The sequence below is a fragment of the Paramacrobiotus metropolitanus genome, unplaced genomic scaffold (genome assembly GCF_019649055.1).
Source record: "Paramacrobiotus metropolitanus isolate TYO unplaced genomic scaffold, Prichtersi_v1.0 Parri_scaffold0000083, whole genome shotgun sequence".
NCBI lineage: Eukaryota > Metazoa > Tardigrada > Eutardigrada > Parachela > Macrobiotidae > Paramacrobiotus > Paramacrobiotus metropolitanus.
The window spans coordinates 272,951-410,281 of NW_026570303.1; the positions used below are offsets into that span (position 1 = coordinate 272,951).

At 43.0% G+C, this 137,331-nt stretch overlaps 19 protein-coding genes and 1 long non-coding RNA gene across 31 annotated transcripts; 8 read left to right on the top strand and 12 right to left on the bottom strand.

The window, feature by feature from the left end:
* Positions 1-559: 559 nt before the first annotated feature.
* LOC129595821 (solute carrier family 2, facilitated glucose transporter member 5-like) lies at positions 560-7,929 on the top strand. Of its 4 annotated transcripts, none has more exons than XM_055492939.1 (3): positions 560-584; positions 5,969-6,358; positions 6,612-7,929. In XM_055492939.1, the coding sequence occupies exons 2-3, from the start codon at positions 6,184-6,186 to the stop codon at positions 7,724-7,726; spliced, it is 1,290 nt and encodes a 429-aa protein (XP_055348914.1). In that variant the 5' UTR covers positions 560-584; positions 5,969-6,183; the 3' UTR covers positions 7,727-7,929. The 4 variants fall into 4 exon arrangements, with proteins under 4 accessions (XP_055348914.1, XP_055348913.1, XP_055348912.1 ...); XM_055492938.1 differs by lacking the exon at positions 560-584 and adding an exon at positions 5,562-5,702 and having other exon boundaries at positions 5,862-6,358; XM_055492937.1 differs by lacking the exon at positions 560-584 and adding an exon at positions 5,577-5,763 and having other exon boundaries at positions 5,862-6,358.
* Positions 1,649-4,282, top strand: LOC129595820 (solute carrier family 2, facilitated glucose transporter member 2-like). Its single transcript, XM_055492934.1, has 2 exons — positions 1,649-2,218; positions 2,676-4,282. Exons 1-2 carry the CDS (start codon positions 1,732-1,734, stop codon positions 3,815-3,817), a joined length of 1,629 nt encoding a protein of 542 aa, XP_055348909.1. The 5' UTR covers positions 1,649-1,731; the 3' UTR covers positions 3,818-4,282.
* A 3,289-nt stretch (positions 7,930-11,218) lies between the features above and the next one.
* LOC129595907 (uncharacterized) lies at positions 11,219-12,270 on the top strand. Its single transcript, XR_008691371.1, has 3 exons — positions 11,219-11,489; positions 11,780-11,931; positions 12,024-12,270. It is a non-coding gene; the product is annotated as an uncharacterized LOC129595907 (long non-coding RNA).
* A 517-nt stretch (positions 12,271-12,787) lies between these two features.
* LOC129595895 (uncharacterized) lies at positions 12,788-14,191 on the top strand. 3 transcript variants are annotated; one of them, XM_055493032.1, is made up of 4 exons: positions 12,788-12,919; positions 13,086-13,240; positions 13,372-13,647; positions 13,847-14,191. In XM_055493032.1, the coding sequence occupies exons 2-4, from the start codon at positions 13,188-13,190 to the stop codon at positions 13,989-13,991; spliced, it is 474 nt and encodes a 157-aa protein (XP_055349007.1). In that variant the 5' UTR covers positions 12,788-12,919; positions 13,086-13,187; the 3' UTR covers positions 13,992-14,191. The 3 variants fall into 3 exon arrangements, with proteins under 3 accessions (XP_055349007.1, XP_055349006.1, XP_055349008.1); XM_055493033.1 differs by lacking the exon at positions 12,788-12,919 and adding an exon at positions 12,936-13,026; XM_055493031.1 differs by lacking the exon at positions 12,788-12,919 and having other exon boundaries at positions 12,934-13,240.
* Positions 14,192-14,422: 231 nt separating this feature from the next.
* LOC129595891 (uncharacterized) lies at positions 14,423-15,478 on the bottom strand. The gene has a single exon (XM_055493025.1). It carries the CDS (start codon positions 15,353-15,355, stop codon positions 14,984-14,986), a length of 372 nt encoding a protein of 123 aa, XP_055349000.1. The 5' UTR covers positions 15,356-15,478; the 3' UTR covers positions 14,423-14,983.
* Positions 15,479-17,518: 2,040 nt separating this feature from the next.
* LOC129595864 (melatonin receptor type 1A-like) lies at positions 17,519-18,621 on the top strand. Its single transcript, XM_055492995.1, has 2 exons — positions 17,519-18,382; positions 18,451-18,621. The coding sequence occupies exons 1-2, from the start codon at positions 17,519-17,521 to the stop codon at positions 18,619-18,621; spliced, it is 1,035 nt and encodes a 344-aa protein (XP_055348970.1).
* Positions 18,622-18,697: 76 nt separating this feature from the next.
* On the bottom strand, positions 18,698-23,577 carry LOC129595832 (fatty-acid amide hydrolase 2-A-like). Of its 5 annotated transcripts, XM_055492961.1 has the most exons (13): positions 23,326-23,577; positions 22,991-23,100; positions 22,771-22,931; positions 22,554-22,704; positions 22,272-22,484; positions 22,061-22,204; positions 21,902-21,997; positions 21,725-21,838; positions 21,092-21,599; positions 20,000-20,352; positions 19,523-19,938; positions 19,270-19,418; positions 18,701-19,120 (listed from the first exon to the last, which is right to left on the bottom strand). In XM_055492961.1, exons 1-13 carry the CDS (start codon positions 23,441-23,443, stop codon positions 18,954-18,956), a joined length of 2,700 nt encoding a protein of 899 aa, XP_055348936.1. In that variant the 5' UTR covers positions 23,444-23,577; the 3' UTR covers positions 18,701-18,953. The 5 variants fall into 5 exon arrangements, 3 of the variants coding, with proteins under 3 accessions (XP_055348935.1, XP_055348934.1, XP_055348936.1); XM_055492960.1 differs by having other exon boundaries at positions 18,698-19,120; positions 19,270-19,391; positions 21,725-21,997; XM_055492959.1 differs by having other exon boundaries at positions 18,699-19,120; positions 21,725-21,997.
* A 362-nt stretch (positions 23,578-23,939) lies between these two features.
* On the bottom strand, positions 23,940-27,165 carry LOC129595883 (fatty-acid amide hydrolase 2-A-like). The gene is made up of 5 exons (XM_055493015.1): positions 26,406-27,165; positions 25,309-25,661; positions 24,828-25,243; positions 24,568-24,716; positions 23,940-24,367 (listed from the first exon to the last, which is right to left on the bottom strand). Exons 1-5 carry the CDS (start codon positions 26,911-26,913, stop codon positions 24,201-24,203), a joined length of 1,593 nt encoding a protein of 530 aa, XP_055348990.1. The 5' UTR covers positions 26,914-27,165; the 3' UTR covers positions 23,940-24,200.
* A 1,527-nt stretch (positions 27,166-28,692) lies between these two features.
* LOC129595882 (serine/threonine-protein kinase D1-like) lies at positions 28,693-36,316 on the bottom strand. Its single transcript, XM_055493014.1, has 4 exons — positions 35,342-36,316; positions 33,668-34,076; positions 30,489-31,009; positions 28,693-29,891 (listed from the first exon to the last, which is right to left on the bottom strand). Exons 1-4 carry the CDS (start codon positions 35,891-35,893, stop codon positions 28,983-28,985), a joined length of 2,391 nt encoding a protein of 796 aa, XP_055348989.1. The 5' UTR covers positions 35,894-36,316; the 3' UTR covers positions 28,693-28,982.
* Positions 36,317-43,750: 7,434 nt separating this feature from the next.
* LOC129595886 (uncharacterized) lies at positions 43,751-46,392 on the bottom strand. Of its 2 annotated transcripts, XM_055493018.1 has the most exons (4): positions 46,293-46,392; positions 45,880-46,225; positions 44,645-45,765; positions 43,751-44,495 (listed from the first exon to the last, which is right to left on the bottom strand). In XM_055493018.1, exons 3-4 carry the CDS (start codon positions 45,613-45,615, stop codon positions 44,240-44,242), a joined length of 1,227 nt encoding a protein of 408 aa, XP_055348993.1. In that variant the 5' UTR covers positions 45,616-45,765; positions 45,880-46,225; positions 46,293-46,392; the 3' UTR covers positions 43,751-44,239. The 2 variants fall into 2 exon arrangements, with proteins under 2 accessions (XP_055348993.1, XP_055348994.1); XM_055493019.1 differs by having other exon boundaries at positions 45,880-46,376.
* Positions 46,393-47,724: 1,332 nt separating this feature from the next.
* LOC129595884 (uncharacterized) lies at positions 47,725-50,253 on the bottom strand. Of its 2 annotated transcripts, none has more exons than XM_055493017.1 (3): positions 49,934-50,253; positions 48,468-49,585; positions 47,725-48,370 (listed from the first exon to the last, which is right to left on the bottom strand). In XM_055493017.1, exons 2-3 carry the CDS (start codon positions 49,505-49,507, stop codon positions 47,833-47,835), a joined length of 1,578 nt encoding a protein of 525 aa, XP_055348992.1. In that variant the 5' UTR covers positions 49,508-49,585; positions 49,934-50,253; the 3' UTR covers positions 47,725-47,832. The 2 variants fall into 2 exon arrangements, with proteins under 2 accessions (XP_055348992.1, XP_055348991.1); XM_055493016.1 differs by having other exon boundaries at positions 49,664-50,252.
* Positions 50,254-60,405: 10,152 nt separating this feature from the next.
* Positions 60,406-62,840, bottom strand: LOC129595887 (hatching enzyme 1.2-like). Its single transcript, XM_055493020.1, has 7 exons — positions 62,170-62,840; positions 61,988-62,017; positions 61,790-61,920; positions 61,626-61,719; positions 61,442-61,562; positions 61,171-61,349; positions 60,406-61,108 (listed from the first exon to the last, which is right to left on the bottom strand). Exons 1-7 carry the CDS (start codon positions 62,270-62,272, stop codon positions 60,654-60,656), a joined length of 1,113 nt encoding a protein of 370 aa, XP_055348995.1. The 5' UTR covers positions 62,273-62,840; the 3' UTR covers positions 60,406-60,653.
* Positions 62,841-63,847: 1,007 nt separating this feature from the next.
* LOC129595835 (uncharacterized) lies at positions 63,848-66,722 on the top strand. Its single transcript, XM_055492963.1, has 3 exons — positions 63,848-64,743; positions 65,563-65,899; positions 66,105-66,722. The coding sequence occupies exons 1-3, from the start codon at positions 64,166-64,168 to the stop codon at positions 66,294-66,296; spliced, it is 1,107 nt and encodes a 368-aa protein (XP_055348938.1). The 5' UTR covers positions 63,848-64,165; the 3' UTR covers positions 66,297-66,722.
* LOC129595836 (uncharacterized) lies at positions 66,514-67,670 on the bottom strand. The gene is made up of 3 exons (XM_055492964.1): positions 67,306-67,670; positions 66,904-67,200; positions 66,514-66,779 (listed from the first exon to the last, which is right to left on the bottom strand). Exons 1-3 carry the CDS (start codon positions 67,524-67,526, stop codon positions 66,626-66,628), a joined length of 672 nt encoding a protein of 223 aa, XP_055348939.1. The 5' UTR covers positions 67,527-67,670; the 3' UTR covers positions 66,514-66,625.
* Positions 67,671-74,879: 7,209 nt separating this feature from the next.
* On the bottom strand, positions 74,880-90,135 carry LOC129595847 (uncharacterized). The gene is made up of 9 exons (XM_055492978.1): positions 89,898-90,135; positions 80,402-80,907; positions 79,990-80,307; positions 78,591-79,809; positions 78,430-78,539; positions 77,994-78,368; positions 75,854-76,145; positions 75,450-75,776; positions 74,880-75,291 (listed from the first exon to the last, which is right to left on the bottom strand). The coding sequence occupies exons 6-9, from the start codon at positions 78,100-78,102 to the stop codon at positions 75,114-75,116; spliced, it is 906 nt and encodes a 301-aa protein (XP_055348953.1). The 5' UTR covers positions 78,103-78,368; positions 78,430-78,539; positions 78,591-79,809; positions 79,990-80,307; positions 80,402-80,907; positions 89,898-90,135; the 3' UTR covers positions 74,880-75,113.
* LOC129595846 (uncharacterized) lies at positions 81,447-85,548 on the top strand. The gene is made up of 2 exons (XM_055492976.1): positions 81,447-82,017; positions 82,864-85,548. Exons 1-2 carry the CDS (start codon positions 81,959-81,961, stop codon positions 85,055-85,057), a joined length of 2,253 nt encoding a protein of 750 aa, XP_055348951.1. The 5' UTR covers positions 81,447-81,958; the 3' UTR covers positions 85,058-85,548.
* Positions 90,136-94,211: 4,076 nt separating the features above from the next.
* LOC129595866 (uncharacterized) lies at positions 94,212-94,925 on the bottom strand. Its single transcript, XM_055492996.1, has 3 exons — positions 94,780-94,925; positions 94,445-94,621; positions 94,212-94,335 (listed from the first exon to the last, which is right to left on the bottom strand). Exons 1-3 carry the CDS (start codon positions 94,827-94,829, stop codon positions 94,212-94,214), a joined length of 351 nt encoding a protein of 116 aa, XP_055348971.1. The 5' UTR covers positions 94,830-94,925.
* Positions 94,926-96,185: 1,260 nt separating this feature from the next.
* On the top strand, positions 96,186-99,325 carry LOC129595867 (histone-lysine N-methyltransferase, H3 lysine-79 specific-like). The gene is made up of 6 exons (XM_055492997.1): positions 96,186-96,242; positions 98,254-98,323; positions 98,388-98,519; positions 98,573-98,706; positions 98,817-99,038; positions 99,120-99,325. The coding sequence occupies exons 1-5, from the start codon at positions 96,186-96,188 to the stop codon at positions 99,036-99,038; spliced, it is 615 nt and encodes a 204-aa protein (XP_055348972.1). The 3' UTR covers positions 99,120-99,325.
* A 1,464-nt stretch (positions 99,326-100,789) lies between these two features.
* Positions 100,790-102,778, bottom strand: LOC129595868 (uncharacterized). Its single transcript, XM_055492998.1, has 3 exons — positions 102,107-102,778; positions 101,590-101,836; positions 100,790-101,487 (listed from the first exon to the last, which is right to left on the bottom strand). The coding sequence occupies exons 1-3, from the start codon at positions 102,776-102,778 to the stop codon at positions 100,790-100,792; spliced, it is 1,617 nt and encodes a 538-aa protein (XP_055348973.1).
* Positions 102,779-105,642: 2,864 nt separating this feature from the next.
* On the bottom strand, positions 105,643-107,234 carry LOC129595850 (uncharacterized). The gene is made up of 3 exons (XM_055492981.1): positions 106,833-107,234; positions 106,448-106,735; positions 105,643-106,100 (listed from the first exon to the last, which is right to left on the bottom strand). Exons 1-3 carry the CDS (start codon positions 107,060-107,062, stop codon positions 105,965-105,967), a joined length of 654 nt encoding a protein of 217 aa, XP_055348956.1. The 5' UTR covers positions 107,063-107,234; the 3' UTR covers positions 105,643-105,964.
* Between the last annotated feature and the right edge of the window lie 30,097 nt (positions 107,235-137,331).

Sequence of the window (137,331 nt, forward strand, 5' to 3'; positions counted from 1 at the left end):
CGACGCATGTTAGAATAGAGTGCGAACCCGTGCAGTTACCGTAAGGTACTTTCTTTGTTTGATTTCGCTGGATAGCCACTAACATTTCGAAAAACGTGTGCGTGACTGTTTGCATAATGCGTTGGTTGTCATTTAAGAGAAACCTGCTAAAACATCGTGACTCACTAACACCTTTTGGGCTATACAGACTCTGTACGCCTGAATAATGAACATTCAGAAATGCGATAAAGATGTATATAAAGATGCAAGAAAGAAACCGTGATGCTGCATTTGGCTGATTAGGAAGTTTTTACATGGTCCATTTCATTTTGCTTAGCTGTATGAATTACTAATGGTCACAATAGTGTCTTTGCGAGACCACTTCGTTGTGCTGACGCTGTTCTGACGCTCCATTTTTGCCAGAAAGGGTAAGAAGGACTAGGATCTGCAGGATCCAAGAGGCTTCAAAAATAAACTGTTGCCGAAACGGCAGAACGAGGAGCCGTCTTCTAACAGCCCAGTATCAACAACCAAGCAAAGGAAGAAAAGCGAATACCACAAGGATTCTCACACAGGCAACTGATGATAAAATGGACGACACCAAAGTTAGTCTGTAGACGGTACTTGTATGTACAGATCGATTCGCCTAACATACGTTTAAAATTTTAACTCACTAATTTCACAAAAAAGGACTAGCAGCAAGAAATTTAGTTTTACTAGGGGGTTTTCGAATTGTATATCGAACCGCTAGATGCTTATTGCTTATATTACAACAAAAGTTTACTTATCTGTATATAAAACAATAAAATTCCTTTTCAAATAAGTGGAAGTGTTTTCTTTATACTCGTACAGTCAGAATTACGAAAAGTTTAACAACAGTCAATAATCAGCGTATAAAGTATAATCACCACTGTCCCAAAATAGAGTGGTGATTATACTTTTACTCACCTTTTTGCATAGACATGAGCATTTAATTGAGCAATACCCTTACGAACACTAATTATTGGTCTTGCACAGTAATCTGCAAAATGCCATTTGAAATGCAAATGCACCTAAATGTGACACAGTCTAAACTTTTGATTATTTTTCTGATAGAGTGCAAGTATTATCATTTTATCGTTAACAACCGGACAAGGATGTAATAAGGCTCAGTCTCGTGACGTTTCCGATTATAAGTGCGTTAACGATTAGACATCGTTAAAAAACCATAAAGTAGGCTTTAGTCGCTTAATTCCAAAAATTTATGATTACTAATAAGCGATACTAGAAAGTTATTACATCGCTTACTATGCATTGCATTGTGTAGTCGCAATGCATCATTTGACGGTACATATACAGGCACGTGTAGACCAGGCACGTGCTTTAATTGCTCATAAAAAACTTAATTCCAAAGTCCAATTTCAGAACGCCGTTAAAACAGTACTGTACTGAGAATACTGAGAAAGAATTATTTGTGCAAGGTGTCGATTCAGAGTTAAGTGCTACCCTGGCATATACCCCTGAATAGCGTTACCCTGTACAGATAGATACCCAATTTGCCCACAGCGGATAGTGGCGTGTTTGACACGCACTGGACGTAATTGCGACTATAATTCTTAAGCAGCTACTGATGAGCAAATGTGTATATAAATGATCAAATGGGCAATATTACCATTGCAATGCTCTGGTAAGCAGATTAAGCCATACATAAACTGCTGTTTAGTGAGTGAAGCAGGTGGTTAATACTTGGTTTTTTAATGCAATAACTGCAATATGGGAGAATCAGCTAGTACCGGCAGCGTTCGTGACCCTCTCACAGCAACAACTTTCTTTGCCTGCTTTATTGTGGCGCTCTCTGCGTGGTTCACAGGAGGCTACAGTTCAGCGCAGATCAACGTTCCACAGAACCTGATCATCCAATGGATTCGCCAGGTCCAGTGCGCACGCATAACGGATGATTTAGCGCCCACCACTTCCAGTCTGAACGGTACGCACAGAGATGCAGTTTTGTGGTGCTCCGATGTCCCCGAAAACGAAACATCCCTGCACCTGCGAGGTAGCGGACGTTTGGGGGCCATCTGGAGCATGATCGGATGTGGGGTCATGTTGGGCGTATCGGTGGGATTATTGGTGACGAATCATTTGGTGGAGTGGTTAGGATTCCGGAAGGCGCTTCTGGTGTTCAACGCGTTGGAATTAATAGGAAGCATCGCCGCAGGCTGTAGCGTAATTGCCAGATCGTACGAACTGTTTATCATTGGTAAGAAAAAGACTGGAAAACGAAATTTTACAATTTGATCGTTTAGTGAGGGTAGTACCGTCCTAAAGTTGCCCCTAGAGGCTAGTACCGTCCTAAAGTTGCCAAGATTTGTAAAAGATTTTCTTAACGGGCTTTCAAATTTTTTTTGGTTAATTCTGAATATATTATATGTTCTTGATTCAATTTCACACGATTTTTATTTTATGAAGGCTAATTATGGACAGAAATTCTAAAAGAATCTTATGTTTTTTTTGTACTCTTCAAAAATTATTTACTGTTGCCTGTATAATAATTTTCCAGCCAGCCAAAATAAAATTACGTTCTAGCGAAACCCCAAAAATTAAAACAATAAAAAATGTATGGAAAACTCGTAACAGTAGCGGCTTTACAAATATGCAGATGACCTTTCTGGCACGTTTGTGTTAAGCTAAGTCAAACAATTTTTTTTCATGTACAGGACGAGTCATCTTTGGAGTGGGAAACGCTTGCGTGGTGGTTTGCGGCGTATACGTAGCGGAAATCAGCACGAACAACCATCGGGGCGCGTTGAATGTTCTTGGAACAGTATCGCTCAGTGCAGGAATACTGTTGGCGAATGTTATTGGACTACCGCAACTGCTCGGCACTCACGATAATTGGCATCATATGTATTGGATCTGCCTCTTGCCCAACCTAATTTTCATCGCTTCATACCATTTCCTGCCAGAAAGTCCTCGTTGGCTGTGCAGGAAAGTACGCGACACCGGCAAATTGGAAACCGTACTGCGGCGTCTGCGAGGCCGGCAGAATGTGGACGCCGACATCTGCGTCCTACAAAACGAAGTGGAGTCAGCCCAGAAATTACGCAGTCAGAAGCTGTCGATTCTTGATCTTTTTCGTGATGGGTTCTTGCGGAAAATCTTGGGTATATGCTTGCTAACTATGGCGGCGCAGCGCTTAACCGGCTATTCGGTGGTGTTAGTTTATTCAACGGAAATGCTACGCCAGTGCGGAATTACTCAGGCATTAGCATCCTATGGAACCATCATTTTGACGGCGCTGTCAGCCGTGGTGGCCCTTCTTAGTTCGCCGTTGCAGGACCTTGTGGGACGCCGACCGATGCTGTTAGGTGGCCTTTTCGGTTGTGCACTGTCTACCGCGGCCATGGTGGTTTTCACGGTGTTGACGAAATATGCGGTGTGCTCCACGTGTCAGTACGGCAACCTGGTGGCCATGGCTTTCTTCGTGGTGTGCTATGCGATGGGACCGGCCAGTGCACCGTTTCTCATTACGGCGGAGATGTTCGGTATGACCTCCAGACAATCAGCTTCCGCGTTCGGGTTTCTCGGCAGTGTATCGTTAGCTACGGTAATTACTGCGGTGTTCCCCACTATGCAGGCGTATTTTATGGAATGGACGTTCACGATCTTTGCCGGTATTACAGTCATTCTGGCCATATTTCTGTCGGTTTTGCTGGTAGAAACAAAAGGAAAATCGTTTTTGGAAACACAGAAAACATTAGAGGATCGATTTTGTGCGGGAAGAAAAGAGCCACGAGAACCTATAACTCCCCAGGGAAAGGACCTTGAAAAACAGTGCAAAACACTTGAAAACACTTGACCCCAGGGTGCTAATATCTAACAATCTACACGTTCGCCCGAACAGTGGTTATTGTTCCCTACTAAGTATTAGTACAGGACATACAAAACATACTGTATACTACTGCGCACTTGTATTAGTTGTATACACATTCATAGGAGTAGTACTGGGTAAGCATGCCTTCTGAGAAAGTGTTATTGTACTACGGTGGTATTGCTGACTACTATTGCACCTGTACTCAGCCTACTGCGGCAGCTTCAAAGATTGTGGCATGGTTTCTTGTAACAGTGTTTGCATGTGGCATAGTTTCTTCTTAATGATTGTTACTATATGTAGTATGTACTGATCTATACACTGTTTAAATCGTGATGCGTTGATGCTAAAGGTCAAGTGGAAGTGCTATCAATTGTTTTTGACTTTGTTCCAGTACCAAGTTGTCTGGTATAATAGTGGTTATCAACATAGAAAAATATTAAACATAAACATAAAGAGCATACACGGCTCGACAGCGGTATCAAAATGGTACATCCGAACCAAATGCTAGCGATAGATTTATTGATTGTAATTACTGCACACGGGTAAGAAACTCCTGTGATAGCGGTTGTGCAGCATACAGGGTACTCTTATTCCTGCGGCTGACCTAACTGAGACTCGGGCACTACTCGTAGTACTTCTATAGTAAGACTCGAGGCACGACTCTTGTGTTTATTACTGGGATGTTAGATTATATTGTGGAATTGAATAGGTATTTCTGCAATACTCCCATCAACTGAGCAGGCTCCACATAAAGTACAGACTACAACTACGCACATAAAACTATGAAGGTATCTGTACAGCTGCGACAAGCTGTGAATTCCGAGCTTTCGCAGCTGAGATAAGCCAAACTTGCCACGTTTGCCTTGCCAGAAAGGTTATCACGTCATTGCCAAAAAATCAGATGCCATGAGGTTAGCGTAAGGTTGCATGTGTTAGTTGTCATTGTAAGAGCAACCTCCTACCAACATCGGGACTCACCGTTCGAGCTAAACGCCTGAATAATGACCATTTAGAAATGCGACAAAGATGTATAAAAGATGCAAAAAAGAGACCGTACTTTAATGCTGTAGTGGAGTGATTAGAAAGTTTGTACATATTTCATTCACTTCCACAAGTTTTCATTTTCCTTAGCTGTACGATTTTACTAGAGGTCACAAAGGTTCTTTGCGACGCCTGCTCGGTGAGCAAACACTGTATCTGTATAGTGGAGGGTCTCACGGCTCACCTTTTTGCTTAGACATTGAGCATTAAACTTGAGCGGCCTTTAGGAACACTAATTATTAGTCCTGCAGAGTAGACTGCAACATTTGAACCTGCAAATGCACCTAAAAATGACACAGTCTAAACTTTTGAATATTTTCTGATAGAGTATAAGTATTATCATTTTATCGTTAATTAGCCGGACAAGGATGTAATAAAGCTCAGTCTCGTGACGTTTCCGATTAGAAGTGCGTTAACGATTAGACTTCGTTGAAAAACCATAAAGTATTCTTTAATTAGTCGCTTAATTCCAAGAATTTACGTTTGCTAATAACCGATACTAGTTATACTAGTTATTGCATCGCTTACCATGTAGTGCATTGTGTAGTGACAATGCATAATTTGCCGATAAAAACAGACCAGGCACGCGCTTTACCTTTGCTTAATTGCTCGTAAAAACTTAATTGCACAGTCCAGCCTTCAAAGCACCGCTATCCTGAGAAGAAATTATATGTGCAGGGTAACGATTCAGAGTTAAACGCTAACGTACGTAGCCTATAGATGCACAATTTGTCCACAACAGCTAGTGGCGTGTTCGACACGAACTGGACGTAATTGCGACTATAACCAATTACGTCCAGTTCGCAAGAAGCTGCTGAGTGATAAGCTTGTGCGTATATAAATGATCAGTTTAAGACTGTTACCACTGTAATGCGCCGTTAAGTTAGTGGGTATTGATATTGTATCTCGATTAAGCTACTTCTCTACATAAACTGCAATTTTATACAGAGTACGTTAAACAGATTACTTACTTGGCTTCTTAATGCAGTAATTGCAATATGGGAAAAGCAGCTAGTACCGGCAGCGTTCGTGACCCTCTCACAGCAACAACTTCCTTTGCCTGCTTAATTGTGGCGTTCTCCTCGTGGTTCACAGGAGGCTACAGTTCTGCGCAGATCAACGTTCCACAGAACCTGATCATCCAATGGATTCGCCAGATCCAGTGCGCGCGCATAACGGATCATTTGGCACCAGCCGGTGTCAGTCTGAACGGTACCCACACCGATGTAGTTTTGTGGTGCTCCGTTATCGCCGAAAACGAAACATCCTTACACCTGCGCAACAACGGTCGTTTGGGGGCCATCTGGAGCATGATCGGATGTGGGGTCATGTTGGGTGTGTCGGTGGGATTCTTGGTCGCGAATCATTTGGTGGAGTGGTTAGGATTCCGGAAGACGCTTCTGGTGTTTAACGTGCTAGAAATGATGGGGAGCATCGCAGCGGGATGTGGCGTGACTGCTAGATCATACGAGTTGTTTATCATTGGTAATAAGAACAAATACGAAAAACTGGAATTTTGCAAATAAACTATTTGATAACTGATGGGCTTATTACTTACATTTTCGAGAAACCTTATTATTATTATCATACTCTATTTTTAAATGAAGATTTTTTACTGGGCCATTGAAAGATTTGTTTGGGTAATTTTGAAAATATATCTCATATTTTCTCGGTTTAATTCCTTCGATTACATTTGTGTTACGCTAAACTATACAATACAATTTTTATATATGTACAGGCCGATTCATCTTTGGAGTGGGAAACGCTTGTGTGGTAGTGTGCGGTGTATACGTAGCGGAAATCAGCACGAACAACCATCGCGGATCGTTGAATGTTCTTGCCACAGCATCGTTCAGTGTCGGAATATTGTTGGCGAATGTCGTTGGACTACCGCAATTACTTGGCACTCCCGATAACTGGCAGCATACGTGTTGGATCTGCCTCGTACCCAGTCTCATTTTAATCGCTGCATATCGTTTCCTGCCCGAAAGCCCTCGCTGGCTCTGCAGGAAACAACAGGACACCGGCAAACTGGCAGCCGTACTGCAGCTCCTTCGGGGCCGGCAGAATGTGGACGCCGACATCTGCGCAATACAAGATGAACTAGAAGCCGCCCAGAAATTAAGCAGTCAAAAGCTGTCAATTCCTGACCTGTTTCGCGATAGGTTTCTGCGGAAAATCACTGGCATATGCTTGCTGGTAATGGCCGCGCAACGTTTGACCGGCTTTTCGGCGGTGTTTGTCTATTCCACGGAGATATTCCGTCAGTGCGGAATAACGCAGGCCCTAGCGTCTTACGGAACCATTATTCTAACTGCACTGTCCGCCGTGGTGGCCCTGCTTGGTTCACCGTTGCAGGATATTTTTGGGCGACGGCCAATGCTGCTTGGTGGTCTTTTCGGATGTGCGCTGTGCACTGCGGTCATGGTGGTTTTCACGGTGTTGACGAAATATGCGGCATGCAATACGTGTCAGTACGGCAACCTGGTGGCCATGACCCTCTTCATGGTGTGCTATGCGGTGGGACCGGCCAGTGCACCGTTTCTTTTTACGGCGGAAATGTTCGGCATGTCCTCCAGGCAATCAGCTTCCGCGTTGGGCTATCTCGTCAACGTCTCACTAGCGACGGTGATTACAGCGGTCTTCCCCGCCATGCAAGCATATTTAATGGAGTGGACATTTACGATCTTCACCGGAATTACATTTATTCTAGCCGTGTTTTTGTCGACGGTGCTTGTAGAAACGAAAGGAAAATCGTTTCTGGAAATACAAAGCATGCTGGAGGATCGATTTTGTGCGGGAAGAAAAGCGTCGCTGGAATCAATGATTTCCCAGCGCACTGATCTTGAATAACTCTTGCGCCCAGAAAGCTAGTACAAATGTAGCAACAAGCGCTACCTTCGTATGAGGAGCTGTTTTTGTTACTAATAATTGTTAGTACAAAATGTATAAAGAAGTTTGCACATAACCTACCCCTCGTGAAAATGAAAGTTACTAAAAACATCTAGTTACGAAAAGAAGTACATGTAAAGTTATTCTAAACTTACAAAAATGTTTTAATGGCAGCCGATTATAACTTGGACCTTTCATATAACTTACGGAATACTTCAAGTTGGTCAAAAAGTTAGTTTTACTCGTGCAGTCGTACTATACGGCACTGACGCACAGTCACGGCACTGTTTGTAATAGTAAACATGTAAACCGAGCCGTTTTCGAAACAACTAGCCGCATAAAGCAATCGCAAAGTACTACAGGCTGTGTTTTTAATAAGCAGCTGCACCAAGTTGCATCCCTGCATAACTGCATTGCCACTTTATAAGTACAACGCAATTTTACAAAAAAGGTTTGAATATCCCGTAGTTTTAAAATATTTTTGTTTGTAATTGCACATGTAAACGTATTCCAAAAATTCAATTTATACTCTCGTATATTTCTCTAGTTCATTCAGACAATAAACAATCAAGTAAGTATTCGTAAAAGAAACGTTAAACAAAATTAACTTATGTGATTAATTTAACTACTAAACTACTAAATAATTAAGACGTTGTACTGTAATAAAATTCTATAAAAACAAATTACACAAATAACAATAATTTTTTATGGCAATATAACCTCACCTCAAAGTCAAAAGAGCAGCTACGTGAAAGGTATGCATGTTACCCCACGAGGTGGCGGTCGCGATAAGGCCGCGCGGTCGACCGCGTAGCTCAGCTGGCTAATAAGTTAATAACACAGTCGAGCCGTTACCATACCATGAAACCCAGAGAACATAAAAGAGAAATTAATTCGTTTTGGGCGCATAAGCAAATTTCATAAGTTTCCCCAATTACTATAAAATCGTCTAAATAAGCGACGATAGCGAATTTACGGCGCCGCATCATGCGGCAGATGGCCGTTGAAATTTTTTGAAAAATTGATGGGGCGTTTGAAAGCCCAAAACAAAGAAAGTTATCTACATAAAAACTCTCCGATTCGTTTGGGAACTGCCAGCGGAAACCTTGGAGTTGACGATGCTCCGGTTTGACTGGAACCCAGCGGTATGCAGACTTGATGTCTATCACCGCGTAAAAACAACCAGAACTGCTTAGCCTAATTACATCTTCGAGAGACTGAAATGAGAATGCTTCGGCATCAATAAAGGAGTTAACGCTGCAGTGAAGAGGGCGACTGCAATCTGTGATAGGGCGCAAGGCTGTGTTGCCTTTCTTTGAAACCGCACCGATGGCATTAATTCGCAACGGTTTATAACTTTGTTTTGATAGTCTACCCGTTGCCAATTCTTCGGAGAAAAGACGGTCTAGAAAGGGTTTTGCCTCAGGAGATAAGGCGCTCTTGTAATTTGTACAGTCCGCCGGCGGCACTGAGTGAATATCCGGCACGAGAGAGAAACCCTGAGCGAGTCCAGTTAGCAAAAATAGGCTATCTGGGTGGTCTGCTTCAAGCTCTCTTGACCAGTTTTCAATGCTGCGAGTAAGAGAGGAGCGCAAAATCAGATCGGCGTCAAGAGATAGGGAAACGTTATCAAAAACAACATAATTAGGCGCAGGTGTTTGCGGTGAGGCTTTAGTGTGAAACGTTCCCGCGGTTTCGCTGATTGCCGGCAGTGCAACTGCTTGCTGGGTGGCCTTCGCTGCCACAGTGCCCACAGATATGTGCAAACCCGGTGCAGATATTGGCGTTACATTTATTCTCTTGCCAGAAGAAACAACAGGAAAAGCGATAGCGCCGCTGCCCGTTTTGCTGGCTTTTGTTACTGTTGCCGTACCCGCGAAAAAGCTGCGCTTTTTTGCCTGTTTTAATGACAGTTAGAGCAGGCCGGCGGTTGCGTGCGTAAAAATGCTTATCACATAACAGTGCGCGTTTATGAGTATCGCATAAATCGAATTTCTCATAATTCGCGTTAAATCGAAATTCGTCGTCAAAAGCCAAAACTGATTCGTCGGTGTAGTCCCGATGGCGCACGACAAGAAATTCAATGTATTCAAGGTAAACTTCAAGCGCATTCTGATATTTGCCCGTTACCGTTTGCGCTAGGCGCACGGCGGTTCTAAGGCTGTATATCAAGAAGTCATCAAAAGTCAACTGTGTTGCATCCGGTTTTACACGTTTGCCCTTCTCATTTAAAATTTTCGCCGCTTGCTTGTGTGGCAGAGGAAGTTTTCGAGCCACACTAGCAAGCTTGGCTACTGACTGTGAGCGGGAACGAACGGATGACTTTGAACTACGAGATAGGTTACTGTTTGACCTACCTCCACTGGTGTTGGATTCGCTGCGTTGTTGATTGCGGCTGGGACGGTAGCGTCGACGGGAACTGTTGCGCGATGAGTTGCTGGCCGCCCGGTCGGTGTTGTTGGCCTTGCGTTGGTCGATGACACTACGCAGATCGCCGGTGTTGGCGCGCTGCTGCCGTGGCCCAATAAACAACTGCACTTCCATGCGGTCGGCGTCCATGGTGATGAACTTCAGATTAGACGGGAAATCCTGACACAGGGCCAGTCGACGCAATTTTTTGACGGTGGCAAATCCGGCATTGAGGATTTCGTTGACCGATTGTTCAGCAAGCTGCAGTGTTTCCCCGAGGATGGTAACGGAATCAGGATCGGGAGTTGGTTCTTCCACCACTGAAGGAGACCGGTCGTGAGAGCCCTGTGAATTCTCCATACCGTAATGATCGTACAGTCGAATCAGCATATCATTCTTGGTGCCGGAGTCATCCACTTCTTGGCCGCGACAATGGTCCATCAGCTCTTCTTTAGTGAGTTTCTTAAGGGCAGTCTTGCTGGGGGCCATGGCGATATTAATCAACCAAATTAAAAACAAATGCAAGCAAAAAATAACTACTGTGTAAGCAAAAGCTTATGACAGTGCGTCAAAATTTATATCAATTCAACTAATTGATGAAACCAAAAACTTATCTGTCTCTAACTATCTATAAGATAGTACAAGAGAACGATAATAGGAGTTATTCAAAAAGTTGTACGGAGAACGGGAAAACGTTAAAGGTCACACAGTGCGTACACTGCACTAACAAGATCACAAATATAACGCTGCGGAATCAAAGTGTCCGTGGACTATTTGATTGTGGCAGCAGTTCAAAACAAAAATTTCCTTAACGTCAGCTTGCAAATGGTCTAATGCGATGGTCTTGACCGCGCTCCCGCTTTATATACAACCCGGCAAGGGAAACGGGCGCTGGTCAGACAGTGTGGGAGTAGCCGTCACCTCTTCGACCAATAATAGGTAGATTCCCGAGGAATCTTAGCTGTCGAGCCGTTGAAATGAATTTCAACGCACTTGCTGACTTGCCCTAGCTGCTTTGAGGCTTGAGCACATCACTTTGTTTCACTTTGTGACTTTTTACTTTTGTTACACTTTGTTTTGATTTGAAGAGTTTAGTAGAAAATGATTAAGATCTGAAACCAGACGTGATCTGTAGCTTTCTGTATGGAATTTTGAAAAACTGAGTCAGAAAGCAGTACCATGTTAAAATTACTTCACCACGGGTTCACGAGCAGAATCACTGGTGACTGTTGAGAGCGTCTCTGCTGAATGAGGAGCCTGCAGCTGGATTGTTGGACGAAACTGCAATGATTCGCTGTTGTTCTATTTACAAAAGGTATGATGCCTGGTTCTAAAACGTTATAATTATGAGGCAGCCATAAGATTCGCGAGTCGACTCCGTTCTAGTAAGCGTACAAAATTGGAAATCATGAAAAGTGCGTATAAGTGACAAGTCCTAAGACTGAGCGATCTTGATTTTTATCTTTATTTTTTTGCTATACGGGCTGTCTGTCTGTTGGGCTCTAATTTCCTCACATCCTTTTGAAAATCCCTTCAAACAACATTGACGGTACTACTTGTCAGTTTTAAAGGCGGCAAAGTTAAATTTTGGTGTATTTGTCTCAGGTTCTTTGGTTATTTTTGGAGTCGACTCCGTGGAACGATCTTTCACCTTCATTAGGCGTTTTATTAATTCCTGGCGCCATCTTTGTAGCGTTCGAGAACGCACAGTGGTCCTTTGGATGGAGGAGGGAAGCACAATGCGTGTTTAAAAAAAGGTGAGCTCCACACTGTAAATTTGTCATTTGTGTATTGTGCGTGTAGTTCAAAATTGTTGATATGGTAAAATAAGTGTTTTCCCGTTCCTCAGGAAACTGTAACGGATTTGCCCATTTGACGAACTGGGGTCGACTCCGGAAGCGAAGCAGGCTTGTTCTTGTTTAGTTTTTGGCTATTGTCGTAAATTCTACCGGTGTGAATTTCTGTATTTAAAAAGTGTCACAGACGATAATTTGCTGTTTAATTGCTAGTTTTTGCTGTAATGTTAGTGTCATTTTTTGTGCGTTCTGGACTGAAGTTTGTGTATGATTACGAGTAATGTGCGGCAAAAGTTGCAATAAAACGTCTGACAACGATAAAGCAAAAGTTGTGAATGCAGTACCATAAAACTTCTAAAAACGACTGCCAAATTAAGTTGGGAATTATAAGTTCTACGCTAACTTTTGCGGCACAAAAAGATATAGCCGCTGTTCAAATAAAGTTACAAAAAAACTAATACATTTTCACGAGGGTACGGCGTTCTATTGAAGTTTCAATTGTTATGTGTAATACATTTCTTAATTGATGCATATAACATACCGTTTACTGTACATGTATTTTACATATATCGTGATGTTCAAGGTCGATATGCTACCGTTGCTACTAGTATCTACTGTACTGTTTCACTTCCGCCAAATACCAGATTGCCTGGCTTTATAGCGGATAAATTGCCTATTAAATAAACGTTAAAAGCGATTACACAAATCGATAGCGGTATTAAAATGCTACAACGGAACCAAATGGTAGCGATAATGATTTATTGATTTTAATCATTGCACAAGAGTAAGAAATTCTTGTGATTTGGATTTCGGATCACCATAGTCATAACCTTGAGGGTGGCCTAACTGAGACTCGGGCACTAGTACAGTTAAAAGTTTTGGTATTTGATCTATGCTGTTAGGTTATATTGTGGAAATCAGCACAGTATTCCAACAAACGTTCAATTAAGTAAGTTCCGTTGCTTCTTCGTTACGTTGCCGCTTAGTACCAAAAAACTTTAACCACTGTAATATAACCGATAACGCCAGCAGCTGCAAACATGCAGGGTCTTTCCGGTGTGGTTAACGTTGTGCTTGTAATCTACGTATCCTATAACGTTTTTTGTTCTGCACAGAGCCGCGATGAAGGCTGTGAAAGTCCAGCTACAGCATACCGGTGCTATACAGGTCCGGCGGCCAGCGAGCCTGCATTCCATTTCGATTCCGCTCCGTGGCCGATGACAGATGAGTACTTAGACTCTCACCGTTCAGACGCCGAGCGCTTGTGCCGGTAATAAAAATCATTAATATAATTAAAAGTTTCTGACGTCTTGATCGTTTTGGTCTCAAGAGCTGACCTTTTCTTCGTTTTCGATAAAATTACCTACTTAGTATGTGTTATTTAGAACAGTGATGTTGTAGAGCCTCCAATGAAACAGGACAGTGCTTGCGAGATGTGCTTTCCCGTTGTTCTAATGCCAAGGCCCCGAATGTATGGCTTCTAGCCGAATTCCTAATTGCCATTAGCGCGTTATGCCAGCAGCCCCGTGGTTCCCTACCGTTTTATCGAGCCATGGATGCCTGCACCCGGAAAGAATTTCCCTTTATTGATTATCTTGCGCGAAGGGTCTTGGAATCGGATTTGAGTGACCAGCACCTCTCACTCAATGCTACAATGGCACACCACCTTTTATGCAGGTATGCACAAACAATGCCATACTCTGTAACCCTGGGGACGTTTTTTACTATTACAAGTACAAAATTTTTATGCAGACATACAAGGAAATCTTATATTACTCGTATATAATTTTTGTTATCATTGGTAATAACAACAAGTGTCATAACTTTACGATGCGATATAGGACCCGTAAAGTGATCAATGTGCACCGTGATGCAGGTTTTTTCAGCTGACTGAATCGAGCTTTAACGTTAACGGCACATTGAGAACCGAGTTGGTGCAGAGATGTGGAAACGAAGGCATGCTTCACGCCCTGGTGGATGGGACCAAGACCCTTCATTCTCTGCATTGCTCTTTGGATTAACTATATTTTGTTTCGTATCGGTTCCATCGTTTCTTAATCTAAATTGCTTACCCAATTATGTAACAATTATCTAACAATTAAAAAATATTATGGTAATATTTATACCACAACAGTGTATTTTTGGTTGCCTCTTTTGATTGAATAAAATCTAAATCTGATATTCGAGTACGTACCTTAAGCTATGCAGAAGATTGACTATTCTTATAGACGAAATGTTATTAGAGACGAAATGTGTCTGCATGAACGAACAAAAGTCCGTAAAAATCAATAAGTACCATTTTAGCAGCGTCAACACCCGTAACAAGAGCCTTACGAGGTACTCGTAACTCTGCATCACGGGAGCACAGTATATGCAATACTTCGTAGTCAGCAAATTTTTCATACCCAGTAACACAAATTTATGGTTTTGAGCCATCTTCCGTCATCACGGTAGTTTTATTAGGGCCGATTTTTGTTCCCTCTCAGTAACTGAGTACGCTCTACAGCTACTCTGTACATATAACTATGAAAGAACAGCTGCATCATGCTAATTCCAAGTCTTCGCAGCTGAGACTCACTAATTTCTATCAAAACATTCTCATGATTATCATGACATTCTCATGATTTACACTAATTTCTATTAAAACATTCTCATGATTCACATTTTCTCATGATTTAGAAAAAATGCATCGCAGAGTAGAGTGCATGCATGCACCTTTAAATTAACTCATACATTTTTCAGCAGAAACGAAACAAAACCAAAAAACTAGACATAATACCGGCCAGTAAAATCGCGCTATGAGCAACGCTCGTCCTTTGATCGCAAGCAGCATATAATTATATCGGCATCCAAATTCTACTAATTTAAAACCTGCAATCCGTCGGCATTTACTCATAAAATATAAAACAAATTGGAGAGTAAGATTAAAGCTGTAATCCCGATTGGCTCACAGTCTGAACAACTACATTAAATACTGCGTCTAATATGCATGCATAAAACCGTTGATCCGTGGTTATCTCTGCCCAGCGTTCATAGCAGCAGCCGGACTGGAGCGCTGTCCGGCATTGGCAAAGGTAAAAAGGAGCGCCTTCTCATCCGTATCCGGATCGCGGATCTCCCACATAAACATGGGCGACAGCAGGCGCGGTGCATGCTCCTCCAACAGTCCACTCCGCTTGCCAAACCGCATGGGTATGCGATTCTTACAGCGGAAACACTTGACACTGGTGGGATACATGGTACATACCAGCATGCAGCCCTTCTGATAATTCGCCGAGAGGTCCTGTGAGGAAAGGTCAGCGGTAGCGGCTGTGTCCGTACACTGGACAGCCACGATGAGGACAGCGAAAAAATATAGAAAAGGTGACATTTTGAAAAGACCCATTTTATGAGGGAATAGAGCCGGGGATGCAGGGAAAGGGGATGATAAAATGCTGCACAGGATAAGGATGGAGTAATATGCCGTGCGGCGGGCGATTTTAATAGCCGGATGGTAGGGCCCGTAAACACATAGTGTCAATTACGTCAGACTAATTAGTCGGGCGACTTGCTATGGATGCCCATGCGGATGATTAGACGATGCTGGTACCCCCCGTTGACGTCTGTTCGTTTCGCCTAACAATAGCCGCTTTTATCCTGTAGGACAACATAGGGATGATATTCGCTCTTGCATCGTGGAAATGCGAGAGATGCGCAGGGAAACGCACAACAACCAGGTTAAGTCGGATGTCGCATTCGGCGGTATAAAGAGATGATTAATCTAGGTGCAGTATATTGGTCCAATTGGTTCCGGTAATTTGTCCATGTCATGTACTTGCTGATTTCCGGTTGTGCAGTGCGATTCCGAAAAATTAGACATCGATTTTGGATAGCTGGTGCTTCTTTAATTTTGTTTGTGTGTTACAAGATTTGTAGAATGCGCAGGACTTTTCAAGATGAGCGCAAACTGCAGCCGTCATGCAACGACAGCGATGTAGTCATATGTTTTCTCCTTTGAACTTTTACATAATAATATTAACGACAAAATTGTTCTGTCGCCAGCCGGTTACTACAATCGCTAGTAAAAATTATCTCCTCGGTCTGAAACATGTGCTTACGCAGATATATTCTGTACAAATGGCCCCAACGGAAAAGCAAATTCCGTTTTTGGAAAGTGTAAAGTTAATTAAGCATGATCGCGCTAAACCCAGTCACGTGCTGGTAGCGCGTAAATAATCCCAAAATAGGTTATCCACCTGGCGACTGGAAAAAAAGAAGGGAGCCTAAAATACTTGCTTTCATGACTTCACTTGCATGCGCTGTAAATATTTGTATAAAAACCTTTCTGCCTTTACTCAGAAAAATCGATTTCCACACATATTTTGTGAAATTAGGTATAACTGAAAACTGCTCCGAACGTAGCGGCGCATCAAAACGCAAATATTATTGAATTCTAGAACTACTGTATTTGTGCGTAAACCGTGTTTAGGTTGACTGTGAAGTACGCGTAGCGCGCATAATTATTACAAGACAGAAGTAATAATTCAAAATGTATATTGTACAGTACTCGTATTTATGCCACTCAAAGACGGAGATTGTGTAACATCAACGGTCACGCAGCATAAAATATTAGTTAAAATCGGCTTTCAATAAAAATTATTGTTATATGTACAAAGTATGCAATCTGTAGATTGGGTTGCTGGAATCGGTACTCGATACTTTGTCGAGTATTTTTTTAAAACTTGCGCAAAGTTTGTCACATGCGTTTGTCCCTTGCCATAGGAAAGTGACCGAAAGTCAACCAATGCGAGGGAGGTAATCACACGATGGATCAACTGAAGTGGTAATTCGGAACAAATCATTTCCTCGAGCGGTCCGCTCACAGTCAGGCTTATGCGAGAGATTGTCAAACTTGGAAAGATGGCGTTCGGCTTGGGTGTTGTCTCTTGTTCAAAGTAAAGTAGATAATCTCCTGAGAATTCTGCGTTCACGTTACCGTTGATTAAAAAACCTAAGAAAGTGCTGTACCTGTTACTGAACAGAAACGCTGCCCTGGCTTGAAGTTTGTGCCAGTAATTATACAGTAACTTCCGGAATCATGAGACATGAATGCTTTATGCTTCGAATTTCCTTTCCTATGAAAACAGTATACCTCACAGTTGCCCACACCAGAAACATCAGATCAGTCTGATCTACTCTACATGTTCACATTTTTTCAAATTCTTTCGCAGAGTATTAAGCATTGCATTGAGTCGGCTATGACTGCGCAGTGTTCATTTCTGGTCTCCCTTAACCGAATTTAATAGTCAGCGAGACTTTTCATCGTTTTATGGTTATTTTTCTGCAGTGGCCTTCCTGTCTTGTTGTAAGACTGTATTCTTGTTGCTGATGTTTACTGTTAAGTGCAGTACTAAATCTTATATACGCGTATCCGCTTTATATCAGCTCTAGAGACCGACAAGGTCACCGGTCATTATTTGATTTTTTTAAACACGGCGTATTGGGACAATAGAGCGCCAAAACATACCCGAAGTGCTTAATGCTTTCCTACGGTGAAATCCTGAGAATTATGAATTCTTCAACGGCATCCAATTTAACGATACCAGCATGGGTCGTATACAAAAAGCCTCTGGTCATTTGGTGTTTTGCGACATTAAGCATATCCGTCGTCGGGATAATTCTTTACGCTCTGTTATTAACCGTCATCATCCAGCGAAAAGCCTACCGCTCCGGATGCGAGATCCTGATTCTCCACCAAATCTTCGTGGACGTTGTCATGGTGGCCATTCTCATCCCCAGCAACATCCTTAACGTCTATCTGGGCCAGTACAATTTATTCGGCTATCGGGACTGCGCGGCAATGCACTTTATTTTCATGACGACCCTCGGAGTCTCCAACTGGTCACAGACGACACTGGCCGTCAACCGGTTTGTGGCCACCCTCTATCCACACTCGTACAAGTACTGGGTGTCACCGGTGGCTCTGGTCTGTATGGTGGCTTTTGATTGGCTCTTGACTATAGCTAATAATATACCGGAGGCACTTAGCGTGGATGGCAGTTACGGATTCTCCCAGACGTGGCGCAACTGTGGATACTGGATCAACCGTCCGGGACTGTTCATTCAGTTTTACGTGGCAATTAATATCTACATCCCCACCATTGTTATGATGTTGTTGTACTTGGTCATTTTTGCCCGAATCGGTCGCATGCGGAGAATTACGGTGGAGAGCAGCTCGACCAGTCTGGATAGGAGACGCAGCCGATTTCGTCGGCGTGTTATGATGGCGAAGATTTTGTGCTTTACGTCGTTATGGTACTGCGCCTGTTTCTATCCGCAGAACATCGCCGGATCGCTGCGTGTTGATGGGAAACTGGTGTTTATGCAATTGTGGTTGCGGACGCTTTATTTGTGCGGATACATTTTGACACCGGTACGATACTGGATACTGATACATTTTACTTGCGACAGTTTTTACGCGTAGCTGGTTTGGTTTTGCAGGTGTTCTTTTTCGGTCTCAATCATGAGTACCGCGCTGCCCTGGGAAGGATCATGCAAAGGATATTTCGATGCCGGTGTAATTTCGTCTTTAGAACCATCGTGATTCACTCCCGTGAAGAAACTGAAGGGAGCGGAGAAACCTTCGGTCTTAAAAAGCTTACGCCACGATAACGAACACCGCGAACATCATGCGCATGCAAATGATTCGACGGATTGCATTATGTATCGGTGAATGGATAACACGAAAAGCGGAAGCCAGCAATCGTAAACTTAGCCCGATAACTTGTCAATCACCGCGGTATTGTTAACCTTATCGCATTTACATGATGGCTTTTGATTACTGTAAAAGCTTTTCGGGAATGGAAATTGTGCATGTCTATATGCAACTGCGCACGACGGCATGACACTTGCGCAAAACAAATCAGCATCCGGGAATAAATATAAGAGGTATAAGGATGACAACATTATAAGCCGTTTCAAAAGATATGCTAAATGACTGAGCTCTACGGTGATCTCCATCCGCCAAACGCCTTCTCCAGCTGCCGTGCGACTGCCAGTGACAAGCGATCTTGCTGGAAATTACTGACCACCTGGATACCGTAGGGTAGCCCATTTTTATCGAGACCCATTGGGACGTGGGTACTTGGCAGTCCAATGGCATTAAAAACAGCTGGAAAAATTAGCGGATAAATATTAACAGAATAGATTGTCAGGCATAATCAGTTAATTATGAAATAGAAGACTACACACATATTTTACTGAATACGTTTATTGATTATTAAAGTCTCATCTGTTACGAGTATAGAAAAACATCCTTACAAGTATAGATGAAATTCATATGCATGGCCAAGGCTCGGTTGTGGTAGGGTGCCGTGTGAGGATGTGTGGGGAGTATCAGTATGCCATCATCCCCAAGGATCTTCACAAATTCACTTTCTAGCCTGTTTCTCATTTCACAATAACAGCTTCTGTAAAACTACAATCAGCTCCTGTAATAGATCCTTTTCCAGTTCGAATGGATACTGAGAAAGGGGAGCGGCGGCACTACTTTCGCAAAACCAGATTAACATACCGAAAAGCTGGATCCGGTTTGTGCTGTTCCACCCAAGCCAGATACAGAGCAATCAGAGTGTGCTCGGACCGTCCACAAAGAAGCCGGCCGAACTCGTGAACGGGATCCAATTTGCCCTTTCCGTTCACCATATCGGCAGCATAACTGTGGGTCGGGTTGTGGATGACCTCGGCTTTCCAGATATCCGATGCATAGCGAAGGTCTACCATTCGACTCTTAAAATCTTTCTCTGGAACCAGTTGAGCCTTGAACTGTCCGGTCAGATGCATGACCGCCTTCAGTACAGCATCTTTAATGCACCTCTCCACGGGCGTGATGAAGGGATTTTCGATCTGCAGTAAATAATGAACACGCAACTTCGACAGATCGACTTCCGTGTCCAGAGATAAGGCTTTGGCATTTGGTCCCAATAAAACCTGTAGCAAAACATCACGACTAAAATGAACGACAGAATATGTATAGCAAGAAGCGCATTACTTTACAGAATGGCGCCAGGTCCTCCGCGTAACGACACAACGGCCCCACCGTCGCAAAGCGTGCTGACTCATCGGTGGCCGGCGGATACTTGCCCTCCAGGGGTGTCAGCCCGCGCGTTGGTTTGTGGCCAAAGACCCCGCAGAAAAATGCCGGCATCCGTATACTGCCACCGATATCCGAACCCAATCCGCACGGTGATCCCGCCGCCCCGACAATCACGCCTTCGCCGCCCGATGAACCGCCAGTTGCCCGGTTGGGATCGTAGGGATTGTTGCTGCGCCCGTACAACTTGTTGCTGGTCTCCCACCACATGCAGATTTCCGGGATATTGGTCACGCCCAAAATTATAGCACCTACGATGCTGTGTATTTTATTAGGCTTTTCGCAATATTTTTACTGTCAGGAAGGCGCATAGACTTGGTCGGGGCGCACAGCCTGTAATGACAATGTCATGCACGATTGCTTCTTCCATACCGGTGGAAATTGTTTTCGTATTAAAACTTCACTGAAATTTCAGAAAAAGATTTAAGCTAGAACTTTTGAAGAAGGACATATTTTTAAAGGATCACGATTTACGACCACCCGGTGTGACAGCGAATTGGCGGTTTTTATCTGGAAATCTCCAATCTGTAATGCAGTACTGTATGTACTAGAACTTGTACTAGAACTTCCGGCTAGGTTGACAGTCTAGCATGGGATTTTAAACTTTTTAAACTTCATGATTCACAGACAAGGGAAAGGTAAATCAAAAGAGAAACAATGCGATGTAAGTGAAAATCAAATTGACAAAATTTAATTTAATTTTCAGTTGCTTTATCTAACATTTACTATCTGAGTGCTCTCCTTTACGAGGGCAGTAAAAATTCTTCTGTTTTTTGATTTTTTTCTTGTGAATAATTTTTAGTGGTTGTGCCAATCAGAGTGATGTATTTTACTAATTTACGTAGTGTGTGGCTCGAGGTTTATGATGATTCTCGTATCATTAAGATATAAATTTGCATTTACAATCGAACTTGCAAGACAAAACTATTGCAGGTCTGTAAACTTACAATTTTTTAAAAGTGTAAAAAACTTGGTAATCGCTCTGTTTACCGGCATCGCGCAGTCGTCGTACGGCCTCGCAGTCTTCCTCCGCCAAGATCCCTTTCCTCGCCGGTGTACCAGCCGTAAACGGCATCCCTTTAACCATCCAGCTCTCCTTCACCGATATGGGGACGCCGAGAAACGGTTGACGTTCTTCGGAGAACTCTGACTGGTCCAGATTGTCGAATCCGATGCTGCGTAAGCGTCGGTCCAGCTCGCTGGCTTCCCGTCTGGCTGCCTCGAATCGCTCGGCCACCATTCCGTTGACGATAGGATTGACATGCTTCAGGCGTTGGATGTACGCTTCAGTTACATCATAACTGGAGATCTCGCCGGCGCGGATTCGTCTAGCCGTGGAAGTGGCACTTTGAAGTAGCAATTCCGATCGAATGGGTGGCAGCCGTTGTTTCGTACCGAAGATCCAGGTGAATATACTGAATACCAGATTAGACACTAAGTCCATCGCAAAACGGATGAACCACCACATCCAATCGGCCAGTGTCCAGTATTCCGTCGTCTTAAATTATTCAGTAGTGCTAGCGTTTAAACGATGCAATTCGTCTACTTACAGATGCAGTAGTTACGATGCATTTCGTCTGTATTCTGTATTTTGTACTGTCGGTTAAATGTTCTGCCACATACATGTTTCTGCAGTTTGTCTAGTTCTTCTTCATATTTACGCCTTAAATCGTTTGCTTCACCCTGAGATGCCTCCATGGTTTCAGTGCTAGCTTGTGCCATGCGTTTACTCGATGTCTGAAAGTAAGAAACAAGATAGGTAATCAACATTATGCTTGAACAGCTACACGTGGGACCAACTTCTACTGAAGTCTGCTGGGCCAAGTCGCGAATATTAACGGCTGCATCACGCATTGCTTGGCGTCGATCTTGATCATGTGGTGCAGCAGCACATAACTGATTAAAACAATAGAAACCGCGATTAGAACGTACGCCGAATTACTTCAAAGTGTTCTACACCTTAGCTGCTTCAAGGAGACGGGTGGTTGCATCCTCCAGTTGTTTGGCAGCAGCCAAAGGATGTTGCTGCAGACCTTTTCCTGTAACAGCTTCCCCTTCTGACTTCAGTCCTTTTACAAGCTCTGCAGTAGCTTGCAACAAAATCTGAATATACAGTCTCAGATGATCCAAGTCTTCTGTATCATCAATTTTTAATAATAATGCTAGTTACCTTCGCTTGTCGAATCATTTCAGCCGGCTCCGGGGCCTTGCACAATTGTGAAGTGCTCAGGGTGATAGCTCCAACCGATGCCTCAAGATTAGGTGTCGAATCAGCCACAGTGTTGATCAAAGAATCTTGATATTCCGCACTATTCACGCAGTGCACGATCTCTTTGCCCGCTTCGCCCACCCGGATAGCTTCCATCAGAAGTTGACGGCGTGACTGTTAAGCAATAATTTTCTTTAATTCTACAGCGCCATGTAAACGACCAGCGTGCAAAAATTTACATACAGCATCGTCAAATCTTGCTGTATCCAGCAGATTACGAACGGCTTCGACTAATTTATGTGTTGTTTTGTAGAGTTCATCTCCTTTCTTATCATCTTCCAGAACAGCCGCAATAAACTTAACGCTGTCCACCATCTCTTCCAAATTATCGATACTAACGAATATGCACATGCGGAATCGTTCTGGATAATTAGCTGAGAAAGCATATTCAGCAGCTTACATGGTGTTCACCGATCCTTCAATAGCGACACCTTCTCGCTTCCGTACGGACGGCGCGGTTAAGTCAACTATCTGGTCAATATGACGAGTGATACGAGCCATCTGGGTGCCCACAGCTTGCCTTGTCGCTACCACCTTTTGCGCCACCCATTTTTTCGAAATCTACAGAAAATGAAAAATCCAGGCAGAAAACGGTCAAAATTTTGTGAGTTACTTCGTACCGGATCTTCGCCAACGGGTGGAAGAACAGCTGGTTTTTGCAGACTATCCACAATTTTGGTCAGTTTATTAGCCGCTTTAGACGCTTTTGCCGCAGCCGGGTCACCGCCATCTACAGTATATGTATAAAAAAACTGAAAGCCAAACTTAACGCTATGTGTATCTGTAGGTGCACTGACTAACATTCGTTGGAAGCCAACTTTGAGCACAATTTTGGACACTAACTTACCACAGTACTACTGGAAATACGTAACTACTGGTGTAAATACAGGTACAGGAATAACATAACATAACATCATTGTAGTAGTCTAACTGCACAGCAAAAACTGGTGCTTACTTGGAAGGGCTTTCGAGCACTTGGACCACACGAAGAACCATAGCGCACCCAATAGTGCAGCACCTGTTGCTAGTAACACACCGAGCGAACATGAGTATCCCCCCGGAACGTCGGCCATGTCATTCCGAACGCTTTAAAATAGTATAAAATAATAGTGTTGTTGCCGAATTTGCAGTAGTTAACCGCGCATGAAGCTGCGAATGAAACTTACAATATTACGCTGTCAGGATACAGATTACGAGTACAGATACTTCGTGCACATATCTGCATACTGATTACTGTGGCTTTACTATTACGGTAAAGAATTTACATTAAACAAGCAGCAACAACGTAACGGATAGAATACAATCACAGCTCGATATGATTGTAGCAGTACCGCAAGATAGAAAGTGGACGAGCGCGACTTTTTTGTACAGATATAGAAGTTTAGCCAAGGTCAGTGAGCAGTAGTACTGCGCCTATTGCGATATGTTATCGTTATTTCGGAAAGCCTTTGTAGTCCTGTCAAAGTGCAAATTTCGGTCCACGTGTAAAAGCAGGCTTGCTTGAATTCAGTCTACTAGTACAATTTATGGCGATTACGAAGTCTTTTGTTAGCCGTACGGCATAAAAAGCAATGATGGTCAACGGCTTTTAGGTACTGGGAAATTCCATAGCTCATATTTTTTTAACATTTTCATTGAATAAAGCGCATCCGCCTATTTACCCAAACCCATTCTGAAGATAAGAATAAAGAAGTGGCCATATAGTCAAGATCTAACGCATAAAAAACGATGCAGATTGTGTTGTTTTAGCAGGTCCTTTCTTCGCCCATTATGAAGTAATAAGTAATACTTAGAAACAATGTAAGCAGTTATCCCAGTGATCCTTGAGCTCTAAGGTGATCTCCATCCGCCAAACGCCTTTTCTAATTGCCGTGCGACTGCTAGGGACAAACGATCCTGTTGGAAATTGCTGACCACCTGGATACCATACGGTAGTCCATGTTTGTCCAATCCCATTGGGACGTGGGTACTGGGCAGTCCAATGGCATTAAAAACAGCTAAAAAAATAACCCGGATTGGCTTCACCGAATATTTGCAAAATATAATTAACTAATTCTATTTTACTTTTTAATTTATATTTTTAAACTGTCTTTTTATAATTTTATTTTATTTTATCTGATTTTTGTTTCTTTTTTAGATATATTTTATCTAGTTACACATATCTACCAACGCTTTTTAGCTAGAAAAGTATCCTTACACGTATAGATAAAATTCATATGCATGGCCAGGGCTCTGTTGTGGTAGGGTGCAGTGTGAGGATGTGTGGGAAGGATTAGTATACCGTCATCGCCAAGAATTTTCCTAAATTCACTTTCCAGCCTGTTTCTCATTTCACAATAATAGCTTCTGTAAACACAACTGCAATCAGCTAACATAGGAGCTCGGTTTTCCAGTTCGTGTAATATAGGGAAAATGAACAAGGGGAAACACTTTCGCAAAAGAAGACCATCAACGTACCGGAAAGCTGGATCCGGTTTGTGCTGTTCCACCCAAGCCAGATACAGAGCAATCAGAGTGTGTTCGGACCGTCCACAAAGGAGGCGGCCGAACTCCCGAACGGGATCCAGTTTTCCCTTTCCGTTAACCATATCGGCAGCATAACTGTGGGTCGGGTTGTGGATGATCTCGGCTTTCCAGATATCCGAAGCATAACGAAGATCTGCCATTCGACTCTTAAAATCTTTTTCCGGGACTAGCTGAGCTTTGAACTGTCCGGTCAGATGCGAGACCGCCTTCAGTACGGCATCTTTGATGCACTGCTCCACGGGTGTGACGAAGGGATTTTCGATCTGCAGTAGATAGTGGACGCGCAGTTTCGACAAATCGACTTCCGTGTCCAGAGATAAGGCCGTCGCATTCGGTCCCAATAAAACCTGTATCGAGAATTTACATCGAAAATGTCCGAAAAACTTTGTATAAAACGAAGCGCATTGGTTACTTTACAGAATGGCGCCAGGTCCTCCGCGTAACGACACAACGGTCCAACAGTCGCAAACCGCGCTGACTCATCTGTGGCCGGCGGATACTTGCCTTCCAGAGGCGTCAGTCCGCGGGTGGGTTTGTGGCCGAAGACCCCACAGAAAAAGGCCGGCATCCGAATACTGCCACCGATATCCGAACCCAATCCGCACGGTGATCCGGCTGCCCCGACAATGACGCCCTCGCCGCCCGACGAACCGCCAGTTGCCCGGTTGGGATCGTAAGGGTTGTTGCTGCGCCCGTACAACTTGTTATTAGTCTCCCACCACATGCAGATCTCTGGGATATTGGTCACACCCAAAATTATGGCACCTACGATGTTGCTTTGCATTAGGTTGCTCGGAAGGCGAACATACTAGTGTCTATGAAAACGTCATTATTATTTCACAAAAAATTTCAATTTAAAACTTTTAAAAAAGGAAATTCACGATTGCGACTACCCGGGATAACATGTACAACGCAATGGGATTTGTATCTAGAAATTTTCCATTCTTAGTTCCCATTCTTTCTTTTAAATTTTCGTCGTACTTCGTAAAAGTTACTTTTTTCCAATTTAGAAAAAAACTTAAAAATTAGGAATAGTTTCGAAGAATAATTCTCAGTTGGAAATGCATGGTTTGCAACACGAATTACGCATGAACAGCCAATCTTCGCGACTCTTTAAGTATCTTCGCGACTCACAGACAATTGCAACGTAAATTGAAAAGAGAAACAATGCGATTTAAATTAAATGAATTCTGACAAAACTAGTTTAATTTGCAAATGTTTTGTCTTTTTACTCTTTGAGTACTCTGATCTGCGTTGGTAATAAAAATACTTATAATAGTTTTTATCGTGAATAATGTTCAAGTATGTAGTTGTGCCAATCAGAGTGAAGTATTTTACTGAATACGTAGTGTTGTGGCTCGTCATTTGTGATCTACGCGTACCCGTTTCGTCAAGATTTAGCTCTACATTTACAATCCAACTTGCAAGGTAAAAAAATTGCAGATCTGTAAATTTATAACTTTTTATAAAATTTAGTACTGCTGAATCAGTTATAATCGCTCTGTTTACCGGCATCGCGAAGTCGTCGTACAGCCTCACAGTCCTCCTCCGCCACGATCCCTTTCCTTGCCGGTGTACCAGCCGTGAACGGCATCCCTTTAACCATCCAGCTCTCCTTCACCGATATGGGGACGCCGAGAAACGGTTGACGTTCTTCGGAAAATTCTGATTGGTCCAGATTGTCAAAACCGGTGCTGCGTAAGCGTCGGTCCAGTTCGCTAGCTTCCCGTCTGGCTGCTTCGAATCTGTCGGCAACCATTCCGTTGACGATAGGATTGACATCCTTCATGCGTTGGATGTACGCTTCAGTTACGTCCAAACTGGAGATTTCGCCGGCGCGGATTCGTTTAGCCGTGGAAATGGCGCTTTGAAGTAGCAATTGCGATCGAATTGGTGGCAGACGTTGTCTCGTACCGAAGATCCACGTGAATATACTGAAGACCAGACTGGACACGAAGTCCATCGCAAAACGGATGAACCACCACATCCAATCGGCCAGTGTCCAGTATTCCGTCATTGTGAATGACTCAACAGTGTTCGGATTTTAACGCTGCAATTCGCGTGAGTAGTTAATCGTTATCCCTGTATTGTCTGTTAGATATTTCTGCTACATTGAAAAAGCTTAATGCACACAGAAACCAACAACCGATAAAAGCAGAAAAATTATTAGTGTCCAACTCAATTGCAACTAACTCTGCAGTTCCAATTTCGTGTTGGTTCCATATTATGTTACTTACAACAGTACCTTGAGTGAACTGCAGTTCGATTAGATAGACTTTTGTTTACTACGCAACCTTGTATAATAATATCGCGCACATCACCGCAAACCTGAAAATGCAGTTTGTACCGCGGTAATTCAAAGTTTGCAACGATGTCTGGCTTTACAAAAGCAAACAATGATGTCTTATCTTAGGGATGCTCTTTAACCGTACGCTTACACTTGAATGAATAACTGGTGCTTCCGCTCTACGTGTGCAAAGGGTAGCGGACAGAAAAATTCACACAATTAGACGAAAAACATCTTCTATAAAATAAAACAAAACGTCATATAAAACAACACAATAAGTTCATAAAAGAAACTAAAAACATGCATTTATGCCGAATTGTTACGCCCCAGTATTATTGAGACAAAAGGAGAAAGAGAGTGGGAAAAGATTTTGCAAACAATGCTTTTACGCAATACAATTATTATAAGCATAAATACAAGGTACTTATGCGGGTACATGTAGAAATTGTTAGATCCGGCTTTACTGGCAGAAATTTCGAAATTTCTTTTCGAATCCTTTTCTATTTGTGGTGTGCTTACCTATGTGGGATAATGTGTCATCAATCGGCAACCGTCATACTCTCATTGCTCAACCGGGAATTACATGTATATTTCTGTTGCAGGATTCTTTGTGTGGTTGGGTTGCGTGCTGTAGACGTTGAAATACGTTTTTTGATTTTATCGCTTTGGCAAAGTTACATTCACAATGACTGTCGTGGAAATGTTGGTAAAGGTCTCGGAAAAGGAGGTGCCAAGCGTCACCGTAAAGTCCTCCGTGACAGTATCCAAGGCGTCACCAAACTAGCCATCCACTGTCTGGAGAATCGTGGCAGAATGAAGCGTATTTCTGGTTTGATATACGAGGAGACGCGCGGCGTAGTGACGCTCTTCCTGGGGAATGTTATCGGCGAAGTCGTCACCTATTCTGACCATGCCAAACGCAAGACCTTCACCGCCATGGACGTGGTGTATGCTTTGAAACGCCAAGGCAGGATGCTCTACGGATTTGGATTGTGGAGTGCATCTTGCGCTGATTTTACAAGGTCGTCCTACACTCTGGTATGCTTTAGTCCATTTTCTGTCTTTTTAAAATGTTGTTAGCATATCAGTTTTCAAGTTTTGATTGACGGAAAGTGTCGCATAATCGTGCGGACTGGCACATCACAGTAGTAAGCAGAATTAAAAGTCTTGCAGTTGAGAGGCTAGCACCATAAATTGTAGTGCATAGACACTACAGAGACGGGATATGTCACACGCCGATTTCATGATTTGACTGTAGGAAATGAAATTACTCCATGTACTTAAAAGCTACTGCAGTGAAAACATATTTGCGCGGCCATAGCTTTGTCCGCATAGCTTTTTTCAAAAGACAGATACTGGCAATAAGATGCTAACAATAATTATTATGTACAGTGCAAATGTACAATTACTATGATACAATGTACAGATACGGTACATTAAAGTATTTACAGATCCATACCGTATGTACAGATAGGTACAGTGATGCGCGTACAGCTACGCTACGTCGGCACATCTGCAACAATTTTATTAATTTTAATCTTGTCATAAGTCATCCATGTGCGTGCACTTGAAATGGTGCAGTACATAACCAACATGCTTAAGTGAAAAATTTTATACATAAGTTACGAAAAATCTGTACCAAAACTCTTTGCGTTCATACTCATACTAGGTAATATTAGGCAACAATTAATGAACAAAAATTAGCCGAAACTTCTTCATTTTTTATCGCGTTATAGAATAATCTAATGCAATCCAGTATAGTGGGATGATTATAAAACGAATAAAATCCAACCCGCAGCTTAAAGATTCATATCTTCATCCATATCTGATCCCTCATTATCACTGTCCTCATAATTAACCGACGCATAATCCGGCTGAGCCGGCGCGAAACCCGGCAGATTGCGACTGCGACGGTACTCTTCCCAGCGTGCATCGTCCACTTCATGCGTCAGATAGCGCACTCCGACATCGCTCTCCAGTTTCCGGAGATCGGCATACATCTGGTAGTCCAGGAACCACCGATGCTGAATGGCCTTGTACACCGTGAAACGATTCTTAATCTCCACCACCACGACATGCTTGATCAGATCGATGGCCGTCTCACTGATCTCCGACCAGGGATTGGGTGGAAAGAGGAAGGCGGCATTCTTAATCTGATCGGAGATGTCTTCGTTCTCGTTGAAGGGGAACACCCCGGCCAGCGACACGTAGATGATAATCCCCACGGACCACATATCGATCAGCCGGTTGTAGCGTTTATTGCGGGTCAGGGCTTCCGGCGCCAAGTAGGCCGGTGTCCCGACCAGGGACTTGCGGAAACTCTGCTCGCCGATGATCTTGGCGAAACCGAAGTCACACAGTTTAATCTGTGGGAAATCGCTCTCAGAGGTGAGGAGAATGTTCTCCGGTTTCAGATCGCAGTGGGCGATCTTTTTCGCGTGTAGGTAGCCGAGGGCTGTGAGGATCTGGTAGGTGAAGAATTTAGCCATGCGCTCGGGGAGGCGTTTCTTCTCCGTGGCCAGGATGAATTTCAACATGTCGCTGCAGAGTTTCTCCATCACAATGAACACGTGCTGTTGGTTCTCGAAGAACCCGTCCACATTGACGACGCCCGGATGATTGAGGGAACGGAGTATTTCGATTTCCTGTTTCATGCGGATGGCTTCCTTCTCGGAGAGGCGTGGCTTATCTGTGACCTTAATGGCAACCTAATAACCAAAAACACAGTGTTCCTCATTAATCGTTAACGACTCTTGCGGCTGCAACGCGAAAAAAGTGCTGCATAATGCATGGACTATTTCTACTTCCGTCAGACCGCCAGAATAGAAACCACCGGACTAAAATTTATATAGAAAGCCGACATGTATTTGTCATAGAATAAAATCGTTACTCGTCAGACTCCATTTAAAAAAAACGTTTTTACGTGCCAGTGTGCCACATGTGTCGCTGACTTTCACAGGCGAGAGTTTTATACGCTCACAGAATCATAGACAAACGTGTGAGAAACGTAGTAAAAGGGCTTGATTTCAGGCTTTGACGTAAAGGCGAAAAATTCGATGACTTTCTAATAAAAAAATTCGATAAAGTAATATCCTACTCACATTCCGTAATTTTTTTCAGCGTTTTCTTTAAGTGGTGTGACAATGATTGCTGCTCATTGTTGCTATAATAATTATGGCCATCGCCGAATAAAAAATATTTGAAGAATCTCTTGATCCGCTTTAAGCAGTAATATGTGCGGAAGGCCTACTAATGCTGCTTTAAAGATTAAATGTTTGCCGATTAGAAAAGGTAAAAAATTTTACCTGCTTTCCAGTAGGTCGCGACGTGGCTTCGTACACTACACCAAACTGTCCGGCACCAAGCACCCCGTCGGGAAAGATTTGATAGTAGGCGAACACGTCTTCCAGTGCGGCAAACAGCTTATCCCGTCGCTCCACACCTTCGGCCCGCCCGATGGGCATCAGCGATTTTTTAATGCGGATGGCCCATTCTTCCGCCGCCGATGACTGCGGCTTGTCGCCGATGTAGAACACCATGTTGTTGGTGCGCAGCTGGAAGGTATGCGGTGCCGGGTACTGCACACCCGGATCGATGGTGAAGATTTTGTCCAGGTAGATTTTATTGTACACGGACTGGTCAATGTTGGACTGATACATGACAATATATTTGGAGGTCAGTTTCCAGTAGTGATTCAGCCGGGTCGGATTCTTGCTGGTGAAGTGCACCACCCAGCCTTCCTTCAACGAGGGTAATACTTCCTTGGGGCCGGTTTTCATTGTCTGGTGGATACGGCGGACGGTTATCTGATCGCCCCGGGTTTCGTCTAATTAAAAATCGACCACGCATTAGCAACGTAAAGCAAGTGCCATTATATGTACGTAACTAGTGACGATGTGTCAATACGCAAACTCTAAGGTACGTAAGGGCCATATTTTCATGCCAACATAATTACGAATAATACATCACTTAACTGCTGTACGTGTCAATACTAATGGCACATCTACTTTTGTAATCATAATTTATGATTCATAAATGCATCAAGGAAACTGCCAATAACACGCAAAAACCAGCTAGTATCTGTAGGTACATCAAAACTCAAATATTTTACGTATGTGCGTATGTATTTACATGACTGTATCATTTGTATGTATTTACGTATATCTATATGTATGTTGTATGTTACAAGGTGCTCCATTTCTGCGGAAAAATATATCAGGAGGATTATGTTGCTGGTATTAATAGTGGAAAATTATGCAGTTGTGTAGATAATAATAATTACAAAGAAATATTTGTCTGATATATGTAACAGCATCTGCATCATTTGCTAAGTTATGCTGTCAAAGCACCACCTTAAACCGTTTATTAACCAGTTTTCCTGTTAGTGAAGCGTTCGTGTTTTGGGCTACAAATCAATAATGTAGAGGAATTCGCAGCATTACTCAATTTAATTATAGGGCTTGCAAGTTGCAACTGGATTGTGTTCTTGTATTCTTTATCCACTCATCACATATATCAGGTCGGGATCGCGTGACACGCCGCGCACAATCATCCCCGAGAGAAACTAATTTTTCTTATCCCCCAATTCCTGGATGACGTTATTCCTGTCATTAACTTTCTTGCCCCGGCGAACATTAGAATGGCGAATAATCTGGATAATTGTCACATGAGCATGAATGTATTTCTTATCCCTGCAGCAGTGTCATGTAAACTTGCACAGATTCTACAGACAGGCTTTCTCACACAGAGCGACTAAGTGCGTGCCGATCAGCGGCTTTTAATCAAGTAATTACTTCCATGTCCCCGTAAGGCCTAAATCCCTGTTCTCTTTGCCCTCCAGGAAACCTTTTTCAATGACGCTATGAGTATGATTAAATTAATTCACATTGTGGCAATCCTGTTAAATTACAGCGAGATCATCTCGTTCTCGTTGAGCTCTATAGTCTAATGTCTCTGACGGTTGCCCAACGGAAATAATCGCCGCATTGGTAAAAACTGCTTTTTCACGAAAGAGGTTTTATGAATTTGGCCGGAAGATATTGTTGCATAGGTGCCGGTATGTTACTGCTGTGCGTCGGCATCAGGTATACACTGACGGCAGAAAAACTAATTTTTTTTCTGTGTCGCGCGTGTGACATGTATGCCGGCAGGTTGCGTCAACTGTAAGGGGAAGCTGCGACAAACATCATTGAATTCAGACAGGAAACAAATATTCGAAATTGAAGCTTCTATGCTTTTACCCGGCACTTGTAAACTTGAGTACTACCTGTACAGATTTTAAAATTAATTCAATATCACCGACCGAAGAATTTCTTTGCTATAATCCACATTGAGAAAAATAAATCATAATAATTCATCATGAATTAACGGTTAAATACGGCATATGCCGAAAATTAAGAATATTATTGTTGCCAGCGCCTGCAGAGAATTTGCATAGGTTTTGGATGATTCGGTGAGAGCGGGTAATTCAAAACTCTTATTATACGTGTATAAAAGGGGATTTTAATTTTTGCCGCACGAAACGCACTGGCTAACGTGTGTGTGAGGTATACATTATTACATGTGAAATGATTAGAAAAGCGTTATGGAAGTAATATTGCGCGGAGTATGGATGCTCTTGATGGGCTGAGCGCATTACCTAAATAGCACTTATCAATTATCGAGAGCACCCCTATCAACCCCATCTGCCGGCGTTCCCATAAACGACCAACAACGCCTACACCCGCCAATTTTCCACCGCTGCAGAATCCCTCCGCTGCCGGTGTTATGCTCCGGCACGGTACAACAACATGATCTTCAGGGTGCCTTCTTTGACCATGAAATTTGAATAACTCGCTCATGAAAGAATAATTATTACTATCAAAAAAATTATGATCTTCCAGTTAAACAAAAAGGAGTATTTAATTTCCGTGATGCTGTTTCTGCAGACCGAAAATTCTGACTTTATCTTTTGAAAACTGGCGTTTTCTGCATGACAGCTACGGCATATTACCGTAAATAGTAACAAAAAAATAGTCAGAAAAACTCAAACAGCCGTTTTTCCATTCCATTAAAAACCATCACAAAATTAGCTACTTCCATCTGCCACTGAACCGTTGATCAATTTATAATTATTTATTTCAGTAGATCAAATTGCGGTTGCTTATTTTAATCCTTAAACTTTTAGCTATGATTAGCATGACCGCACTTGCTTTATTTTACAGCATGTTAATAAGCTAAACAACTACCTAAATCTTATGTATGTATGTAAAATGGATTGATATATAGTATAGGTATCCAGGATTGCCCTTTATAAAGTCCACGTACCGTATTTTATACGTATTTTGTATGGAGACCGGTTATTAAAATCTAAAGATCTTTTAATTTTTGTAAAATCCTATAGAGTTTGCTGCTTTTAATTATTGTAAAATTTCTATAGGCCCCGCGCCGTTGCATTCAGACAGTCGAAGGTGCATAGGTGAACACCGCACTGCACTACACTTACGGTGCGGAGCCGGCGGTGTGTTCTGATGTTGACTGGGCACTTCCTGTTCCATATCGGTCATATCGAAGTTATGCGTGGAACCGCTATCCGACGTGGAGTCCGTCTGGCCGACGGCGGTGGGCGAGGCCATGGACGGCGGTTCGCCGGCACAGTCGGCCGGGGCGCTCTGGGCGCACTTCTCATGGCAGTTGGTCTTGCAGTCCTTGCACTGCAGTCCCTGCCGGAAGAGGCCCTTCAGCAGCTTATTGCAGTATTTGCACACGGTGGGCTTATTGTAGGATTTGATGATGAAGGTGTGCGGCACTTTCACGCGATTGGTCATTATCTCGTCGATGATCGGTGGACGGATGGATGTGGAGGAGCGTGATGGGGAGCGGAGGCGGACATGATCTTTCTGACTGGCCGGTACCTGCACAAGTAACACGTTACATAATGCGGTTGAAATATAATAATTTCTACTAATTATATTTCAATCGAACCGGCTGAAAACTATAAATACTAATAATATTACTCTATTTTGGTCGAAAAATTGTGATTTCTTTTACCTTTCGTCTATTTAAATGGCATATATTAGCGCCGGTTTCCGTTATTACGGTGATTTAATAAATATTTTTTTGGATCGTGATAAAAATTCAGGAAGCCCGTCATAGTTGGTTTCTAAGAAATTGTGTCGTATTATTTGATGTGGATAGTATTTTGTGTTGTGTTTGCCAGCTGCAGTCCTTGTTTGAAAACACAATACAACATGAATCATTCCGGAAAGGAAGCCGCGGCCAATAAAAATTTTGACTGATTTATGGCTACCTTTCAACTTCGGCGTGTTAATAATTGTGCCAGAAGCTATTTTTATTTATTTAGAAGTTTATCTACAAGTGGCTGTCACCTGTGCCTTTGTCAACAGAAACGCAGTTCTTCACGTACTGCATGGTCATAAAATTATTCTGGTAAAAAACTTGAGAACAGAGAATACACGGCATTTTTTACAAATTTTTGTTCTGGCAAGAAAAATTAGAACAAAATTTCATTGTATCACATAAAATTTTGCTCATGTAAAGATAAGTGATACAGCGTGTCTGGACCGACTTTAACACAGCATTTCCGGATTCTCAGGACTACATAAACCGTTGACTTTAAATTTATATACAAAAATACCCGGACCTGGTTGGTTTGAATATATATGGGACCCAAAATTGACGCAGTGCGCTTCAAACCAATATCGAAAACAATAAGTTCAAATCAATGGTACGCAAATCACCCTTGATACCTCGACCATCGGCAATTATTTTTCAAGCACTTATAATTATTAAGAAAAATAAATAATAAACTAACCGAACAGAAAAAGAGTTAACAATAAGACATTATAGGGACATGCATATCGGTACATGTATGTACGAATGTACGATCGCAGTTAAATGGCATGGAGTAATGTACGATAATTACTGTTAACGTGTAAACAGATTACAGGTCTATGATTAGTTATTAATCTAGCACAACCTTGATGGCATTTCCAATGGCGTTTTTATAAAGTCGCCAAATGCCGGGCATATAAACAACCTACAGATTAGTTACCAATCTGCCATTTTCTCCAAGAAAAACCAATAATACAAATGGAACGCGCAATTAACCCAGCAAGACAAGCGTGAATAATGAATGACCCCTCCCCGCATCCCTTACCTCCAAATGCCCCGATACACCCGACATGGTGGAATCACGTGACTCCTGTGTATGCATCACCGGGCGGGCCAGCGCATAGGAGCAGTAGTTGGGAATATTGTATGCGCACTTTTTATGACAATTCAGCCCGCAGTATTCACAATGCAGTCCCTGCCGCACCAGCCCCATGAGGAGTCCCCCGCAGTGATCACAGAAGGTCGGACTCTTATAGCTGTGGATCACATAGGAATGCGGCCGGCAGTCGGCCGCACCGGCGCCATTGGCGATCGGCCGCCCGGAGACGAAGATCTCCAGCAGAATCCCATCCGTCACCTCCGACACCGTCTCCAAATGTACCAGAATATTCTTGGCATTATAATCATGCCGGAATAGCATAATACTGTCCTGGACGTTGGTTAGCCCATGGGTGGGAAATTTGCGCTCGATGAAGAGACATGCCGTCTCCTTCAGGAAACGCAGGCTCAGATCACTGTAGCGGCAGTTGATCTGTTCGCGGGTTAATCCGCACTGTAGATGGATGGTAAGACTGGAGTCGTCCTTCATTTCCCCCATGACCACGGAAGCGTTTCACCGACAAATCAATTCCCACAACAATAAAACACAATTATACCAATAATGGGCAATTTTTTCTCCCTCTAACCTCTCTCCGCGCCGGGAATCAGTTACTACGCAAATGGCCGCTGATTTGTTGCAATTATTCAGGCAGATAATAACGCTAACACGCGGTGTGTTGATTATGCGGATAATATGTGTATTCCGTACAAACAGGTTGCTGGCAGTATGAGAATAATGTTTGCGCTGCGGCGGAATGTATTCAACAAAACATCATTGGACAGCACACACGGCTGCTGAACGAAGCGCTTTTATCAAGTATGTAATAATGCTACAACCGGCAGCTGTTCAGCTACGGTAAACACACGGCTGAGAGTTTTGCTGTGCAAAAATTTACTCGGCGGTATATATCGCTAACAGGCATCAACACAGCAGTGTATCAAGGTACCGTATGCCGGCATGTGTATATCGCACAGTGCCATCGGCGGATGTTTCAGCCGTTAAGGTAGAGCGATACACATCCGACGTACGTGGTCGCACCAGTACGTCATTTGGCGCGACATACTACGAATGTGGTTCCGTGTGATAACAGACTCTTGCGGTGTGGCGTGCGCCCTGTCGGCAGCCGGGGAAATTATGCCAACCGGACGTTCGGGCCGTGGACTGTACTTTGTACGCAGTAGCGGTGCCCGTAGTTTACGATAAGGAACACAGTGAGCAGGATAACCGATCTGGATGAACTATCGATGAATCGGGGGGATTAACCTTGAACTTGCTTGTCAGTTGTGCCGTTTTCCGGAATTATGGTGTTACTATATAGCAGATGTTTTTTGCATCTATTTCGTCACTTCCGAGGATGAATAACCGGTACAATAATCACAATAATAAAAAAAACATGGAGAAAATTTCAAACACCTACGGCGTCAAGCAAAAAATAAGGAAACGAAGAAGGAAAACGCATAAACGAAAAAATAAAATAATGTAATATTTTAGAATACTGGACTGGAGATTTATCCAGCTCGACTTTCTGATTGTGAGTGCGGCTTTTGAACCAGTATTTATGATACACTGATACAGTATTATATAATTGTGGCGATACAACTTATATATGTGGGCGTTGAAATCGGTGAAGAAAATGGGCGATGTAATCGATGAAAAAAAATCCTAAGGAAAACAATACCACAGAACAGGCCGAAAAATAAAATAATAGAATAGACCCATTTTCCACTATATCAATTTAATAATTATGGGAACAGTCGCATTGAATTAATATGGCCATTTCACTGCAAAAAACTTCCTACAACAACAAATCACAAGAACAAAGCTGGCACGCTTATATTCTGCTATAGTTCACTCATAAAATCTTTTTTCTGAGTGATGTCCCGGTTAATCCCGTTGCCGGCTTATTTACGGTAGTATTAAAATCTAAAGATAGACATGATTATTTACAAACATACAAAAAAAATTTTTCAAAAACTATCGAAACTCAACCGCGTTTTCACACCCAAGGGTCATTTCGCTGATTTTGTTTGTTGCTGTTAGAGGTCAGATCACGATATCACTACTGTGTATCGTGGATGTTTTTAACTTTACCAACCCCGATAGTGTATGTCCATATAGCACGCGAATGAAATAGTAACACGCTGCCATCGATTACTTAATTAAATGGGCATGGATATTATACTGCCCCGCAGCGATACTGCATGTTTATATACGCGCTTCTGTTATCGTGTATGCATATTTATGGAGCACGCACATTATAACCGAGAGTGGTGACTATCGGATATTATTTACACAGTTTGCGGATCATATTATTGGCAAACAGGGCGCTTTTATTGTACCGCAGTCGAAATTAATCACCAACCTGAACAGCAGCCCGGCGGTATAACAAGTGCTGCCCGATGAGGAGTAATCTAATTCACCTACCGGAAGTGTGGCCGCAGACCCCGCGCTTCTTAATAGTTTTGTTACTGCGGCAATTTCAAATAAATTCCCAGAATAACAAATTCACACCGATTCCGTTCCTGTGGTGCTCCTTCAGCTGTTGAAACTTGCGCGTACGCAGTTTCGCTTTGTAGCGGTTTTATATTGTGGCTGGGAATGACGTGAATTACGGAGTAAAAACAAATCCCAGATACGCGAACAGTAATTGTTATTTTAGCGTGTTCGTGGAGTATTAGCACAAAATGTATCTTAATAATTATATATCTGTAAATCAATACTATGTTATTAATAATACGATATCACGTGGCAGCTGGCTTTAATAACCATTTTATATATTTGAGGTATACATAAAAAACGTTATGTTCAAAGCACATGCCGTTAAAAGCTAAACACATAAATCGCAAATATTTGTTATTTGTTCCTTAACTTACTAATAGAAAAGTATTTTCACAAGGCCTCATTTAATAAAGACAAGTGGAGACATTTTCAGTACAAAGAGTTGGCAGTTTTTTTAATGTCTACAATTAAATTTTACGAAGCATTGTTTGGGACAGACAGATCAACGCTTCTGTAGTTTCTTTTTACTCTGGTGGCCAGTGCTTTCAGTTTCACATGTATAAATGTATAAATTTAGCCAGGGCACAATTATGATTTCAGCAGTTTCGTTTTCCTCTTACTTCAAATAAAGAAAGAACCGATGGTGATTATAATCATGTGTGACTTTTACGCACATGCAATGACAAGTAATCCCACCAAAAAAGCCTGGATTCTTGTTTTACTCACATTAGTAAATTTGTGGTATTTCAGCAATTGTACTGTACAGTAATAGCCCTTAGTTTGTTGCACAATGCATTCCTTAAATTTGGCGTAACTGTTTGCGGTCTATACGCATTACACGGACAAAAAAGCCCCCGACTCTACTCAATGCTAATCCACACCATGGCTGAATGGAGAGCAAACAGACAGCATATCGAACCGTGTAAAATTGATTGAGTTAAAAGGGGACCGGGTAATCGGCAATCACAACATTATCCCAAACTCTCAACAAGATCGATGGCTTCTACTGATGTTGCCATTTAGCTGGACGACAAGCCGGCTGCCACACTTTGTACCACTAAGCACCCCGGCGCTCTGGTAACAGCGTAAACGCCGCCGCTGCGCAGCGGTCCCTGGATCGGTGGCACGTTAGCCGTTAGGGAGATTATGGCAGCCGGAAGGGGTCCGTCTGCAGTCAATAAAGCTAGCAAATCGCTGGGTATTGTTGTTGTGTGTGTACTCGTACACATTTTGCCAGTTTACAGTATTATTGTGCGAACTTGGACACCGGAGCCGTGCGGGTTATTGCTGCACCACGCTGCGCTGACAAGTTTTTCTCGTCAAGTGCACCGGCTGGCAAACACTATGCCGGTTGTGACTGTTTGAATTAGACAACAGAATGAACAGATACACTGGATACTTTTACTGCATCTATATAGTATAATTATTCCGGGCTTTGCGTTGCTACTTGTATGCTACACAACTAAGGACCCATCAATACAAGTTACGCCATGGCCGAACCCACAATGCGGCGATTCGCTGCCGCGCAAATTAGATGTGTGCTTGTGTGAGGGCGGTGCCAAAAATGCATACTCGTAAGAGCCTTACGCGTATGTATGTAACTCCACCCCCTAGCATGCATACATAAACGAAACTGATCGAACTGCCAGTGGATCTCGAAATTTCAAACGCTCGTCTTTCGTTTACTTCTCAACAGAACTTCCCAATCGACATATCAAAAGATAGAGAATTAATTTTCAAACTTTTTGGTATATAGCAAGTGGAAATCTATGGCAAACGAAGAAGTTATGGCTGTTTTAGTTTCTCATAGACTTAGCATAGGATGAAAGCAACGCCTCCTCACACGGGCCTATGCTTTGTTTACGAGAAACCAAAACAGCCATAACTTTCTTGATTTGCCATAGATTTTCACTTGCTATATTCCAAAAAGTTTGAAAATTAATTCTCTATCTTTTGGTATATCGATTGGGAAGTTCTGTTGAGAGGCAAACGAAAGAAGCGTGCTGCAAGTTTTGGGGATTGACTGGCAGTCAGGTCGGCTACTTGCATGTTTATGAGCGAGCTGGTCACATCTACACGCGTGTCGCACACCAGCTCGTTTTAAGCCATACGCACAAACCAATTTCGACGGCCGGAAGTCTTACTTATATGGATGGGTGCTAACTTGTGTGACATACAAGTTGCAACGCAAAGCCCCTATTATACGTTACATACTGTACGTCTGCGTGTTGCGACGACAAAGAACTACGAGCAGATCAATATTAACGCCATGTTTATGATGTTCTTGCGGTATTACTAATTATTTTGATAATTAAGTTTTTGGAATATCAAGCTCCTAGCGGTAGTTTTAGGTCACAGGTTCGATAACTAGAATGAACGACAAAATGTATACATGTTGATGTGTACACATTTGACATTTGTCGTTTATTCCATTCATCCGGCTTGCGTTGAGTATCCCGCTGATACGTACTTGCTACAGCTGTAACTGTGGTGAATCATGGCGTTTCAGAATAAACAGCATTCGACATACGGTTCCTACCGGTGTACTGGAGTGACGAGAAGCTTGTACATTCTAAATACAAAACTGGTACAGTGATGAACATGATGCACTCGTACAGAGAATTAACGCCTAATTTTGGCTTTGATTATCCACTGTACTCCACATCATTTCCGGCAGAGCTCACTGTTTTGCTAGTATACTTTTCTCTCAGCCCAAAAACGCGCTAGGAAAAAAACTGACAATGACTAATGTGTAGGGCACGAGATTTCTTAAAAATGCCAGTCGAAAAAACAAGTTTTGCAAATTATCGCCAAAATGTACATAAAGAAATCAAAACAATTCAATTTACAAACGAGAATAATGCACTTCGTAAAATTACAAAATTTGCAATACTCGAAGTGGACTGCACACGGTGGGATGAAAGCATTATAGAAAAAATGGGATGACAGAAATGAATCAAAATGGTTTGGCTGGTATCGAATTTGACAAAATAAATTTAGTATAACTTCGACTGGGCAGATTCCATATGTGTAATTTAAATTACTCAAACTACAGATATTAATTTAGAGCTCTTACAGTTTCCTGACAACTTGTAAATACAACTATACAAGTACTGTAGCAAAAAAAACTAGTATTCGGTTATGCAACTGCGTGAAAAAGTTTTAGGCGTGATTTGCTTCAGCGTCTGCCACTCCAAATATTTACAAGCAGCTAATTAATTTTTCTCGAAATCAATGTTTGAGAGTATTTATATTAAAACTGTACATCGCAAATGTTTTATCGGATCGATTAGATCAGTAGTCAAATTAATTATGCTGCCAAGCAGCCCTGCCCAGTCCCGCACCGAAAGTGCACTTACGTCTTTTCAGAACTTCAATCTGATCAGGGTAAACCGTATATGTATAAATATAACGCTTTAACCGGCATATCCAACCGCAAGTTTTTAACTTTCAGGAGATTTGACCTGTTACTGTACTGTACATGGTACAGTACCAAATTCGTGTACATGCGCACGAAAACTACATTCTTCCACATCGTATAATTACACAATATCCCGAACGGCTTACTTGAAACTGTATTAGTTACTGTTTTGTGAAGATGATTCGGTTGACTAATACACAAGTTGTATTACTTTTCTCTTTCGCGACACTTCTGTTTCATGTTGGTGCAGTGTTTTCAAAAACAATATCGCCAGTACAGGTAACGAACTGAGCAGCGAAATAATTCTTCCGTGTAATTACTCGTGATACAAAACTAACCAATACGTTTTGCAGCTCTTGCCCCTTGTTTTCTATCAGCGAAGATATTCGCCGGCGCTCGCACATCGGCACTTACAGGCCCACCTTGTGCAGGCAGTATGAATAAATGGACCTGCAAGTACCGATGTACGAGCAGCCGGCGAATTTATTTAGGGGTATCTTATAGCATACCTATACGAACTTTTAATAAGTCTTGGTAAAAACGCGACTTCTACCACTGCTTTCGCAAAGTGTGACTGTTCTTAACCATCAAAAATTTTAAAATAATACTACTTTAAATTGACCCGAAGCTTCCAGGTTGTGCTTTTTTCAGGTTTCAACAAATCCTGCTGGTTTATTGCACCCGAATTCGGCCGGTTGTACAACCGAGAGCCGAAACGAAACCTGGACAGCTACGAATGCCCGCTGCAAGATATACACCGCCGATATACAGTATCTGCCTGGTTGGTAATGTGCAGACAGTTCTACGAAGGTAGCTCAAGAAGAAAGAAGAGCTTCAACTGCTTTGTGGACAGTGTATTCCGAGAAGGTATCAATGCATGCTTGGAAGTTCTAGACCAGACGGGAGAAGCTAAAATTGATCTCGCACCCCATTCGATTGCTAGGAAGTCCTTGATAATACATAGCTGCATTTGCCGGTTATCATGTCCAAACACTGCACTTGTACTGGTAGAGAACGGCTCTCTGGCAAACCTGAGGAAGTCATATAAATAAATTATTATCTGGTCTAGCATGGTTCCGCACAACTACTTCGATTATCCTGTGCATTCTGAAAGGTAAAGTTTCACTAGCGGCCTAGCGCACATACAGATATCTACGAAAAGAAATCGTTCAAATTACTAGATTATGCTTACCGGTTCTTTATCTCCCGGTCCAGATAAAGACTCGTTCTTTCCGCCAAAAATATTGATTCTCTTAAATTCTACAGTTGTTGTTCGATGGTCCCAGAAATAAATTGTATTTGCCACCGTTATCGGGCGATAAAATAAAACGGATGAATCGGAAATATAAAGAGGGCGCGAGGCTTGTCTTGAATAATATTATAATTCCATACGAAAGCATTAACGGAGGCGCCATCTACGTGAGAATCGGTTGTCTGACAAATTATTCCATACTTCCTTATGGCAATAAAACGATACAAGAATTTACCGTGGATTTCATCAGGCAGCATACTTTTGCTTTGTGTGGTGGTCGCTGCATTGAAGAGTTGAATGGATACCAAATTTCTATGCACTAGTGGTACGTTACAACGGATGTGCCACGACCGTTCGGGATCCGCGATCATATGAAAAAGAGTACTTGGGTCTCGGAAACCGTTTTGACATTGGTCGTTTGCTCCAGTCCTCCACCATGGCATCTCGTTGTGGATAAGTGTATGAGTAATTCACTGGCGCATATCCTTTCCGCGGTATTCGTGCACAAGCAGTGCTGAATGCAGGATGTGAGATCTAACGGCAGCGAACTCTCTAGAAATGGCAGACCTCCGTCGATCACCGTTGTCACGAAGCGTGTATTTGGCATGTTATAGATGTCGACCACATGCCCACCCTCTTGGAGCCATACATTTTGCAGATCCATAACAAAGTTAGCTAGCTCCAGCATAATACAGCCAAGACTCCAGATGTCTGTCTTTCTTCCTGGTATTTTATCTGACACTCCAGCAAATTTCTTGACCATTTCTGGTGACATGTATTGTGTGGTGCCTCGCAGTGTTACTTCCACAGAACACAGTATAAGTTATGGGTTACTTTTTTCAGTTCTCTATGCTTTGCTTTGCGCTTTTAACACTCAACAGCTTTCTGGGCCACAAACATCTTCGTTTTATCTTGAACGACATTCTCAAATTTCGGAACGGCGGCTGTCAGTATTTCCTGTTGTAGGCTGTAATGCTCCCACACACTTTTATGCATTTTAATGTTTGCTACCTACATTCAAGATGTTCAGTTCGCTTTTTAATTCCTGGGTTAGCAAGTCCTCCTACAGAAGAGCCTCATTTTTTTCCAGATGGTATAATTCGTTTTTACTACTGGTAACTGCACCTTGAGCTTGAAGTACTTAATATTACCCAGTATTCTTGGAGAAATTATTGTCGCACTTTTGCAGTGACAGTGTCACACTGTTCCACACTCATTAGCATATACATATACGAGTATCACATGTACTATGTAATCTCTGTGCCAGAATGATGAGAATATGCATTAACTAACATACGTACAATAGTGTCCTGCCTCGGAAATACGTACTTTGCTAACTGTAATCAACTCACAGAGCAGTTGCTACAATAGATCAAATTACTTTGAAACAGTTTACAGTATTGCGCTTCTTGTGCGAAAATATTTTGGCGAAAATCTAGAAGCGCCGGAAAATATCGGGAACGGCCAGAGATCAGAATCTGCTACTCGAAGGTCCACTTCCGACCATCGATCACTGTCAATATCGTATCTTTCCATTGTTTTAACCACTGTACCTCCCCAGCCGCGACCGCCAAAAACGTATATATGGCCATCCATTGCGAACGCACAGTGAAAGCATCGCGCTTGCAGTAGAGGACCTATTTTTTTCCAGCGACGAGTATCCATGTCAAGTCTATACTCTATAGCACGTTTTTAAGATTCTTTGGCGGGTACCGGCAGCAACCCCACCCAACATGTAGATTTTGCCTTGGAGTGCTATCAATTCACACCCAATTCGATCGTTAGGAAGCCCATACAAACATTTCCACTCCCCCGTTGACGTATCATAACAATGGAATTGTGTTGAATCCCTTGTTGGCCACGCTACTGATGCTGCTATATAGATTATTCTATGATCCAGCAGTGCTCCACACACTATGCTATCCATCCTGTTCATTATAAAAAGGTCAGTTAGCCACGCTAAAACATAACTATGTACTTCGAATCTCAGTAATATATCGGTCACGTTTTGCACCTATACAATTACCGGTATGTCTTGTACAAGTTAAAACATACAATGTACAAATGTAGCTCTTACTGTCGCTTATCTTCTGGTCCAGCTATGGACTCGACTCTCCCGTTCAAGATGTTGACTCTTTTGAAATCCATGTCTACTGCTCGTTGGTCCCAGAAATAAAGCATATTCTCCACTGTTATCGGATGGTAGAACAAACTAGAAGAATCCGAGATATAAAGAGTCCGTGAGGTCTGTTTTGCGGTATTCCACACAAATGTATTAACGCTGCCACCTTCCAGGTGAGAATCGGTAGTTTGGCAGATAACTCCTTGTTTACCTATGGCAACATAGGGATACAGGAAGTTCCCATGGATATGGCTAGGCAGCAAAGTTTTACTCAAAGTGCTGGTCCATACATTATAGCACTGCATCGATACCAAGTCTCTGTGCACGAGTGGTACGTTGCAACGTACATGCCACGACCGATCAGGATCGGCGGTAAAATGAAAGAAAGCTACATGCTTTGCGGAAAGAGTGTCCACATTGAGCGCCTGTTCCAGTCGTCTCACTCCACCATGGAACCTTGTTGCAGATAGGTAGGAGACTAGTTCATTGGCGGATATCCTCTTCTCACTTTTCGGACGTAGGCAGTCCTGAATACAAGATGCCAAATCAACGGACAAAGAACTGTCTATAAATGGCACACCTCCATCAATGACCATTGTAAAGAAACGCGTATTTAACATATTTCCAGGTTCGACTACTTTCCCATTCTTTTGGATCCATAGGTCCTGTAATTTCATTGCACAGTTGGCTAGCTCGAGCATAATGCAACCGAGACTCCAAATATCCGTTTTCCTTCCCGGGATTTCATTCGACACACCCGCAAATTTCTTGACCATTTCCGGTGACATGTATTGTGTGGTGCCTCGCAGATGCGTTACGTCTACCGAACATGTGACACTACGCTGCATTTCCACTAGGTCATCCAGATCGCCGATTCGCAATATGCTGCGGGCCGCGGCCATGCTCCGCTTTCTTGATAAGAACATTCTCTGGCTTTAAATCACTGTGGATAATATTATTGTGGTGCAGATAGTCGAGTCCACTAGCGATTTCTGTCATATAGCGCAGAGCCAGTCTGTATTCCAGGACTTGCTCGTTCTCCTTTAGTTTTTTTATGGATGACGCCAGGTCACCATCTAAATTAATAAGACTGTTTACAGTAAGTATCTGAAACACACAGCTAAGTAACTATGTAAATGTAAATTATGAAATATTCCTACTGTAGCATGAAATTGCACAAATCGACGCACCTTGGTAGTAATCCATCAGTAGCTCGACATAATCTCCTCCTGGTGCGTTGAAAAAAGTTACTTTATGGTATGACACAAGGTTTGCGTGTCGCAAGGTAAGAAGGGTATTTAATCTCCCACGCCGCTTGATCCAGTCGGAAAAAACCGACTGACCTGCTGAATCTGTTCTTCGGTACAAATGGACCACCTTTACGGCCACGATCGTATCTCCAGTGAAATCTCCCGCATCTGTAACCACTGCTTTGTAGACTATTCCGTACGTGCCTTTTCCAATGTAGTCAGCGCCTTCGTAGTGATACCGGCAACTGCTACCGAATGCCTCTGACTCCATGGCAAATTTCCCGAACTACCGTATCAAAATACAATAAAAATTATAAAACACAACTCAACTTTGCAACGCATTTATAGCTTACATGTGCTGAATCCTTTGCTTTACTTCTTCCAAACTTAATAAGACAGAAAGAATGTAAAAATAAAATTACGTGGCGGTGGCACCATAAAATCATAAAACCGATGTTATAACTAGCAACGACAAAAGTCCTTATATCGGAGTTTCGCTACAATTTCGCCCTTATCTGTTAATTTCGCCCTTATCTGTTATGTAATTCACATTTCTAATCAAACTAAGTAAAAGTAAAACCCACAAGCAAACTGGTAAACACTTAGTTCGTAAACTCCACCTGACATCCTTTCAGTTGGTTTCCACAGTTAAGATAAGATAAGGTAATCCTTTACAAGCCGCTGACAGGGCATTCAAAGAATGACGTCAAATATTCACAGTTAATCAGACTTCAAGAGCATCGAATCGGTGAGGGCTTGTTAAATATTATCGGAGACACTGCGGCTGAGATACTTTGAGCAGGTAGATAGATACAATTGTTGTAGATACAGTTGCCTCCCCTTTCTGTTGCTGGCATACATATTGTCCTATTTTAGTGCGCAAAGACCAGCCATGCAGTTATACAAAATTGGTAACTGAGGCGTATCAACGGCTCCTGAGTTGGTAACTGAGGTAACAGAAGCGTCCAATCAGCTTTTGCTACTTCATTCTTTTTAGGCCCCTTTGTGATGTGCAGGTCGGCTTGCCCTTTTTGCGGCGCCAAAATGTTGCCTTGTTGTCAATTACGTAGCACTTTGTTTGATTATTTTCGTGAAATTGTGAACTACATGTATTGACGATCTTTGAATTGTACCACCTACAGGACAATAAAGCCTGAGACACAGACATATAGATTTCTAGATACCACGACCTGTATCTAGATTTCTAGATCTTTGTTGCCTCGATCAAAAGAAACTGCATACATCAATGCCGGTATCCCGGGCAGAATGAACGGAAACCACTGCTGTAATTGGAAAGCCCATGCTCTAAAATGCGGCCAGGCAGTGTCGGGTTTTAAGAAACATCTGGGAATCACAATACGAGTACTTCACACAATGTTCTATCGTCCTTCATATTTGACCCCTGCATAGTATTTCTTTTCAATTCCACCTTTGATGGCACAAAACTGAGAAGGCGCCAGAAGATTCGTAGAAGCATGCAACTCGCCAGAAGAAAGACGAGCACTATCGTTTTTCGAACTTAAACTGCTACTTAGTATTCTGCTTCTCAAACCACCACTCTTGATCTCAAAGACTCCAACCACCACCCACGCTCGCAATTATTGTTACGGTACTTAGTAATTAAGTAAACTTTCTGCATGTGTGCCTACATGAATAACAATTTAAACATCCGTGTTCTTACAGAATAACGCAACACTGTGGATCACATTGAACGATGCGGGCATATGGTAACAGCAAAATCTGTAAGTGTAAGAGCATTGTTAACAAAAGGTTACAAAAGGTTCATTCCGGTTCCCAAGCTTTATTTTTTATCTTAAGCCAAAAAATTTGATGTGAACATTTTTCCACTGCCTAATCCAAAGAATTCAGTAGTTTTAGAGTCTGAACCACTTTCTACAATACGGCGCTTCTTGTGCGCAGATATCTAGGCGCGAATGCAAAAATGTCAGAAGCTATCATCTTTGACCAGGGGCTACTCTCCGACGCGTGTAAGTTCACTTCTGACCAGCAATCATTTTGGACATCATATCTTTCCATCGTCTTTAATAGTGTACCTTTCCGGCCTCGACCGCCAAAAACGTAGATTTCATCATTCATCACGAATGCGCAGTGGCAGCCCCGTGCTTGAAGTAGGGGACTAATTTTTGTCCGTCGCAGCGATTCTAGATCAAGGCGATAACATGTTTTTAAGGCACGATGACCGATTTGTCCGATACCAGCAACAATTCCCCCTAACAGATAGAGTTTTCCATGGAGCGCTACCAGCTCAAAGCCCACTCGATCGTTAACTAGTCCCTGGATGCACCTCCATTCGCCAGTTATTGTATCGTAACAATACATCCGTGTAGAATCCTTGTTAAACCCACCTGATACCAGTGCAATGTAGATTAATTGATGATCCACAATGGCTCCACACAATATGCGGTTTACCCTGTTTGATAAGAAAGGTCAAAATTAGAGCGCGGTTTCAGAGTGACGAATATAGGTACGAAAAGAGATGGCTTACGTAAGCGGAACTGTACACTCACCGTACTGTAATTTCGGGTCCCGCTATGGACTCTACGCTTCCGTCTAAAGTGTTAGCCTTTTTAAATTCAGCAAACGTTGCTCGTTGATCCCAGAAGTAAATCATATTCCCAACCATTATCGGGCGATAAAACAAAAGGGAGGAATCGGAAATATAGAGAGGACGTGAGGTTTGGCTCGCTATATTCCACACAAACGTATTAACGCTGCTGTCATCCTGATGGACATCAATAGTTTGACAGATCGTTCCTTGTTTTCCAATGGCAATAAAGGGATACAAGAATTCGCCGTGGATATCGTCAGGCAGCAACCCTTTGCTTATAGTGTTGGCCGAAACATTAAACAGCTGTACAAATACCAAGTTTCGGTGCACCAGTGGCACATTCGAACACCTATGCCAACAACACCGACCGGGATCCGCGATCATATGGAAAAAAATTACATGTTTCCCAGAAGTGATGTCCACACTTGACGTTTGATCCAGTCGCCTACCATGGTATCTCGCTGCGGATAAGTATAAGACTAATTCATCGGCGGATATCCTCTCCTCAACGTTTGTGCATAGACAGTACTGAATGCAAGATGCCAAATCCAAAGGAAGCGAAATGTCTAGAAACGGCACGCCTCCATCGATAACCATTGTCAAAAAGCGGGTGGTTGGCATACGAGTATTGGAAACTTCGACGGCCTGCCCATCCTTCTGAATCCATACGTCCTGTAGATTCATAGCACAATTAGCCAGCTCCAGCATAATGCAGCCGAGACTCCAAATATCTGTTTTTCTGCCCGGTATTTCATTCGACACGCCAGCAAATTTCTTGACCATTTCCGGTGACATGTACTGTGTGGTGCCTCGCAGATGCGTAACATCGACCGAACAGGTAACACTGCGCTGCATTTCAACAAGATCATCCAAATCGCCGATTTGCAATGTATCTCGGTTATGCTCTGTTTTCTTTACAAGCACATTTTCTGGCTTGAGGTCACCGTGGATTATGTTATTCTTATGTAGATATTCGAGTCCGCAGGCGATTTCGATCATGTAGCGAAGAGCTAGCCTGTATTCAAGCGGTTTCCCATTCTCTTTCACCTTTTTTAATCGACGATGCTAAATCTCCATCTAAAATAATAAAACATCATGCTACAAAGCAGTTAGCAGACTAACGTCAAAATAATTCAATTGTAAATCGAGGTGTACCACGATAAAAATCCATCATAAGCTCGACATACTCTCCTCCTGGCGCGTTAAAAATGGTTACTTTATGGTATAGCACAAGGTTTTCGTGCCGCAAGGTAAGAAGCGTATTTAATCTCGCTCGTCGTTTGTTCCAATCGGCCAAAACCGGGTTGCTTGCTGAATCTGCTCTTCGGTGCAAATGGACAACTTTTACGGCAACAATCTGCTCTCCACCAAAATCACCCGAATCGGTAATCTGCGCTTTATATACTATACCATACGTGCCTTTACCAATGTAGTCAGCTCCTTCGTAGCGATATTGGCAACTGCTACCGAACGACTCAGATTCCATTGCAAAATTCCCGTATTACTTCCCTTCTCGTATTGAAATGGAAAAGAAGTATTTTAAAATCGTAGTTAAGCGCGTCCCCACACGTACATCGCTTTGCAGCTTTGAGATATACTTTTAGGGAACAGATATGATACTCGTACTTGTAGGGAACAGATATTATGATACCTGTAGGGTACTCGTACTTTTACATGATCAGATGATATCACATGATGCCATAAAAGCGTGCAGAAGTTTTGCTGCTTCATAAATAAACCCCCCGTGTAAAGCACCTGACATTCTATTAGTTCGTTTCTGGAGCAGTAGATAAGATAAACCCACCCATAAACCACTCTTTAAAGACTGAATGTCTCGAATTGCAGCTATCGGATCTGCAAAACACGAAATCCTATTTAGAGTATGACGGACATTTTCGGAGATATATTTACCGAGAACAATTTGGACAATCTCGCTGACAGGCTTTATGTATGGACAGATAAAACTATTGTTGCAACATCCGTCTGCTATCTTAGTAGAATGGGCCAATTGGGGTGAGCCTTTAGCACGATTTAGCTGTTGTGAAAAGTAAAGCGATATGATATTGACCGGAAATGATGCGATCGACGATTTATTTTACAGTTTCTTTGACGGCGTTTATTTACTTTGACTTTGACGCCTCTTTTTCTTAATTTATCTTGCTTTTTATTTTTTCCCGTAACTCAGAGGTTGCTTTTAATAAGAAGGAAATAAGACGAAGTGTCAGGGTGTGTGAGAAGAAGTGTCAGGGTCAAAGTACTCAAGGCGGCCCTACCCTGCTAATGGAATGACGTTGTATTATCCCCAGTGGTCACACTTAAAAACGTAACTAAAGGCCTATCTAACCTTAAATCCAATAAGAATTGACGCTGAAGTTAAAATGATGTTAAAGCAGGACAAGAGACCCTGTAATCGACCACTTCATTGCCTCATTTTTTCGTTCCCTGGGTTCTTTGTTTAATCGTTCTGTACAAGCACACCACAGACAAACTCCTTGGCTTGTCCTTGGTGGGATTCCTGAATTTTTGAAATACCCATCCAGTCAAACTGGACGCTTGTGTCGTGGTGTGCGGACCATTATTTTGTTTCAGGAAGCATTTGGTCGCTGTAGTACTGCCAGTGCCGGGGTGACAACTGGACGCCGATCGGGATTCAGCGGGTTTTGGATGGCCATGCTGGCGAAATATGGACAGTGCGCTGATCCGTTGAAGACAGTTGTATCATACATCTCCGATCCGCTCCGAATTCATATAAATGCATCCGGGCTGCAGATCTTCAAACCGCGCCTGAGAAACGTAGTAATATATGTACATCATTTTGGCCATGTCATCCAGAGCTTTCCAAATCGCTTCCTTCTCGTGATCTGCTGCAGCCTGCAGTGTTAACGTTTTTAATTATTTCTTAATTAAGCTAATAAGCAGGCTCGAAACACTCCACCAAAAGCGTTGCTGACGTCGTATGGTACCAAGAATCCAACCCCACTGGGTCAGGCCGTTATTTGTGTACTCGCGTTGGTCACCTACGAGATTGGTTAAATTTTTCCTTGCAATCTCTGCATTGAATGGCAGTCGTGCTATTTCGGCGAGTGTGGACGAGCATACGTAGAACCGGTTCCGTGGCAGCTATTGTTTTTAAAACAAATCTAATAAAGCAACATAATCATCAAATTTTTGTGGTTTAGAAAAGTATCGGAGGAACCCAAAAAATTTAGCGGTGCTCTTCCCCATAACACGGGTATCTCGCCACCCACCTACGAAGCGGTTACCGTGTCGCTGGGAAATTAAGTAATGAAAGGTTTCCCCTTATTGCTATGCTTACCATTAGCTAAGCTTACCATTAGCGCAACATGACGTTCCCGTGGAGGTACTGTATACAAATTTAGTGCTCTGTACCGGGTCGCATCCCTTAAAAGCTATCACACGTACCTGTTTTGATGACCTTACATTCTAGCCATACACTTCATCATCTACTACTTCGTTCATCGAGGCACCGTGGAAGGTGAGATCTAGACGCCCATAGCAGCACCTTATTAATGTGAACACAATCATAAATGGGTACACGTGGAGCAGAACTCATCTTATTTTGGGCAATATCTGTTTTGAACAATATGTGTACACTGTACAGATAGTGTGCAGATTTTTTTAAGTTTAATGTACTTTGCAACAGGGCTTCCACTCTCTTTAGGCTTCAGACAATACACAATCAATAATCTTGAAATCATGCAATTTGCAGCTCTCTGACAACAATAAAAGCATATTAATTTTAACAAAGTTAACATTATGGTATACCTATGCATAGCAGATGAAAAATAAAGCAACGATTCCCATACCGCCACACGTATTACGAATATTCGAGACCAAAGTAATAGACCAAGATTCTGCAGTATCAGAGACCGGGCTTCGAGTTGTCGGACTTGCGGCACAGTAATATATCGGTCCCGTGCAACGGCCGTTTTCTACTGATACAGTAAATAAAGGGAGATAACTCCCGTGGGTAATCCGGCGGTAGGAATTACCAGATTTGTAGTTAGTCAGAATGGGGAAGGTTGCATTTCAGCATACACGCTGTCAACATTCACAAAGGTAAAGTTGTTTTAAATACGGAAAACAAGCAAAAATACTGTGCTACGAGCGAAAGCAAAACACAGAGTCACTCGAGCAGCGGAGCAGTTATCAGAGTTCACTGTATTTTTTCGAGAAATTTCGGCTAGTGTACCGCGATTTGTATTAATACCGAGCACCTAGGCGGGTTTGTACAAAACGTATTACATACTTGTGTCTGTGACGATCATTGTCGTTGTTGATATGGTAGTTTTTGAAACAAGCCGCTTCTTTGCAGTTTGCGCAAGTTGCTAAAATTAAGGTCGAAGCTCATGCACGGGAAAATACGCGCGTTGGCTGCTTGCACGGGTGTCCAGCGTTCACACTGGTTGTGGCTGCGTTCACGGAGTTGGGGCACGGGTGTAGTCTATGTACATGTACACGGGAAAGTGGCAAGGGGGTTGTCAATGTGAACGGCATTTTAGACTTGATTTTGCTTAAATTTTTGTACGCTGTTTGAACTTTAATCGTAACAGCATTTCGCACCTTCTTACGTTTAATTGAACCACAACGTTTTCCTACCGTTTTTTCCCAATATTTTATAGAGTGCCAAAATCCTGGAATAGTGAACGTAATTATGTACTACACAGACACTGCAGAAACTTTTCTAACTTCTTCCGTTCTATGTACTATGGCTTTCAAGTCTACGTACTCAAGTACATGGTATTACGTACCACATGAACACGGTTACTAATCACAATGATTACTATTACAAATTACAACACGAGCACTTTTAACAAAAGCTTCGGAAACTATCACTCATCAAGCATCAATCGACAGCGGCGGCCTAATCACAGAGAAAATTTGGTCTAAATTCGCTCCCATCGGCGCCGTCCCCATGATCGATGCAGCATTTCCTCGCTGTATTTCGATACTGATCCGTTGGCGAAGATATTCCGTGGCTCGTTTTTCGCCGGTTTCCTGACGTATTTTCTGTCCGAATTCCGTTATTGTTCGGACAGCTTCCGGTCCGGGTGGTCCGAGCGTCTCAAAGCCCAGAGCACGGAATAGGTAGTCCTGGCCGATATCGCGATATTTCTCGATCTTGCCCTGCTCGGCCTGTGCTGCTGCTGCTCCCGCTCGTGCGGATGTCGCGACGATGTGCGATATGGCCATTGTATTGACGCACGTTGCGTCCCATGCCAACATCCGTCCTCTCTCCCATGGTGTCAAGGTAACGCCGTCTGGGCGCTTGCTGTCTGTAGGGAAGATACCTTGTGGCTCTAGTTCGCTTTCAAAGCCGGCCGATGCGAGGCTGCGCTTCACAATGGCGTTCAGGCATTTATGCGTAGGGATTCGTCCGCGGCTTTTCTTGCAGCTTAAGCCGTGGTAACCGCGGGCATCCGCCCACTCACCGCATACACAGCGGTGTGGGGTGATGATCGGTGCTCCAAGCCGTAAACCAACGGCAATCCGTACTGCTGAGTCTGTAAGGAGATTGCCAAGGGAGGCAGCCGGAAGCGCACCCAACCATGCGCCGTTTTCTTTCGTGCTAACACCGTTCAATCTTGCCTGTTCGGAGATGTCGTTCCCAGCTGCCGTTCGTAATCGTTCAACGGTGTTTTGGACAATAGGATTGTCCCATACCTTCTGGACCGGTCGCGCGTCATGGTGTGGGAGGTCTTGTTGGGTTACTTCTTGCCATTCTGCAGCAGCATCACGACAGTAGATCTGTGGTTGGAACTCGATAATTTCCGATGTTAATGGAGCCACCGAATAAGCAGAGGCCAGAAAGGCCGGAAGGGCAAGCTTTTCGACGCTTCGAATTCCGAGACCGCCTTCTATTATCGGGAGAGATGCCTGCATCCATATGTCTTCAGTAATGTTGACATTGGTAATGCTAGTCAAGCTTTGGCGAATGATATCGTCAAATGCTTTTAACAGGGCTTTCTGCTGGTAGCATCGGCTGGCGCGCAGTTTATAGATCAGCTTTACTGTGCCCATGCTGCATCTTAACAAGTACAGAGCCTGGTGGGCCGGTATTAGATTTAGCCGCTCCGTCATTCGGGCGATTACCTCCGTAGCACTGACGAGTGCGCCTGCAACCGCATCATCGTGGAGTGGCGCACCGAGGTAATGCAGATCCTTCAGCTGGGGACAAAGCAGGTCTGGGTACGCATGAAGAAACGCGTCGTACACAGTTTGGCGTTCTTCCTCGGAGCCTCCGGTTACTTGTCGTTAGTCAGTGCCGCTTTACAGTAGTATAGGCTTCTGGCGAAGCTTCGCCAGAAGCCTTTCCTTCGTATAGCTTCGCCAGAAGCCTATACTACTGTAGAGCGGCACTGCGTTAGTTCAAAAAGTAATGCTATGTACGAGCAGTAGGTAGTACTCTGTACTGTTACTACTACGGTATGTACAATGTATTTAGGATTATTATAGTACTGTACCCGTAGAAGTCTTTTTGAACTACGTAGAAAAAACAATGAAAAATAAGGACAAAAAATAAAAGACAGAAATAACGAAAATAAATAAATTAGTCGTGCACGCAGCTGACGCCCGAGGAGAAATCCCGTGCCCGTAGAAATCACCCATGGGGATCCCAAAAGGCCACCCGTGCACCCAACCCACGCCCGTGATTACCTGTATACGCAGCCATGTACAAAATTAATGCTTAACGGTTTAGGTGCACCTACGCCGCACGCACCTACGCCGGAGCAAAATACACGGAGAACTAATTATATTTCCGTTGTCTTTCCGCACAGGCAACGGTCTTGAACATTATAATATTATAGTCATTAAGCCTCACGGCACAGTAATTGCAAAATTCCTTCGCCAGAGGAAACACTAATTACTGTATGTAGAGTTGTTACTGGTACAGAAAATTTCCTTCCTGTTGCTGGCATACTATCCTAATCAAGTGCATCAAAAGACTTCACCTATGTACATCATTATGCAAGATTGGTAAATGAGGCGTAGCAACGATTCGTGCATACTGTACTATAGTCAGGCCTCAGCATGCGTTAGCCGCGCTCTTACTTGTTGCTTTACAGGTAAATTAAGAAACTGAATTTCACAATTTACAGTGTGCATTTTCTTGCACAAATGAACTATGGCGATTCTGGCGGCTGCCATTTCGGATAACAGCTCCGGCTATATTGCTGTTTCCTTACTTGGGCCCGGCAACATTTCAGTTCCTCCTTTAGACAGTGTGATTCATGAAGTGGGTCAACTTATATTGCTAGTGGAATACACCGTTTCTTCGATTCTTTCCTTACTCGTACTGGGATATTTTCTATATTACCCATCACTACACACGCCGTTCAATTTTTATATGATGCAGCTGATGTTTTTTCAATCGATTTTCATGATTCTCGCCCTCCCAAATGCAACTGTATCGCATGCGGGACATAAACCATACAACTCCTTTTCATTGTGCGTTGTGCAGGGTTTGCGTGACGGCGTTTCCAGGGTTTGGCTTCGACTGGACACTTGCTCATTGCCTTCAACAGAATCTGGGCGGTGACCTGGCCAATGTCCTATAAAGAATACCACAACAGAAAGGTTGCCATAATAATCTGCATGGCAATGAACTTCCTGGTCATCGTGTTACGGCTTCCGGGAGTGATTTCGGCGCTATGGAACTACACTGGCGCTGAATCGCGCGAAGATCCTCTGGTGTTTCAGATGCGTTTGCCTGCACTTCGACTCTACGCTTTAGTGGTGCGCTATATGGCGATTCCATGGGCCTGGGTCATTTTGGCGAGTTTTCCGTACGTTGTCTGGAAAAGATGGTATTCACGGAAACATGCTGCATGTCAGGTAGACTGCAGAACCGTTAAAGTTCCTCAATCGTCAAATGCTGCTTCGAAAGGTAAAGTGTCTATTCTTGTTCAATATCTTGTCCCTGAGAATCTACTTAACTCTGCTCGTACGCTTGTACGGTATGATGACATGGGTTTGCTTGTACAAAGGACATTAAAAAATTATTTTCCCTATTTTGTATCTCCCGGCATTGACGCATTCAGCTAATATCATCCATATTGTTACAAACGTCCTTCATCAGCAAACTGTATAAAGAAATTATTTTGTTTAATTACAATCAAATGGGGAAGAAATGCCAAAAATAACAGCATAGGGTTTTCAAAGTTTTTCACGTGATTTTCCCGGACAGTTTTTGCTATTTTTCGCAATCTTTCTGCTCATTTTCCTTGATGCCTAAAATATATTTAGATTAAGAATCCTTTCCTCTTACAAAATAAAGTTTTGAACAAAATGTCCTATTCAAACCACTTTCCTAGAAAAATAAGAACTGCTTGGGACTAGGTGTCAAAATCAGAAAGCATCGCAGCATCCAGACGGTAAAAAACAGAAAATTTCGTGAAAAAATTTGCTGTTGTCGGTGGAATGCAAACTTTCTTGGTATCTAAGATGCGCACGACTGGCCATAAAATTTGCTTTTTATCGATGGGAAGCATCACGAATTTGTAAGAACGAAACTGCTGAAATAAGGGAATTTCGGTGCCTTATGAAAGAAAAATGTTTACTTTTACCCCTGAGCTTTTTAAAATGTTCTGCCATCGCAGTAATATCAAGTACTAAATTTGTAGTTGACACTTTAAGTTTTTTGTTGAAAACATTGCCAGGTCAGAAGCGGCAATAAAAAGAATAATTTTCCAAAAAGATGCTGAAAAAAGTGCAAAAGTAGCATTCACCATTCTGTTTTTCGTTTGGCAAGTTCTTCTTCGATTCTTTTGATTCTTATTTCTTGACATAGTTTACATAATGGGTTATCCAGCAAAAGTTATACCATTTGTGTATAACCTAAAATCGCAGGGAGACAGAATAGGGAAAATTATTTTTGGAATCTCCTTTGTAGTTTGCCGGGGAAATCGATCCTGTTGCTTTTGTCCATGTGTATTGCAGTTACGCCGATCGAGCAAGTTCCAGGTGTTCTTCTTTATGGTGCTGATCATTATGTTAACTTGGTTGCCTGGACAATTTTATATCTGGTTTTTCAAGCGGACCATTCTGGGAATCACCATACTTCGCGTTATTTTTTCTTTATCCTGCCATCGGCTCGTTCTCTTAAACCACTACACGGCGGTGGTAACTGCAGCTTGGGCGATCATATTGCGATGCACAGCAATTTGGAGCGAACTAACCACAGCTGGTAGCGCCAAACGACGCTGTTCAACACCATGATGCCAAGAGGAAGATGATGCTTGGGATTTGGACCATCTTTCATTTATTAGTTAACTATTCAATTGTTTTATGATTTATAAATGGTTTTTGAAAGCATATCAGCCAGTGTAATTACGTAGGTTTCCGCACGGGTGCCTATATTAAAATTTAAATGTATGTATATGTACCTTGATCGCATTGTACGGTGCGAGTAGATGGACGGTGGTAGCAAAACTCCAGTTCAGGATTTTAGAAAACTGAAGTGTGTAGAACGTTATTGTTTGCAATACGTGTACTAACCTTAACAGTTGACCCTTCGAAGCTGCCTTTCGGTTCCAGACTATTTTGTAGGATAACTATTGTAAATAAATTTAGGTACATGGTGTACGAGGCTGATGTCGTTTTGCTTGTCTGCCACAAATTTGCACAAAATCAAGATAAAATTAAGCAGTCGGCAAAGCTATGTTGCCGCTGTCTGTCTGGTTTGTCCCTTGGGATTTCATCTGAAAGGTATCAGGTATCTGCTCACAAACCGTAAATTATTTCCCAAACGCCTAATTACTTGATTGCCGTGAAGTGGAAGCCGGGATTTTCCTCATTTTTCAATCTTCACCGGCCGTGAAGTAAAGATAATGCAGTTAATGTATCGTGTAACCGAAGTTTTTACGCTACGATAGTTAGAATCAGTTGTGCTGACGCAGTTGCAGATCGCATGTTACTGGACCAATTTTTGTTTTCAACTATAACCGAATTTATCATTCCAGTCAATTTGGATTTTATAATTACAGTGTTCAATATTTTGAATACTTTGTCTCCGCAAATATACTTAAATAAGTCTTTCAGGGTCACCGGGAACCGGTGTACCGGTGTTTCATGACAACTGTTCCCAGTGCACTGGGAACGAAAGTTGGCTTCGTGCTTCTCGTAATAGCGGTTTTAATGTCTTAAAACGATTTCTCCGAATTGTCTTTTGTGCTGTCTTAAAAATAAAAATGCTGCTAAACACGCTTGACCAAATGGAATGAATTCGCGCAAAATCGCAGGATATACAGTATTTGGCTTCCTCTAACAATTGTTAGTAAAAAATTTTACCTTTCATTCACATTTCGGCTTTGATCTGCTGATCCTGAGCTTTTTAATACGAAAGCTCAATAACAAAAAAATGATGGATCAGCTGCTTTTCCAGATAGCTAACACAGGCGCTGAGACTGATGACCGGCTTCCTGTCGCATGTGGGCAAGGCATACCGTTTCTTCGAAGCCAGCGCAGATTAATAATTGTCTGCTGCGTCAAGACAGCAGAAAATGAATAATCGGATAATTATATTTTCTTTAAAAATGCTTTAAGACATTATATACTATTATCGATCTATACGGCGCACTGGGTGCAAAGTGTATCCACGTGAACCCGCAATAACTATACTGGATAAAATTCGATCTCCTTCCGGGTTTCTGGGATTTTGCCTTCCAATATGGGTCGCAGTGTATCATAGCCTATAAGCTTATGGCTCAGTTACCAATTCTGTATTGGAAAATATACAGGAGCATACAACTGTATAGGCAGAAATTTTATTAATAATAAATAATACTAGGAGAATGCACCGAACTGTGCCTTGGTACACCTGAAAGGTCCTGAATGCTTTTAAACTTTTTGGAATTTTTTTCAGCCATTACTCCAGAATCGGATGTTGCGTGCACAAACGGTTTTTACACCAATGTATACAATTCATCTGGCTACAGAATTTCGTAAAACAAAGCAAAAATGTGTTTTGGAGTGCGCGGAAGTAAAAGTTTTCGTAAACGTACACGAATTTGGTACCATTTACTAGGCCACTTCCCTTTACAATCTGGCCCAACGTATCGCCAGTAAACGGAACTGAATTTACGTTTACTTTATACATATTTTATGTACCGCTTATTAAATCGAATTACATGATTATAAAATCTGTACTGTCTTTTACATGTAATTCGTAATACGTACAAGCCCGTTTCAAAAACGAGTTAACATTGTAAGGGCGACGCAATGAACTAAGTACCTCAACAACGTATTCCCACGTACTCCACCCCTTTTCACAATCAATATATTCGTAGGTTTCTTATCCTTTAGTATTTCTTACAATTGTTAGCTAGACCAGTAAGAACATCCTTTCGATTTTCTCGAATAGATTAATGTTATTCATTCCCTACTTCCCGTTGTGCATGTTTCCCAAGAAAGATAATACTCGACTTATAAACTGATTTCCTGACACTGGGGAGTTTGAAAACAACATGTTCTGGAAAATGTGAACTCCGGAAACAGCGAAAAAATCCACATAGTTACGTTTTTCTAATTACGCATATATGCAGATAGTAGTGACTGTGCGCGAAAGTCAACTAGAACTGCGGCTCAAGTTTAACGGTTCTACACCTGCGCTTGTTCAACCTAAATTTTGATGACAGAATAAATCAGATTCGATATCTGCGTTATTATAAGTTAATAAATGGCAAAATACATCTGTCCACTTATTGACAGTCTTTTCAAAATGGTCAGACGCTCAAGTCGATAACTATAGACCTCTCAACCAACTTACTGCAAATTGCTCGTATTACTGCAAGTCTGCGCCAAGTCTTCCTTTATAGTCATAATTTAACGCACAGTTACGCTAGATCTTTACACTGGATGCATTAACGTTGAGCGGAAAACACAAAACATCGTTGTTGAACGAGCGTCATTCCCAGTCGGAGACTCGGAGCCGTTTAAGTAACTTTGACAGTATTGTCGACCGCCCTTCGCCGGCCGTAATTAAATTAAACCATTCCAATACTTTTCAGAAATGAACGTTTTCTTCATTTTTGCACACCAGAGTAACGAGAGCTAGACAAGAAATACACCGGCTTTACTCATGCATGTATGCAAATTTTTGTATTGTATGTAACACTGCTTTTGCTCAACCGTTTATCACACCACAGACAACATCTTTGGCCTTATCCTTGGCGACATTCTTAAACTTCTGGAACAGCCACCCAGTCAATCCCGACGCTTGGGTCGTGGTCTGCGGATCGTTGTTTTGTTTTAGGAAACATTTTGTGGCCGTATCACTGCCAGGTGCCGGTGTGACGACTGGACGCCAATCGGGATTCAGCTCGGTTTTGGCTGACCATGCTGTTGGAATATTGACCATGCCCTGTCCGGCTTGTGGACAGTTGTACATCTTATTAATCCGCTCCACATCCAGCGCGCTCATAACCTTTCTGTTCCCAATAGCTGCCTTCATTTTCGGGAGAATCGTCGGTTTGGAATCGTCGATGGCGAAGTAGTTCCATCCGTAATGCATAATGGATTCGTAGTCGTATGGTAAGCCGAAAGTGTTGGAGACGTACTTCTTAAACTGGTCGCGTTGATCTGTAAATCAGCGCGTACACCGGCGATTCCATTACGTAGCATCGTATTCGTTGTTTTGATACCTGGTTTTACGTTGTCCCAAACAATGCTGACATGGTCATCGCGATCCGTTCGACTCTGTTCATGATAAAAGCCAATAGCGTGCATGGTTTCGTGCTGGACTTCGCCGATTTCATAAATGCATCCGGGCTGTAGATCCACAAACTGGCGCGAGCCTTGGCGACCAACGTATGAGCTACATCTGCAAAACCGGCAAATGATGCAAGATTATAATAATTAGTTCCAAGAAAGCACACTCTTCAAAAGTTTTTCACAGCGAAATCTTTTACTAACCCCAGTGCTCGTCGCATGAAACTAATGTAATCGGGTTCGTTGGTGCGCCTGACAAACTTTATGCAAGTCTTTTTCGACATGTCATCCAAAGCATTTTGAATCACTTCCTTCTCGTGATCCGCTGCAATTGTATACTTTTTTAATTGATCCGTAATTTAGCTGGTAAACAGGCATAAGCTCATACCGAAAGCGTTGCTGACATCATATGGTACCACTCCACCGGGCCAGAGATACTTTTGATGGTCAGCCAAAGTGGAAGCATCAGCTAATACCGCTTGCTGCAAAACAAGAACCGTTTTTGCGCTTCCTTGTTATTTATCAAAACAATGGGCGGGTTTTATTGCCTACTTGATTGCCTTGTCCGCCTATACCGATACCGGCAATATCCCCTTCGAAGAAATGCTCCAAAAAACCCTTGATTTGCTTGTATTTCTGCATGCCTTTCTGGTAGACTTCGTCCGGTATGAATTCTCTCCATCCTGAAGATCATTAAGCGTTTAAGCAACAAGTTCGGCTTGCGCTATGACAAAACTTGATCTAACTTACTTGCAGGAATTCCTTTGATGTATTTTATTGCTGCAAAAAATAATGAGCAAATAACAGAACTATTCACCTAAACTGCACGAGCTCAAATATATACAAGAGACACGGCTATTCATTTCAGTATTTCTTTTACCTTACGGCAGGCAGTTTTGTAGCAAAGGGAAGTACATACAACCCAAAAATACCTTGATCTTTAAGGCTACTTAAATCCAGACTTCGCTTATCGATCGGTCTTCCATCCACATAAAGGAACAGGAAAAAACAGACGAGGCAAACAGCTGATTTCATCTTAATAAATCTGAACAGCACTGTTTGGGACACTACAGATCTGTATTCTAAGAATTAATGCAACTGAATGTCGGCTTTTTGCACGTCAGCCGACTGCTCAAATATGTTCCAAGGCACCACTTTATGGACGATTATTACCATAACTATCCCATAAACATATCGGCAATAGAGCGAGAAACGATCTTGAGGAACAAGAATATTAAAAAAGGACGGAAGTCAGCGCTATTGTGGTTATTTGAGTAGAAAAATAGACTCAACGTGTATAATCAGCCGCGGTTTATGTGCGAACACAATGATACATAGTGGCCCTCTTGGCTAATGTAAACAGTACACCGGTGTTCAACTATCAGCAGCTGCTTCTGTCGATTATTAACATGGGTCTGCAATGATTATGAGCGACGGTACCTTTCCTAACCGGATAGGTGTTTTTTGCCGACTGTGCATTATGCGCCAATGTACGGCGGTTGATTCGCGGTAGCACAGCGTGACTCACTGGATCCACCTTGGTGATTAAGTAAGAACTGTTTTGGCGGTTCCGTTCTCATTGCGTCGATGAGTACCGGCGCCTTTTGTTGTCCTCGTCGAGACCAGCCATCTTGACTATGCAAATTAAGTTTTAACCATTAATTTTTACTATTGATTCGTTGGATGCCTGTACGTACAAACTCAGGTTGGATAATTCCCTTCCTAGGTGAAAACCGTAAAACAAACAAATTAATTGCTGTACTTTAATTGTAGTTTCGATTTAAAACTATATTTCTGAACATTTTCTATAAAAACTAAGTTGAAAAAACTGAATTATCAAAACATATGGATTATAATGTACGGAATTTGTTTAGTACTTACAGCGTACTTATAAATCGAAAACAACCTACTCTAGTAAAAGAGCTACCGGTACGTATATTGTTAGGTTTCGCCAAAATCAGTAATACTGTCTGCACATGATCGCATCCAACACAGCAGTATTAGCTTGTTAATTTGCAAAAACTGCACAAAATGATCTTCCTGAAAACAATTATTAATCGTTATCAGTAATATGATAATATTTATTACGTCAGCCAGCCCTCAAGCTAGAGAAATATGAACGACTGATTGTAAGATGAATGGAGACAGGTAAGGTTTCTCCAATCATTAAGGTTTCACCACTCCTGTAAGGTTTCCCTCGGTTCAATTCATTACTTCCGTTACAAATTAATGCAGGTCTTAGAATTTCCTTTCCAACATGCATTATCAACACTTTTTTCTGTGTCCCGAATCCAATACCTGTATACCAAGGCTGTAGTGTGTAGCTGCAACAAGAGATATTTCCGCACTATGACGTCAGTTGAACTGTTGATTGTCATGTAACAATTAATTAGCACAATTTTGCTTCTCGATCTAATCAGCTATACGGAGTAAACCGTCTCCTTAACCACCTACTCGTATGCGCGCTACCCGAGTGCACAATGCCGTGCTAGCTCTCATTAATGTATTAATGTATAAACTATAAACTACGTAAGCGCACAAACAAGGGTCCTTGGAGAATATAAAAACGACACGGAATCTGCGCTAAGTTAATGGATCTGTTATGCCATGGACAGGGAGCTTCGCCAGCAATTGAGGAGTGTTTTTATGGTGGTAACTAGTGGACTCTTCTCTTTTTCAATAGGCGCGTTTATTTGTTCCGCACAATCAGTCTGATTCATCCCTTGGCCTTACCGCAACAGTGTGTCCCGCCAGTAAAAAATGTCAATATTATTTTCGATTACCCTCATCGACGCTTACAAAGCCATGCTTGCACAGGATGTGGTGTTTACCGCTTTGCGGATACCTCCACATCACATTATGATGCGTGGTGGAGGCTGATCGTTACATTTGCTTTCTATCAAATAACCGGTATCGACTTTAACAGAAATGAATGTTAGTTTAAATTTTACCTATAATATCACGATTAATCTAACCAGGCCATGGTCGCCACTGATTTCATTAGAGAGCTTAACGGAGTGGTTCATTGTGTCACTAATTATATGCGTACTTGGCACGCTATCGTACATTGTGCTGTTTTTAATCATATTCTCGGAGAAATCTCTCCATAAGGGAACCGGCGTGCTGATGATGCATCTGATCCTGACGGAAGCCCTTCTTGCCACCGTGCATTTTTATCTCTTCTGTGCGGATGTTTTTCGTGTACAGACCGGTTCCACGTCTAATCGCCGCTACTGCTACTATTCGATGTTTACCTACTGGGTGACCCTGTTTGCGTCCAACTGGTCAGCGGCGTTTCTGGCCATCAACCGGCTGGTGGCGGTTGCCAGACCGCATTTCTACCGACATTTGACGTCAAGAACCATGCGAGCTTCCATGGTGGCGAGCAGCTGGCTGTTTGGACTGGGAGCGGCAGCGCCCATTGCGGCCGGTGTGGGAGGGCGGTTTGATTCCATGCCACCGCTGGGAGCATGTGGAATTGTTCGAACCCGACTGCAACCCCAAACGTAAGCAACTTGATTTTTGTTAAAACTCGAATGAATGGTACTGTATCTCGAGGCGCACTAAGAATAAGATTGCGGATCAAAGCCAGCGTAAACGTAATTATGTTGTACTGTTCCAATAAATGGAATAAAAACAGCATTTGCAGTTAGCAAAAAAGTATTGTAGTGCAGTGGCAAATGTCTGGATAGTACAATATTACCGGTTATTATTCGTCAATTAAAAGGTGCAGGTGACAGCAAAGCGCTGCCAAATGTGAAATAATGTTCTGGTAGATTTTTTTACGCGAATTAGATACCAATGCACTAATTTTTGCTCAAAATTGTTAGCGAAATTTAATGGATTTTGTTAACGAAATTTGAAAATCATGTTAACGAAATTTGAAAATCATTCAAATCATTTGAAAATCATTCGTTCGTATGCCTTTATGAATACAAAAAATGCTGCATCTCTTCCTCGCTATTCTTTTGGTCTACGCTGTCTCTACGGTTCGTAATAAATGTATGATTCCTATATCAACCTCCAGCAGTACATATTATACAGTAGCTAATTAGCTATTCCGATTACGTACCCGATAACTGGTAAAATATACAGTGGCAGTACTTAATAAAATACATAAAATTAATAGTATTTACTTACACCTTAAATGCGATCATTATTCCGAGGATAGTTCTTAAAAACTGTTTGTAAGCTGTAGCAGGAAAAATGCAGAATCATAAAAACCGAGAACTCTGTTTACCAGTGCACTGATAGGTTAGCTTCCGAGACCGGCAATTACCGGAATAACCGACCCAGGATGTTTGCATGTGATGAGGATTTTTCAGGGAACACGTGTACGATGGCGTCACCACCGTCGGAATGTACTTGCCCCTGGGCCTGACCCTTAGCATCTATATCGGCCTGTTTACCGTGATGAAGTCCAATTACGGGCAAAAAAAGCTCACCAACCAAGTGCAAACAAGCGCCGATCAGAATGCCGGAAGAACAATCAGTCGCCGGCTGGTTATGGCGCGGATGCTGTTCGCCTCGTCCATCTGGTACTGCCTGTGCTTCTACCCTATTCCCATTATGATGGCGATTGTCCCGCAAATTTTTGCCAAACACCCCATGGCTTTGCTGTGGCTGCGGACATTGTTGTTTACTGGATTTTCCACAAAACCGGTAAAAATAATGCTGATATAGTGCAGCCCAAAATCAGTACACACTTTAAATTGGCGACGCATCGGAAATCGATATGAAATACGTACAACAGTCCCATTGTAACAATTTTACAAATAATCACAATCACATTCGTTTGAAATTAAGTAGGCTTTTTGTAGCTATAATCGATCAATATTTTTATAAAGTCCCTGGTTTGCTATTGCAGATTATGTATTACACCCTGAATGCCGAATACCGGGACACTTTGCGCAAAATCTGTCGGCCTGTCGTGCCAGCCGCGTCTCCGTCCACTCCTGCACATATGTCGCACACAACTGTACAGGCAGTGCAGCCTAGCGAAGCAACTGTTAATCCGGCCTTCAGCAGTGTTAACCCGCCACATGACATCAAACTTTAGCGATCCTCGGAATAAATATCATCACGCATTAGTTGGCTGACCTTCAAATTTTAATATTATTATTTGTGGGACATGTATAACACGTACCATATAATCTGGCCCTTTTTCAGCTTTGCAAAGTCAGCTTGCGCAAGAAATACAGCAGAAACGATTAGGCACAAAACCTGTACTTTCCTTTTTTCGCGCATCAGTGTTTTTAGATTATGGAATGGAGCAGCAATAAAATGAAATTTTATAACAAAAAAAAGACAACTAGAGTTATCCGACAACATGCACACTGTTGCAGGTGCAGCCTGCATGACGTAGCGTTATACGAGTAAATATAGCTATCAAAAATTGAGTTGATCCATGCAGTTCAAAGAATATATGTTCTTTTGCTCGGCCACCAACGCATTGACCACTTCTTCGCTACCGCACATCTCTACTAATTCGGTCCGCACGGGGCCTTCAGCTTCAATTCCCGCGGTAACAAGTTGGAAATACCTAAATCAATCACATCCGTATCAGATCAAAGTTATTAATTTTATAACGCATTCAAGTACGAGACCTTAATCCCTGTTTTTATGGAAAAAAAATACGGTACCAATTACTGTGTGTTTTAACGTACTCGCACACATTACGACGTGCTGATTCCGTATCCGGTGAAATGTCTTCGTAATGGTTCAAATCAGTGCTCAAAATCTTTTTCATACAATATGGAAGAAGTGGAGTTTTGCGACCGCAGAGAGAAGACGCACTGGCATAGGGTAACGAGCCGCGGGGCAGTTGGCACAGTTTGCTGATAGCCATGAGGTATTCGCCATGGAACCATCCGTGTGCAGATTTACCCATGTGGCAGTAATCAAAAATTCCCGGACAACGGCTATTTAAATCGCGGAAACACTGTCCAGATTCACTCAGTCCTCTACAAGTAAATTGTCAATCGGAGTTAAATAAGTAAGAATTTTTTACGCCAGATACAGCGACAGTAATTTCGTACGACGCTTTCCCACAGACATATATTATTTACCGGCAGAAACGGTCGGAGAACGAGCGGTGAAGTTGTAAGTAATCATCGGTTACTGGCCAAGGAACAGTCTTAAAATCAAACGGAGGCCCTCTTGCAGACGGAGTAGCATAAGACTGGCATTTCTCTAAAAGCTTTCGACAGTCTTCTACATAACCACATGCCGCAGGATGAAATAGGCAGGATATGACTATTACAACAACGAACACTAGAAGACTTCTCATGATTGGCGACGAAACTGTCTGACACTACGCTGCAGTATTATTCCGATCTGGTTCTTCCAACGAGTTGTTCCGATCTGGAAACCAGTTTATTTCAATTGGGGCACCACTGCACACTAAGCAGAATAAAAATTTCGATTCTGGTACGTTACTGCATAGTGACTGTACGGTTTGTACTTTGTACCGAGTTTATCCTATCGGTGCTTGCGGAATGTGTGTACTCAATAGTCAATATGCATATATTATTATAATTTCAAACACTCACAATAAACAGACACTAGGGTAGGAAAACCCAACTGCAGTACGTGTTACCTCGACAAAAGTCTGCATGTGCACCGACTGCATGTCACAATCATAGAAATCGTACATCGATCGTGATTGTCGATAGCAATTACAATTGGGTAATTATGGTTTTCTTTGCATGGATTACCATCAACCCATTGTTTTCCCGGCGATTCTTCTGAGGTCCAAAAGTGCATTTAAATTAATAATTTTAAAAACATATGTATGTACGAATATTGCCCTTCGCGTTTAATTTTGCAGTATGTACATGACCTTAATTAGCAAAAACAGTATGCCATGACTGCCATAAAAGTAACTTGTATAGCAACTTGTACAGCTTTCACAATAAAAAGCAGCTGGAAATGGCGCTACAATTTCGCTGTTAGCAAACTTGAAACTTTGGTGTGTGTGCCCGTACTACGTAAAGTAAACGATGCCCGTACCAACTGAATTTAAAAAAAATTATTTATTATAATAGTAGAGTGTTAAACTTGGACAGAAAAGATCTGCCCATTCGCACACGAACAGAAAAATTAATGATAAGAGTTCCGCAAACCGGCATACGCACTTTCCACAGTTTTTGGGAAGTATAAAACCTGTTATTACGATCGAAATCCAAATGCTATCCAAATGATAAGATTTAGTATAGGAAAAAATTCTTTAGCCTTGAACCAAGCCTTCCTGAAAGCTGTTGTAGTAAAAGAAGCACCAGTCCCGTCTAAAAACCAGAAAAGATCTACTCATAAAGCAACAAAACTACGGCGAAATTCAGATCTGCGAACAAACCTCGAAAGGTAGTAAGCAGCTTCTCTTGCACGCAAACCGTGTGCTTTTAAGAGACTACACGAGTAGTCAGAGAAAGACATGTCATAACGGTTTTATTTGAGTTCCCAGGCGCAGTTGGTTGACACTGCAACTACCGGTGAATCGTGATAAGTTATTTCAATAATGATTTTTAAAGTGTTCTTTATTAGGCAAAAGGCCATCAACAAGTTGCTTTTTTAAAGTTGCTTATATGTACTTGCATAATCTTCCAGTAATTGCATTTTGATCACATGAAAGCATTATTTCTTTCCGATGCTTTTGAACATGAAATTTAATTAATCCCCCCCCCCCCAATTTTGGGACGTACGGTATTTGCTTACGAATCGCAAAAAAATATTTTCGCTCGACAGTCGATACGTTTTGCGGGATGTTTGTAGTCGTACCACGACTGACTGTCACCACAATAAAACCGTGCACTTTTAAGTTTTGAGCAACCTGCAGATTTTATCGTTGGAGGGCGGTATTGTTGGTATTCTGTGTTTATCAGAGAAAGATAACGGCATGGCCACAAAAATCTTGCCAGATGAATTGTTCGAGCAGATTCGTCGCCTGCACTATTGCTTATGCGCTTCGGTTCCATAATTTCACGAAGAAAAAAGCCGTAAAAAAGCAGGAAATAAGGGTCAACTGATGACTGTTAGAGTTTCGCGTGCCCGATAAAGACATATCCTGCATTTGGAACGATATAAAAACGTTGAATCTTGGATCAGCACTTTCTCAAGGGTGCATGAAGCGTTGCGAATCTAAAGTACTCCTTATTGGCCGTCGAATAAAGCCTACTCGTGCCAAACAGTGGATTGGATTCTATATGCGGAACAGACGAGATTACCTCGCGACAGAAACAGGGACATATCAATTTTCGACCGAACCTAGGTCGTACAGACTATAATAACGACTTACTAGAAGGTATTGCATATTACCGGAAGTGTCTCTTACCAAGAACCGTTTCTCCACACATCTTAGGCGTTTCAGTGTGGCTCTATATCAACCAAAAACGCATTTATCTACCTATATTGGTACCGTAGGCTGTGGGAATCTCTGAAAAATACCCGGGTCAATCTTGCTAATTACCTAGTTGCTAAAGAAAATTAATTAAGAACGCATCAGTTTACCAGGAAATAAATGCTTTCGCAAAAGGAGATAATCCGCTGACTCATTTTATTACAAACAACAAGCGGAAACATCCATACATTGGCACAACCACTGTTTCAAGTACTAGAAGTATCGGTAACACAATCGTAAACTGGATGTATTTGTAGCATCCCATTTTCTAGTATCTTTGTTACAGGTTGCTGTTAATGAAAACATTTTCATAACGTACGCAATTATCGGGGATCAGTCCTGTCTTGCTCACAAGAATGTGACATTTAACAACAGTATTATTATTATCAAACGAGCAATATCACCAGTCGCATTACAAGAATAAATACCGATAATTCGGACTTTTATGCGCCTGCTCGGTAACAGCCAAACGTCTACGTTAGTTTAGATGTAGGTTATGTGAACAGCGCGCTGTCAAAGATGACCAACGCATCCAATACCACCACGTCTGTCCTCAACACCGTATCCGTAGCGGAATTGACCATCTGGATTTTCGTGCAGTTCGTCGTTGCCGGCATCAGTACGCTGCTCATGCTGTTGCTCTTGACCATGATTTACCGACTGCACCGACTAAAGAGCGGTTCAGGGCTGCTGTTAGCCGTCTCCATCATAATTGACCTTATCTACTGTCTAGCGGCCATGCCGATAACCACACTGCCCATATATTTGTCCCAACTGCGAATATCCTTTCCTTACCATTACGCGGCCGCATACTTTTTCCTCGTGTTCATCATCATTGCTAGCAACTGGGTGAGGGTGGTATTAGCCATGAACCGTTTTTTCGCCATAGTGTTTCCGCATTATTATACGAGATTATCAACAAAGCGGTTCTCGGTGGCAGCCCTGCTGTTTGCCGGGGGTATTGCTCTGGCCAACGGTATGCAAAACCTAAACACGGTTCCCGGCATCGTCTACGGGCAGCTACCATCGGGGCACTGCGGAATGGTACGCGTAGAGCCTGATATAAAGTTACACTCTTTCGACTACAACCGATAACAGGCACATACTTTCCCGCTGCGGTGCTAGGTATTGTGTACGGCTGCATGTTTCTGTATCTTCGATGCCGGAATAGATTTCGTTCTGGCAACAAGGTAGACACGAGTACGGCCACTCAGCGCAGCACGATGAAACGGAGATTGTCCATGGCCAAAGCGTTGTTTCTATCCTTTCTGTGGTACTGCATCTGCACACTGCCGATCCCGATCCTGAGTCGGTATCCGCCCATCTGGTGGGGAAGAGAAATCAGAGCGATCATATATTCCAAGACTGCACAGTTACTGCCTTATTCGGCAAATCCCGTAAGGCTACATTTTTGGTTTTATTTTTTATTAACAATATTTTATTGATGTATGTTTTTTGCAGATCTTCCTGTTAGCCTTTAGTGCGGATTACAAAGCAATCCTAAGAAAGGATTTTGGGAAGCTTCTAATTTCCATCATACTGCCAAACCGGGTGACGAAAATTCAAAACACTGACAGTGTAACCTACAGTCGCAAGCACACTACCTGATTTGATTATCTCTCCTTATGATTAATTATTTATTGTTCTGACATTACTTTTTTCCTATACTCTTTAGTGATTTGTTGCAATTCGTGTATCTCTGACCTAGCGAGAGCTGTGTCGGTGTTCTTGAATCGCATATGCCGAGTGCGCAATTCCCGGCTTTCTTTCCTTGTACCTTACGGTGCCGTTCGGTTTTCCCTGAATTTCAAACTAACAGCGAAACATAGCAGACAGAAATCGCGTCGTATATGACGGTAGGTAACAAGAAAGCGTGCAGATGCATGCTGGTGGAGAAAAGCAGAAATGAATTCCGATGAGAGAAACGATGGCGTACCAAAGGGGTAAAAGATTAGACGGGAACGGGCCGGTCAGTTCATTACATAAGTTACACTAGTGTACATAGTATACCGCCGTAAGCGAAACAATTTAGCAGTTTGATCAATTTTTGATTTGAGCAGTTTTTCAAGTAAGCGCAAAGCACCACGGATTTCTTTTTGTTTGCAAAAGAAAACTGACCCGTGATTAGGTGGCTACCAAACGCATTTTCGACAGGTTGAAACTTACCAGATCATTGGGATTATAAACAGAAAGAATGATTACGCTGAATCAATACTGACTTTCAACGAAATCTATCATACTAATTAATCGCAACTAATTATTAACATATGCACTATTTGCATATTAATGTCAACGTCTCGAATGTCATAGGTAGAATTATTCCTACTAAGAGCCGATTTCTCCGCACGCTGTACAATTAGACTGCTTAATGAGCGGACGGTAAAGGCAAACTCGTGGTTCCACGAAATGTAGAACAATGTTATTTGGATTGACATCATGGTTAACAATTTTCCCATGGTACAATACGCTCGGTATACTTTCGCTAACCAGTATTCATGTCTCATTTGTGTTCTGCGTACAAGGTGTTTGGCGTCACCAGTTGTGGGAGTCCACTCTATTCGACAGGAAGACTGATGCAGCTTCTTTGATCATAAAACTTCAACCCATTCACCTTGCTGCCGGCTACAAATGCCCGCCCAGAACTGCAGCACAGTGTCACATAACCGCACAGTTTCCAGTCTCTTTGCTGTCTTCATAATTGTCATATTCATTATTTCTGCCTGCGCAATTACCGTGCCTCGCTTACGAAGACGCCACGTTTGATTACAGCAGTATTAGTAGTATTGTATATCAGTATAATTATTACATGAAGAGTAGACAACCACATTCACGGAATATCCACGTCTGCTTGCGATCGGCAGACTGAAGGTTGTGAAGCGTCAGTGTTATCTCAAAGCGCAGCGCAGCACGCTTTCAAATATGGTCAACGCGTCAAATACCTCCATGCCAGGCCGCAGCAGCGTGTGCTCAATGGAACTGACCATTTGGATTGTCGTGCAGTTCGTCATTACCAGCATCGGGGCGTTGCTCATACTGTTGCTTTTAGCCATGATTTACCGGTTGCAACGGCTGAAGAGAGGTTCAGGGTTGTTGTTAGCCGTTTCCGTAACCGTAGATCTTCTCTACTGTCTGGCTGCTATGCCTATCTCCAATCTACCCATGTACTTATCACAAATGCGAATATCCTTTCGTTATCACTGCAGGGCCGCATACTTTTTCCTCGTCTTTGTGATGATCGCCGGCAACTGGGTATGGGTAGTTTTAGCCATTAACCGTTTTATCGCCATAGTTTTGCCGCATTACTACACCAGATTATCATCAAAGCGGTACTCGGTGACAGCACTGAGTTTTGCCGGGAGCATTGCACTGGCTGTTAGTATGCCCAACCTAAATACGGTCCCCGGAATCGTCTACGGACGGTTGCCATCGGGCCACTGTGGAACGATACGAGTGGAACCGAAAAGAGCTGCGCTCTTTGGACTGCTGCCGATAATTGGGACATATATTCCCACTGCAGTGCTGGGCATCGTCTACGGCTGTTTGTTTCTTTATCTTCGGTGCCGGCGGAATAAATTTTTTCCTACCAACAGGGAAGCCACAAGTACGGCCACTAAGCGCAGAACGATGAATCGGAGATTATCCATGGCAAAAGCGTTGTTTCTGTCCTTTCTGTGGTACTGCATCTGCACACTACCAACACCGATTCTGAATCGGTATCAGCCGGTGGGGAAAAGAAATTAGAGCGATCATGTATTCCAAGACTGCACTAGCTTCTGCGGCAAATCCCGTAAGAAATTTTAGGCCTTTGGGGTCTATAATTACGGTTCTTATAACGAAGTACTTTGCTTTGCAGATTTTCTTGTTAGCCTTAAGTGCAGATTACATAGCAACTCTGAAGAAAGATTTTGAAAAGATTCCCATTCCCATGAAATTACGTAACGGGGTATCGAAAGTGCAACCTCCACCCCCAAAACTCCCGGAGAAGGGTGTTTCTGTTCTGATTAATTAATTACGCGCGGACTGTTGCTAATTCGACTTTTACGCATTCTTAATATATAGCGGATCCAGGAGTCTTTGATGTGGAAGTAAACAGCAATGTGATCATGTTTAGATTCTCGGCTTAGATGCGATCAGTGGAGCTTGGCTCTTGAAACTCAGTTACAGACTTACAGTAATCCCATTTATTTGGCTTTAGACATAATATATATTATAACAGAACAAGAAAACAAGTGGGGTATTGCCGGCCGTAGCATGAGAATGTCCGAATGCGACTACATAATGAACGAACTGCGGAAGACACGCTTGTGCCACCAATTATCAAAAGCATTTTCAATTTTTCACTAGCTTTTAAATATATAATTTTGAGTATTTTAATATGGTAATACAGGTAGGTATGGCAATTTGTGCCACTGGCCAGTGGCCACCACGTTATACCTATCGCAGTGACAAACGGTATTCCGAAGTGAGATCGCCCCTTACAATAGACACTACCATAGTCATGCCAAATACAGGTAAAGCGCGTAAGCAGCGTTGCGTGCCGCGCCGTAGAGTGGAGCTCAGAGCACCTCGTGAATTTGTAGTTCTGGATGCTATTACGCGATAAATGGTTGGACGGGCAACGTCTACCCACATTAACGAAAAACCACTTTCTTAAGATCAGTCACAGCTTACACCTCTGACAGTTGTCTGAGGTATACCATGTCTTTGTAACAGGCGTGGGTTTTAAAACTTTCATGGGATGATACAAAAAATTTTGAATCAATATCCTCTAGACATCGAAACGCTCGGATCAGTTGGACAGGAGACTACCCGCGTGATCACGGCAATGATTAAACAGCCTATACTACGTAGATACGACAAAAAACCTGCGAGACATGAGTAGCGCTGCAACGCATACCGGTATGTACAGTACAGATACGCCAGTGTAATTGTACAGAAGAAGTATCCACTCCGTTCCGGTAACAACTCTACTGGGAGCAAATGTAGAAAGTTTATGCCCTTTTCTGGACCACCATCAACCGCTGTTAACTGATTCCACAACCGCTGTTAAGTGATTAAGTTTACACATCCTGTTTAGGTTCTTTCTGGAACAATGCGCATAGCCACTTCGTAAATAATGAAACTACCCTGCGTTACAGCAGCACCGGTAAAGTAAAAAACCTAGCATCCTTACAATTATTATAATTACCGGAATGGCAACTTTATTTTGTTGGGAGATGTTGCTTTAATTTATTTTATTGCGTCAGCACTCGTACCGGTATTTCTCCCCGCAGTATACGGTAGGTACCGGTATTTCTCTCCGCAGTACAGGCACGCTCCGTACACAGATTGTATTACAGTTTTTAGTCAACGAATCCGAAACACCATCATACAACAATAACAGCAAAAAAACGTATATTTTGTTTATAATTGTGACCGCCTCAAGGTTCAACTGATTTCGCCAAGATACGGCACTAAATACAGTTTTGCCATGATAAGGCACTACCTACGGAAGGGGAATTTACTTTCAGCCGTTGACGGATCCATGTTTATGCAGTGCACTAGATGTATGTTCTTCATGTCTTCCACCAGCACATTTACGACAAATTCGCCTCCACACATCTCTACCAATTCCGTCTTTACACTGCCTTGAATGTCCGCTACAACCATTTCAAGAAACCTACAACGAACCACAAAAAAACACCAGATCAGAACTCTTGCTTAATTCAGTAATATCATCAACTGTATCTGTATACGATATCTGCTGTTACAGCAACCAAACGGATTCATTTGATGTGTCATTCGCATGAACATCACAGCTTCTACGAATGCACGTACTGGCACAAATTACGGTGTGCCGCCACAACATCCGGTGAGATATCCTCGAAATGATTTAAATCCGAGTGCAAAATCCTTTGCGCAAAGTACGAGTTGAACCAATCGTATACTAGCTTTGGAGACAGCTGCGAGTGCTGTCCAGTGCAATCACTCATGGCACGGGCAAAGGGAAAAGAGCCATTTGGCAGCTGACACAGTTTGCTAAAAGCAATGAGGAATTCGGCATGGAACCATCCCTGTGACGCCTTCTTCATTTTCTGATGGTCAAAAATATCAGAGCAAAATAAGTTCACCGACCGAAAGCACATTCCCGACTCCAGTAGCCCTCTACAAGAAAACAAATAAATTGTGAGTTTGAAGGGCACGAGCGCCTGCTAGCCGATTCGTAATAATATTCGTATTACCCGCAAAAAAATTGGGCTGCTTGACGTTGCGAAGCCAGGTATTCCGGCGACAGCGGCCATGACACTGTCTCGGTAAAACTGAACCGTTTGAAGGCGTGGGCGGAAGGGCCATCATAAAGCCGGCAGCTGGCCAGCAGATCTTCACAGAAAGCTATATCGACATCAGATACAACGGGATAAATTATGGAAGGTATGCAGAATAGTGCAACCACGAGGATGAGATGGCTCCACATGTTTGATACCACTCTAATTCGGTTTCCACGGATTACGCACAGATCACTACCGCGTAGACCTGAAGATTACTGAACGTGGAAAGTGTATTCAATACGGTAGAGGTGCATACTATTCTGTATATTGAATATTGGCTTGCCTGTGTAAGTGTTAATGTACGCGCAAGTACTCTGTACACAAGATTATCAGTCGGACAAAATCCTGTAGAGAGGAAGACACAGGCCTTGAGAACGGCAGCGCAGCATGTTCGCGCTTAGGCATCCAGGGTTTCTGCTTAAGCATGTTTAGAAAGTGATAACAATCAACAAGCTATTATTTTCGGTTATGATCATCGGCATATTGTAATTGTTTGTTTAGATTGTTATCGATTATCTGTACGGTACATTGCCCTTCTCGACGATTCTGCAAGTTTGCACATTGCGAAAGTGCAGCTGAACAGACTGCATGTACCAGACCTGTGCATTGTATAGCTATGTACTCGTAGCTTTAACAGTTTAACTGGATGCGAGTTAGGTACAAACATTTTCGAATTAGTGAGTCACAACATAACTCTGAAACAAAACTCGCTAGTCGAAAAGCCGTCAGAAAGCTTACTTTCCATTCTCCAGTCTGGAACGTAATTTTCAAAAAAATAATCGATATTCAACATCGTTGCGTAACGGGTGGTAAAACTCAAAACTTGGTTTACTTGCATAAATTCAGTAACATGGTGTAACTTGCTTAATCCTTGTAACTAACTGTAACGGTTGAAAGTTACGAGTACTGGCAACTTTGCGGTGTCAGTAATTAAGTTTTCCGAAAGCCCTATGCGTCCCAAAAACTGCAGTTGAAATTTTTTTGTTTCATTATTTACCCCTTTTTCTTACTCCTTTTAATATGAAAATTTATTATACGGCCGCAATCTAGTTGTGAAACGTTTTCCATTGTTTTGAGTTTCCGCGAAATCTTATGCGGTAAGATTAGTACGCGCATTTTACATTCAAGCTACAGCTATTAATGGCGCACCCATCTAAGCGAAGTTTAACTCGTACATTTCGTTTTACGCGAATTTCATCAGTTTCCTTTGCAATTGCTGTCTCGTTGCTGATAATTTACTGGGATTAGCTTTTTTGTATTTATTTGGGCATCGCTTCCGAAGCGGCTCGGTAACTCCTAAACTAGACTACCTGGGTCCTGCATCGGTATGGGCCCATACGTAACAAATGACGCAGCGGCAGCTCACCCTTATAAATTAAATGTGATTAAAAATTCTCTTTCTCCGGGATCTCCGGGATTCGATTCGATTTCTCTGGGATTACAGAATACTGGTTGTAGATTTTATAAAGGTAAATACTCCGGTTGTCAGAATAATCGTTAGTAATGTAGAAAGGTCAACGGAGTTTTTTATTTTTGTCAAACACAACCAACAAATCTTTTCCTTTTTCCGCGATGACCATAAAATCAATCAAACCGTTTAAACTTTGCAATATGCATGCGCATATTTGAAGCCAAACTTTTGAGGCCATATGCTTTTTGAAGCCAAAACGCCTTGCTAAATAACAGACATCCAGTGCTGAAAAAACTTAAACAACCAAACAAATTTTGTTTAATCTCGTAACTTGCCAGATATTCACACTCACAGTATTTGAAGTCTTGAAGCTCCATTTTATCATAAATTCAAATGGTAAATCCTACTAGTACCGACCGGTATTCACTATTCTGACGCAAAGATAAGCCCTCACCTAACTGTGCTGAATTTCCAAACCCATCTTCATGCGTCACATAAAAAGTTTCTGTCGAACAAAACCTAATCACTACACGTGCAATCACTACGGATTAGCGTTTCCTTTATTTGAAAAGCTGTGACCTTTGACGCAAAACTCTAAATTATCGCAGAGCGCACTGTCAAAAATGGTCAACGCCTTCTTACCTCCACACCAACCGGCAGCAGTGTATCCGCAACGACTGACCGTTTGTATCTCCATGCCATTGATCGCTGCCGACAACGGTGCGCTGCTCGTGGAGATACTCGTAACCATGAATATGATTCAGAGAAGTCTGGCTGCCATGTCCATTTCCAATCTGCCCATGTAGCTATCACTACTACGAATATCCATTCGTTATCATTGTCCGGCCGCATACGTTTTCCTCTTCCTCGTCATGATCACCGATAGCTTGGTGGTGGTTCAATATCATCCGGTTTGGTATGGAAAAGAATAAGAGCGACCATGTAAAGGAAGAATGCGCAGTTGCTGGCCAATGAGACAAATCCGGTATTAAAAATGACCAAAGTTGTTTCGCGTCTCTGTTACAACAGCCTTTTCATAGTTTGCAGATTTTCTTTGACTGGTTGCAAATTTTCTTACTAGCCTTGAGTGTAGACTTCAGGCAAGCGTTCTAGAAGATTCGGAGAAAATTCTCACATCCATGAAGTTACCAAGCCGGGTGTCGAAAGGTAGCAACTGCAATCCGGCACCTAAAAATGCCAGATTTCTAATTGCGATTATAAAGTCATGCTTAGAAATACCTGTTGCACTGTTTGATTCCACACCTCGACCCTGTAATGTTGGTGTCCAATAACCATTCATTTCGGAAACCATTCAATCCGGAAGCCGTATGTTTCAAATCTCGATACTGTGTTCCATATACGAGCAATCTTAATCGATGTTTTTTGTGGGAAACGGCTACTGTCACCCCCTTTTACCCCTTTTTGACTATTTTTACACCTTACTACACGCCTTTTTGGCTATTGCCACCACCTTGCAATTTATTCTTACAATTTCGCCACCAGCGGCTCTTTTTCAATTATATTTCTGCCACCACCGCCAGGAAAGGCACCAAAAGAACCTATTGACACTTACTGTCACCTGATTACTGATTAATGGACTGCTGGGAATGTATTCCAGCCATTTTCGAAACAAAGCAGAAAACATTAAATTAACTGAATGAAACGTTGACAGACCGGTTTAGCTGAATTTTGCAGCACCAGTTAGCAGAAGTATCAAAAATTCTTCACTCGCTGAAATACCACTGCCCGCCACGCCCCACTCTTTAAAGGTTACGTGCACTTGGAGTGGCACGTCAAATACTGATATCATATAGACATATTTATCGTATAATGAAAAATATATAAATCGAATGCATTCATCATAATTATTCATCGTAAAATTATTTTGATGATTTGGAAGCTGTAGTACGTATAGTGGGATTAGTGGCTACTGTGACTGTAAAATGTACTGTATTACATATACTCTTACATTTAAGCAAGAAATTAATCACCTAACTTGTACATTCATTTTAGGTTCTTTCTGATAATGTAAAATACTTCGCACTCTTACAATTACTGCAATTACTGAGATGTCAGCTTTATTTTGCTTCAAGAAGATGCATTAATTTACTTTATTATGTCAGTATCTGTGTTTTTCTCTTAAGTGCAAGTACACTCCGAACACAATGTCTAATACAGTTTCAATCGACGGATCGGACATACCATCACCATAATGCAGTTTATTCATGTTTTGCGCTTGTGATTGTCTCGAGGTTCCACTGATTTCGGCATGGTACGGCACTACATACGCCAGACGGATTTACTTTGAGCAGTAGTCGGGTCCATGTTTATGCAGTGCAGTAGATGTATGTTCTTTATCTCTTCCACCAGCACATTTACGACAAATTCGTTTCCGCACATCTCCACTAATTCCTTCTTTACGCTGCCTTGGATGTCTGCTGCAACCATTTCAAGAAACCTACAACGAACAAAAAAAAACCAGATCAGTATGCATGCTAAAATCCATGATATCATCTGTTTAATTTATGATGTCTGCTGTTGCAGCAACCAAACGGTCCAAACCAAACCAAACCAAATAGATTCATTGGACGTGACATTTGCATGAATATTAAATTTTCAGCTTTACTAGTGCATGTACCGGCACAAATTACGATGAGCCGCCGCAGGATCCGGTGAGATATCCTCGAAATGATTTAAATCCGAGTGCAAAATCCTCTTCGCAAAGTACGAATTGAACGACTCGTACACTAACACTGGAGACTGTTGTCCAGTGCAGTCGCTCATGGCACGAGCAAGGGGTAAAGAACCATTTGGCAGTTGACACAATTTACTGAAAGCAATGAGGAATTCGGCGTGGAACCATCCCTGTGACGCCTTTTTCACTTTCAGTTGTTCAAAAATAGTAGGGCACATGGCATTCACTGCCCGAAAGCACATTCCCGATTCCACGAGCCCTCTACAAAAATAAAATGAATTTATATGAGTAAGAGGAGCACAAATGACTGTTAGCCGATTAGTAATTTTAATACTATTTTATAATAAAGTATTACCCGCAAAAGTATTCGGCTGTTTGACGCTGAGAAGCCAGGTATTCGAGTGATAACGGCCATGGCACCGTTCTCGTAAAATTGAACTGACGGGAGGCATGGGCAGCAGGGCCATCGTAAAGCCGGCAACTGGCTAGCAGGTCTTCGCAGAATGCTGTATCAATAGGAAGTCGCTTAACAGACGCAACGGGATGAATTATGGACGGGATGCATATTACTGCAACCACCAAGATCATAAGGCTCCGCATGTTGGATGACACCCTGGTTCAGTTGAAACGGCAGAGTTTACAACCGCGAAATCCTGAAGACAACTGAATGTGGGAAAAGAGCGCGTAGACTGTATTTTGTACGGCAAAGTGCATACTAAATATAAATATATCTATATACTGCATACTGTCTGTGTTAATGTACCGCATAAGTACATAAAACTCAGTCGGCACTATAGAGACGGAGACGCAGGCGCTCGAGAACGGAAACACAGCATGGTCGCGCTTCGGCATCCAGGGTTTCTGGTTAAGCACATTTAAAAATTGATAAAAATCAACATACTGTTATTCTCGGTGATGATTATAATCGGCACATTGTTATTTTTGGTGTGGATTATTATCGCCCATCTGCATGTTTCTCTTCTCGGCGACTCTGTATACATTTCCAAGGAGCACGTGAACAGAGTCAACAGACTCAAACTATATGTACCAGACGTGCGCAGTTATTTTTAACTAACACGAGTTATTTTCAGATTACTGAGTTGCACGTAACTCGGAAGCGAAACTCGCTAGAAAAATGTTTGACTAGAACGTAACTCTAAAAAAAACAACCGATATTGTACTGATAAATAAGCGCTTCTGCTACATAGTACGTTACTGTGTGAATCGCTCAATCACTGTGACATCTTCTGCATAGCGCCAATAAGCATAGGAAACAGATGTCCTATGTGAAAATAGTTCACAACAACTGCATAAACACGTAATCATACTTGTTTGCGCCGGTCAGTGCTACTATACACGGCACATAGCATTTCATGGTAGCGTAACTCACGGTACACCTTAAAGCTCGGTTTACGTGCAGGTGGTGTAACTCGCTCGCTCCTTGTATCGTAATTAACTCTAGCGGTGGTACAATTACAGTACTAACATTAATTAATTTAATAATCATGCTAATTTTTAATCCTAACTATCAAGAAATGCGCCCTTGCAGTTTTGTTAATTGTATTACGACTGCCAATAGTCATTTTAAAATTCGCATCCCTGTGCGGCTGTGCCGCTCGTAAACTGCACAGGCCTGTCTGTTATATCCAGCTAGGCAGCTACACAACTTTGAGTCCTCGCAATTGTTGCAATCGCTCACTTGCGATTGCTGCTCACTTGCGATTGCTGCTCACTTGCGATTGCTGCTCCGAGCTGGCTGACCGAGTTGCTGTGTAAATGACCATCGCGTTATACAGCGGTTTTCCCATAAAACTGGCGTTTTCCTCGTGAAAATTGCCGTATTCCAGTCCATATAGTTACGGAACCCTTATTTTTGTCACCAACAACAACACCCTGATTAATATTTGCCACCATGGGCGATTCCTTTCGGACCGCACCTTTTCCAACCCGGCAAGAAGAACGGCTTAAGCAGTATGTACAGGACGTGATCTACGGTTCCGCTAAAATTGATATTAATTTAATTATTTCTACTAATACTTCTCGCTCAAAAATTCTTCCACCTAATATGTCTAAACTTCACCAGTCCGCACCGGTTCGCTACCAATCTTTCCTTAACGATTTCTGTAATCAACTTCAGTCTGCATGTGATCTTGGAATTTGGGCTCCGCATGAAATTTTGGAAATTTTACCATGGGGTATATCTCAGTATGCGTTAACAATTCTACAGTGCCAGCAGTCTAAAGGAAAATATTTTAGTAAGAATACCAGAAATGCGATTCCGGCAGCTTTAATTAGGGAAAGGGAAATGGTATCGTCGGAGATTAATAAGCTTAAAAGAAATCAGCGTAGGAAGAGGGCTAGTCATAGGGAAGTTTTAGTTGATTATGCCGAACGTCTGCGTAGCTTAAAAGCTATTAGAAAAACCCTGTCGGCAAAAATTTCTCAGCTTCATTTAACAGCCGAACGTAAAGAAAACGATAGTTGGTTTAACAAAAAAATGTGGAATTTTATCGATGCCAAATTAAAGGCCGGATGCAACGCTCCTGCGGACGCTCTTAAAATGTGTGATATTGAAAATTATTTTGAAAGTGTTTGTAATCCTAAAAATCTTGACCCGCTTAATCTTGCCTGGATAAACAAGCTTAAACAAAAAGAAATTAATTCCGATTTTGATATATCTGAAATTTTGCCGTGTGACATTAAAACGATCCTGTCACAGAAAGATTCCACTGCTGGATCCGGGTTAGACGGCATTAATTATTCGTTTTTGAAACAATACCCGGTTGTGCATGCCTTTTTAGCTAATATGTTTAACAGGATTTTGAAATCCGGTATTGCGTGCAGCTCTTGGAAGACAGGTAAGACAGTTCTTTTGTTCAAAAAAGGTGATTTTTCCTCTCCAGCTAATTATCGACCAATAACTCTTACCAGTTGTATTGGCAAGCTTTTTCACTCTGTAATATCTAAGCGGATAATGTCGTATTGTATTAAAAACGGCATTATTGATACCAGTGTACAGAAGGGATTTATCGAAGCAACGAACGGATGCGGCGAACATTCTCTTAAATTGTTGAAATTGATTGAACAGCAGCGCACAAAAGGATGCACTATGCACGTTGCATGGTTGGATGTCGCTAATGCGTACGGGTCGGTCAGAAAAGAGGTTTTGCTAGCTGCGTTGCGCCGGTACAATATTCCAGATTATATAATTAATTATATTGACAATTATTATACTGGGTTAACGATTAAAAGTTTTCATAATGAGTCATTTTCTAAAAATATACCGTTTAACATTGGTGTTTTTCAAGGCGATACAATGAGTTGCGCTTTGTTCTTGGTTGTTTTTAACGCGATTTTGGAATTTTTGAAAGAAAATAAAAAATGTGGCGTTGCTTTTGATTCGTTGCCAAATGAAAAAATCGTGGATTTAGCTTTTGCGGATGACCTTACTTTAATTACGAATAATAAAACGAGTATGAGCCGACTACTGCGTGATGTGAACAACCGTATGAACTGGATTGGCTTTAAGCTGCAGCCGGCTAAATGTCGGTGTTTTTCACTTTCCAGAGGCGTTTCTGTTGCAACCGACTTTGCGATTAACGGGGAAAAAATCGAGGATATTAGTTCTGACCCAATGAAATTTCTAGGTGTTCATGTTTTTAATAAAAACCAGCGGGCTAACAGTGGTAATTTAGTTATTAAATCGCTTGATTCTTTATTAACGCGTGTGGATAATCTTAACTTACGGAGTGCGTTTAAAGTGAAAATTTATAAATGTTATGTTGTTTCGTGTATGCGGTTTGTACTCGCCATGCACGATTTGTCACCGCCTACAGTTAATGCCCTGGAATCGACGGTCAATAGATATTTGAAAAGATGGATAAAGGTAAATCCGTCTGCTAATTGCGATTTTTTCTATGTTTCTGATGGATGTGATCTTAAGTCTCTAAAGTCTGTGTATGCCCAAGCGCACGCTGGTTTTATTGCCGATGCTCTTTGCTCTTCTGACGATGTTGTTGTGCATCTGGCCAGTGAGAATATACAGGCGGCATGTGCTAATGAGCCTGCAATTGTGGACATTGTCCAGTCCTCTGTCGCTGCCGGCAGACAATGTGGAGCTAGCAAAGCGGCAATTCGTAAGGTCGTTAATAAGAAAGTGAGTCAGCACGCGTCAGCGCTGAAAGAAGACCGGCTACAATCACTGGTACAGCAGGGAGCGTGGAGGGAAGTTGTAAAGGCACAAATTGCCGATACTTTTTGGAAAAGCTGTTTGTTTGATCTCCCTGAGAAGGTGATTCGCTTTATGATAGAGGCTGCGCTTAACATTTCTCCTTCGTTCACTAATCTATTAAAGTGGGGCAAGACCGTATCTGCTGCATGTGATTTGTGTGGAGCGACTAAAGGCTCTCTTTGTCATATTCTTAATTGCTGTCCGATTTCACTTAATAGCCATCGTTACACCTGGCGTCATAATAGCATTCTGAAAGCTGTTTACGATTTCATGACCGGTGTGGCTGATCATAGAAAATGGGAAATTCTTTCTGATCTAAATCAGTCTAGCTACGATAACCACACTAGCACAATTCCTGTTAATGTTCTTTCTACCTCTCTGTGTCCGGACTTGTGTTGCATTAACCGCGCGGAGAAGCGCATTATTTTGGCAGAGGTGACTGTACCGTTTGATACGATCAACGGGTTTAACAATGCGGAAGCCAGAAAGCGAACTCGTTACGCGTCCCTCGTAAACGAACTTACGGGTGAAGGCTGGCACACCGACTACTACCACCTAGCCGTTGGATCACGAGGGATGATAGCCCGCCAAGCCATACACAATATCCTTAGTATGGCGACACTGATGCGAGCTCCTTCGAAAGTGATCGAGACTAAATCTCTGTTTTCTAACCTGGCTAAAGTTTCGATTAACTGCAGCTATGTTATCTTTTTAAATAAGTCTAGCAAAGATTGGACCGTTCCTTCTCTTGATCAACTGTTCACTGTCAGTACTCGCTGAGCCGTTCTGTTTTGCCGGTCGACCTCGGCACGGTCGCAAACGATGCCGTTTTTGCCCCAGATTGGTGTTGTTGGTGAATGACTGTACCGTTACATTTTACCTTTATTGCGATGAATGTAATTAATCTATGTAATATCACATTGTACAGTTGCATACGGAAGAGGCCAGTTTAACGTTGCTATGAATAAGTTTCCCTGACTTTCCTTTTTTCCCGAGTTTCTTTTCAGTATTATAAAATGAAAACTTTTGAAAATTACATCTAATCGTTAAATGTACTGTATGTTAGATAGGTAGCGGGTTTTTGGTCAGCCAGGGAAACTTAAACTTAAGCTTTAATTGAATTTATTTCGAATGACATAAGTGACATAAGCATATGATCGTATATTGGCTTCTCCCCACTTGCAACTATAAGACCATTTGAATGATGTACGAGTAAAAAGATGCAGACTTGCGCGCCTTCTGAAGTTAGAAGTATGGTTTCAATCGCAAGTAAAGGCTGTATTTTTTTTGCAGATTTGGAAAAGCCGTCTGCTCCAGAATTAGTTATCGCAGGTGAATCGCAATTAATCAATGTTAGCATAGTATAAGGTGTCACGATGACTCACATACATGAGGCCGCCACGTGCCCGTCAAGGTCAAACGCCAAGGACAATGCAGTCATAACTGCGTCATAATTACTCATTGTTACGTCATAATGACATCATAGGGATGACTCACGATCACATCCCAACCGGTCCCGATCCATATATAAAGAGCCTATCAAAGGCATTCAATTCAGTCCAGTACTCATTCGAGTTGTTTTCAGTCTACTGAATAGCTAGCTTATAATATACTGTAGTGGGCAATGGTCATTGATTAATAAAAGGTCATACACACCTGGTTGTTTTGGTTCGTTTGTAATTGATATTGGTAATGGTCATCGTTGACCTTTCATTAGGGCTCATATACACACAACACTGTAAGTCACACACAGGTAAAAGAACTCGTCACACCATTGTTGTGACAAATTGGCGTGAAGGATGAACCTGTTAGTGTGACCTTTGAATGGATTGAAGTTATATGTTATTGATTTATATTGGATTATTGTACTGGATTGCTGGGAAATTTATTAAGTGCACAATTATTAAATGAATTTTGTATAAGTTCTGGATTTGTCCTCGAGGAAATTTTTAATGCAAGCCCACTTGCGGCACAGGTATTGTAAAGTGGTCCTTTTGACCATAGGTCACTTTCATTACAGATAGTCGCAGACGACACAGGTATCTGTCTGTTGTTGTTACCTGGTCCGTAATAGCGCAGCCGCATACAGATAGTCGTATGATTTTGATTTGAGCCCGTGGTAAAGATGATTTTAATTGAGCCCGTGGTAAAGTGTGAAATATTTGAATTATTTTAATAGTTTCCATTTGATCTTATTGTAAAATTTAGTTTGTTTTAAGGTATTACTAAGCATGTAAAATTTAGTGAAAAGAAGACTATAAATCTATCTGAACGGAATAAATAAAAAACGAATTGATGAAGTGAAATAAGTTAAAAATTCCGAAAAAATTAGCACTTTGATTTATAAGTGTTCATTCTTTGAAACGATATTTCTTGTGATTGGTGTTACTTGGATAAAACAAAAAAGCAGTTTACTCATTACGTTCACGATTTGTTGACACCAATAATCAGTGCTTATATGATTCCACTGATGCGTAAACCCTGACACTGTGCGAGTCACCGCATAGTCGTATTATACGGGTTCGCTGGAGCGACCGCTTAGCCACACTAGTATAGAACGTCGTAACCGTGATCGATGCAAGCGAGCAAAGCATAAAATGGAAGAATTCCGTTTTACCTTAATATTACTGATATTGCTAACGGAAAAAATAACTGTTTAACTATGCTGGTATGAATTAGGTCATTACAATAATATTTTACGAAAAAATTGCAAAATTGTTTTATCGATTATGAACCAAACTGGCGCCTAAAAAACCGCAAGAACAGCGTAGTGTTTTAAAACATAGCGCAGTTGCCGAGCGCGTTTCAAACAGACTACGAAACCTCCCACCCCCATTAGTACCAGAGGAACAGATTAATAGTAAATACTGGAATCCTGGAGGCAACAGTAATTTAGAGAGGAAAAGAAACATTCCGGAAGTCAAAAGACCTTCAGATAGGATAAAAACCCCAAAAGTCTCCCCAGACACAAGCCTTGAAGAAAATCTGGAACGAAAATCTAGCGAGGACCTTATAAAAGTAGAAGAAAAGGAGGAGAATTTACACGAGACTGTGTTCATAGAGGACGTAGGTGAGGAAGAATCAGAAACAGAAAATCTTGAAGAGAATAAGTTGAAGGATAAAGAGGAGGATTTAGACTACGAAAATTTATCTTTAATTCAAAATAAAGTGGAAGACGACGATTTCAACGGTCAGGAAGAACTACAAAGAATGGCAGAGGGACCGAAGATTAAATTGCCCCCTCCGTTCTCAGCCGCTCCACACCAGGACGCGGAAACTTGGCTAGAATCTTACCTTAGATGTGCCGAGTCGTATGCGTGGGACGACGCCACAAAAGCAAGAAGATTTCCTGAAGTTTTAGCCGGTACCGCAAGAAAATGGATCAAAAATCGTCCACCTAATGGTGCAGCCGAATGGGATGCAGTAGAAACAGAATTTCTTAAAACTTTTGGAAAAGTCGGCACACCAGAGCAAGCCATCGATATGTTGATATCGAGGCAACAAGGAAACGATGAGGACTTTCGGACGTATTACTTTTCCATCCTGGATTTATGCAAACATGCCGACGCAAATATGGATCAAACAGAAATAGGATATTTCATTTTAAAAGGAATGAAGGACAAGCAAACAGCGATGCAGTTACGCATCATGGGCAAGAAGACACCGGAAAACATTCTCCAAGTGGCCGAAGATTTGTATCCCGTAAAATACAGAACCCGAGAACAAAATTTGGAATCACCAGCAGTAACTTTAAGCCTGCCATTTGCAAATGTAGCCAAGAAGTGTTCCCCGCAAACCGATGCAATGGCGAAAAAAATTGACGACCTTTTAGAAACGATGAACAAAATTCTGAACGTGGAGTTTCCATTTGATCCGGCCAACAGAAGAACAAGAAACAACTATACCCAAACAGAACGTGAACTGGAACAATCAAATGATCGTGAAGCAAGCTGTTATCATTGCGATACAGAAAGGCCAATGCACAACGTCTATCATCTTGAATTCGGCATCGATCAGTCATATCAAAAAGTGTCGCAGGCAAAAGTCCGTACCCCATAGTAAAAAAAAATATTTCGAAATAGTGAACGAAGCAGAAAATATATTATAAAATGCACCGTAGAACGAAAAGCAATAATTGTTAGTATATTCGTACCGTATAGTAAGAAAAGTTTTGAGCTTCAGTTTATTTTGTAAAAGACGTATGTATATACGTCTTCACTGTTGTTTTGTAATGATCTTGGGAATTCGAAAATTTATTTTCTGTATTTATTTTTGTTATTTATGACAACTGTACAATATTTGGATTTGAAATAGTGTATTGTATTCGTGGAAAGAGCGATGGTTGAGAAGCTTCTATATATTGATGAGCATATACCTTATCTGTTTTTATTTTTATATGGCAAACTTGCAGCTCGGTTTTCAGAACTTATCTTTCTTGAATTACTGGTCTGCCATGATGACTTAAAATTCGCAATCTTTTGATAGGAATATTTTAATTGTTATGTTTTTTGTATCTAAGTCTTCTTTGTGTTTTGTTTTTGTAACAGCGCAATTTTTATCGTGTGAGCATTGTTTGTATGTGTTTGTTAACTTTACTTTTACCATAATATTTCTGCAAACCACCCCATTGCCACGATCGGAATGAATGGATTGTACGGATAACCTAAAGAATTGCGGAATAAAAATAATAATTTGTATTATTATGGAGTTATGTTTGAATTCTGTTTATCTATTTTCTAACCTATTATTCTTTAATTAACATTTCAAACTAGTTTTATTGAGCCCACTGCAATCTCTCTTAATCTCTTTTTATATGTCGTATAGTAACCGTATTTTTCTAGTCTATTTGTTAAATCTTCAAAGCCATTCTCAAATCCCGTTTTGTTCGCCAGAGACGGCGAATTTCAAAGAGGAGGATTGTCACGATGACTCACATACATGAGGCCGCCACGTGCCCGTCAAGGTCAAACGCCAAGGACAATGCAGTCATAACTGCGTCATAATTACTCATTGTTACGTCATAATGACATCATAGGGATGACTCACGATCACATCCCAACCGGTCCCGATCCATATATAAAGAGCCTATCAAAGGCATTCAATTCAGTCCAGTACTCATTCGAGTTGTTTTCAGTCTACTGAATAGCTAGCTTATAATATACTGTAGTGGGCAATGGTCATTGATTAATAAAAGGTCATACACACCTGGTTGTTTTGGTTCGTTTGTAATTGATATTGATAATGGTCATCGTTGACCTTTCATTAGGGCTCATATACACACAACACTGTAAGTCACACACAGGTAAAAGAACTCGTCACACCATTGTTGTGACAAAGGCACTAAAAGCTGTGCGCGTTTGCTTTACTAGGTGACTAGGTCCAAAGGCCAGAAAAAAGAATTCTTTTGATTTAGTGAGAAAGACAGCGCAAAGAGAACGAGTACAGCAAGAAAACCGTTTGCAACAGCCGCTAAAATTTTAAAGAATCAAGGCTCCTAATTACGCATTTTAAGGGCAGAAAAATGAAAACAACTGGCAGTCGGTCAGCCTTGACTGCAAATATTTGCAGCAACAGGAATATGGCACTTACGACCAAGACACAATTCCAGCAATCTAAATACCTGTCCGATGGTCACAGCGGCATATGTCGCAATCTGGCATAAAAGACTATTCGTAACATTCCCCAGATGCAAATCCGCTGGTGTAGTTATTGGCTTACAAGAATAACCGCTCCGCTAACTGGTACTTACAATGAGATGTTTATATAATTTGGTAAAAGTACGACCAAACAACCCTCTAAATATCAAAAATGGTTTGACTGTGACTATCTGGAGGCCTACAAAAATTAATAATTCTAGATCGTCTAGACCCACCAGTTCAACAGATCATCGACCCAACCCGTTTTATAAACAGTTTGCAGCTGATTTTGGAGCATTGATATAAATAACACAAGCCGTCACACCACAAACTGGCCTCCAAGTCTTTAACCAGTTGCGAACATTTAGCAACATGATAAAAATAATCGCCTGGGAAAGGAATGCTTATAGAAAGATACCAGATATTCTATAGGTTGACCGTTTGCACAAAATTAATATCGTCTACAATTCTCCCCGTCGTGGAGGGAACTGGAAATATTTTCCTGGTTTGCGTATGTTTTTAAATTACTGCAGTATTCGATCGCTATGTGGCTTGAGTCTCTCGACTGGATATTTCTTATAAACGCAAAGTCCAACTTGAGCTTTGAGCAATATTTTCGAAAAGAAAGATTAATTTTATCAAAATCTCACCCATATCCTTCTCTTGAATTGCAATAACTCAATGCACAGGGCACTGGTGTTGGCTGTATTGCCTTATAACGAGGACAAGCATAGTGGTTCTCGAAAGGGCACCTTTGTGACGCATGGCAACGTATGACAATGTCGTACTAGTGACCGATGTTAGATTTCATTACGTTTTTGTATTTAGCATTTTAGTTGCAATTTATTTAAAGAGCACGACGCTCAAGTCGTGACAACTTTATTATGCTGCGTGACAATAATTATTATAAGCTGTATTAATACGTACTTATAAACATTTCTTAAAAGCCGGCACAAAACTACCCAAAAGTGTCGAAAATTAGCAACTGTAACGTAACACTGCAACTTGAACCTGTAAAATTTTTTGCCTTGCGCATACGCTTTCGCCTGTACCCTGCGACTTACATGTTAGACATTCCTTTGTAGTACTGTTTGATTCTATACCTCGACGTTGCAATGTTTTGGGTCTGTGCTTTAGAATTTCAAGTGTTCTGCATCAAAAACATACCTACCAAGTATCAACTGAGACAAAACTTCTTTCTGCATTTCTACTTTCAAGAAACCCTGGAGTACATGACAGTGGTCATGGAGGTATGTAACACACTATCTGGGCGACAAAACTAGCAAAAAACTAAACATTACAACAGCAAGAGCTCGTTAAAACTTTTGCGCTCCTTTGGGGGTCGATAAATCAGTCTGCAAGCTAACTGATCGCAGGCCCCAAAGCCGCGCGTTACATATCCATTTATTTGTTAAATTTTGGCTATAGCCCATCCACATAATAGAAAAACCTTGAAGACAATACTTTCAATGATTCAAAAGTGTTACTTTTCCAAATGATCTAACACCTTGTGCGCAGGTGATCGAATCGGACAGTGGAATTGATCGGTTTGTGAACGAACCGAAGTCGAGCAGTTCCGGCCACTCGTGTTGTGTGTGCAATAGGCGTGCATGCAAAAGCCTGTCAGCCAAAAACGAAGTCCCAACTCCCACACGTACACGTCACCATCGACTTTAATTCCGTCTATGGTTTAATCAAATATCGCACAAACCATCCCTACATAGATCTTCTTGATCAACCCAAAACAGAACACTAATGAAAATTTGATACACAATGGTACCGTGGGCCCGACCCATCCTGTTTACATGTTCTTATATAAGATTTCTTAGCCCATACCATCCGTTGCTCTGACACCTTGCCAAAACAAGCCTAAATTTTTAAATGCGGAATGTTTCACAGCTCGGGGCATTATTGCTTGCGGTGCAAAATACATTTTGTGGCTTATATTATGTATACTCTGTACTTCTATACTAACTGCGTAGGACCACAACCTAGGGTAGAGCTGAGGACCAAGATCGACTGACTTGCGATACTGCAGTTTGCCTGATTTTCTATAACAACGTTTGCTTCGTGAGAATCAGAAATTACATGTAGTATTACAAGCTACAGAAACACTTTATGTCTGGATTTATATATTCTGCACAATAATACGAATAGTTTCGTATGTAGATGTGGATCGACTTTTGATCTTACGTTAATACACGTTGGTATACCATTTTTATTAAACTCACACGGAATACAAATATGTGAAAAAATTTATATAATAATTCTTGCATTTTATAAGATAATTCACTTAAAGGTCCTTTAAATCTTTACTCGCTTGGTGTTAGACAGAAGTCACAGAACGGACAACGTCTGATATCTATTCTTCTATGCGTGCCGCTTTTATGTAATGATACTCCAAATCACGGTGAACCAACCAACATTCGAATGACTCCTGGCGTTTAAAACAACTCACTTGTTGCCATGAAGCTGGAATCCTGATCCGGTGAGAAGCGGCAACCCGGGGAAAGTTTACAGTACCCGTCAACCCCGGCGTTATCAATTTGCAGAATAGTAGCTGCACCCTCATCCAGTGTCTATAAGGACGGGAAAAATGAGCAGCAAAAGTTTTAACATAACCAATATATCCCACGGCTCCATGTCGCTGCCTGGAATGGTTTCCGCAACGGAACTGACTATCTGGATGTCTGTGCAATTTGGCACTGCTGGGATTGCATCCAGTCTCATGATTTTGCTATTATTAACGATGTGCCGACTGAAAAAATGGAAAAGTGGTTCCGGGATATTAATCCTCCACTCTGTCAGCCTCGACCTCCTCTACTGTCTGGTTGCCACGCCTACAACCACACTGCCGGTTTATTTAACGCAAATGCGCATTGCATTCTCTTATCAATGTTCACCGGTATATTTCTTTGTCCTGGTCAACATGGGTATAAGCAACTGGACGTGGGCAGTACTCGCACTAAACCGCTTCATCGCTATCATTCTGCCTCATCGTTATGCTGCATTCTCTTCCCGGCAGATATCGTTTGCTGCGCTGCTCTTTGCCTGGGTTCTGTCTATCGTCGTAATGCTTTCATCGACCAACGTTGTCCCGGGTTTAGTGTATGGCAGACACCCATCAATTGGCCATTGTGGAAGAGTTTCAGGGAAGGGAATCATTGCTGACGTGATGGTGGTATTCGGGAGTTACATTCCTGTTGCCATCGCGGGCTTTACATACGGAAGTTTGTACGCCTTGCTTGGATTTCAACGATTAGGCTGGAATACCAATTTGCAGATGGATGGGTTGGAGCGGCGAACCCGGAAACGACGACTGGCCACTGTCAAAGCACTATTTTTGTCGTTCATCCTGAACTGCATGACCATACCTGCTCCAGTTTTATTGTCTACGTATTTTACCACGGTATGGTCCAAGGATATCCGGTCATCGATGTACTCGAGAACAGTGCAATTAGTGGCCTACGCTGCGAATCCGGTCAGAATTGAAATGACATTTATTGGTCTGATCACTGTATTTATGTCAATTTTTGTAGGTGATACTCTTCATTGTTGGGACGGAGTACAGAGCAGCACTGAAAACAGACGTTGAAAAATGCTTTGCTTTTTTACGAAAAAGAACGGTCAAAAGGAGCAAGGTCATTCCATCGCAAAGGACTGCTGGCGACTTGTCTCACCAAGCTCGTATCACAACTTCCAACTAATGCCAAAATCTGGATTTTTTGTGCCAAAGCTGTGTCTTCTCAATCTCTACTCTGCCTGAAGCACCATTTTACTTTATTGCGTGAATGTTGACAAACTAACACCCACATAATGTTGACAAACTAACACCTACATAATTCACACACACACACACACACACTTCCTTTAGTGTTTTTAGCTATTCAACTTTTACAGGGAAATCAGAAAGTGTTGTCTGGAGCTGCTCCATGACTGCGAACTGCTTAATGTTTTACCCATTAGTAGAGCTCAGCCTAGTAAGATTAAATGGACAACCATCTAAAGATTGAATTATTTTAATGAAATCTGGCACAATAATTAGCATCGAGCTACTCTGTATATGCTTCAGCAGATGCAACACGCAAACGAATAATTATTATTTCCGTAAAAGTGTAGTAACTAAACCGTTTGCACTCAAATACCGTTGCAATAAACAAAAAACTATTGATACGACTGTCCTACTGTAATTTATCGTAGTCAGCACCGCCGCGGTGCGCAAAAAGAAAACACAGTCCCATTGAACCATATGACCACTGCAATGAAACTATCCAGAAACCATGTCTGCAAAGCGTGCTTCAGTCCTCAAAGCAGCCATCCAGTGCTGCGAAGGTAATACGGGTCAAAACAGCAATGTCCAGTTTGCGAAGATCCATCTGATTCCATCGCTGTGAAGTGTCATCAAGATGAAAAGAATTGAACCTGGATAGTGGATACATAAGGTTTCGTCGCATATTTCAGTATACCAAACAAAAAGTACCTGTAGTTGACGGTTAATTACAGAGTTTCTGGCAGATATTACGTCACTTACAGTTGTAGAAAAACCCGAATTCCGGTCCACTGTTCCGGATAGTTCAACGTTCGAACCCAGCGCGCATGCATCGCTGTGACCTTTTCGTGCACACTCGGACTGACGACCGGGCAGTGGTCGTTCGCCGCTGCTAGAAGAATGCGGGTCTGCTCAGCGGGCGCATCCACGGAGCGAAAGCTAAGACAGGGAATGGTTAGTTGAACTTCAACCAGACACCTGCGTATCAGCGCTCTTTCAGAGTCCGGCAAACCCGGTACAGAATTTAGTATCAATCGCGCGGCTTTGGAGAATAACAGAGTCGCCGTGAAGTTGACCAGCATAAACTGCTCACACACCTCCATAAACTCCGATAAACCGTGGCATTCCCATGTTCGATTAAGAGCATCACGGCCAATGGTTAGAAATTCGTCAGTAATGCCATCCCGAGCGTTCTTCACCATGATTATGGGCAAACGGACGTCTTTGCGGACAAGTGTGGTTCTGATCATTCCCATTCTTGTGGCGAGATCGAAGCCATCCTGAAAATGCTTCCCGTCCTCAGTGAGTGCCAGCGTGTGCGTGCGGGTAGAGATAACATGGTCCAGCGCACCACAAACAAAACATCAATTGACAAAGCCGGAAAGCCGAACAGTACCATGTTTTCTTCACGGCGCGACTGGTTGTGCACCATCGATGAAACGAGCAATTCTGATATACAGAGTACTACCACCTATGTTTATGACGCAACGCTAACCGCATTCTGCTTAGCTTCTTTAATGTATAAAGATTTCAATACTGAAACATCCAAGAAGGTATACCATACTGTATGTACGTTAGTGCGCATAGATGCCGTTTCATAAAAATAAAAACCACCGTAACTTGCCTGCTCGTGCGTAACTGCGAATCCACATCCAGATAACGCAGAACAGAAGCCAAAATAGAATGCGGCAGTTCGACGATGGACATTTCTTCAAAATCTGCAAAATGCACGTATCACGCAACATAAGAAATGCAAGATGGAAGTACTATGTGAAAACCTTGTCACCCGATTCTTGTGCTAAAGTTATACTGCCAGCTGGAGCGCGCTCCACGGAGTCGCGTCGGTCAGTGGCTTTACTTTTAGGTTCTCCGTAAGATAGTCGTCGCACGATTTTTTCAACGAGTCTTCGTCCCAGAATATGCCGCTACTGTGCGCACTAGGAAGCACTTCGGCACATATGAAAATGATGGTATCCGATTCTACTCGCACGAATACTCGACAACCGATATCGACGAAATAAACCCCATGCGGATGTCCGGGAGAATTACAAACAAAATGCATCTGGTCCACCGACATGTTTCGGACGAAGCGACAGTCAACATGACCCACATAATATACATCAGTGCTGTCCACTATCAATCGGCATGTGCGGGCTAAAAACGTCGGGATAAAATCTACGTCTAGCAACATTTGCGCTCTGGGAAAGCTGATGACGTGTTTCCTGTACACGAACCCTGTGGTTCGTTCGAAGAAATTTTCCCCATCATACGGCATCGGCAACCGTTTGACGCAGTGGTTTCGATGTACCATAAACTGTGGGTTCATCCCATCAGAACTGTCACCCTGCAGACGCACAACGTAGAATGGCCAGGCCTTCTGGTCCACGATGGTACCCGGCCAGAACACTCTCGGATCAGCAGGGGTTCGCCGCAGCGCAACCTGAATCGAAGAACCCGCATCAGTTGGCGGAGATAACGGATAACGAAAACGGTGCGGCCAAAGATGGCTGGAATGAATCCACTGGGCACTGATGCTGTTGGCATCAAAGTCGATGTACAAGTAAGGCCCATCCAGGTCCTGTACGTACCCCAACCACCATTGCCCGTTATCACGCTGCACCAGCACGGTATTCCCGTAGTTTAGCTCACGGGAGCCCGAAAACAACTTACGATGGTACAGAGTTGTCGCGTTCATGGTGTAGAATAGTCCACACTATCAGCATACGGAAGAATCTGCGAGAAATCAAGACACAACAAAAAAGAAATTGTTGCTATCGTACCAATGAAAATAATTATTATGAAAAACGACGGCATAGCATGGCACGATTGTGAAAAAACTTAAAAACGTATGGCATTTTACGCATCGATACGAGATCGGCGATCGCTGTGACAGGTCAGAATGTGGGCTCCAGGGCTTGGCGAATGGCGAACCATACAGAACAGCCGAAACGCGACAGTCGTATAGCCCACTTGCGCATTGTAAGTATCTGTATGTCTGTGCTAAAAGTTTCGGCCACAAGCGAAATTCCCACACGGTTCGCCTCCCGTGTATGGTTGAAATCAAATTGGTAAGTATAATATTAATACATCAACCGTCAAAATTTAATGGAAATTTAATATATAATGATGACGTGGGTCCGGTCAGTCTTATTTTCTTGCCTAATTTGCAACCCTCGGTGTGCATATTTCACGAGAACGGTAGCAGCGCAGTGAGTGGTACCTCTGTCGAATGACGGGAATGCAAAAACAAGCTGCTGTCTGCGGCAATTTTAAGTTGCAGCGTTAATTCAGTATCCGCCCAGCTTATCAAAAGCAGCTTCAATTTTGTAAAAGCAGGAAATTACAAAAAAAGACATGTGCGTACGAGAAAAGCAAAAGGAATCTGCACGGTAAAAGTTGTAAATTCAAACGGCATTATTCGTAATTGCAAGACGAAGGTAGGTGAGCAATGACACAAACATAATCTGAATTTCGGACATATTCGGCAACAACCCCCAGCTTCCCCCCCACACCCCAAAACGATGTTGCCAAAATTTAAAGATTTTGGCAACATCGCAAGCTGCCTGCCAGAGCCATGCTGCCGAGCACGGCAAGTTTCCAAACGGGACGAAAAGGCCAGCCAGCCAATCATAATCGTTCAGTGACGTCATGAATTTTTAATTTTCGCCGACAGCATCAAAAACATTTATCGCCAGCAGCACGCCCTGAGTTTTCGCATCCGCTACATTAATAAGTCGACATAAGAGATTGGCGGATTGCCCGCTTGCGCATTATACCAGTTTCCAGTTTGTACGTATGTGCGTTCACTTTCAGTCACAACTCTCAAGCGAAATTCCCACACCATTGGCCTTCCGTGTATGGTTTAATCAACCATAATGCGCGGACCGTTAAAGTTACTAGTGCATTAGCGCTGCAACTTGTATGTGTACAAATTACGCATGCATACATATAACTAACGTTAGAACCGCCTGAAAACTGGCTTGTATGTATGGGTCGGAACGTGTTCGAACGCGCTGGTGTGCGGCATGGCAAGCTACTTCGCATATACACATACAAGTAACCTATCCGACTGCCAGTCGATGTTGAAAATTTATCGAATTTAAATTTTAATTGTCACATTTTTTAGTGTCATTTGAAGCACTAGGTTCTTGATGTTCACACCTGATTGTAGATCAGATCAATTCTGTAGCTTCTGATAAAGTTTAGTTTGTGGAATAGTTCTGCACCTTTTATTTCTAAAGTGTGTCAGTCAGGTGCAATCTGAACTGTGTGATCAGCGAAGAACCGAGCTTTGGTCGGCGGATTCAAAATGGTGTTTATTCCACGCAGCGTGTCGCGTTTGTCCGTACGCTCTGATACGGCCAGCGTTTCGGGAGACACAACGGGTAAGTTTATTCAAAAAATATTTCTGTGTTTCGAAGACTGGATTCCGAAATGACTAGTGTCCGAAATGACTGGTTTCCGAAATGAATGATTTCGGTTATCGTACAATGCTTTGCACATACTTGCTTTTCAATTTTGCACTTGCTTTTGCGTTGTACTGTGTTGATTTTGTAAAGTTTGATTTTTAGATATCGAGACTCATGCAGGAGTGGAATACGTCCGACAACAAAGCAGAGGCTTTTAAAAAAGTGGAATCAGGTAAGACTTGGTTTAACCTGTGCCTGTATCGCGCTTACGTATATGATAAAAACGTATGGCTCAGCTTTCAAGCGGATGGCTGCAGCGAGCGCCGATGTTATTCCGGCTGGAGCAGAAAGCGAAGAGGAAGAGACGCCGAGTGAGCGCGCAAAGCCTGGCATTCCGGCTGAGCCAGGATATCCGGCTGTGCAACGAGGTACATAATTATCAGAAGTTACTGACTTTTTGGCGTAGTTCTTCCTATTGTAGAAACCCAATACGTGTGCTTCAACTGTCGAAAGCCAGACCCGGGGCACACTACCAGTCAGTGCCGCCGTTGGAACAGTCGCCGATTTCAGCCACGTGACGGGGAACGAGCAAAAAAATTCAAGGAATCTTTGGAGGTAATACTTAATTTCAGCACACAATTCAGCCAGGATATCCGGCGATACTGCAGAGGCAAAGTTGAAACTTAAAACATTTTATAATTATTTATTGATTGCTGCTGTTTCAGGAAAAAGAACGCTCTGTGCGCCGCATGGAAGAGGATCGCAAAGCGGAAGATGCAGAAATACGTGCCCTACGCGACGACGAAATTCGCGCTGAGCGAAACGCCCGTGAAGAGCGCTATCGACGCGAGGACCGCGAGCGGGCGGAACGTCGCCGTCGCGAAGATCGCCAGTGGGAGGATGTCTGGGCCGAAAAATTGCGTGCCCACCGAAACATTCGTTTCTAGGTAATTATTTTAAATAATCAATCCAATCTGCTCTACCGAACGTTAGCGAGCCGGATAACCTGGCTATTCACCTGATTACAGGTTTGCAAATGCAAAAGCCATGGAATGATTGGATTGTTTTATTTTTTTCTCACTGGAATCTGTGGTGTTTTGTTAACGCGGTTTTGTGTTTACCTCCTCGCATATTTACATGAAAGTTTAGTAACTGGCAGTGATTCTTTTATTGAGTGTTGTTTGATGAAAAGCTCAACGATAAGCCGACAGTAAGTTCCAAGTAACCAACGTGACTCTGGGAATGATTAAATTCTGAAACTGATCAAGTTTACGTAACTGCAGATCGCCGGCGGTACAAAATCGTACACAAAAAGTCATATTTATTCCCAGCAAACAGTTTAATATAGGGTTTTAAGTTATTTTGTTAACCTTATCTAAGTTTTGCCAAAATGGCGCGCAAGAGTGACACTTCTTCGCGATTTAATTTGAAACAAAGGCGCCGAGCTCTGATTACTAAGGGACGACAAAAATACAGCCGGAAAACCTGGCTCTTACTGCTTTATGCCGCAGCAGCGTTTATCGTGGATCGTCAAGAAAAAGAACTGGAGAAGTTTTATGTGAGACACGAGCTGGATTTGCGATCCATGGAAAACGACAAGTTCAAGCATTTTTTTCGACTAGAGTGCTACAATGATTTTGAAAGGCTGTACCGTGCACTTATGATACCGTGTGTCATCCACTGCAGCAACAACTCGAAGGTGAGCGGACGCTTCGGCCTAGCTGTCGTCTTAAGAAGACTTGCTTATCCAAATCGATGGGGAGATTGCATGGAGCTGCTCGGTCGTGAAAAAAGCCAGTTATCAAGAATTTACAACGCGACAATTAACATCATTTACAGTAAGCACGGCCACCTTTTAAACTCGTTGACCCAACCCTGGTTGTCGAAAGAACGCATAGCGGTCTACGCTGCCGCTGTGAAAAGAGCAAGCGAAGGAATTTACGGTAACGTTTAAGCCTGGTTAGCCGGCTGATCATGGGTGACCATGAAGATAACATTTTGAAAACATTTTTATAAATTGCAGGCAACTGCTGGGGTTTTATTGACGGCACCGCGCGTCCTATCTGTCGACCAGGATTTTTGCAACGATTGTACTATTCCGGTCACTGCCGCGGTCACGTCATGAAATATCAAAGTATTGTTGCTCCGGATGGACTCATCATAAACATGTGGGGACCCTGTGAAGGTAGCCGACATGACGGATATATGGCTCGTGAATCCAGAATACGTGAGCGATTGCAAGTGAAAAATTTTGAATGGGGAAAGCCGTACTGCTTATTCGGCGATAAAGGGTATTGCCTTTCTGAGGAAATACAAGTGCCTTATAAAGGTCCGCGAATCACACCAGCGGAAGAGCGATTTAATCTGGTAATGTCCAGATGCCGAATAGCAGTGGAATTGGGGTTCCAAAGGATTTGTTCATTGTTTGCGTTTAGTAATTACCGAGAAAACAACAAATTATTCTGGCAGCAGACTGGGAAAACCTATCTTGTTTCTGCTATACTTGCCAATTGTTTGACTTGCTTGTACGGGTTTCAGTTAATTTATCAAAAATATTTCGTACTTCCACCATCACTGGAGGATTACCTTCGCACAAAGGAACAGCGAAGAAAGCCTGGATAACCGGCTGAAGCCTGGATAGCCGGCGGTGATTGTAACGTTTTATTGTCAAGTATTTTTCTGAATACAAATAAAATGTTTACTCAGCTATTTTAACATTTTCAGACGCCTGAGATTTTTTTGTAGTTTTAGATTTTTTAAGAAAATCGCCCATGAATCCAATTAACGTTTTGACTTCATCCGATCGTTTTTCTTGCTCTTTTTCGCGATGTTCCATTTCAATTTTAAACCGCTCAAGCTCCAATTTTCGAACGGCTTCTCTTTCGGCTCTGTCACGTTCCTCTTTTTCGATTTGCTGTTGTCGAATTAATTCTCTTTCCGCACGGTCTTCTTTGTCCTTTTGAATCCGCTCCGCTCGATCAGCATCGGCTTTTTCTTTTTCCGCAGCACGATCTAGGGCCCGCTCTTCCCGCTCCATAGCGCTAGTAATGCGTTCTCCGTCAGACATCTTTTCCACTGCCGATTGCAGCCCACCAGCCAAAGCAGCTATTTGCTGTCTGCTACCGCGAATGTGGGTTGCTTTTTTTCGCGCTGCTTCAGCAACTTCTTTAATGCCTTTGAAAGGTGACTTTTTCGGTGTCTGAACACCAGCCGGCTTTCCGGCTTTTCTTGCAGTAGCCATAGCGCCTTTCATAAAGCTTTCATTCGCGACTGAAATTTCTTCGCTGGAACTTTTCAAAAGGCTTTTTTCGTCGGAGCCGGATAGCCTGGCTTTTTTATCCAGCGTGGAAAATGATTCAAATTGACCGTCCTCACCAACTGTCAATAACTCGTCCTCTGCAAAGCAGTAACGAGTCTTATAAGTACAGCAAAAAAAACACCCGTTGACTCGAGCAGGGTAAATAATTCAAAAAATTTGCATTTTTCAGTATTACGTACTGTCAAATCGCATGTCATCGCAGCGTTCGACTAAATCGCCATTCTCAAAATCTGCATCGTAGCTGTCTGTATGGCCACCTAATCCGTTGTCCATTAAGTCGCCAAACTTTTCCACGGACATTCCACTTGTCATTGCAAGCTTAGTTGCCCTTGCACGTATGGCAATGGCAGCATCTTTTTTTGCCTTTTCAGGTTTGCGAATAGCCAGAGGTGCCGATTCTTTATAATTAGAAATTTGCTCCATGACCTGGTCAAACGTAAATTAGCCAATTATATACACGTCAAGCAAACTACGCACAGAAGTTCAACTGTGAAAGCGCAACAAAAATCCTGAAAAATATAAATACAAACTTAATTAACAAAAAAGGGAGAACGCTGCTTAGTTAACGATAAGTAAATATAATTTTACGACATTAACATAAATGAGCCTGGATATCCGGCTGCATAAGGCAAGCACATCTACGTGTTTAAACTAAAACAAATGCAGAATGAAACAGCTAAAACAGTCAGGATTTACCTGCATATATTCGTCAAAGACTTCGATGTCTCTTTCCGTTCCCGTAGGGCGATCTTCGTTATCGATGGATTTATACGTCTTCAAATGTCGCTGCACCACAGCTTTGATGGCATTTATGTCGGTCTCTCTAACGTTGATTTTATCATCTCCGTTGGCTAATTTTACAGCTGAAACCCACGCTTCTCTTCGCTCCACTGATTTTTCTGGATAGTCGAATGGATTCTTTTCCAGCACCGCTTTCAGCTTATTCAAGGTTTTTTCGTCTGCAGGAATTCGCTTGCGTTTGTACCTGGTTTGCGTTCCGAGAGCCTCTTCTCCATCGCCCGATTCTTCAATTTTAGCCGGATCTCCAGGCTCAGCCGGTTTTCCAGGCTTTTGTGGATTGTCGTAATCACCTTCCATTTCAACTTCAACATCTCCCGGAAGTCCAGTGGAATAAGATGGAACTGGAGCTTGTACTGCACCTGGCTCTGATTCCTTTTCCGACTGTGTGCCAGCAGTGGATGGCTGGTAGGATTTCATGTAGGATTTACGATAGGCCTCTGCTAAAGATGTACTTTGTCCGTTCGCCGGTGCATTTTGATTGCGCTTAATCGCAAACACTTGCCCGGGTTTATTAGGGTCGGTAAAAAATATATGCGTATCCGCTGAGATTGGTTCTTTTGCAGACATTTTCACTAAATGAAATTATTGGAAGTAAATTGTTGATTTTTTTAATTCAATCAAATAACAAAGAACTATAAAGTTTTCAGAAATGGGCAGCTCGGTAATTTTCGGACATTTTGCCCATGGATTTACTACACGGACAAGTGCTTACTGCTTCGTAGCAGCACGATATGTATGCTAGGTCCAAAAATGCGCAAGAGGTGGAGTTATCATCCATACACGTAAGGCCCTTATGTGTATGGATTTTTGGTTCCGCCCTCATCCAAACATACATCTAATTTGCGCGGCAGCGAATCGCCGCGTTGTGGGTTCGGTCATGACGTAACTTGTATAGATGGATCCTTACTTGTCGGCCATACAAGTAACCAACGCACATGGTCTACTGAATCAGCACCACACAGCAAAATGCGTATAATCTTACCTGAAACTGAAAGGGATGGCCAAAGCAACGGGTGTAGCAGCAGTCAAACGGAAAGCAGGAAGAGTTAGAACTTAGAAATACCGTTTCCTGGGAGAACACTGTCTCTTTTCCGTTCGCAATGGAAACGATGGGGGTTCTTGGAGAAGCCGGGAAAGACATGGTCAGTTTCATTGAACTCATAATTCACTGAAAACCGGAAAACGCCGATTTACCGCATTCCGTAGACAACGCATTAATTTAGCGAGAATGAAGAGAAATATGGCTGCATTTTTGGGCATAGCACTTTTGACGGTTGCCGGGCAAAACAAATTTGTTGAAGTGAACGATTTCGGTTGTTTTTGTGATTTGTAATTGTAGTGAAATCGTTGTTGCTGCACAAGAAGGCAACGAATAAATAAAGAACTGTAGCAATATTTATTGAGCGTATTATACATAACGGTAACGTGAGACCGATCCGTCCGGTTTTCTTGCACATAAGAGAGTCCGCAATTCGCAATCCGTGGTGTGCATATTTCATGAGAAAAATAGCAGGGCAGTGAGTGGTATTAGGCGTCTAAGCATAAGATTTTAAAAAATGAGAAATGTTTCACAGCTCCGGGAAACATTACAGCAAAGCTTGAAGCGCAGATTATAGCGTGCGGCTTGCACTAATTTTATACTAATCCCGCATGACCTCCAACTAGAACAGGTAGTCAAGGTCAACTTACTGCGATTTGCCTTATTTTTTTTACGAAATTCCTTTGCGAACGCCAAAAATAACGTTGTTGCAAATGACAGAAAGACCTGATGCCCGAATTTACTATGCACAGTGATAATTCGTAATGTTTTGTTTCGTAAGTCCCAGAACTGCACGTGCTGTATTCTTCAGAACGGACAACTTCTGATGTCTGTGCTGCGTGGAGTAAACAACAATCGAATGGCTCCTAGCGTTAATTATTTATAGTCAAATTTCAGTTTTTCGCACCAATAGCTGGAATCTGCTGAAAAGCGGCATATGGCGTGGGAAAGATCACACCCGTAAATCCTGGAATTATCAATTTGCAGAACAACCAACAATAGCACCACACTGCCTATTATGAAAGAAAAATGAATACTAGTAGCAAAAGTTTTAACACGGCCAACATATCCAACGGCTCTCTGTCGCTGGAACGATTACCGCAGCGGCATGGAACGGTTTCCGCAGCGGAGTTGACCGTCTGGATATGCATGCAATTTGCCATTGCTCATGATTGCTGGCGCTGCAGCCAGCCTTATGGTTCTGTTCTTGGCTATGATTTTTCGGCTTAAAAAATGGAAAAGTGGGTCTGGGATGTTACTCATCCACTCTGTCAGCCTCGACCTCATTTTCTGTCGGGTTGCCGTGCCGACAACTACATTGCCGATCTACTAATTCTACTTGACGCAAATGCATTTCTTATTTCCGTATAACTGTTCGCCGTCATATTTCTATCTCCTCCTCAACATTTGCTTGGGCAACTGGACATGGGTGGCACTCGCATTCAACCGCTTCGTCGCCATCATTCTAGTATTCTACCTCACCGTTATGCCTTATTCTGTACCTGACGCGGGTCGTGTGCTGCCCTCCTCTTTGTCTGGGTCGTGTCCATCCTTGTCAGTCTTCCGTCAACGAATGTTGTCCCGGGTTTACTGTATGGTAGTTTACTATCAGGTCATTGTGGAACGGTCATAGGGAGGGGAATCGTTTATAGCCTTATGCCAATATTCGGGACATACATTCCTATTGTCATCCTGGGAGTGACGTACAGCAGTCTGTTCATCTTACTCGGATTTCGACGATTCGGTCGAAACAGCAACGTGGCAGTGGATGACGGGCAGCGGCGCACCCGGAAACGACGATTATCTATTGCTAAGGCGCTATTCTTCGCATTTATACTCTACTGCTTGAGCGTACTTCCGCCCGCTATCCTCACCACTTATTTTACCGCGGTGTGGTCAGAGAATCTCTGGTCAACATTACACACTAAAACGGCACAGCTAGTACTGGCATACGCCGCAAATCGGTGAGATGGAGGCAGGCATTTGAGAGACAAGTGGTTTAATAAACTGCAATAAACTGTTTCTATTACATATGAAGTTATTTTGGTTTCAGGTGTTGTTTGTTGTTCGCTATTGGCGCGGAATACCGAATAGTACTGAAAGGAGATCTTAAAAAGTGTTTTTCTTTTGCAAGAAAAAGACGGGTAAAAGTAGGCATAGTAATTTCGCCGGTACCATCGTAAAGAGTACAAGTACTCGTAGTTATCTGACGCAGTTGTCAATGGGGTACATCGTACACCGAGACTATATAACTGGAGCACAGATCTTTGTACGTAGCGATAATACTGGTTCGTACGAGGTGTAGTCTTATACACTTCCTTTTCATGTCTGGTAAACATCCCGTTATTCTGTTCATGGTTGGCTGGTATTTACAGTCAGAGCTGACAGAACATGATGATATTCTAGTGATTTTATTCCCAATATCTCATTAATGAACAGCAGTTCCTTGAATCATTAAAAATTAAAAGGATAATCATATTTTTGGTTTCCAGTTATAAGCCAAGTAAACGCTTACAAAACGACTTAAGGATTCAAGCCATTAGTATGATTAAGCATACCGGTGTACGACCAACCGCCGTATAATAGCGTATGCCAAACGCTTTAAACAACTTTTGAAAATTTTTCGAATGAGGGTGATTAGAAACTTGTGGGTGGCATTCGGTGGCATCATCTGGCATGTGATATGAAAGCAACATAAAGATGATGCGCCGGATTTAACTGAAGCAGTGCAGAGTGCGCATATCTTTCATCGCGTCCACAAGTACATCGACTGATGTCTCTCCACATTTCTCCACTAACGCTGTCCGTGCCGCCGTGCCATTCAAGCGCTCCATAAACAACTGAGAAACCCTGGAACGGACAAATCAGAAATGTTGGGTTAATGTATTTGTTATCGTGCAGTATTGAGTTTTTAACTATGCAGCAATTAATATTTGTTTGTGTACCCTCATTTTCTTTTTCTAGAACTGTACGGCTATTATAGGCATATTTCAATGGAAATAACGTCTACCGTGCTTTTACCGTAAACAAAATAGTAGTATCGGTGGTATGCAATATTTCATACTGTAAACCCACATAAAAATTTGAAAAGTGAAGGATATCAATTAAAAATATACAAAATTTCAAAAACAAACCGTTTAGTGAGCTAAAACTAAAATGTATGTGTATGTTGGTCAATTCAGTTCAAGACAACATACTCGCACAAATTATGCTGTGCAGCGGTAGCATTAGGAGAGATGTCTTCGTAATGGTTCCAATCAAAGTTCAAAACTCTCTGTCCAAACCCCGAACTTTTCTTGCTGCAGTCCACCATAGCGCGGGTAAACGGAAGAGAGCCACGCGGCAGCTGACAGAGTTTAGCCGCTGCACTGAGAAACTCGGCATGGAACCATCCTTTTCCCACCTTATTGAGCTGAAGGTGTTCAAAAATACCCGGACAATCTTGATTCAAGCCACGAAAGCAGTGTGCCGATTCGTTGATTCCCCTGCAACACGATCGTATGTTTCGAAGCAGGCAGACACGATTACAGCAGACTACCTAATTATCTACTAATGAAACTGAATAATCAGCATCAGCTATACCGGCAGAACGTTTCGGCTAATGGACGATGCGTGTTAATGTATTCGTCCGTCATCGGCCATGGAGCAGCTAATACTTCGGCTAATGAAGTGTTTCCAAAATAATCGTGGCCAGTGCAATGGAAGAACCGGTTTTCACAGCCTTCTTTGTAACTGTGTGCAAAAGGATAAAAAACCAACGACGCTGCAATAACAGATAGGAAGAAAAGCTGCGCCATGTTTTTCGGCATCATGAGCTTTTTTATTAAAAGCTCATCTAAAAGCGAGCGCTAATCAATATTCAATAAACAAAATGTGCAGGCAATTCTACCTGTACATACAGTATACAGACTACAGTATACAGCTTATGCTACGATAATCACACATCTCTGCGCATCTTGTGTTATTTTGATTGTGTAATAACTAATAAGTCAGTTTGTAGCCGCGAACAGGAGATTCTTAAGGAAGATTAAAAACTGCACAGCATATCTGTATCTATGTACTCGACTTTGGCACCAGCAGTGGGTGCCGCTTTGCACCGGTGGAAAATGATATCAGTCGTTTCATATACCATACCAGTATCAATAAAAGTATTTTTCGACGCATGCGGCAACGTGCTCAACTTGCCAAAAACGGCCACGGCCAAGGTAGCTGTGAAGTACAATACTGGGTGCTTTTTCTGCACAGGTATAATGTACATGTACAGCCCACAGGGAACGGGAGAACTGAAAGAGGAAGCGACTACTTACACAAACGAAAGACAGTGTTACAGTACAGGTACCCTTCAGTCATAAAATTTTGGCAAAAAATACCCGTAGTATCTCCACTATCTCGTACTCTGTCGGCGACCTTGGTAAAACGTTTAAAAAACAGAATAGTCTCTAATATCATCGAGAGCACGATTTAGTTTGTCTTTATTCTGCGGTTTTGAGTGCTTTTTTTTGTTTGAATCTAAAATGCTCAGTTTCCAAATTTCTGGATTATCTGTCTAATTGATGCTCGTACTTTCTTGCCTCGTTCGTCCTCATTTTTCCATAATTGACATATATTACTCGTAACTCACTTGATCACAACGTCCTTATCCTAAAGTAGGACACTATTCCGTAATAAGATTTTATAATTGCAGTCGTACATCGTGCACTGAGCCGAAAAGGTCATAAACCGCTTAGCTAAATTTAACGAAATAATGTGAACGCGATCCAGCCTTTCCGGTTTCAAGAACAAATAAAATCCCGTTCGTAATTTCTGTGTGGATGCTGCACATGAAAAATATTCATTAACTACACACTGATTTCGTGACATTTAAGTACCTTGAAACGGTTGCCTGTTCCCAAGTTCCTGGAAGCACTGCAACTTCATGATAATAATTTTCAGAAAAATTATTGTGTCAGGTCCGATTCCCTTACTATGACTGCATGCGCGGATAGGAAGAGCCTACCTACATGGGTGAATGAACAAACAACCAACGGAGTTCACAACGTTTAAATGGGCTTCATGGTTAGCGGGAACACAAATAGGAGCGGCTTCACGTAATGAACGCAGCACACAATTAATACCTGCATAACTGCTCCTACACAATTGTTCCTTTTTATATGAAGCCATCGTTTTACATATCAAGGCATTTGTTTAGATATCCCTAAAGGAAAAATGAGCAACAAAACTCTGAACATCTGGAACGCGTCCAACAGCTCATTTCTACTGCGGGAGACGTTCTCCGCGACCGAAATGAATATCTGGATTGGCGTGCAGCTTAGCATTGCTGGTTGTGCCGCTGTTGTGATGATTTTCTTTGTAGTGATCATGTACCGCTTAAAGAAATGGAAAAGTGGTTCGGGCGTATTGATTCTGCATTCCGTTGGCAATGACTTCGTATTCTGCGTGATTTCTATGCCTATTACGACATTGCCGGTATATTTGACGCAACGGCACTACTCCTTCACGTATTACTGTGCACCGGTGTATTTTTTTCTCTTTGTCAACATCTGCCTGAGTAACTGGACGTGGGTGGCACTAGCATTCAACCGCTTCATTGCAATTATTCTGCCTCACCGTTATGCCGCATTCTCATCCCGGCGCGTGACATTTGCTGCCCTGCTCTTTGCGTGGATCGTGTCTATCCTCGTCAGCCTTCCCGCAGCCAATGTTGACCCGACAATTGTATACGGTAGACAGGCATCTGGGCATTATGGACGGGTTTTTGAGAAAGGGATCGTTAGCAACCTGATGCCGATATTCGGGACGTACATCCCTATAGCCATCATGGGAGTAACCTATGGTAGTTTATTTGGCTTGCTTGGACTTCGACGGTTAGGGGGGAAGAGCAGTGTGCAGGTGGACGACGCGCAACGGCGAACCAAGAAACGACGATTGGCCACTGCCAAAGCGCTGTTTTTCTCGTTCATCCTGTATTGCATGACCGTCCTTCCTCCCGTCATCCTGACAACGTATTTTATCGCCGTGTGGACAAAGGATCTCCGGTCAACGTTGTACGCGAAAACAGTGCAACTTGTAGCCTACGCTGTAAATCCGGTAAGACTTGGTACTATGTACGAAGCAAACTGGTTTGGTCATTTTTATTAATTTATTGTTTTACAGGTATTGTTGTTCATTATTGGCACGGAGTACAGAACAGCACTGAAAAAAGACGCTAAAAGGTTCATGGCGTTTTTAAGAAAAAGAACCGTCAATGTAAACAGAGTAACCCTTTCGTAAAGAACGACCGGCTTGTTCTTGCCCCCGTTCATACCCCAACTTTCCTCTGTTTAACATGATATCTAGAACTGCTGCAGTGTTTTCACTGTTTTGGGCTGTTAGCTTCGTTTTGAATCAGGCATTTTTTAATAAATACGTTTTACCCCAAAAATTAAAAGATATCCTTTAAAATTGCTTTGTAACTGCAAAGCGCATTGGGGAACATCGTAACCTGCATACTCGTAAATGCTTATCCCAGAGACGTTAAGCCAGGATAAACCAATTATTAATAAGCATATTTTTGAGAAATGTTTTTTCTCTATTAACTTTTGCCAATAGAGAAAATTAGAGAAAAAACTAATAGAGAAAAAACTCTATTAGCTTTTGCTAATAGAGAAAAACGCATCGGTACGGGCACGTCTGAAGTTTTTAACACCTCTGCCATATCTTATAAAATCCTTCAAAATCAATCTCATACAATGCATGAACTGTAAAAGGGGATAAAGCAGTAACTTAGCACCATATGCCAAAGTCTAACAAGAAAGAACACCATTGTTCCGATCCTTCCGGTTTCCTTCAATAGATTCATGCTATTCACACCGCACTTCCTGTTGTGCATGTTTCCCAAGAAATCTAGCACTCAAAGCGGCTAATTGATTTCGCGGCAACTAGGCGTTTTGAAAATACGAGTAACAAATACCGAGTCTGTATGTTTTGGAAAACGTGATCGAGTTCTGGAAAAAGTCCAGCTGTGCAATCCACACTGATACTACAAGTAGTACCACTAGTACTACGCTTTTTTAATAAATATTATTACAAACGTGTACTATACAGACAAGCAAGCATTAGTGCAATGTGCATGAAGGTCAATCACAGCTGGGGTTAGTCTCAAAGGTTTTAATTTTTATGTCTGAATACATTCGCACCTGGAAAACTAGGAGTGTGGTATTTCGACGCGCGACTTTTTGCCGCGGGACATATGGACGCTGGGCACTTCACTTTGGGACATGTCTGCATAGAGACATTTTAACTTTGCGACATTTTGCAAGGCAACTGGCCATAGACAGTTCGTCCGGGAACTTTCGAATCATGTGACAATTCGACGCAAACGATCCCGATGCGCTTAGTTTTCACAAGTCGCCAAATGTTCCAGGTTTTTCTTTTCTATATGTTAATCATAAGCCTTTGCAAGCCTTTTTATTGCGTTCTTTTATGTTCTCTTATTTTTTTCATGTTTTCTTGTGGTTTCTCATGTTTTCCTAAATAATGCTTCAAGGGTTCCATGGATCAATTCTAGTTCTGAATCTTTCTGTTTTCTTCACCGTTGCATTTAAACTAAAAACTATTATCTGATAGATGAATTGTTCCTTCGTCGAACGGGCGTCGCGGCGATATGTCCTGGCGCGGAAACGGCCTTGCGACAATATGTCGTGCGGCGTTATGTCTTGTCCACTAAAATTAAATGTCTCGCTACGAAAGTCGCGCGGCGAGAGGACATTGCGGCTAAATGTCAGCGACTAATTGTTCTCGGCGAAATGACGCGGTGCCGAATACATTAGACCCAACATTTACTTTCCTATATATAAACAGCAAAAAAATATGCACAGCCATCTTTGCCTTGTCGTTACAAAAAGGTCGATATCCAACTGGATAATCTCTCACCACCCGCACCAACGATCTGCAACGTAAACAGAATACGAATACAGATATAAATGCACCAGATCTTTTAATTATGGTAATAATGTGTTTCCGAGAATTAAATTGCAGTGACCTGTCGTATACCAACTTGGTCCGTTGTTGCTTAATGAAGCACTCAAGTCCGTATTCGTTCGTGCATTTTTCTTGCACTCATGCGGAAAATCAGGACAAGGCGCATTCTGTGCTAGCCAGTCACGAAAAGTCATGCTTGTTATATGATGCGAAAGCCCCTTCTGCGCATGGGCCAACAAACTCACAATTAAAACATTTCCTTTATTAAAATAAATTCTTCGTGCGAAAGACATCGAATATGGGCGGCATCCAATGTGGAAACCTGTTCCCATAAATGCAGCGCTGCGGTTGTTTGCGATACCTTTTTGTACTACCACATAAAAGATTATCTTCCCGTTCACAACAAGACAAGCGGCAACCACCAGGAAAACACTATTTTCTTAGATTAATATTACAACGTACAATCGAAAATATGAATATCCCTTTCGATTGACCGAACCGCGGCTAATTTACGCAGGGTTGAATCTCCAGTTTTGTTAGAATTTAAAGACGAACAAAAAATGAGCAACAAGACCTTAAGCATACCCAACTCATCAAACGCCTCGCTGCCGTTGCGTGAGCCGCTTTCAAAAATGGAGTTCAACATCTGGATTGGCATCCAGTTCTTCATTTGCGGCTGTGCCGCTAGTCTCATGGTATTGTTCCTACTAATGATGCTCCAGTTGAAAAAATGGAAAAGCGGTTCCGGAATACTAATCCTTCATTCTGTCAGCCTCGATCTGATTTACACCCTGGCCGCAATGCCCATCACTGCCCTACCGGCTTATCTGACACGGATGAACTTTTCCTTTACGTATTACTGTTCAGCGGCATATTTCGTTCTCTTGCTCACCATCTGCCTGAGCAACTGGACGTGGATGGCATTAGCATTTAACCGCTTCATTGCCATCATTTTCCCTCATCGTTATGCGACCATCTCTTCTTGGCGGGTGTCGTGCGCTGCTCTGCTTTTCATCTGGATAGTGGCCATTGTCGTTAGCCTTCCGGCAACAAATGCTATTCCGGGTATAGTATACGGTAGCCAACCATCGGGTCACTGCGGACTGGTCTCCGGGAAAGGAGTCTCTAATACCCTGATGCCGATATTCGGGTCGTACATTCCTATTGCCACGCTGGGTACGACGTATGGCACTCTGTTCGTCTTACTCGGATATCGACGAATCGGTCAGAACGGCACTGCGAGGATGGACGACGCGCAACAGCGCACCCGCAGACGCCGACTGGCCATGGTCAAAGCTCTGTTCGCGGCGTTCGTTCTATATTGTATAGCAGCACTGCCGGCCGCCATTATGACGACGTATTTTTTGTCGGTGTGGACAAAAGATCTCCGGGCGACGATGTACTCGAAAACAGCGCAGTTAGTGGTCTACAGTGCGAACCCGGTAAGATTATTATTAGTTAGTTCCTGCAACTACGTAATTCATTTAACAACTTCATTTGTTCGTTTGCGTACTCGTAGGTGTTGTTGTTCTTTATCAGCGGGGATTGCAGAACTGCACTGAAAATTGACTTTGGAATATGTTGCGCTTTTCTCAGAAAAAAAAGGGTGAAAGGCAACCGTGTAGTTCCGTCTTGATCGACCATCAGTTTTGGCCGCTTGATTTGTTTTGTATTGGCATAAGCATTTTCATTTTCTCATTCGAATACCAGTTTTTGATTTTAATTGTTAATTAAATGTTTTTCTAGATTGTGCTTTAAAAATATGCACTTCACCTCACAATCAAACACACCATCCCTATCATACGCTGTTGCATACAGTAATACTTAAGTATGTTGCCTTTTGTCTTTAAAAATGCAGTTCAGAACTGCAAATAAACTTTGTCATGTATTCGAATTAAAATTATTTATGCTGTAATCTTTTCTGCATCAATAAATAGTTTGTACGAGGATCCACTATTTTGCTTTGTATGATCCACTATTTTGCTTTGGCAAGGCTTAGTACAGTATTACTTACAATTGACAGAACTACTCTCTTCCTGTAAGTGTAAGTGTCACGACTTGAAGGTGGCGGCATAATACGTATTTATTATGAACCGCCACTGAGGGCGCAAACAACCAACTGATCGTTGTCATCAAGACAACAATGGCACACTGCAACCGCAATTGCTATGCTGGACAACACACCACACAGAGGTCACAGCGGACACAACACTCTCGTGATATCAGTGCCACTGCACTACGCCACACGCCCTTCACTTCTGAAGTGCTAACAAAGAAGTACAAATCCATAGTCATACTAGTCAAAGCACGTACGTACAGATACAAGCACCGAATTTTCTTAGCAACGAGCATTAATTCCATTTTCTGTATTAAAACACACAGACTCACTCAACCTGTACAATTGCGTCCTTGTACGTACAACTCGCTCATTCTCCCTTGCTGGTGAAGGTCATCTGGCTGGCTCTCCGAGTCCAGCATTCACCAAACTCTTTCCACGCCGTCCGTCTCACCGCGCTCTTCATGCCTTCGGCTTTCCCAGCTGCCTCCACAGGTGCGGCACTTCTTCACCCTCGCGGCTTTCCCAGCTGCCTCCACAGGTGCGGCACTTCTCCTCCCGCCCTGCTTTCCCTCGTGGATCCCATCCACGATTCAGGCACTCGTTCCCAGCACTAGCACGTTTTACATCCGATGGATGGAGTTGTTGTGCCTCTCCCTCGCTCGTCGATCGCATCGTTCCGGCAGTAAAGCAGCATACATTAACACCTATACGCCACTAGTACTGACATCCTTCACGCCACTGTCACGACTTGAAGGTGGCGGCATAATGTATTTATTATGAACCGCCACTGAGGGCGCAAACAACCAACTGATCGTTGTCATCAGGACAAAAATGGCACACTGCAACCGCAGTTGCCATGCTGGACAACACACCACATAGAGGTCACAGAGGACACAACATTCTCGTGACGTCAGTGCCACTGCACTACGCCACAGTAAGGTATTACTTCAATAACGTATTCCCACGTATGCTACCCTTTTGCAATCAATACGTATATTCGTAGGTTCTTATCTTGTTGTGTTTCATGCAGTTCTTAACTAGCCCAGTAATAATATCCTTCCGGTTTTCTGGAATAGATTCTTTTTATTCATTCCCTACTTCCCGTAGTGCATATTTCCAAAGAAAGATAATACTCGACTTGTAACTCATTTCCTGACATTTGGGAGTTTTCAAAACAACATGTTCTGGAAAACGTGAACTCCGGAAACAGTTAAGCGATGAAATCCACATAATTACGTTTTTCTAATTACGCTTAATGTTACCGCTTCCGGACTCCACTGTGGGCACTGAAGCCCCGGTTGCTGGGAGGCTGGTGCTCTCGGTGATCGGCTGTGTGCGGTGACCGTGGGTCAGCGAAAAGCCGGCCGACCGGGGTCGGCGGAAGAGAGCGACCAGTGCCTTGCGCAACCGAAGGCCCCAAACAAAACCCAAACAACCCAGTATTAGGATTGATGCAGCAGTTGGCACGGTTCCACGGATGTATTGGTGAAGAATCGGAGTTCATCTGGAAGTGTGCAAATCCGGCTATCTTGATCTCGCCAGAGCAGGCGCCGTTGCGTTGCCGATGCGGAAGCGGTGCGTGCTTGATCCCGTCGTGGTATGCAGCGCAATCTAGGCTTTCCATCGTATCGTGAAATTCGCTGTTGTGCAGGCTCGTTAAGCAACGCTACGCCGTGTAATCTGGTAGCCCTCCCGATTTCGTTCGTCTTTTTAACTCCCGAACGTAGGTCAGCAAATGCCGCGTTGGCAGTAACACCGTGCAGGAGTGGAGGTGAGCTGTAGCTGCCAGAGAACGTTGCCGTTAGACAAGGCGCAGTTGTCGTTGGAAACGGAGTGCCGCCGTCGTTGTTGCCCTGCTTTGCCAGCCCGAGGTAGTTGTAGCCGCTGCTAGAGGACTGCTTTGCCGTCTGAGGTAGGTGCAGTCGTCTTCTTAGCGGGCCCTGAATGCCCGTCAGCGCTAAGTGCAGCCGTTGCTGGAGGCCGCCTTCGTCAGAGGAAGGTGCGGCCCTAAGGAGAGAGCTGCCTTGCCGTGCGAGGTAGGTGTGGCCGCAGCTGTTGGCTTGCCTTGCCGTCCGAAGTATGTGCGGTCGTAGTTAAGGGCACGCGCTGTCGCCAGATGTAGGTGCAGTTGTGGTTGGAGGCCTACCTTCCTGTTGGACACAATGCGGCCGCAGTTGCAGGTAGTGTCTGGCCGTCGGTGGAGGATGTGGCCCTGGTTTCAAGTGACGTGCATGCAGCCATATTCAAAGGCCTCCCTTGCCGTACGCGGTAGGCGCAGCCGTCACTGTTGGTTTGCCTTGCAGTCAGAGGTGGGTGCGGCCTTAGTTTAGCCTGCCCTGCCGTCCGAGGTGGTGCAACCGTCATGTTGGCTTACATGCTGACTCGATAACAAATAATTGTACACATGCCGCCGGTGGGAGCGGGAGCCGTCGCTGGATCAAGTCCGCTTTGCCGTCAGAAGTGGTGGAGCCAACGTTGCTGGCTTGCTCTCTGCCAGAGTTGGTGCGGGCATAATTGATGGCTTGCCCTTCCGCTCACGGGAGGTGCAGCCATCGTTGGTGTGTCTGCATGCGGGGTTGCTGTTGCTAGGGCGCTTCAGTTCCGTCCGAGGGAGGTACAGCCGTCGGTACAGGTCCTGCATGCCGTCGGTGGAGGACGCCGCCGTCGCTAGGGGGCCTGTCTGCCGTCCGAGAAAGGCGCAGCCAAACTGGTCGCCTAATATGCCGTCCGAGGAAGGTGTAACCGCCGCAGGGGATCTGCTTGCCGTCGGAAGTGGGCGCACCGGAGGTGGTGGCCGTGTATGCCATCCGAGTAAGGTGCAACCGCCGCTGGGAGTCTGCTTGCCGTCGGAGCAGGCGCACCGGAGGTGGTGGCCGTATATGCCGTCCGAGGAAGGTGCAACCGCCGCTGGGCTTGCCGTCGGAAGTGGGCGCACCGGAGGTGGTGGCCGTGTAAGCTGTCCGAGGAAGGTGCAACCGCCGCTGGGGGTCTGCTTGCCGTCGGAGCAGGCGCACCGGAGGTGGTGGCCTTATATGCCGTCCGAAGAAGGTGCAATCGCCGCTGGGCTTGCCGTCGGCTTGCCGCCGTCATGTTATTCATTCCCTACTTCCCGTAGTGCATATTTCCAAAGAAAGATAATACTCGACTTGTAACTGATTTCCTGACATTTGGGAGTTTTCAAAACAACATGTTCTGGAAAACGTGAACTCCGGAAACAGTGAAGCGATGAAATCCACATAATTACGTTTTTTTTAATTACGCTTATATACAGAGGGTGATTTTGCAATATGCTTCCACTTTCTTTATGAATTTATTGCCATCCTCACCGTGCATATTTTATTTTTAGAGCCGTTAAGTTTGAAAGCCCTTTCTCTTAGCGATCATAGCAAATTAATTTTAAGAAATAGAAAACAACTTAGAATACGGTGGGATTTTGCAAACCGACAAGGGTCTGTGCGCAACAGTGTATCAATTCGCAAAACGTTTTCCAGTGCCTTCCATTAAAAATTTGCCAAAAAATCGTCATCAATTCATAATCTATGGGTGCCAAGTTTAGTAAACTGTTACATCATGTGGTCTTTGGAAAACATCTGGCTTCGTGAGATTCTAGGCACTGGTACGTTGTGTTAGCTTCGTGAACTGGAAGATAGCCATTTGACTGTTCCACTTGCGTTCCTCCACGGGCTGCAAATCCAGATTGCTTGTCCTGAGAAGTTTTTTAAGCGACTTTTCACTATAGACATCTACAGTAGTTTTAACACTGGGAGGGACCACATGCACTCATTGTTGTCAAGGTTAATAATTTCGGAAAACAAACATCATTCGATTTCGTTTTTTACCAAATTTTCAATTTTTGTTATGGCGATACTTAAAAGCAGCAGCACGGAATTTCGTATCTCCCGTCCGAATAAAGAAGCCACATCTGCGCCTCACCGATTACGACGGTCTGTGTCAAATTTCAGAAAATAGGGAAACTGGCAAAAAGATTTCCTCGTCAAAAATTTGTTTTGGTTTGGAAAACTGGGCGTTCTGCTTTAAAATCACTTTTAAGGGCCACTTACTTCTTTTTTCGAATTCAATTAATTATGAATTATAAAGCACATATTGAAGTATTTTTAAGCGACAAGAAGTGAAGGAAAGAACAAGGGAGAGAATTACTGCAACTTTGTGTCCGTGCTGGAAGCATATTGCGAAATCACCCTCTGTAGATATGCAGGTACTAGTGACTGTGCGCGAAAGTCAACTAGAACTGCGGCTCAAGTTTAACGGTTCCACGCCTGCGCTTGTTCAACCTAAACTTGATGTCAGAATAAATCAGATCCGATATCTGCGTTATTATAAATCGCAAAATACACGTGTCCACTTATTATTAGTCTTTACAAAATGGTCAGATGCTGAAGTCCATAACTATGGACCTCTCAACCGACTTACTGCAAAGTATTCGTATAGCTGCAGGTCTTGCGCCAAGTCTTTCTTTATAGTCTTTATTTAGAACAAATGTCTTAGCGATTTTTCGCATATTTTGCTCACTTTTTGCTTTAAGTATGTAGTATCATCTTTTGCTCACCGGTCACCAATATCACCCCCCTGCTGCGCGATATATGAATAGCTGCTGATCGCATGACTTATCGTTTGACTTGTTTTTTCGATGCTCTGTATTCTTACAACAAATTGAATTTGTTGAAAATTAAAAAATAAAATTGTTGGAACTACTTAGAAGGCGGGGAAGATGCGTTCTTCTCCATTGCACTCGGTCCACTTCCTCTTCCCTCTTTGGCGTTTTTATGAAGATTTATTGATGTTTATGCTTCCCATAAGGGTTTACCATGAAACTTGTCAATTCTGTAATGAACTGTGTTGAATTTTGTTAGGAAATTAAGCTGAATTTTGTTAGGAAATTTTAACAACTGGTGAGCAAAATATGAAAACGTTACTTTTAAATACGTACGAGCAAAGTATAAGAAAAATCGAAGCATTACAGAAATTTGTTGCGTTAGCTACGCTTTGCTTTCAATTAGGCTCTGTAGTCCGTGTGTATCCTTGCATTTTCGTTGTGTTAGTGCGAAAAACCTGGACAAGGTAACCCTGCGCACATCATACATAAAAGGTCATGCTTGTTACCTGATAGCGGTTTCCTATATCTGCAGGCACGTGAACAACGCGCAAATAACCAAAACGGTTTCCGGTGTTGAATCAAATGTTTTGAAAATAATTTCAGTCCAATGGGAGCTGTATCGCAAGCGGTAAGCAAGTTACTATAAAAACCGGCGCTATGGTCCCGGACAAACCTTTGTTGCTGATCTACAGTAATTCGTACAGCAGGAGAAGCGACAACGTTAACTGCGAGTAAAATACTGTTGCTTCAGATTAATGATATAAACATCTAATCGAAATCACGATTACCATTCTTCAAGTCATCGGATCTCTAAAGCTGCGTCAAATTTTGATACTACTGATTCTCGCATTTCGGTAGAATTTAAAGCAGAAAGAATGAGCAACAAAACCTTAAACATATCCAACTCGTCAAACGGTTCACTGCTACTGCGTGAAGCGCTCTCCGCAACGGAGTTTCACATCTGGATTGGCATCCAGTGCGGCACTGCCGGCTGTGCCACCGGTCTTATGGTACTGTTTTTACTAACTATGGTCCGGTTGAAAAAATGGAAAAGCGGTTCCGGAATACTGATCCTTCACTCTGTCGGCCTCGATCTCTTTTACTGCCTGGTTTCCATGCCTATCTCCACCCTGCCGGTCTATCTGACACGAATGAATTTCTCGTTCCCTTATAACTGTTCACTGGCATATTGCTTCTTCTGCTCAACATCTGCCTGAGCAACTGGACATGGGTGGCACTAGCATTTAACCGCTTTATTGCCATCATTCTGCCTCATCGTTATGCCGCATTCTCTTCATGGCGGGTGTCGTGTGCTGCTCTGCTTTTCACCTGGATTGTGGCCGCTCTTCTCAGCCTTCCAGCGGCGAATGTCATTCCGAACATAGCCTACGGAAGACAGGCCTCAGGTCATTGCGGAAGAATATTCGAGAAAGGGAACGTTATTAGCAGCCTGATGTCAATAATTGGGACGTACATCCCTATCGCCATCCTGGGTATTACGTACGGTAGTTTGTTTGGCTTACTGGGATATCGACGAGTCGGTCGAAACAGCAGTGTGAAGATGGACGATGCGCAGCGACGCACCCGGAAACGACGAATGGCCATGGTCAAAGCCTTGTTTTTTTCGTTCGTTGTGTACTGCTTAAGTGTACTGCCGCCCGCCATTTTAACCACATACTTTATCGCGGTGTGGACAAAGGATCTTCGGTCGACGTTGTACGCGAAAACAGCACAACTAGTGGCCTATGCTGCGAACCCGGTAAGGCTGTCACGTGCAAACAAGCAAATTATCAGAAAAATTGAAATTGCTTTTTTCTGCAATGTATACAGATATTACTGTTCCTCATCAGCGGGGAGTACAGAACAGCCGTGAAAAATGACCTTGGACGATGTTCTGCTTTTCTCAAAAAGAAACGGTTGAAAGGGAATCGCGTAGTTCCGTTTTGATGGATCGTTTTGATGGATCGCCCTTTTGTGCTAGCGTAATTTATTTGGCACATTACTACATATCTGGGATTCGTATTTCATAGCCTTTTCCTTACTGTTTGTAATTCGATTGTAATTGGTGACGGATACTCCCGCGAAACAGTTATGGCGAAGTGTCTGGGTCATTGTGGTTGTGGAGAAGAACTGCAAAATCTGAGCTATGTAAATGTGGGCGTTTCCGGTATGACTTTCTGCATCGGTCTCTGCAATACTGGATACTTGGAAGGGTTACTTGCGCGTTGTAATAAATAAACTTTTCCTCAAGATTTGCAAGTAAGCGCTCGCAAATATAAAAATCAATTTACATTGAAACACAGTTCTAGCGTTTTTTTGCCAGTTAACGTAAATTTAAAAGGCTAAAATTCAACAGATCACAAAAAATTTGCAGAGATCTGGCTCGGTGCTATTGTGTGCAGCTAATTTCCCCATATATTAATTTTATGATAAGTACTTTTGTGCAATTTGTATCGACATGATAAGCGCGCACTGTAGCGAAACATCTGCTTGAAGAGGTATAAATACAGCTGGTTCCAGAAATTCTGAAACGAGCGTTGAGTGAAAAAGTGAGGGTTTACAAGTTTTAAAGGTTTTGCAAGTTTTAAGACTTCACCCACTTTGTACCTACTAAGCACCAGGATAACGATAATTTCATGACCTGCAGATTTATATACTCTGTATATAAATCTGCAGGACTCCTGATGATGCAACCAACTCCGGCACAGCAGGTCATGAATCGTATTGTAGTGACATGTAGAAAGGAATTTACTGCGATGACTGCAGCGTGACACGACTAATATACCCAGTATTGTATAATTTCATGCGCGTATCGTAACACTGTGTAGCGCCCAATCAGTTAAAAAAATCAGTTTATTAAATCAATGCAATCCAGGGTACAAGCACCAGCATTCTTAGCAGTCGCCTTTTCTGAACAAGCTGCAAATGCGGGGCTGGTGCTGCCGGCTGTGTAGTCGTAAATTTTGTACTGTACTCAGTATTAAGTACAGTATAAAATTGTTAAAAATTAGTATTTCTCGAGTAGATAGATATACTAAAGATAGGCAATCGTCTGTATAAAGTGACATACATGCGATTTGCAGGAAATTCGTCTTATTTGTTCATTTCACTTTTCGCGATCTTGCGAATGGTTTTCGCGACGGTTTCATACCACATACTTTTCATCTGTTTGTGGTATTGCGGGCTGCTCCGAGACCATTTCTGGTGAAGTCATCCGCACTCTGTGCGCTCCACTTCCGGCAGCTGTTTGTCACGTCACTGCCAGCAAAAAATTTAATTTCGACAGAGTGGTGTAACAAAAAAAACAAAAGTACGACGGACTCTTCTTTCAAACAAGAAATATATTGTAACTTTCAACAACAAATTTCAACAACAAATTTCAACAACAAGATAGTAAGTGCTCTGCAGTAGTGTTCCTACAAATTTTGCGCCTAACGGGGCAGCTCGTCAGGGAGTAAAGCATGCAGGCAACAATGCCTGCCAATGACATGGAAAGCGATAAAACCTTGGAGACCCTGGAAACTGGCAAACAATGAAATACGACAAAGACCAAATAAAATGCTGTACTGATTCTAGATCTCCGTACATTTAAATTTCTACGTACATTTTCAGGTCTGTTAAACAGATATGTACTGGAAGTAACCGGCAAGGGATGTCTGTACTCTGTTTACATAAGGGGATGGGAACTGCTTTGGGCTAATATTTTCTTGGCATTGTGGGTTTTGTTTGTGTTAGACAGTTTTCCTGTTCCCAAATACGCACAATAATCACTTTTTCTCATGATTCTGTGTGTGAATTGTTCCTTTACAGCAATAATGACCGCTTTTTATCAAAACAACAGTTTCTCGAATCTTGTTAAGGTTCAAATGTCACAGGCGCAATATACGCGTGGCAGCCGTGCTACACATTAATTTTATCGTGCGTGCGAAGTTATAAACCGATATTCCGCTATTATCGACCGAAGCGTAGCGAAGGTCTTCTATGTTCAAGAATAATGCAAAATGTGGTGTCTGTGCGTCGGTCACCGCCAGCAAATGCACATATGCGCGATCGTACCAGTTACTGAATGCACACCTGCACGGTGGCCGTACATACTCACGCCGCATGTAACTCGGGGTGTCTGTGCGTCGGTCACCGCCAGCAAATGCACATATGCGCGATCGTACCAGTTACTGAATGCACACATGCACGGTGGCCGTACATACTCACGCCGCATGTAACTCGGGTGTCTGTGCGTCGGTCACCGCCAGCAAATGCACATATGCGCGATCGTACCAGTTACTGAATGCACACATGCACGGTGGCCGTACATACTCACGCCGCATGTAACTCGGGGTGTCTGTGCGTCGGTCACCGCCAGCAAATGCACATATGCGCGATCGTACCAGTTACTGAATGCACACATGCACGGTGGCCGTACATACTCACGCCGCATGTAACTCGGGGTGTCTGTGCGTCGGTCACCGCCAGCAAATGCACATGTGCACGACGGTACCTGTTACCGAATGCACGCATGCACGGTGGCGGTCACCGCCAGGAAATGTTAACATGCACAGTGATATTTACAACGGGATGCAGGCATATGACGGTAATCACGGCAGGCAAAAATGGGGGGCGGTCTGCCCCCCCCCTGTTTTCGAGTTTTGACCGCCGGGAGGGGGGCGGACTGGAAAACGTGGCTGTAGGTGAGCCGCCAGGAAGGCGAATAAACTTTAATTTTTTCGAATTTTTTTAGTTTTTTTCGGATTTTTTAAATTTTTTCAAAAGGTTTTTTCAAAAAGTTTTATTAAAATTTTAAAAAAATTTCATTCCGTCCCCCGGCGGACGGTCCAAAATCAGTCCACCCCCCGACGAATCTGGCGCGCTCGACAGCCCCCCGGCGGTTATTATTCCGGTTATTAAAAAGTTTCTTCTAGAAAATTGCCTAATCAGAATCGTAATCTGTTAGCATTGCTGGTCGCAATTTCGTCAAAAGGGTAACCCTCCGGCTAGGTCGGTATCACCAGTTTTGTGACATGATACAGTAGACCTCAGTCTGCTTTTGTCATAGCAGATATTACTTGCCATTGACTGTTTTGTTATGTGCATATTGTTCTGGACCTTCCATAACACTGCATGAACCGTAAATTATTCCACTATGAGCTGAAGAAATTATGATTTGTTGGACTGAAGATATTAAATGTAAATGCATTGACTGTTTTGTATATGTGCATATGTTAATCGAAGACCTCACTCAGGACATAGTCCTGCTACGCTTCAGTCATGGTGCCCGCAAAAGCGAGTGCACTTTCCTAGTTTTACTATACTTCATATTCAGATATGTACCGGTCGCAGCAAGAACGAATAAAAAGCCAAGTTTCCTGTTTTCAGAATCATGAGTTTCCCTAATTCAAAGCAAATCTATGGACGAACACAGAGCCCACTGTTCTGAGGGAACAAAAGAACAATGCTCAAACTGCTTGCAGCATGAGTAGCTTGCAATTTTGTTATATTTTTTGCCTACAGCGGTGAACAAAGAACAATTAGCGAAGAATTGAAACGGCAAGGTGAGCGAATGCAGTTAGTTACGAGTACCTTGGAACCTAGCACTAGGTAAACTTTATGTTCCACTTGGCGGTGCCTGGAAATGATAACAATCGTTTTTCGTCATTCACAACGGCCGGCTGAATACATCTCAAGCGGCACATCATTACTGAAAGCAGGAAATTTTTCTTACAATTTGTGCACGTTTTTATAATTTCGACGACAACCTGATCTCCTGCCAAAATTACCTATAAAAAACGACACAGCTTGTATGCACAAAACAGTTCCAGTTTAATGTGTCGAAACGCCATATACGAGTATTTAAAGCGTTGAAACATTCCATTAGTTTTAAAAAGAACTTAGCTTTCGAAACTGCGAATTAATTGCTTAATACTGTCATGTTTCGCTTGCTGGTAACTTCTTATCTGTACAGAGTGCAGGTTTTCGTATAATTACAAAATCACCAAGCCAAGTTAACTAGGAAAGTGCACTCGCTTTTTGCGGGCACTGCATGACCGAAGCGTAGCAGGACTATGTCCTGAGTGACTGGCACCCCTTTTTACTGTGGGCAGTCTTCTTCGATTATTTATTGCCATCATCCCGGTTGGTATAATTTTTTGTACAACGACAAGTGAAATCTCGGCCTGTGACCCCGGTACGCATTTACGTAAAATTTCGCAAATCGCAAATGTTTCGAAACAGTCCAACAAATCATAATTTCTTCAGCTCATAGTGGAATAATTTATGCCGGTTCATGCAGTGTTATGGAAGGTCCAGACACAATATGCACATATGCAAAACAGTCAATGGCATAGTAATATCTGCTGAATATAGTATGAATTGTTGGATTTGGTAACGCTGGTGACGGTTTATAAAAAGCTATAGACTGACCAAAAAAGCAGGATTCCCGTATAGGTCTACTGTATCATGTCACAAAACTGGTGATACCGACCTAGCCGGAGGGTTACCCTTTTGACGAAATTGCGACCAGCAATGCTAACAGATTACGATTCTGATTAGGCAATTTTCTAGAAGAAACTTTTTAATAACCGGAATAATAACCGCCGGGGGGCTGTCGAGCGCGCCAGATTCGTCGGGGGGTGGACTGATTTTGGACCGTCCGCCGGGGGACGGAATGAAATTTTAAAATTTTAATAAAACTTTTGAAAACCTTTTGAAAAAATTTAAAAATCCGAAAAAAACTAAAAAATTCGAAAAAATTAAAGTTTATTCGCCTTCCTGGCGGCTCACCTACAGCCACGTTTTTCAGTCCGCCCCTCCCGGCGGTCAAAACTCGAAAACAGGGGGGGCAGACCGCCTTATTTTGCCTGCCGTGATTACCGTCATATGCCTGCATCCCGTTGTAAATATCACTGTGCATGTTAACATTTCCTGGCGGTGACCGCCACCGTGCATGCGTGCATTCGGTAACAGGTACCGTCGTGCACATGTGCATTTGCTGGCGGTGACCGACGCACAGACACCCCAAGTTACATGCGTCGTGAGTATATACGGCCACCGTGCATGTGTGCATTCGGTAACTGGTACCCTCGTGCATATGTGCATTTGCTGGCGGTGACCGACGCACAGACACCCCGAGTTACATGCGGCGTGAGTATGTACGGCCACCGTGCATGTGTGCATTCAGTAACTGGTACGATCGCGCATATGTGCATTTGCTGGCGGTGACCGACGCACAGACACCCCGAGTTACATGCGGCGTGAGTATGTACGGCCACCGTGCATGTGTGCATTCAGTAACTGGTACGATCGCGCATATGTGCATTTGCTGGCGGTGACCGACGCACAGACACCCCGAGTTACATGCGGCGTGAGTATGTACGGCCACCGTGCAGGTGTGCATTCAGTAACTGGTACGATCGCGCATATGTGCATTTGCTGGCGGTGACCGACGCACAGACACCACATTTTGCATTATTCTTGAACATAGAAGACCTTCGCTACGCTTCGGTCGATTAGTCCCTTAGGTTGCAAGATTAACGGCTCGCAACATCCCCATTCTGAATATGGCAAACCATTTCGTGCTATCCACATAGCATGCGTGATCTGTAAGGATAATGAACCGTATCTGAACAGCTAAATTTAGCGAAATAATTGTAGCACGCCCGACATGTACTGTTCATTTGAGCAAATAACAACCCATTATTCATAATTCCTGCGTGGATGTTTTGCAAGTAGGATATTACTTAACTGATCTCGCTGCATCTAACTACCGTGTCTAGAAACAGGTGCGTTCTCCAGCTACTGGCAATACTAAAGCGGTTCAGATTGCAAATGTGTTACAAGGGTGAAGGGCGATATTGATCATTGTTTTATCTTGGCTCTACAACATTGATTTAAGGATAGAGTGACTCGTTTTTCGCCCTGATTTTATGAACAGGCATAAACTTAAAATTAAAATTCTTCTTGCATTTTATTACCGCAAAGAAATTTAATCCTGTACGACTCTTCCTGCACAAGATGGCAACATCAGTACAGTACAGTCATGTGGGAGATTTCAGCGCTAGCAACTACTGAGTATTGTTTACTGTCATTTACAATGTTACCTTATTCCAGTAAAGTAATTTCAATAACTTGCTGTAATGACTTTTTACTTCTCCTGCAAAATGTGCGAATCGTCTCGTTTCGCTCGTCTTGCATAATGGGTCAGGACGGATGGACATCCGGATATCTGGAGGAAGATAACTGGTGGTGCACAAATCCTACAAGGACAGAGGAAATCACAGTGGATATAACGTGATAATAATGTTCGATGGAACCAATATAGCCCATTATTAATCAAGCTTCTTTGTGGAAGGATTCGTGGGATTACCACGAAATGTCACGCCTGTCAGCTGACATACGATAGTGGATGCGAAGAGTCTATATGCACTATGCAGTACATGGGTGAAGGAACAAATAACTAAAATAATTTCCGGTGTTTCAAAGAACGGCTTCCCATGTTAAAACAGTACGACTTAGATGCCGGGACTATCGTAGCAGTATACAAGCTCAGTCTGGCCGTCTCCACTCTACTATCTACGTCTACATTTCACCACTCAGCTTAGTCTCTACGGGTAAAATGAGCAACAAAACTTTCAACACGTCGAATGTGTCGAACGGCTCATTGCCACGGCGAGAAACACTCTCCGCAATGGAAATGCATATCTGGATTGGAATACAGTTTGGCACAGCCAGTTTCGCTGCTGTCCTGATGATTGTGTTCTTAGTAATAATGCACCGCTTGAAGAAATGGAAAAAAGGCTCAGGCTTACTGATTTTGCATTCCGTTATCATAGACTTCTTATACTGCGTTGTCAGCATGCCCATCACCACACTGCCTATCTACTTGACGCAGATGAACTTCTCATTCACGTACTACTGTTCGCCGGTATACTTCTTTCTCCTGGTCAATATTGGTGTAAGCAACTGGACGTGGGCGGCGCTCGCACTCAACCGCTTCATCGCCATCATTCTGCCCCATCGTTATGCCACATTTTCTTCCCGATGGGTATCGTTTGCTGCGCTCCTCTTTGCATGGATCCTGTCCATCGCCGTAATGCTTCCTGCGGCCAATGTTTTCCCGGGTTTGGTGTACGGCAAAAATGCAGCGATTGGCCATTGTGGAAGGATTTTGGGGAAGGGGACGTACGTCCCAGTGGCCATCGTGGGTACAACATACGGAAGTCTGTATGTCTTGCTTGGGTTTCAGCGGTTAGGTTGGCATACCACTGTGCTGACGGACGAACTGGAACAGCGAATCCGGAAACGACGACTATCCACTGTCAAAGCACTGTTCCTCTCATTTATCTTAAATTGTATGACAGTACCTGCTCCCGTTCTGTTAACAACATACTTTACCACGGTGTGGTCCAAGGATGTGCGGTCTTCAATATACGCGAGAACGGTGCAGTTAGTGGCCTACGCTGCGAACCCGGTCAGACTACCATGAATGAAATCTACTTGTCTGTTCACTGTTTTTATTCTGTCAATCTTTTTGTAGGTAATACTCTTCATTGTTGGTTCTGAGTACAGAATAGCATTTAGAAAAGACGTTGAAAAATGCCTGGAATTTTTAAGGAACAGAACGCCAACGGTCAAAGGAAACCATGTCGCTCCATCGCAAAAGGTGGCCGGCGACTTGTCCCATCAAGTCCGTGTCACTAATTTCCAAAGCGCTTAGCACGGGACTATAGGAAGTAGGAACCACTGGTATCAGGCATGTTTTCCTTGTATGACTTTACGGTACGATGAGCGGTCTACTAAGCTACTAAGCTCGCACCAAAAGGCGAAAAGTTTATAAAAATTTGATTACGAAAATGTATGCCGAGCCTTTCGGTGTCTTACAACGAACCATGTCGGTCTTACTTTCGTCACACTAACTTTCTCATGTTCTATGTATTACTTGGGGTTATAAATTTTAACCAAAATTTGAAGCAGTGGATCGAAGCAGTGACGATTTTGAACTGAAATAAAGAGCTAGACGCGCAAAGAGTAATTAAGTGAGTTTGGGACCTCTACACTTTTTGTAAGCTGTCCGAAACAACGAAACGGTGAAATACTGTGCAGTACACACCAAGATCTGTCAACCAGCTGCAAATCAAATTCAATCTTAGCCAGTGCCGCCTTTTTATGCCAAACAACAAGATAACTGCCTTGAGTCATTTTTACCGTTCGATGAAATGCTGCTTTGCAGACTGCATTGTCTGTGTGCATTTTCGTTGTATTTGAGGTATAATCAGGACCGAGCGCATCATATTTCAACCAGAATAGGTTGTCTTTGCCGCACGATCTCTGATGCACTACATCCTGCACAAGCCAATGAACAGACTATAAATTTCGGACTAAAATTCTTCATGCGAAAGTACTGTGATCGTGATCAGGCAATATGGAGCAGTGATTACAATTACATGGAGAAAGCGCGACTGCGTTCTAATCAATACCGGCGCTACTGTTACATGTTGCTGTATTAATTTTCAAAATAATGTACTTAGTAAATGATCGTGTTCTTATTATTCGCCCCAACCGACGTATCAACGTATCAAGCAAAATCTCTCCTGTGCCATCCAAAAGTTTAAACATATAGTCGATACAACCAACAACGTCATTTCGGCTATGCTAATGCGTGGGCGCTCGTGAATTTAGGTAGAGTCCGCAGTTTGTGAGAATTTAACATCTCGGCAATCTTAATGTGACAAAGAAAACAATAAAACCTGTCAATTAACGCCCTTCCCCCCCCCCCGGCTTTTCTGGACTCGTTAAGCACTATGCTTTTCTCGCGAGTATCTTCACTGTCGAGACTCTTCGGTACGTATCAGTAAACGTACCGAAGAGTCTCTTCGCTATATTAGTATCACTCAGAAGTGGTTCTTTAGTCATTACATGTAACTCTTAGGCGTTGTGGTTACTCGATCTCTCCACAAACTCTTAGGCGTTGTACAACATTTTGCGCTACAAGTACCAAGTACAACCGTACATTGGCACGGCAGCAGGAGCGGCGCAGTGTTATGATAATTTTGTTTGCAGTCTAATGCTAGATCCAGAATGGATCCAGGGACAGAGACTCAAACGGGATGAATCCTGTGGAGTGAGCAATACGATCTGGATTGCGAACTATGCGAAATCACAAAACGCCGCACCGTAAATTGCTGACTTTTTAATATTGAAAAGTCTGGAGAACAGAAAATCAATAATGATCGGCGCAGCTCGATCGTAAAGCGTGGAGCCCGTTCAACAGTGTGCAACACTGTGCAGCACGTGCTATGCCGCGCCCACTAACAAAACACAAGCCAATCAGAGGCGAGACACAACACAGACACGTAATCCAGTGGCGAGTAGCGTTGCGGACGTGAACGCTAGTGAACCCCCGCTCACATGCCTCTGGGGGGATGCCGAGCTCCTGTGAGGCCCAACACTCTCCCGAATCGACGAAAACGACGGTCGCCAGTGTCTGTGCGTGCTCAAAACATCAAATTCTCTTAATCCATTTTATCACATCAATTCCATAAAGGCACAATTTCATTTAATACGATGTGAATAAAGGGATCCAATTATAAAAATACTATCATAAAACAGATCAACAGTTAAACAGATCAACAAAAGTATTAATCAAATGTAGACTAGGATCCTCCATTTCTGACTCGTAAAGGTCACAGGTCCTGTCCACCGTTTTCCGCACTTTGGCCCATTCCGCTCTGTTGAGCAATCCTGCGCATCCATAATGCGACTTCATCACAATCCGCTTGAGAATCAGGTGCGTATCAAGTACGACTTAGGAATACTGCTTCGTCTTTGGAATAAGGTGCGTATCAACTGTACGACTTCAAATGAGATCCAAAAGGTCATGGAGGGACGTCATGTAGACAAGCGTAGTTCGCTTCCTCCCTGGTAAAGGTCATCCTTTGTTGAGATGATCCGTTGAGATGTGTGACTCATTTTGGGTTAATGGTCCCAAAGGTCATGCGACTTGAATTCCATTACGGTGACTCTGTTGGGCAATTGGTGATCCCAAAGGTCATCCGACTTTTCTTCAAACTTCCATTAAAGGTCATGGAGGAACTTAGCCAATTATCTGCGGCTTTCAAGCACTTCTTCGCTTGCCTCCCTGGTAAAACTTGCAGTTTGACCTTTCCGTCGCACATCCAACTTCAGTATGCCTCGAGCGGCCAGAGTGCCGGCGAGTTTACCGTAGCATCTCTGATGGGGCCGGCTAATTACCGCATTGAGTTTACCCCATGAAATTTCCACCTTAAATCTTTTACTCTTGTTCGCCGCTTGTGGCTTACGTTATTACGAGAAATCCGGCTTGGTTACCGTAGTTTTTTCTCGTTTTAATTTTAACACTGAATCGCTTAAAGAGAGTGCCGGCATAGTTTACCGTAACAACTCTAATGAGGCCGGCTGATTGCCGCATTAAGTTAACCTCATCAATATTCCACCTGTTGTCTTTCTCTTTTTCGCCGCTTGTGGCTCCGTTTCGTATTCAAGAGATCCGGCTTGATTACCGTCGTTTCTCTTGTCAATTTATAACATTGAATCGCTTAAGAAGGAGAGCCGGCTAACTGCCGTAACTACTCCCTTGGGGCCGGCTTTGTAGACCGAATCAATTTCAACCCCAATAGTATTCCACATGATTTCTTTAGGCAATTCTGTGCTATAAATGCTGCAAACAACAAATACACAAATACAATTAATGTTAACATGTCACATATCACGCCCTTTATACAACACCGTTTTTTATTTTTGTGACGTACCGACAAAATGCCGTAGACGTCCTTTCAATAGTGTGATCCTAACGATCAACACTATTCCATTTCATTTGAATCGCCCTCGCCATCTCTTGGCGGGCGCTTCTTAGCACTTTCGGGTTGATTACGATCAGATGTCCGGTCAATTGGTTCCGTTGAATCAACTTCCATGACCTTTGCCGGGTCAACTTCGCGCTGGCCACGACCTTTACCTTGGCGACTTCGCTTAACCGCCTCAAGTCGATGGCGTGCGTCATTTTCTTTGAGTCGCAGTTTTCGGTTATCAGGGTCTTCCGCCAATCGACGCTGCACGTCGGCGAGATTATCCCGCAGCTGTTGGTTTCGTATGCCGCGTCGTCCCATCTGGTTGGGAGCGCGTTCCGGACGTCGGTCGCTCTTCTTCACTAGGAATTCATCGATGTACGTTTCAACTCCGTCCACTGGTTCGACGTAGTCACTTCCCAGGGAATCTTTGATCTTGTTGACCCTTTCTTCGACTTGGGAGGCATGGCGCTGTATCAAGTTGCCCTTTTCCATTCGTGTCTTACACTTTTTCAGCGCCTTTCGAGCTGTGTGCGCTATGCTGATATGTTCCATTGGTTGTCCCAATTTAGCGACATGAGCTCGGAAGAACGGTGGGATGTCATCTCTCATGGTATTGGATACCAACTGGTTCTGTGTCTTATAATGTGCCAGTCTCGCAGCGAAGACCTTTTGCCCCATTCTTTTTGCGGCATAATCTGTGGGATCCACTTGAAGTCCTACTGATGCTCTGGCTGCGAGCAACTTGAAGGCTGGATTCACATGTCGTAAAACAAACTGGGCCACGTATTCTTGTCGTTCGGGATAGTCTCTGTAATAGAACTGTGTCATCCCGATTGGGTCAGTTGTATCCAGCGGTACATCCAATAAACTCAAATCCACCAAACTGTGTAGCCCATTCCGTCGAATAGGGAGATAACAGTCCCGTACCGAATCGCGGTGGATGAATAACCGACGAAAAATTCCTTGTTCCACACCCTGTTTAATCTCTCTCGCATATCCGGAGTCAAGTAAGATTTGGCGTAGCTGGTTCAGCATCGTACCAATCTTGTTAGCTTCGGCTGAGTCCAACTCTATTCCGAAGTACCGACAAATTTCAACCGTTTGCTCGTCAATATCATTCATATTATTTTCCATATCGATGGTATCCGGCTGTCGATTATCGAATCTGGAATTCTGTCGCTGATCAGCCTGGCGACGATTATTCGGTTCATGTTGACCTTCTAGTTCACGTCTCTCTCCTGACTCAGGCTGCGACGGTTCATTACTCGCCTGTGTAGCCGGTTGAAAAAGTCACTATCCAGAATTACGTTCCGTCGATGAGTTACATTCTCTTGAGAGGCGGTTTCCATAACTGAACTAGTTCCTTCCATCGCATCGTCTTCTTGTACGACGCTCACAATTGGATCCACGACGTGAACCATCGACTCCACCCGCTGGTAGTTTGGGGGTGTATCTTCCCGTTCGGCGCTTGATGACCTTTTGCTTGCGCCCGAGTCAAAGGTCGCATAAAATGCGGCTCTCTGTTGCCATTTCTTATCACGTGGGTCGGGTGTTCGATCCCGCGTGCGCTCACGTCTTTTGTCCCATGACCTTTCAGGTGTTGACATTCTAACATTGCGGTTCCGGAATGCAACTCCCATCGGCACCTGATGCCCTTGCTTTTCAGGTTCTGTACGGAATGTCTCCGCACGCCGTTTTTCTTCACGTTCTCTCGTCGCCGCCAAAATCTTTGCCGTATCGATTTTCCTTTGAATACTCATTTCTGTAACTTCGTCTCCATGGCGCACCCATCCTCTTCCGCCACGGTAATCTCGGTCACGAGAGCGTTCGCGTGACCTTTCACTGTGGTAGTCACGTGTCCTTTCACGAGAGTGTTCACGTGACCTTTCGCTCCGTCTTTCAGAAATCCGTTCATGTTCACGTGAATGGCCGCGTGACCTTTCTCTATGCGGAGGCGACCGTGGTCGTATGAAGCCTTCGTCCCGTTTAAAACTTCTGAGTGCTTGCAGCACATCGCTTTCGGTTCGGCGAGATTTACGTAGTTCATCCATACGTCTTTCGACTTCCTTCTTTATGTATGGTGCCGGCGCGAACCCGTCTTGCAGTCGTTTCTTCTCCCGCAACAGCATTTTGAATAACTCGTCTGGCATAGCAGCTGGATCTTTCGTTAGCGTTTCGATTTGTATGATGAGGGACTGACGTGTCAGCTGCACTTCTTCTTCGTTTAGGCTGGCTGTGGGTCCGGTTGAACTCGACGTACTGGGCAACCCTCTCGTGCAGCCTGTTCACTTGCTCTCTTATTTTCCGCATTAATCTTCGCGCGGATTTCGTCTTCCATCTGCTGAGCTCGCATCTTCGCTTGGTCTTCTTCGAACTTCTTCCGATATGCGTCTGTTTGTGGACATTTCAACGGCTCCAAGGTGTCATCCCAACCAGGTTCATTGTTCCGGATCGCTTCTCGATAACGATCTTCGAATAGCATCCGCTCTTCTACTGGGATGCTGTCGTAATTTCTTGCGTTTATGAGATTTCGAAAAACGTCCAAGTTCCCACGTTTGGCTTCCATGATCCCAACAAGCGTGACGGCATGTGGGTCTTCCAGCTTGTGAATACAAGTGTAGCAAGGGAATTTCTTATCGACCTTTTTGTTGTTCCGTAAGCAGTCCGGACACTTTGGATTATAGCCCGTAAACTGATCGATGTCTGCCGCCATTCCCGAACGTTTAGGAGTGGCTTGACGTTTTTGTGCCATCTTTCTTCTTCAATCTGCAATTATAAAACAATCCGTCATAGTAATCTTTTCCACGTCAATCTTTTCCATTCCTATCCATGTCAAGGCTTTTCTATCATTTTTACGCCTATTCCGTTACTGAGCTGAGACTTTCCTAGCTCCTGCTGCCTTTTGTATCACTGTAACGTGGTGACCTTTCTCACGTTATCAGCACTCTCTGACTACTGTGACCTTTTCTATTAGTCCTAGTACTGTTCAAGTGACCTTTCGTCATACTTTTCTCTTTCGTTTTGAACTATTTTATGCTTTTTCTGTAATATGCAGGGTTGATTACTCGCTGCATATTACACTCGTCCCGTTTACTCGGATTCCTTCGCCGGTGGTTTGTACGGCTTAAAGTCGATTCGACCATCTGGTTTAATATGAAGCACTTCGTCTGCGATCAAGGCTTCGACGGCGTTCTTAATCCACTCTTTATCACTTTCAATATTCAAATCTCCCAATTCGTAATTGACGGCCATGAAGTTCGAAAGGTCATTCCAGGACGCTCCATTGGTACCGCCAATGGCGTCCAAAGCCACGTCTGTGATGGCTATCTTCCAGGCCTCCAGTTCCATTTTCAGTCTGGGCGTTCGTTCCTGACCCTGTTTCGGAAGGTAGTAGACGACTTTGTTGTCCTTGTTGTATTTACATCCCAACTTTCCTTCCTTATATGCTCGTTTCAGGGCTCGTTCAGTCATGTTAAGTGACGACCTTCCGTTCGTATTTATTGCCACTTGTCTTTTCAGGTCTGTACCAAGCATTTCTTTTTCCCGAATAAACTGGAGCGCAGCCTGGACTTCGTTCCATGTACGATTATTCACGTCCAATGCCGGCCCTAACGTGTAATCTGTAGCCTCCTTTGCCGGTATGCCGCTACTTTTCTGGGAGGATGCCGAGTTCGTTGGGTCGGCTGTCGCTGTTTCGTCGATCCTCAGCTTTGCCAATGATCCTGATGATGACCCCGCTGATTTTGGTTCGGCTGTCTTCTGCTCCTCTTGTGGCAAAGTCTCTTGACCTTTTGAATCGCCGACCGACTTCGATCGTTCCTTCTCAAAGACGTCCTTTAATGGTATGAACAGTGATTTGTGAAACACCTGGCGCGCCGAATCCGCTTCAGCTTCTGCCGCTGCCTTATCCATCGGGAGCATGACCTTTTCTTTCTCCCGTTTGTCTGAAGTCTCATGACCTTTCGGTTGAACTTCTGCGGTAGTTCCAGATGTCTTCTGACCTTTCGACTGTTCATCTTTTTCTGTCGCAGGTCCAGAAGGAGCCGTTATTGTAGTATCGTCATCACTTCCCGATTCCGAGTCCATTGGTCCTTTTTTCCTCGACACTTTCGGGGCTTGTGATTTCAACCTCGCCGCATCTTCTTCGGCCGTTTTCTGTGCAATCTGATCCAATATCGGAGTTGACGGGTCTCCGCTCAATGGAACTGTGACCTTTTCCGTATCCTGACTGTCAGACATATGACAGTGGATCTGTCTTTCCGGTGGTATCAAACCAACTCTCGTGTATCGGATTGGATGTCCTTTATTTGCGTTTGTTGTAGCAAGGACATTCTGTTTAATCAGTCTCGGCAGTACACGCTCGGTTGCCGTATCGATTTCTTTTATCATTCCATTTCCATCGTTCCAAACTGCGTTAATATATTGGCTAATCCGATGACTCGTTGACCCTAACGGGCTTGTCATTCCTGCGATTGCCCTTTCTACCCGCATTGGGACCGCTTCATTCGGAGTTGTCAGCGCTTTATCCGAACTGGTTGGTCTGAACAACTTGGCCTCATACGAAAAACTCGGGTGCTTCTGTATGAGTTTTCCTGCGTTCCGCGCGAATTCCAATACGACGTCGAACTTTTGTTTAGTGAAGCTACGATGTTGTTTCTTCAAATATGTCTTCAGGCCTGCTTTGAATTTGGATGTCACCGATGCTGTTCTTATTCGTGTGAAATTCTTCTCAGCTCCGTTGTACGCGTTGATTATTTCATCAAATATGTTCAAATTATCATCGTCTGGACCATCAAATTCTTCATCCGAGGTGAAGTCCAGTTCGCTCTCTCCATCTGGTTCAGTATAATTAACCAGTGTCAATGCATCGATTTTCGTAACTGTCTTGCCCTTTCCTTTGGTTCTAACGGGTTCGCTCTTTGCTTTTTTCCCTTTATCCAAAGCCTCCGCTAGACTTCTTGGTTCAGTAGTCCTTGATCGCGTCGTTTTCGAATCCGCATGTGACCTTGCACTAACCGTCGAAGTGCTTGGAAGGCTCACTTCCGATGCCTCCGATTCACGCGACGTCTTCCGTTTCGCTTTTTCGCGAATCTGTTTGTCCTTGCGCTCTTTTGGCGTGGATGCGGAAATGACAATGGGGACAACTTGTTTCACCGCTATGACCTTTCCTTTGGGTTTTAACGGTTCTGACGTAGCCGAATTGATAACTTTCTTTGAAGTCGTAGGTGTCGATGACCTTTCTTCAACTTCGCCAACTGACTCGTCCAATATCTCAACATCATGAGACGCTGGTTCATCTCTTTTCTTTGATCCTTCCCTTTTCTTCTTCCCGGTGCTTGTGCTATCGCTTTCGTCACCGCTCTTTTTCTTCTTATCTTCTTCCTCCTGTCGTTTCTTCTTATCTTCTTCCTCCTCGTCTGAGTCCTTCTTCCTTTCCTTCATGGCTGAGCTCTGGTTCATCGTCACCAGGTGGATTACAATGGGCACAGTTTGGTTCATCACACTGAAGGTGCTCATGACTTCCTTGGGCAATCTCGAAAACTCTTTGTAGCGAACGTCTGGCCCCTCCTGTTTCAGTTACATTTGCCGACGTGCCCTGCGCCTCTTCCGTCTCTCCGGCTCCGCCTTCTTGTGCCGGGGGATGAATTTCCAAATGCGCTGTCTCTTTCGGCTGTCCCTGTGAGGCGACCTCCCACAAAGGGTTCTTCTTAGCGTCGTAAAAGACCGTTTTGTACGATCCATCTTCCATTCGTCTTGTGAGTCGGAAATGTGCTCCATCGATCTCCGCTCGATGCCGCATCATGCTGATCAGTATATCGCTTGAACCACGGCATCTGTTCGGTCACTTTCAGGTATCAGATCCCATAACTGCTCAATGGCTGCCTGATTCGCATTTCGGGCGCTCTCTTCTGATACATCCCATGGGGCATATGGGATCGGGTCTCCTGTTATTGGGTCGACTATCACTGCAGTTATGGTTTCCACAGCTTCTCCATTACCAGCGAAAAGTCTGAGGGTGACCTTTCTACTTGTCGCCTCTGTATATCTCAGGACCGACTCATAATCATCTGACGATCGTTTCTTCGGATCTGGATCCGCCGTCGGTTTTGAGCGAGTTCTCTCTTTGGTCAACAATTTGCCGTCCGTTGTGTATGTATATGCCAAGTGGTCATCATTTGTGCCCACTTTGATACGGATCCATGCATCTTCTTCGGTCGCAACTTTAGATACCACGTGCTTCATCATCTGAATGATAACTCTTGGGTTATGACGTTCTTCTGGGGGAATAAACTGTAGCGCCTCGTTAACTACCGTTTTTGACTCTTCCCCAATGGCATCCTTAACTGACCTATCCGCGAGGGGATTATACGAGTTGATCTCTTTGTTCGTTTTCTTATCGACTATTCGTGCCGTAACCTTTCGTTCCTTATGGTCTTCCCCAGTGTACTTGGCCGTGAAACTTCTACACTTCGGGAATCGAATCTGACCTTCTGTTCCAGCCGGTGTGGGTGGCGCACTCTTTCTACCCACTAGGACTGGGCCTTGTGGCTTTGCCGGCTCAGCTGGTGTTGCTTTATCTGACGTGGCCTTCTTCGTTTGCTGCCCTTTCTTGTCAGTTTCTTTTGGGCTTAT

Bases quoted from the DNA above. Each gene is read 5' to 3' on its own strand.
- LOC129595891 (XM_055493025.1), bottom strand. From the start codon at position 15,355: ATGGGTCTTTTCAAAATGTCACCTTTTCTATATTTTTTCGCTGTCCTC.
- LOC129595886 (XM_055493018.1), bottom strand. From the start codon at position 45,615: ATGTTCTTATCAAGAAAGCGGAGCATGGCCGCGGCCCGCAGCATATTG. The intron at 44,496-44,644 runs GTAAGAGCTACA...TATAATGAACAG, and splicing joins GGACCAGAAGATAAGCGACA to GATGGATAGCATAGTGTGTG.
- LOC129595836 (XM_055492964.1), bottom strand. From the start codon at position 67,526: ATGAGAAGTCTTCTAGTGTTCGTTGTTGTAATAGTCATATCCTGCCTA. The intron at 67,201-67,305 runs GTAAATAATATA...ATTTACTTGTAG, and splicing joins TTCTCCGACCGTTTCTGCCG to AGGACTGAGTGAATCTGGAC. The intron at 66,780-66,903 runs GTACGTTAAAAC...TGATTGATTTAG, and splicing joins GCACGTCGTAATGTGTGCGA to GTATTTCCAACTTGTTACCG.
- LOC129595882 (XM_055493014.1), bottom strand. From the start codon at position 35,893: ATGGGGGAAATGAAGGACGACTCCAGTCTTACCATCCATCTACAGTGC. The intron at 34,077-35,341 runs GTAAGGGATGCG...TTACTTGTGCAG, and splicing joins GTGTATCGGGGCATTTGGAG to GTACCGGCCAGTCAGAAAGA. The intron at 29,892-30,488 runs GTAAAATTTTTT...TTTGGTTATTAG, and splicing joins CGCGACCTACTGGAAAGCAG to GTTGCCATTAAGGTCACAGA.
- LOC129595895 (XM_055493031.1), top strand. From the start codon at position 13,011: ATGCAGGGTCTTTCCGGTGTGGTTAACGTTGTGCTTGTAATCTACGTA. The intron at 13,241-13,371 runs GTAATAAAAATC...GTGATGTTGTAG, and splicing joins GACGCCGAGCGCTTGTGCCG to AGCCTCCAATGAAACAGGAC. The intron at 13,648-13,846 runs GTATGCACAAAC...ACCGTGATGCAG, and splicing joins GCACACCACCTTTTATGCAG to GTTTTTTCAGCTGACTGAAT.
- LOC129595883 (XM_055493015.1), bottom strand. From the start codon at position 26,913: ATGACGGAATACTGGACACTGGCCGATTGGATGTGGTGGTTCATCCGT. The intron at 25,662-26,405 runs GTAAACAGAGCG...GCAACATCGTAG, and splicing joins ACGACGACTTCGCGATGCCG to GTGCCATAATTTTGGGTGTG. The intron at 25,244-25,308 runs GTAACCAATGCG...TTCTCGATACAG, and splicing joins ACCTGGCGCCATTCTGTAAA to GTTTTATTGGGACCGAATGC.
- LOC129595868 (XM_055492998.1), bottom strand. From the start codon at position 102,778: ATGTCTGCAAAAGAACCAATCTCAGCGGATACGCATATATTTTTTACC. The intron at 101,837-102,106 runs GTAAATCCTGAC...ACGTTTGACCAG, and splicing joins TCTTTGACGAATATATGCAG to GTCATGGAGCAAATTTCTAA. The intron at 101,488-101,589 runs GTACGTAATACT...ACTGCTTTGCAG, and splicing joins CGATGACATGCGATTTGACA to AGGACGAGTTATTGACAGTT.
- LOC129595820 (XM_055492934.1), top strand. From the start codon at position 1,732: ATGGGAGAATCAGCTAGTACCGGCAGCGTTCGTGACCCTCTCACAGCA. The intron at 2,219-2,675 runs GTAAGAAAAAGA...TTTCATGTACAG, and splicing joins GTACGAACTGTTTATCATTG to GACGAGTCATCTTTGGAGTG.
- LOC129595867 (XM_055492997.1), top strand. From the start codon at position 96,186: ATGGCTGGAATGAATCCACTGGGCACTGATGCTGTTGGCATCAAAGTC. The intron at 98,324-98,387 runs GTAAGACTTGGT...CGTATGGCTCAG, and splicing joins TTTTAAAAAAGTGGAATCAG to CTTTCAAGCGGATGGCTGCA. The intron at 98,520-98,572 runs GTACATAATTAT...TTCCTATTGTAG, and splicing joins ATATCCGGCTGTGCAACGAG to AAACCCAATACGTGTGCTTC.
- LOC129595835 (XM_055492963.1), top strand. From the start codon at position 64,166: ATGAATGTTAGTTTAAATTTTACCTATAATATCACGATTAATCTAACC. The intron at 64,744-65,562 runs GTAAGCAACTTG...AGGATTTTTCAG, and splicing joins ACCCGACTGCAACCCCAAAC to GGAACACGTGTACGATGGCG. The intron at 65,900-66,104 runs GTAAAAATAATG...TTGCTATTGCAG, and splicing joins CTGGATTTTCCACAAAACCG to ATTATGTATTACACCCTGAA.
- LOC129595850 (XM_055492981.1), bottom strand. From the start codon at position 107,062: ATGATGCCGAAAAACATGGCGCAGCTTTTCTTCCTATCTGTTATTGCA. The intron at 106,736-106,832 runs GTATAGCTGATG...ATCGTGTTGCAG, and splicing joins TTAGCCGAAACGTTCTGCCG to GGGAATCAACGAATCGGCAC. The intron at 106,101-106,447 runs GTATGTTGTCTT...TGTCCGTTCCAG, and splicing joins GCACAGCATAATTTGTGCGA to GGTTTCTCAGTTGTTTATGG.
- LOC129595884 (XM_055493017.1), bottom strand. From the start codon at position 49,507: ATGATCGAAATCGCCTGCGGACTCGAATATCTACATAAGAATAACATA. The intron at 48,371-48,467 runs GTGAGTGTACAG...CTTATCAAACAG, and splicing joins GGACCCGAAATTACAGTACG to GGTAAACCGCATATTGTGTG.
- LOC129595846 (XM_055492976.1), top strand. From the start codon at position 81,959: ATGGGCGATTCCTTTCGGACCGCACCTTTTCCAACCCGGCAAGAAGAA. The intron at 82,018-82,863 runs GTATGTACAGGA...TATGTTTAACAG, and splicing joins CAAGAAGAACGGCTTAAGCA to GATTTTGAAATCCGGTATTG.
- LOC129595866 (XM_055492996.1), bottom strand. From the start codon at position 94,829: ATGCTCTTAATCGAACATGGGAATGCCACGGTTTATCGGAGTTTATGG. The intron at 94,622-94,779 runs GTGTGTGAGCAG...TCCCTGTCTTAG, and splicing joins GTTTATCGGAGTTTATGGAG to CTTTCGCTCCGTGGATGCGC. The intron at 94,336-94,444 runs GTAAGTGACGTA...TCCACTATCCAG, and splicing joins ATTCGGGTTTTTCTACAACT to GTTCAATTCTTTTCATCTTG.
- LOC129595864 (XM_055492995.1), top strand. From the start codon at position 17,519: ATGAATTCTTCAACGGCATCCAATTTAACGATACCAGCATGGGTCGTA. The intron at 18,383-18,450 runs GTACGATACTGG...TTGGTTTTGCAG, and splicing joins GCGGATACATTTTGACACCG to GTGTTCTTTTTCGGTCTCAA.
- LOC129595832 (XM_055492959.1), bottom strand. From the start codon at position 23,443: ATGGCCGACGTTCCGGGGGGATACTCATGTTCGCTCGGTGTGTTACTA. The intron at 22,705-22,770 runs GTAAGCTGCTGA...CATATTCGTTAG, and splicing joins GAAGGATCGGTGAACACCAT to TATCGATAATTTGGAAGAGA. The intron at 19,121-19,269 runs GTAAGGATGTTT...TAATTTTTCCAG, and splicing joins TATGAATTTCATCTATACTT to CTGTTTTTAATGCCATTGGA.
- LOC129595887 (XM_055493020.1), bottom strand. From the start codon at position 62,272: ATGAAATCAGCTGTTTGCCTCGTCTGTTTTTTCCTGTTCCTTTATGTG. The intron at 61,563-61,625 runs GTATGAGCTTAT...ATACAATTGCAG, and splicing joins TGATGTCAGCAACGCTTTCG to CGGATCACGAGAAGGAAGTG. The intron at 61,350-61,441 runs GTTAGTAAAAGA...CCGGTTTTGCAG, and splicing joins TTCATGCGACGAGCACTGGG to ATGTAGCTCATACGTTGGTC.
- LOC129595821 (XM_055492938.1), top strand. From the start codon at position 5,872: ATGGGAAAAGCAGCTAGTACCGGCAGCGTTCGTGACCCTCTCACAGCA. The intron at 6,359-6,611 runs GTAATAAGAACA...ATATATGTACAG, and splicing joins ATACGAGTTGTTTATCATTG to GCCGATTCATCTTTGGAGTG.
- LOC129595847 (XM_055492978.1), bottom strand. From the start codon at position 78,102: ATGGTTACGAGTATCTCCACGAGCAGCGCACCGTTGTCGGCAGCGATC. The intron at 75,777-75,853 runs GTAATACGAATA...GTTTTCTTGTAG, and splicing joins GCAGCCCAATTTTTTTGCGG to AGGGCTACTGGAGTCGGGAA. The intron at 75,292-75,449 runs GTACGTGCATTC...GGTTCGTTGTAG, and splicing joins GCACACCGTAATTTGTGCCA to GTTTCTTGAAATGGTTGTAG.